The following is a 143169-nucleotide window of genomic DNA, read 5'->3' as shown; positions in this document are numbered from 1 at the left end:
TAGAGTGGGGGAAACAGCCTGGGTAAAATACTCTGTCAGAGAGTCGGGATAGACTCAATGGGCCGAATGGCCTGTTCAGCACTGTGGGGATTCTCTGATTCTATGCTGAGCTGGACAACAAAAATGTGTTTTGTTTGATTCATATAAAACTCACCCTTTAGGATGTTGAACCCTATTTTAAGATAAAGACCTGAATTTCATCCAACCCATCCCCTCCAACTCTATATTTAAAGTCTCGTGGCCACTGGACCTCCACTCAACACCCTCCCATACACACCCCCAACATCCCCCCACAAACACAGCCCCACCCCCCTATCCCCCCACCACATATCCCCCACCACCACCCCACCATACACCACCATCCTTTGCCATCCATCTCCCTGACGTTCCTCATTGGTCCATGTGGCTCTTGCCACTGCGGGGCTAAGGAGTTGTTGGCCAATCTGATTACCCGGTGGCTCTCGAAGGCGGGGCTTTCACCGGAGTGAGGGGCGGACATCCTGTAGCCGATTGGTGCTCGTCGGAGTGTGAAGTGTCTGCGGGTGGGTAGGGTTGTGATCGCTGCCAACTCTTCGAATGGCGAGAAGGGAAGGCCCAGCTGGGTGATGTTTTCTTGTTTATCTTTATATAAATATAACCAGCACCCCCCCCCCCCACACTCACCATCTCCTCCTGGTGATTCAAAACTTCCTCAGCTGAAATGATCTGAATGTTAGTTAGCAACAAATTCCCAACTCATGGCCAGAATGTTCCAGCTGTTCAAGCCTACAGCATCTTCCAGTCCCGCCGACATTCCACACCCCCACCCATGTACTGTCCTATCCCAGTAACCCCTCATATTTACCCTCCTGATCCCCCTGACACTAAGGGTTAATTTAGCACAGCCAACCAACCTAATCCACACATTACCAGAACGATAGGGAGTGAGATAGCTTGATCTTGGATTCGGACATAGCTTGGTACAACATCGAGGGTCAAAGGGCCTGTGCTGTGCTGTACTGTTCTACGTTCTACCTTTGGACTGTGGAGCACCCAGAGGAAACCCATGCAGACACAGGGAGAATGTGCAAACTCCACACAGACAGTGACCCAAACCGGGAACCGAACCCAGGTTCCTGGCGCTGTGAGGCAGCAGTGCTAACCACTGTGCCACCAAAGATTCCTCCTTCCCCCCCCACCCCACCCCCACCTCTGTGGGTTTGCCAGCGGTGAGGAGGGGGGCATTTAGCAGGAATGACGTTGACATCAGCAGGAACGAGCGATCCTACCACCGGGCAATGGCAGGCTGCTACCCACCATCACACAGCGGGTCACACAGGAAATCCCGCCCTGTGACAAATGCACTTGAAAACGATTGGGTGAAATATTTTTAAGCCGAAAGAGATGGACATAATTGTGAGAGGTGACTTTAATTGTATTCAAAGGTTGATGCAAGGAGAAAACAGCCATTGGTTCAGGCATTAGGACAAGCCAGTGAGGACCGGAGTGTTGATGTAATGTGATAAACTAAGAAAATTCTGAGCTTAAACATAGAAACGTAGCTGACAAGAACAGAAGGAGGCCATTCAGCCCTTCGAGCCAAATGCTCAAGTTAGTTGTTCTTTGTTAATATCTCGCACTCTGGTTGGAACTTCAGAACTGAGGTGAGGAGAAATGTTTTCACTTGGCAAGTTAAAAATCTCCATCCCAGGGATGTGGGCGTTCCCCTCACCCAGGATATTGTACAGGTGGCACAGTGGTTAGCACTGCTGCCTCACAACGCCAGGGACTAGGGTTCGATTCCCGACTTGGGTCACTTTCTGTGTGGAGTCTGCATGTTCTCCCCGTGTCTGCATGGGTTTCCTCCGGGTGCTCCTGTTTCCTCCCACAGTCTGAAAGACGTGCTGGTTAGGGTTCATTGGGCTGTGATAGATTCTTCCCCAGTGTACCCAAACAGGCGCTAGAGTGCGGCAACTAGGGGATTTTCACAGTAACTTCATTGCAGTGTTAATGTAAACCTACTTGTGACACACATAAATAAACTTAAAAATTCGAAATTGGTCAACTCCTGAACACTGGCTGAAACAGGGGGCTTGGAGTGTGGACAGGAAGGTGGGGCTGAGGAAGCGGTTCAGTCAGAACCTTATTGAATGGCAGAGCAGACTCCAGCAGAGGTACAGCTTCCCTTTGCCTTGATGTTTACGGCAAATATTGAACATGGAGTTTAATATTGAAAACTTGCCAAGTTCTGACAGGTGAAATCACAGGAGAAAGGCCAATATATTCACTCTTATCCCAGGATGTGCCTGTTGCTACAATATTTTGTAACCTCGATGCTACTTTTAGACACCACATTATAAATCTCTTCCCTGGAGCCAGCATATGAAATGGAAAACTGGATTAGTTGGTGGGATGATTAGAGGTAGGATGATTGGATCAATTGCTTTGATGATGATTGTGTAGATTTGGGTTGATCTTTATCGACAACACATGATGAGGATTCTCTCTTTGAAACTTTTTATCAAATCACACTGGCCCCAGTGATTTTCTACTGGGGTGGGGCAGGTCTCGGATGGGAAGTTTGTCCTCGCCCCAGTTGAGGCCATTAAGTGGCCAATAAATAGCAAATTAAGAGCCATTTCCTACCCAACCTCAATTTTTTAGGCTGTTGGAACATTAGGAGGTTTGGAAAGAATCAAAGTGAGGTCTTGGACAGGGGCCTAATAGAAGACCCCCTGACTGGGGACTACATTCACTTAAGGCCAGGTGACTTCCCTTTCCCCCCTGTCCTCTTCCCTAATCCCCCCACACCTACCCTACCATCCCCACCCTGGGACCGTCTTACACTTACCTTGCCTTCCAGCTCCAGCACTTAGGCTCAGGCAGGTTGGTGGCCTTCGTAGTGAGGGGGATAGAATACAAAAGCAAGGAGGTCTTGCTGCAACTGTACAGGGCACTGGTGAGGCCTGGAGTACTGTGTGCAGTTTTGAATATATTGGCCTTGGAGGGAGTGCAGAGGAGGTTCACTAGGCTGACACTGGAGATGAGGGGGTTGGACTATGAGGAGAGATTTGAATAGACTGGGTCTGCACTCGTTGGAGTTTAGAAGGATGAGGGGGGGATCTTATAGAGATGTATAAGATAATGAAAGGGATGGATAGGGTAGAGGGAGAGAGACTCTTCCTGCTCAGAAAGGATAGCAGGACTTGAGGGCATAGCCTCAAGAGAAGTGGGGTGCAGCTTAGATCGGAGTTGAGGAGGAACTTCTTCACTCAGGGTGGTGAGTTTCTGGAATTCCCTGCCCATTGAAGTGGTGGAGGCTGCCTCGCTAAATATATTCAAGTCACGAGTAGATAGGTTTACGTAAGAACGTAAGAACATAAGAAATAGGAGCAGAAGTAGGCCATCTAGCCCTTCGAGCCTGCCCCGCCATTCAATAAGATCATGGCTGATCTGTCGTGGCTCAGTTCCACATTCCCGCCCTCTCCCCATAACCCTTAATCCCCTCTCTTATCAAAAACCCATCAACCCGCGTCTTAAAAATATTTAGCGAGGTAGCCTCCACCACTTCAACGGGCAGAGAATTCCAGAGATTCACCACCCTTTGAGTGAAGAAGTTCCTCCTCAACTCCGTTCTAAACCGCCCCCCCTTATCTTGAGGCTGTGCCCCCTAGTCCTATTATCCTTTCTGAGCGGGAAGAGTCTCTCCACCTCTATCCTATCCATCCCATTCATCATCTTATACGTCTCAATGAGATCTCCCCTCATTCTTCTAAATTCTAACGAGTACAAGCCCAGTTTATTCAGCCTCTCCTCATAGCTCAACCCCCTCAACTCCGGCATCAGCCTAGTAAACCTCCTCTGCACTCCCTCCAAGGCCAAAATATCCTTGCGTAAGTACGGCGCCCAAAACTGCACACAGTACTCCAGCTGCGGCCTAGAGAAGGGAATTAAGGGTTATGGGGAGAAAGTGGGAAAATGGAACTGATCCACTTCAGATCAGCCATGATCTTATTGAATGGCGGGTCAGGCTCGAAGGGTTAGATGGCCTACTCCTGCTCCTATTTCTTATGTTCTTATGGTGTAGTTCCTCCTCTGTCCACTGTAGCACTGTCACTGCGGACATCACAAAGAGTGTCTGCAGTGACTGATTGGGCAGCAGCTCTCTAATTTGATTTGATTTATTATTTAACTCTCTAACTTTTAATTTGATTTATTATTGTCACATATATTAATATACAGTGAAGAGTATTGTTTCTTGTGTGCTATACAGACAAAGCATACCATTCGTAGAGAAGGATAAGGGAGAGTGCAGAATGTTACAGTCATACAGTAGAGAAAGATCAACTTAATGCAGGGTAAGTCCATTCAAAAATCTGACAGCAGCAGGGAAGAAGCTGTTCTTGAGTTGGTTGATACGTGACCTCAGACTTTTGTATCTCTTTCCCAAAGGAAGGAGCTGGAAGAGAGAATGTCCGGGGTGCGTGGGGTCCTTAATTATGCTGGCTGCTTTTCCGAGGCAGCGGGAAGTGTAGACAGAGTCAATGGATGGGAGGGTGGTTTGTGTGATGGATTGGGTTGCATTCACAACCCTTTGTAATTCCTTGTGGTCTTGGGCAGAGCAGGAGCCCATACCAAGCTGTGATACAACTAGAAAGAATGCTTTCTATGGTGCATCTGTAAAAATTGGTGAGAGTCATAGCTGATATGCCAAATTTCCTTAGTCTTCTGAGAAAGTAAAGGCGTTGGTGGGGCTTTCTTAACTATAGTGTTGGCATGGGGGGAACCAGGGCAGGTTGTTGGTGATCTGGACACCTAAAAACTTGAAGCTGTCGAGCCTTTCTACTTCATCCCCATTGCTGTAGAGGGGCATGTTCTCCTTTACACTTCCTGAAGTCGATGACAATCCCCTTTGTTTTGATGACATTGAGAGAGAGATTATTGCTGCTACACCAGTTCACCAGATTCTCTATCATTCCTGTACTCTGTCTCGTCATTATTTAAGATCTGACCCACTACGGTGGCGTCATCAGCAAATTTGAAAGTCAAATTGGAGGGGAATTTGGCCACACAATCGTAGGTGTATAAGGAGTATAGTAGGGGGCTGAGAACACAGCCTTGTGGGGCACCAATGATGAGGACTTAGAGATGATTCTATGCCTTCTTCCTGAGCAAGGTCCTGCCTATATCTAATCAATGCTCATTGGAGCATACTTTGGCAACAGGGCAGTCTGAGTCAGCAGCAATGTATTCCCCGCCAACCCTTTGGATGGTGAAGATTCAAGCAACATGTTTTGACAGAATACAATCCCCAAAACTACTGTGTTAACCCTTGACCACACAACAGAACATGGTGGCAGTGAGAATCCAGCAAGGTTTAAAAAGTAGATATGGGGCTGACAGGGAAAGAGATCTTCAAAGGAGGGACAAAAGAAAGAAATGTAAGACTCGCCAAGATTTCAGAGCAGCTACAGACCCGGAGAGCGAACAGCGGCTAACACAGCAGCAGCAACAATTCCAGGAACACAGCTTGAGCGTGGAATCCCGAACCATTCCAGGGTGCAGAAGACTCACAACAGGGCCCTGAACTGGGACAATTGGAGAAAAGGTTTCACAAGGTACAGAACAGCCTCAAGAATACACAAAATAGATCAAAAAGACCACATCTGACAACATCTGTGGAGAGAATTGAGCCAATGTTTTGAGTCTGGATGACCCTCTCTGAGCTAAGAGCAAATAAAATTAGATGTGATTTCTCCTGTGAGGGTGGGGGAGGGATTGTAGTTGGACAAGGGAATGTAAATGGTGATGAAAAAGGCTGAGAAGGTGCTAAAATTGTCCATTAAGTGATCAGAATGTGTGAATGGCAGAACAGAGGTACAACATCTGCCCCTTTCCCTCCTCCTGCTCATCACTCCAGGTGAAGCAGCGTTTCCCAGGCCCCTCCTTCACTCTGCTCCATTACATTCGCTGCTCCCAATGCGTCCACTCTACATTCAGAGAGCCCAAACACAGACTGGGTGACCGCTTTGCTAAACACCTTCAGTCCATTCACAAGCAGGACCCAGACCTCCCTGTCACTTGTCCCTTCACCGCACCACCCTGCTCTCCTGCCCACATGTCCGTCCTGGGCCTTTTGCAATGTCCGAGTGAACCCCAACGCGAAGTGGAGGAACTACGCCTCATCTTCCAATCGGGCACTTTACAGCCTCCCGGACTGAACATTGAGTTCAACAAGTTCAGAGTGTGAACTCTCCATCTTCACCCCATTCCCATTTACTTTATTTCATTTCTTCTTTCCATCTCCTTGATCCATTTTTATCACTTTTCATTCTTACTTCTATTTTTCCACTTCTGCAATCTCACTCTCCATCTTGTCTTCAAAATAGCCCCCCCCCACTTCGGGTGCCAACTGTCAAGGCCCTCAGTTAGCCTCTTAACAATCTTTACCTCCTGTTCTGATCACTTAATGGATGCTTTTAGCACCTTCTCAGCCTTCCTCATCATTAGTAACATTCTCTTTGTCCAATTACATCACCCCGCACCCCAATAGTATAAACCTCTGCTGATTCTCTTTGCTCTCAGCTCTGATGAAGAGTCATCTGGACTCAAAATGTTGGCTCTCGCTCTCTCTCTCTCTCTCTGCCCACAGACACTGTCAGACTTGCTGAGACATTCCAACATTTTCTGTTTTTGTTTTAGACTCCAGCATCTGCACAATTTTGCCTTTGACAAAAAAACTAACATAAGTCCCTTACAGTCAGGAATAGGGAAGCAAGAAATGGCTGAGGAACTAAATTTGTACTTTGTTTCTGCCTTCACAAAGAAAGATATGAATAATGTACCAGAAATTCTGAGAATTGCAAGTTCTGACGAGTAGCTGAAGGAAATCAATATTAGTAAGAAATGGTTTTGGGGGAAATTGATGGGTTTGAAAGTGGATAAATCTCTAGGTCCTGATAATCTTCATCCCAGAGTACTGAAGGAAATGGCCTTGGAAATAACAGATCCTTTGGTGGGTATGTTCCAAAATTCTTTGGACTCTGGACTGTTTCTTACAGGTTGGAGGGTAGCTAATGTAAGCCTGCCATACAAAAGGGGAGGTGGAGAGCAGACAGGGAACTTAACGTCAGTACTGGGGAAGTTGTTAGAGTCTATTATCAAAGAATAACTCAGTATTTGAAAAGCAGAGGTATAATCAGACAAAGTCACCATGGATTTACAAAGCGGAAATCATGCTTAACAGATGTATTGTAATTCTTTGAGGCTGTAACTAGCAGAGTTAACCAAGGAGAACCAGTGGATGTGTTTTATTTAGACTTTCAGAAGGCTTTTGACGAGGTCTCTCAAAACAAACTACTACGTAAAGTTAGAGCACTTGGGATTGCAGGTAAAGTCTTGAGATGGATAGAAAGCTGGTTAGCAGATTGGGAACAAATAGTCTTTTTCCAATTGGTAGGCAGTGACTAATGGGATACAACAGGGATCTGTGCTAGGACCCCAACTGTTCATATTATATATTAATGATTTGGAAGAGAGAACTGAATGTATTATCTCCAAATTTGCAGATGATACAAAGCTGGGTGGGTGGGTGAGCTGTGAGGAGGATGCAGAGATGTTACAGTATGATTTGGACAGGCTGTGTGTGCGGGCATTTCATGGCAAATGCAGGGTAATGTGGATAAATGAGGTTATCCACTTTGGTAACAATAATAGGAAGACAGATTATTACTTCAATGGGTATAATTTGAGAGAGGCGATTACTCAGCAAGACCTTGGAGTCCTCATGCATCAGTCACTGAAATTAAGTGTAGATACAGAAGTCAGAAAAGAAGGAAAATGGTATGTTGGCTTTCATAGCAAGAGGATTTGAATATTGGGATTGGGATATTTTGCTACAATTCTATAGGGCATCGGTGAGACTACACCTGGAGTTGTGTGTGCAGTTTTAGTCTCCTTTATCTAAGGAAGGATGTTCTTGAAGGAAGTGCAAAGAAGGTTTGCCAGGCTGATTCCTGGGATGGCAGGACTGTCATATAAATCATAGAATCCCTACATTGCAGAAGGAGACCTTTCAGCCCACTGAGCTGGCACTGATTACAATCCCATCCAATCCCTATCCCTGTGACCCCATGTATTTACCCTGCTAATCTTCCTGACAACAAGGGTCAATTTAGCATGGCTAATCAACCTAACACACATGCCTTTGGAGTGTGGGAGGAGACCGGAGCACTGAGGAAAACCACGCAGACACGGGGAGAATGGGTAAACTCCACACACAGTGATCTGAAGCTGGAATTGAACCCGGATCTCTGACGCTGAGGCAGCAGTGCTAACCACCATGCCACCCCAGTGAGGAGAGACTAAATTGGTAAGGATTATATTCATTGGAGTTTAGAGGAGTGAGGGGGGATCTCATAGAAACTTATAAAATTCTAACAGGGAAAATTCAGAAAGGTTGTTCTGAATGGTGGGGGAGACCAGAACTAGGGGTCATAATTTAAGGATAAGGGGTAAACCAGAGAGTGGGGAATGAACCAGGTGTGATTTCTGGAAGAAATTAGTTACAGCTTTTGGGGTTAAAGGGATAAGGAGGAAGAGGGGGAAACAGGATATTGAATTTGATGATTAGCCATGATCATAATGAATGGTGGAGCAGGCTCGAAGGGCTGAATGGCCTCTAGTTTCTATGAAAGAATTTATCGATCAAATGTAGAGTGAACAATCGCAGTTTGCATTAACGTAGTGCTGTTAATATATTAAAACGTCACAGAAGCAACGTCCAACAAAATTTCACACTGAGACACACATATAAAGATGCTAAAAATTGCCCCTTAGTGTCCTGAGATGTGTAGGTCAGAGGGATTAGTGGGTAAATATGTAGGGATATGGGGGTAGGGCCTGGGTGGGATTGTGGTCGGTGCAGACTCGATGGGCCGAATGGCCTCTTCCTGTACTGGAGGGTTTCTATGATTTCTGTGATATTGGGATAGGTGACCAAAATCTTGGTCAATGTTTTAAAGAATATCTTTAAAAAGGCAGGAGAGATTAGTGAGGAAATTCCAGAGTTTAGGAGCCAAGCAACCACCAAAGATCAGATGATGAAAATTGGGGGATATGCACAAACAGCCAGAATTGCAGGAGCAGACATTCTCAGAGAGGTTTGTAGGACAAGAGGACATTAGAGTTTAAAGTTTATTTATTCATGTCACAATAACTCATATTAGCTTACATTAACACTAATGAAGTTACTGTGAAAATCCCCTAGTCACTGCACTCTGGTGCCTGTTCGGGTACAATTTGGGAGAATTTAGCATGGCCAATGCACCCTTTGGACCGTGGGAGGAAACCCATGCAGACATGGGGAGAATGTGCAAACTCCACACATACAGTCACCCAAGCCGGGAATCGAACCTGGGTCCCTGGCGCTGTGAGGCAGCAGGCCTAACCACTGTGCTACCGTTGCCACCCTATAGGTGGAGAGAGGCCAGCCCATAGTGAGATTTGAATGCTAGAATCGAGTTTTAATGTTGTAGCATTGCCAGACCAGGAACCCAGTTTGGGGCAGTGAGCACAGAGGGCGATTCGGGAATGGGACTGGGTCTGAGTTAGGGTACGGAGCGGCAGATATTTGGATGAGCTGGAAGTTTACAGATGGTGTAAGGTGGGCAGCTTAATCTGAGCATAACAAAAATAGTGGATGGGGATCTTACTGGTGAATGAGTACTGAACGAGACTTGTACTGTGGTGGAGAGAAACTATAACTTACTATGATGAAATTTGCTGAGTACATCATTCCAGTGCTCAGAGTAAATGTCACCTTGTCATTCTGAGAGGAATTATTTTTCACGTTCGAAGAAGCCACAGGATAAAGTATTTTGGTGAACTTTAGGTGATTTATTTAGGTGACCTTTCCATTTCTGATACTAAGCTGAAAGGCCCTTAATTGACAAAACCACAAAGCTGCAAAAAAAACCTATGGAGACACATTGAGAAGAAAAATGGTTTTCCTTTTAACTGCATATCAAACCCTCCCCAAATCCATGATAATAACAAGAGCTGGAGGCAAAGAGCTGCCAAGATCTCCTGCTTTGTTCTGTCAAATCCAGGTTATTGGCCTGGGTTGGTGGGAAACTCAAGGTTTGACCTCTAACCACAGGAGGTGAGCTGGGGATTACAGCGCGAGCAAGCAATTGTTTAGTTCACTTTTGCCCGGAACATTCAGCCCCATTCAGGATGAGACAACTTGTAGATTAATCCATCTTGAAGCTGCTTGAAAAGCCCATCAGCTGGCCAACAGAACGATTGGTTATTTAACTCCACCAGTGAAATGTTTCAGACAATGAGGATCCGTCAACAGGTCAGTGCAATAAGTCTAACAAAGCAAAGGCTGCTTCCGGCTCCAAGTGGTTCCATGCCGATAAATCCAGGTCCCATCTGATAATTTTTAAAGGATAACCATGATATGAGTCCAAAGAACAAGAACTGTTGATAATGTAGCACAAGGTTTGACTTCAGATAACAACGTATCTGATCGAGGTAAAGAATTGTGACTTACAAAATTACTTTCTATTCATTGCCGGAGTACAGAACCTTTCATCGGGGTGCAAGAACTCATTAAATACTTAATCCAAACACTAAATGTTGAAATATAGGGGGGAGATTTGAAATCTCTACACTCCCAGTGTTGGCCTTTCTGCCTGAGAGCACTTGCTGAAACTTTGTGAAAAGTTCCATTGAATTAACGATCCGGATCAATTGTCCAACTCTGACCTTAATGCTCAATCAGTCAACTTTCATTTTGCTAGCACTTTTAACACGATAAACCCAAGCTGCTTCATAGGAGTGGTAACAAGATTCAACACCCAAGCAATGTATGGAGACATTAGATCGGATAACCAGCTCGGTGAAAGAGGAAGAGTTTTAGCAGCAGCCACATTGAAATAGTCTTTAACTCAGTGAAAGGGCCCAAATAAGGGAGTATTATAAAACAAGGTATGAAACAGAATTGTACATTATGTCCAATGATCAAAAGCTTCAGCCAAAGACATTGATTTTAAGAAGAGCCTTTAAAGGAGGCAAGTGAGGTAGAGAGTTGGAGATGGGAAGGGAGGAAATTCCTTAGATTGGGACCCAGCTAAAGACATCGCCACTGATGATAGAACGATTAAAATTAGGGATGCACAAGTGGCCAGAATGTGAGGAGCGTGGAGATAATTTTGGAGGGTTGCAGGAGATTGGAGAGAGAAGGAGGGGATAAGGCCATGTGGGGGGGAAATTGAAAACAAGAATGAGAATTTTAAAGTCAAGAACTCGCTTAACTAGGAGCCATTTCAGGTCAAGGAGCGCTGGGCTGATGCAGGAATGGGGCTTGCTACCACAGACAGCAGAGTTCTGGATGACCTCAAGTTTGAGGGGGGGGGGGGGGCTAGGGGGGTAGGGGGGTAGAATTTGGGAGGGCAGGCAGGGTGCATTGGGAAGTCAATTCCAGAGGAAACAAAGACATGAATGAGAATTTCAATAGCAGATAACTTCATCTGTCTCAGCTTAAATGATGTCCCTGTAATGTACAAACTCGGGTTGTGGGTGTTAATAAAAAGAAAAGAACATTGTTTGCCCACATTGAAACTAACACATGCTGTTTTAATGAATGACATGTTCTCTGATCTGCACAGAACACAACACTGAAAGTAAAACAGCAGCCTCTGCAAACATCTTAATGACATCAACATCAAATCATGTGATCAGCTGTTAAGGTAATCTGCAATCTTCTTAAATATATAACATCCCTCCTCATTTACTTCTGTGGTCATGACAATATATTACATGTTATCCTAAGGACCAATATTACTCTGGACAGTGCTATGCATCATTAATCATTATACACTCTTTATAAGAAAGTCAATCAAGAGGTCATCTATTCCTTGTTGACTTTACACAATGTTCTGGAATTTGGCTGTTCTTGACCCTAGAAATCTGATTTGGAATTTGAGTAGATACTTCCTCTCTTGGAACCAATTCTGCATCATTCTCACACAGTGTAGTAGCAAAGACATACCTAACAGGCAACTCAGATTCAATAGCAGTAACAGGAGCTAAGAAAGTTGGTATTGCTGGAGATAATTCCGGGAAATCATTCTGAGATGATAACAATTGGTTAGCATGGCATTGCCAAATTAGTTCATCCTCAGTTTGAACCGTGTAAGAAATTGGACCTGTTTTCTGCTAAAAGTACGGATGGTTCCTCGCTCCTGGTATAATTATGCACTAACACTCGATCTCCTTGTACAAATTAGTGTTGTTTTGTCCTCACTTCTTGCCTAACAACTCAATTATTGTTGGAGTTCTACCATCTCTGAAGTCTCTGGAGGTAATAACAAATCAAACATAGTTTTAACTTTCTCTTTAAGAGTGGTGAGCTTTGGATAGTTGCATGAACAGGGTTTCTGTAAGATGCCAGAAATCTATTCACACGATATGATAATGAACCTTGCTCTCTTGAAGCTTTTAAAGAACATTTCAAGGATTGTACAAATTTTTCAGCCAATCCATTGGTTGATGGATAAGGTGCAGATTTTATACACTGAATACCATTTACTTTGAGATAATCCTCAAACTCTTGTGAAGTAAACTGTGAACCATTATCATTAACAATCTGTTCCAGTTTACCAAATCTTGCAAACATCTTGTCAAGTTTTCCAATGGTTTGTTCTGATGTAGTAGATCTCATGATAAGAACTTCTAACCACTTTGAGTGTGCATCAATTAAGATTAAGAACATATAACCCCCATAATGGGCCAGCAAAATCTACATGTAATCGTTGCCTTAGCATTTTAGGCCAGTCCCAAGCATGGAAAGGAGACAAAGGTGGTATATTTCTTATGTTTTTGGTGTATTTATTATTTGCGCACATTGACATTTTCCCATGTTTTCTTCAATCTGAGGATTAGGCCCAGCCACTGAAAGTAACTGTGTGCTAATTCCTTCATCTGGACTATACCAGGATGTTCTTCATGTAACTATTCAAGAATCTCGCCCTTCTCTGGCCAGGAAAACCCCTTTTTTAAAACCAGACAGAGCTTGCACAGGCACTTCAATCTTTAATCCTCTTGCTGCTTCTGCCCAACCTCCTAATATTCAATATCTGAGGACCTACAATGATGTTTTTTTCTACCCGAGACTCTCTTCTTGATCTTCTCAATGAAACGAAACCCATCATGCTGCCAATGTTCTTTCTGTAATGTGCTAACTATGTTAAGGGTTGTGGGTGGTAAAAGAAAGAAAAGAATGTGATGTGCACAAGTAGATTCAAACTAACACACAAGGTTTTATTGAAAGAAATGTTCTCAGCCTGTACAGAATATAAACTAAAAGTAAAACAGCAGCCTGTGGCAACACCCTAATGACATCACCATCAAATCAAGTGATCAGCTCTTGAGTGGCACAGTGGTTAGCATTTCTGTCTCCCAGCACCAGGGACTTGGGTTCAATTCCTGGCTTGGGTCACTGTCTGTGAAGTCTGCACATTCTCCCATGTCTGCGTGTGTTTCCTCCAGGTGCTCGAGTTTTCTCCCACAGTCTGAAAGACGTGCTGGTTAGGCGCATTGGCCGTGCTAAATTCTCCCTCGGTGTACCCAAACAGACGCTGGAGTGTGGTGACTAGGGGATTTTCACAGTAACTCCATTGCATTGTTGATGTAAGCCTACTTGCAATATTAATAAAAAGAAGCAACCTGCAACCCTTTTAAATATATAATAGTTACAGAAGTGGAAATAGGTGGCCTTGGAGGTACCACGGTACTTGATGAAGGTAGGGTTGGAAACTCATTGTGAGATCAAATGTGACAGAGGTTGTGAAGAGACTGGCTTAAGCTCAGACCTTTGCCAAGGAGAGGAATGGCACTGATGGCTAGGGAACAGCAACCAATACTATCCCTCTCCCTGGCAAAGGTCTGAGCTTAAGCCTGGCTTGTAAACAGTGGACTCAGTCTTCCTAATATTGAACTGGAGGAAATTCCCGCTCACCTGGTAGTAGTTATTGGATGATTTAGCAGCATGTGGAGGAGTGGGGAGCATTGAGGATGAGGTGGAGCCATGTGTCATCAGCACATCTGTGAAAACTCTCAACATGTCTTTGTGTGATGTCCCCTGGGGGCAGTGTGTCCATGGGGGGGGGGGGGGGGGTGCCTGAGGATCGATCCTTGGGAGGACCCCAGAGGTAACGAGCAGGGAGAGAAAGCGAAGCCATTACAAGTGATACCCTGGCTGCAGTTAGATGTAGGGAAATGGAAGTAGGTGAGTGCAGTTCCACCCAGCTGGAGGGCAGGTGTTGTAGCAGAGACTGGGTTTGTGTATAACCAACGCTAATTCTGTCTTGTGAAGAAATGAAGGGTTTAGAACAGCTGTCCATCGATTCCAAACACACAATTCCATTTTATTTACCTTTTGTCCTGTTCCCATTCTCGTGAATATTCAATGTGCCAGCTGGGGCTTTGACTAAGTATTCCAATTATCCTGTTTTGAAATCAACCCCACAAAGAGCTCGCAAAGTCCTGAACTAAACAGCTTTGCGCTGCCACTCTTGACTTTGTTCTCCCAGAGGGTGGAAATTGTTACAGCTTTTCAGCTAAGATGGTTTAAAGGCTGAGAAATGTCAGCCAAAATCACTTACTGCTTCTGTGAGACGCAATTCAAAGCCTGGCAACCGAGAAGCAACAGAGCCACATTTCAAACTGGACACTTACAAGTTCATTCCAAGGCTGCCCATTCATCAAGTGACAGATAGCCAACTGACTGAGCTATGTTACAGAATCAGTCTGTCCCACAATGAGCCCCGGATTGCAAGTTAACTACCCTTTTTTGTTCTGCTAAGAAATATTTTTCATTCGCGTGAGTGTTCCCAAGGATATTAAGATTCAGGCCAATAACTTGGTGTAGCCCCATATCCATAGATCACCTTGACCAAAACCATCTACTTCCGCCTCGGTCGCATCACGCGATTCCGCCGTTACCTCAGTTCATCTGCTGCTGCTGAAACTTCCATCCACGGTTTTGTTATCCAGAGATTTGACCTTTCCTGATCAGCACCCCCATTCTTCCGACCTCACTCAACTTGAAAAGTTTGGAAATAGATTCATGGAGTCATATCTGAAATGAAAATAGAAAATGCTGGGGTGGCACAGGGGTGAGCATTGCTGCCTCGTGGCGCCAGGGACCTGGGTTCCCTTCCCAGCCTCGTGTCACTGTCTGTGTGGAGTCTGCACATTCTCCCCGTGTCTGCGTGGGTTTCCTCCGGGTGCTCTGGTTTTCTCCCACACTCCAAAGATGTGCAGATTAGGTGCATTGGCCATGCTAAATTGTCCATTACTGTCCCAAGACTTGTAGGTTAGAGGAATTAACGGGGTAAATCTGAGGTTACAGGGATAAGGGCTGGTTAGAATGCTCACTGGGTCTCATGGCCTCCTCCTGGACAGTAGGGATTCTATGAATCTTCTATGATTCTCGGGGGGTCTGGCAGCATCTGTGGAGAGAGAATGGAGTTAATGTGGTGAAGAATACTGGGGGCAGCTGATGACTCATCCCTCCCCCCAGCCCACCCCTGGAAGCAAACCGCTCCACCCTGGCCTCTCATCCCACCATGAGGTGCTGTGGGCAGGATTAACATGGCCGATACATGGGACTCCCATCCCTCTCTGGGAAGGAAACCCCGCCCTCTGGAGCTGCCAGCCAATCCGGGCTGCCCCATCAGTCCCGACAGCAGGAAGAAGAGTAGGAAGGTCCAGGGATCCATAGAATCCCGGAAAACTGGAGTTCAAACAAAACTATGGGATGCTTATCATAATCCTCACCAAGCCTCGTTTGCCCATCACCTCCCACTGTGCTCACTGACCCACACTCACCCCTGTCCCAGCAACCGGCAATTATAAAATTCTCAAACACTTTCAAATCCCTTCACCCTCTGCCTATCGCTATAACCTTGTCCAGCCTTGAAACCATCCGAGATCTCTACACCCCACCAACTCTGACCTCTTACACATTCCCAATTTTCACCCCTCCACCATTAGCAGCCCTGCCCGTAGCCAGCACGAGCTTAACCAACGAACCACTTAAGAATTTTCTCAAAAACTCTTTAAAATTTTTCCCTTTTAGATATTTGTCCAATTCAGTTTGAAGGTTACCTTTGAATCTGCTTCAACTGTCCTTTCAGAGGGCACCTTCCAGATCACCACAACTCACTGCGTAAGAAAGAGAATTTCCCTTCTTGTTATTTTTGCCAGTTATCTTAAAACTGCGTCCTCTGCAGCTCTGGTTAGTGACCCTGCTGCCAATGGAACCAGTTTCTCCTTATTTACTCTGTCAAAACTGCTCAGAGTGCAGCATCTTTGTACCGTATCTTCTGTGGTATAAATTTCCCAGTACCAAACTTTATTCATTAGTGTCATAAATAGGCTTATGTTAACACTGCAATGAAATTATTGTGAAAAACCCCTAGTCGCCACACTCCGGTGCCTGTTTAGGTACACTGAGGGAGAATTTAGTACCCTAGCCAGCACACCTTTTGGACTGTGGGAGGAAACCCACACAGACACGAGGAGAATGTGTGGAGTCTGCACAGACAGTGACCCAAACCAGGAATCGAACCCAGGTCCCTGGTGCTGTGAGGCAGCAGTGCTAACCACTGGGCCACCTCATTGTTCTGCTGTGCCTCCGTGCCACCTATGATAAATGTGGATGGTTTAAGTGGTAAGAACTACAGTTTTTGAGCAGTTATTGTGGCTTTTGCATCCTTCGTGACGGATTGCTGTTCCCACCCTTTCAGCTGTGTATTCTGTCTCACAAACTGTTTAAAAGGATTTGGAAACTCTCCAGGTTTGTGCCATTTTTTTAAATAATGAAATCATTTTATTCTCACCAGGGGAAAACCTTGTGATAATTATGCTGATAGTTTTCAGGCTTTGTTGCCAGTTACCTGGGTCCACTGCTGGGAAAGCAGCCTTGAGCTGCCGAGAGGGATAAGTGGGGATTGAAACTGACAGATTAAAGTGAGGCTTAGGTCAGAAATTCCTTTTATCGTCTTGAACCATAGCTTCGTAATAGGAGGCAGCAGAGAGAAGGAGGCCATTCAGCCCTGCGCACCAGTTGTGATTTCTAGCTAACACAAGCACACCAACCACACGCAGAGGGTTGGTAACCCAATTAGGCGCGTACTTTTATTTGAAGACATCAAACTGTACACAACAATATCCTGGGATGTTAGTTAACCTGTCAGCTCGCTCGGACTGCACCTCTCCTCTGCCTGATGATTGCGTGGCTACGTGCATCACGCCCTGTCTTCAATCTTATATTGACTGCCTCTGGATACACAAGAGAAAAGCTGGGGGGGATGCAGAGGGGTGGTAGAGGAGCTTGGGTTGGTGGGGGGGTGGTGTGGTAGAAGAGCTGGAGGGGGGTGGACCATTGCAAAGGTCGGTTGACCCCAGTGTGTCTCTGGGGGAGAATTTTCCAGCCTCCCATCTATGTGTTTCTCCACGGCTAGAGGTGGTGTGCCGGTCGTTAGCTGTGGTTCCGGCTGCTGTCCCATTCTTGCCCCCTCCATTCCAGCGTGAATCCCACTGGGACAGATGCACTGCCCTCAGGACCAGAGAATCCTGCCAGTGTGAACAGCCAGAGAATTGCCCCCCCTCAAATCTTTTTTTATATAATACAAGGACCAGGACTGCACGCAGTAAAATGAGATCTAACCAATGTTCAGTACAGGTTTAACAATACTTGCCTACATTTCAATTCTATCTCTAAATATAAATAAAGGATTTTTTTTTGTATAGCCTTGCTAATCTGTGTTGCACCTTGCAGTGATTGGTGTATTTAGACGCCAAGATGACTCTACCCCAGCGAGAGACACACCTTTGTTCTGACCCCAGCTGATGTTCTAACTGGGGTGGGGGGAAGGCCCTGTGGTTAATAATCTGCTAAGAGGATAGGAACCATCTGAAGTTTCTGATTGGATTATCGAATGATTCCCGATGTAGGCTCATCACATTCTGATGTTTGAACTTTCCGGGCAATCCCTGATCACCAGCTCTGACAAAGAGTCATCCAGACTCGAAACGTTGTCTCTCTTCCCTCTCCAGAGGCTGTCAGACCCGCTGAGATTTTACACCACTTTCTGTTTTTGTTTCAGATTCCAGCACCCGCAGCATTTTGCTTTTAATTAAACTTTAACATCCTTGCTTTTGTGCTGTATGCCCCTATAAAGTCCAGGAAGATGAATGTTTTATTAACCACCCTCTCTCTACCTGTGCTGCCACCTTCAGTGGTTTATGCACAGTACACCCAGCTCCCTCTGCCCCTGCACCCCATTTAGAATTGTACTCTTTTGTTATTACCTCTCTGCATTCGTCCTACCAAAGAGGGTGTTTCTTTTTCTTCTCTGCATTTGTTTAGTTTATTCAGAAGATCCTTTTACTTAAGTTGAGATAACCGCCCAATTTTCATAGAACCATACAGTCCTTACTGTGTAGAAGGAGGCCATTCAGCCCATCGAGCCTGCAACGGTTACAATCCCACCCAGACCCCATTCCCATAACCCCAGGTATTTGCTCTAGTAATCCCCCGAATCTACACTAAGGGCAATTTAGCATGGCCAGTCCACTTAACCCACACAGACTTTGGACGGTGGGAGGAAATCAGACAAAACCCACACAGACAGGGGGAGAACGTACAAACTCCACACAGGCAGTCACCCGAGACTGGGAATCGAACCCGGGTCCCTGGCGCTGTGAGGCAGCAGTGCTAACCACTGTGCCGTCCTAAATCAGAGTGGAGAATGTGAGTGGGAGGTGGGAGGCCCATTTCCAAGGCCATGCAGAAGTTAACTATCACTGATTTCCCCTACATCTCCTGATTAAGTAGTGTCACAACACCAGGTTAAAGTCCAACGGATTTATTTGGTGACACGCGATTTCGGAGCGCTGCTCCATCATTAGGTGAGCTTTTCATTCCTCATGAAGGGGCAGTGCTCTGAAAGCTCGTGCTACCAAATAAACCTGTTGGACTTTAACCTGGTGTTGTGAGACTTCTTACTGTGCCCACCCCAGTCCAACGCCGGCAACTCCACATCACATCTCCTAAAGTCAAGTGCTTTCAAAGCCTATTCCCTTCCCCGCTATTTGTTGAACAAACTTCCTCCTGGCTGTCTCGCAATGGTTCACCTCAACCCACACCTTGTAGGAGTGAGTTTCACATTCTCGGCACTCTCTGGGGAACTGATCCAAGTTAACAGACCAACATGGAAGAGTGGTGTTGATTCACCGTGTCCTTGGTGTGAGTGTTTGTCCCCCTCCCATTCAGCCACACGGTTATGACTCACCAACATCGCACGGCACAGGGCAGGTGCATGTGAAAATCTTATTAAATTGCAGTTTGCAAATGCAGTTGGTGGGAAATAAAATTGGAACGTGTGCGAGGAATTATTATAAATTAAAGAAATTTACCGTGTCTGATGTTTATTAATCATCATAAAAATTAATTGGATTTGTTTTTAACTATTATAACAGAATTCAATGATTACTCCGCCCTTCATTTTAAATCTAGTGTTGTCATTAAGCTGTAAGGGAAAGGTCAAAATAATAAAACATCCTGTTTATTTGGATAAGGATTTGTGGCTAAACCTTGATCTTTTACTGGTCTGAACAGGCTTGTAAAAGGATTTAAATGGATAAGTGACTGGTGCCGTCAGCACAATACACCTGAACATTAAGTTGAAGGTAAGGCCTCCATTGTTTCTTTCCCTCCATGTGGGAGGAGACTGCTACGCAAAGGCAGACTGTGGTTACGCAGTGAAAAGAATAAGCCTGCCTCGGCGTGACAATGTCATGAGACACCGGAGCAGGGAGAGGGCCTTTGAGTCTGTTCTTCCATTCAATAAGATCCCAGCCTCTCTCTCCTAGCTGCTCCTCATCCCCCCGGCCCCCCACCAATCTCCGTCTTGACCCTACTCAATGATGGAGCACCCACAGCCTTCCGAGTTAGCGAATTCCAAATATTCACCGCCCTCCGAGTGAAGAAATCTACTTTTTTAGGAGGCTAAGGAAATTCGGCACGTCAGCTACGATTCCCACCAATTTCTGTAGATGCACCACAGAAAGCATCCTTTCCAGATGTATCACAGCTTGGTATGGCTCCTGCTCTGACCAAGACCACAAAGGTTAAAATTTTAAAATTTATTTTATTGGTGTTGCAATTCGACTTAAATTAAAACTGCAATGAAATTACGGTGAAAATCTCCTAGTCACCACACTCCAGCGTCTGTTCGGGTACACTGAAGGAGAATTTAGCACAGCCAATACTCTCTAACCAGCGTGTCTTTTGGATTGTGGGAGGAAACCCATGCAGACATGGGGAGAACGTACAGACTCTACACAGACGACCCAAGCCAGAAATCGAACCTTGGCGTTGTGAGGGCACAGTGTTAACCACTGTGCCACTCTGCTGCCTGTCCTATAAGCAGAGATGGTGTCTAATGAATGTGGAGTTTAGGAGAATGGGAGGTGATTTTGTTGAGGTTGAGGTAATTGTTAGAGGAGGCGATAGAGATTCTTTCCCTGGTTAGTGATTCTAGGGCATGGAGTAACAGTCTCAGGATAAGGTTGTGGGGGGGGTGGGGGTTAGGGACGTGACCATTTCAAACTGAGGCAAGGGGAGATTTGATTTGATTTATTATTGTCACGTGTATTAGTATACAGTAACAAAGTACTGTTTCTTGCACGCTGTACAGACAAAGCATACCATTCACAGAAGGAAAGAAGTGAGTGCAGAATGTTGTGTTACGATTATAATGAAGGCATAGGAGAAGATCAGCTTAATGTAACGGTAGCAGGGAAGAAGCTGTTCTTGAGTCGCTTGGTACGTGACCTCAGACTTTTGTATCTCTTTCCTGTCGAAAGAAGATGGAAGAGAGAATGTCTGGGGTGTGTGGGGTCCTTAATTATGCCGGCTGCTTTGTCAAGGCAGTGGGAAGTGTAGACAGAGTCAATGGATGGGAGGCTGGTTTGCTCGATGGATTGGGCTGCATTCACAACCCTTTATATGGGCGGTTTTTGTGTATTCTGCTTCTAATTCCTTATGAGGAAGTGAGGAAATATGAACAGAATTCAAGGGGCTGATGGAATTGAAAATCCTGGGGATTTTACAGATACAAATCTCGGAAGATTGCAGGACAAGTCAGGAAAATGCATATTGGATACTTTAAATTGTTAGTCGAGGATTAGAAGCAATGAATTTATGCTTTATAAACACTGGGCCTCAGCTGCAATATTCTTTCTTGGGCCATCCCTTGGGATGAAGGATGACTTGTTTCCATTCTGGTTACATGGGTTTGAGATTGCCGATGAACTGAATTTGCGATATTCGGATGCTGCCACACGGGGGTAGGTGGTACTTGAAGGTTTGGGTTGTTTGAAGTCTACACACTCCAATCCTGCAACCTCTAATGTAAAGAAGGACAAGGGCAACAGATACATGGGAACACCACCACCTCCAAACCACTCACTGTCCTGACTTGGAAACATATTGTCCATTCCTTCACTGTCGCTGGGCAAAATCATGAAACTCCCTCCCTAACAGCACTGTGGGTGTACCTACACCTCAGGGACTGCAACGGGTCAAGAAGGCAGCTCAGCACGACATGTGAAAGATGTACTAGATTAGGTGCATTGTCCCAAACAGGTGTCGGAGTGTGGCGACTAGGGGATTTTCACAGTAACTTCATTGCTTAAGCTTAATTGTGACTAAGAAAGAAACTTTACATTACTTTACTTCTCACGGGCAACTAAGAATGGGCAATAACACTGGCCCAGCCAGCGAAGCTCCCATCCCATGAATAAATAAAAAATAATTTAGTCAGAATATTATTGTTAAAAATCTTTGATAATGTTAGTGCTTTACAGTGAGATGGAATCATTAAAATATTACTGATCTGAGTGTGGAGTTCAGGGTCAGTGTTCTATATTGTTCAATAAAAAGACTTGTTTATCTATAACTTGATTTCTATCTGTTATTGCAATGTAATATTAGAATTTATGAGTATCTTCTCTGTATTCAATATAAAATACAATCCACTCCTGAACATCTCAATCTAACAAGGATGAGCAAGTTTATTACCTTCAACTATGATTGAACCTTTGTGATGGCAAGGTTCATCTGATTGAAGCTATCTTTAGTTAATATAGGCTAAAAATATAACAGGATGAGAACTAGTTACAGCAAGTGTGATCAACGAATATCGATACTGGCTATGATGGATTCTTCTTCCCGGAGTACCACTGTACAATAGCAGTGACAATGGTCAAAGAGCAGATGTTTTGCCTCTGGGAGCTGGGCTTTTTCCTGGAGTAAAGCTGGCTAACTCTCCAGGAACTTTCCTGGTGTAATTTCCAGGTCTTCAGATGGGCCGAATGACCTCATTCTGTGCAAAACGATTTGAACAACGACATCTGGCATTCATACAGAGCCCTGATACAACAAAACATCCCCTGCTGCCTCATTTATGAGCTTCACAAGAATAGTTCCAGGGATGAGAAACATCAGTAATGAGGATAGATTAGATTGGAGAGGTTGGGACTGTTCTCCTTGGAGAGGAGGAGGCTAAGAGGAGATTTGATGGAGATGTTCACAACTGTGAGGGGGCTGGACAGAGTAAATAGGGAGAAACTGTTCCCCCTTGGAAAAGGATCAAGAATGGGAGGACCACAGATTTAAAGTGATTTGCATAGGCAGCAAACGTGATATGAGAGAAAACTTTTTCCCACAGTGGGTGGTTGGGGTCTGGAATGTTCTGCCTGGAGGCAGGTTCAATCAAGGCATTTGAGAGGGAATTAGATGATTTCTTGAATGGAAACGATGTGCAGGGGTACAGGGAAAAGGCAGGAGAATGGCAATAAGTTGTAATGCCGGTTTGGAGAGCTAGTGTAGACACAAGGGGTTGAATGGCCTCCGTCTGCACCATCACAATTCAGTGATTCTGAATTGGACACCGCTCCTCCCCAGGCGATATCAGAATATGTGACAAAAAGCTTGGTCAAAGATACTTAGGTTCAGGAGGAGGATGGAGGTGGAGAAGTTTAAGGACAGACTTCCAGGAACTGGAACCTAGACAGCTGAAGCCATGGCAGAGTAATTAAAATCAGATATGCCTGTAACTTTGTAGAAGGGTCAATGGACTCAAAACGTGAACTATTTCTCTCTCCACAGCTGCTGCCAGACCTGCTGAGCTTTTCCAGCATTTTCTGTTTTTATTTTGGATTCCCAGTATCCGCAGTCTTTTGCTTTTATTGGTGTTTATATCTCGGGTCTCCTATTGCTGGTACCGGCCTGGGGAATCCCCTCTCCAGAGCCTTAACACCCTTCCTAATGTATAGTGAGTGCCCAGAACTGTATGCAATTTCTCAGCTGGGTCAGTATAGGTTTGGAGGGCTGAAGGGCCTGTGCCTGTTCTGTAATTTTCTTTGTTGGTGACGTTGCAAGGGTTTAGTATGACTATTGCTCTGACAACATGCAGATCACTGGGAAGTTCTGTGCCAATCTGTGTATTTACTGTGCATTTTCACTCTGCCCAGAGATTCTGTTAATTTCACCTGCGATGTCACGCTCCTGTTCCTACAATAATTGGCCTTTACTGGTTCTAGGCTGCGGAAAGAATGATTTGAATTGATGAATGTGCAAGCTCATTTTGTGATTGTGTTAAGCAACTCAGCACAAACAAATCCACACCTTTTGAGTACATTTTCACACATGGCGATTAAGCCCGCTCCCAAACAAAGCCACTGTTAACTCCAATTCCGGGCTAGGATCCGGAGCATCCCAGTCTAGCAGGAGATGGAGCAAGAAAGAAAGAAAGACGGATTTTATATATTGACTTCCATCAGATCAGGACATCACAGGGTGCCGGTGAAGTGCATTTTGAATTCTGGTCACCCGTAATACAGGAAAAGGAGCAGCCAATTTGTACACAGTGAGATCCCACAAACAGCAAGATGAAAGGTTCTTTATGAATTCAAGTCATTCTTCCTGATACTGAATAAGAATAACTTTTATTAGATGATGTTGCTAAATGGCCCAAGGCATGTCACAGGATGGGGCAGCATGGTTGATTTGATCTGATTTATTATTGTCACATGTATTAGCATACAGTGAAAAGTATTGTTTCTTGCGTGCTATACAGACAAAGCATACCGTTCATAGAGAAGGAGATGCAGAATGTAGTTTTACATTCATAGCTAGGGTGTAGAATTAAGGTTAGGGTTAGATCTCACTGCGCTCGGGACCCGCGTTCAATTCCGGCCTTGGGTCACCACCTGTTTGGAGTTTGCACATTCTCCCCATGTCTGTGTGGGATTCTTCCGGGTGTCCTGGTTTCCTCCCATGTCCAAAGGTGTACGGGTTAGGTTGATTGGCCATGATAAGTTAGTGTCAAGGCGGTTATCAGGGTAAATACATGGAGTTACAGGGTTAGGGCCTGGCTGGGATTGTTGTCAGTGCAGGCTCGATGGGCTGAATGGCCTTCTTCTGGACTGTCAGGATTCTATGAAAGCAGATAAAATGTGACAGCAAACTTCAATATTAGGGCAGGAAACTAAAAGCTTTGACAGGAGGACGGTGTGGAGAGGTGAAAATATTTGGAGCAGGAATTCTAGAGGCCCCAGGCAGCTGACGGTGGGACTGCCATTGGCAGTGAACAAGATCAGGAACATGCCCAAGCCCAGATCGCAGGAGAACAGTGATCTCAGAAGGTTTTAGTTCTGAAGCAGATTACAAATATAGGGAAGATGAAAGGTCATGGGTCAATTTGGGAACAGGGAGGAGAATTTTAAACTGAAGGAGTTGCTGGAAAAGGAGGTTGAGTCAGTCAATGAGTGTCCACGGCTCGGTGCAGCAGAGTTTCGGCGAGTTGAGGTTCATGGGGGTGGGAGATTGGTGAACAGCCGGGAGGTAATAAGATGTCTGGAGATAACCAGAGTGTGGACGGGGGTTTCTGCAGCAGCTGAGCTGCCTTCCTCTGCAGGGGCCCGGGGCATGCTGTATCGATCAGGTGCTAGAGTGCGGCAACTGGGGGATTTTCACAATAACTTCATTGCAGTGTTAATGTAAACCTCCTTGTGACACTAGTGCTGGGGCATGCTGTCCCTGATGTATCAGTGGCAGGAGGAGATACTCCTGACTTTCTCTGTGTCGCACCACCATCTGCTGTGTAATTCAGGTAGTGCAATCATGTCTCTCTGGGATTTCTCAGTTAATGGATCATTTCCCACACATTATGAATGAAAGATCTGGCATTTAGATCACGCTCTTCAGGATCATAGGGTGTGCAAAAGTTGAAGTTGTTGAGTTACTGGTGTCACAAACAGGTTCACATTAACACTGCAATGAAATTACTGTGAAAATCCCCCAGTTGCCACATTCCGGCGCCTGTTCAGATACATTGAGGGAGAATTTAGCACCCTAACCTGCACGTTTTTCGGACTGTGGGAGGAAACTGGAGCACCCGGAGGAAACCCACGCAGACATGGGGAGAATGTGCAAACCCCACACAGACAGTGACCCGAGCCGGGAATCGAACCTGGGTCCCTGGCGCTGTGAGACAGCGGTGCTAGCCACTGTGCCACCGTGCTGCCCAAAGCACTTTGCAGAGAATGAAATATGTTTAAAATGCAGAAAACTGTCAAAAAGCAGCAACCAATCCGTGCGAGGCAGATCCCACAAACAGCAATGGCTGCATCGTTCGTCTTTTTGATTTTGGTTGAAAGATAAACATTGGCCAAAATGTCAGCAGAACGGAATCATTGTACAGCACAGTGTGGATAGAGTGTTTCCAGCACCAGGGAGGACTGGTAACCAGAAGCACACAGAATTTACAGCAAACGGGAAGGGTTTGGGGTACAGGAGGGGAACATGGGACTAATTGGTTTGCTCTTTCAAAGAGTTGGTGCAGACCATGATGGGCCAAATGGCCTCATTCTATGCTGTAACATCCTCTAATTCTAACTGGAGATTGTCAGCAGCATTCAGAGTGAAAGCTGGCTCTAGGAAATAGTCTCCGTATCTCCTGGAGGTCCTGTATAAAAAGTAAAGTTAAAGTTAATTTATTAGCCACAGTAAGGCTTACACCAACATTACAATGTGAAATTCCCCTTGTTGCCACACTCTGGCACCTGTTCGGGTACACTGAGGGAGAATTCAGCACGGCCAATCCACCTAACCAGCACATCTTTTGGACTGTGGGATGAAACTGGAGTACACAGAGGAAAACTCATGCAGACACAGGGAGAATGTGCAAACCCCACACAGACAGTGACCCAAGCCAGGAATCGAACCTGGGTCCCTGGCGCTAATGAGGCAGCAGTGCAAACCACTGTGCCACCCTCACATTTTGAGGTTCCCTTTGAGGTAGATTGGAACAGGGTAAGCCTGACACACTGGCTGGGAAGTCAGATTTAGGGATCTCAGGTTACCCCGGCAGGAATCTGGGATATAAGGCGAAAACTCTCCTGGGTTAATGGATACCAGCCCCCAGTTTGAGTTCACCTTTCCTTTAAGGGCAGTTCTATCGTGTTTACTCTCCATTTCGGCCCCTCTCGAGGTGGTGTTCCAGTATTGGGACCGTGCTTTACCTGTTCCTGTGAAATTTTCCCAAACCTCTGCACCTACCAGAGGCTCTGATCAGTGAATTCAACTTACACCAAACCTGTTGACCAGGTCAGAGATCAGATTAAAGGGAAGTGATTGGAGTAAAGTTGTTGGCATGGACTAAAACAGTCTCCATCTCATCAATGGGGCAGCACGGTGGCACAGTGGTTAGCACTGCTGCCTCGCAGCGCCAGGGACCTGGGTTCGATTCCCAGCTCGGGTCACTGTCTGTGTGGAGTCTGCACATTCTCCCTGTGTCTGTGTGGGTTTCCTCCGGATGCTCCGGTTTCCTCCCACAGTCCAAAAGACATCCAGGCTAGGGGCATTGACCATGCTAAATTCTCCCTCAGTGTACCCGAACAGGCGCCAGAGTGTGGCAACTAGGGGATTTCACAGTAACTTCATTGCAGTGTTAATGTAAGCCTTACCTGTGACACTAATAAATAAACGTAAGTTTAAGCCATTGTCGGAATTCACATTGACTGGGAAGCACTTTGTGACATTGTGTTGTCAGGGAAGACGGGAAGGCATTCCAGAAATGGAGATAGAAATAGGGACACCCTCAAAACATTCCTGATAAAGGTCAACTCACGGGAGACCCTGACCTGTGACCAACCGAAATGGAGGAGTTCCATTTGGGAGAACGCTTCGGGAATCTCCATCTCAATGTGCAAAGGGAACAGTCAAACCTCCAAACAGCTCATCTCCCCAATCCGCCAAACATGTGGCAGGTCAGGGCTACAGACCGTGCGTCGGACGTAGCAGCCATCTCCAACCCATAGAACTGGAGTCATAGACCGGAATTTTACTGTCCTACTCACTGGGTTTCCTCCGGGTGCTCCGGTTTCCTCCCGCAGTCCAGAGATGTGCGGATTAGATGGATTGGCCATGCTAAATTACCCCTTAGTGTCAGGGGGCTAGCCAGGGTAAATGCGTGGAGTTACGGGGATAGGGCCTAGGTGGGATTGTGGTCGGTGCAGACACGATGGGCCAAATGGCCTCCTTCTATGTTCTCTACTCTAAAGAAAACAATCCAAGCCTATCCAACCTCTTTTCATAGCTCAAATTCTCCAGACAACATCCGGGTGAACCTCCTCTGTACCCCCTCACATCCTTCCCATAGCGAGGTGACCAGAACAGAACACCGTACTCCAGCCATGGCCTCACCAACGCTCGGTACAAACTCTGTGGAAACAAGTCACCCCCAACCCTGAGGGACTGCACGAGACAGGAGACAGAAACACAAGTCCTTTTCTTTAATTTACTTTCCCAGTCACTGGTTGCGATCTAACGTCCCCATTGATCAAAGATACGAATCCCGTTACAGCTGCTAAATCTCGCAAGAGGCCACAAATGGGATTAGCGCTGGCGAGATCTCAGTTTGAGAGCTTCCCCTCTGCCTATAGCGCAGTCAGGTTCATGATGAGGAAGGGCATCAGATTTGCACAAATTAACAGCACAGTAACTGGCCTGATGTCACTGCTTACACCCTCACCCTAATCCCACCCACTGAGCTAGCCTGACACCACACCGGTGTAAATCCTTTCCCCCAAACAAAAGCCCAACACCAGTCTAGATGGCTACGGCAGGGGGCGCACAGACAAGTATAACCCAGGGGTGGGGGGGTCGGGGAGAATGCCCGGGCCATGCATGGCACTCTGGTATTGTCCCCTGGCACTGCCTTACGGGCTCTGGGGGAAGATCCATTGAGGGGCTTCCCCTAATCCGTGGGGAGGGGGAGGGTTGCCCTTCTGTGTGGAGTGAAGGGATTCCCCTTAATGTTTGGGAGTGTTACCTTTCTGCGTTGGGAGTCCCACTTTGGGAGAAGGGGTTCTCCAAGTCCACGGAAAAAACGTTCATGTATTAATGTCACAAGTAGGCTTACATTAACACTGCAGTGAAGTTACTGTGAAAATCCCCTTGTTGCTACACTTTGGCGCCTGTTCGAGTACACTGAGGGAGAATTTAGTATGGCCAATCTTGATGCCCATGGGAAGGGGTGTACCCCATGTATATGGAAGGGGGTGTACCCCATGTATATGGAAGGGGGTGTACCCCATGTATATGGAAGGGGGTGTACCCCATGTATATGGAAGGGGGTGTATGCTGTGTCTATGGGAAGGGGTTTATCCCCTGTCTATAGAAGGAGATGTACTCCATGACTATGGGTGGATCCAGTGTCCATGGCCAAATCTTGAGGTTCCCGCAGTTGCTTGTTTCATTCGGGCGTAGGTTTAAGGTGAGAGGGGAGAGATACGAAAGTGTCCAGAGGGGCAATTTTTTCACACAGAGGGTGGTGAGTGTCTGGAACGAGCTGCCAGAGGTAGTAGTAGAGGTGGGTACAATTTTGTCTTTTAAAAAACATTTAGACGGTTACATGGTTAAGATGGGTATAGAGGGAAATGGGCCAAATGCAGACAATTGGGATTAGTTTAGGGGTTTAAAATGAAAGGGCAGTATGGACAAGTTGGGCTGAAGGGCCTGTTTAACGCTTGGTGCATCGTGGGAAGATTCCGGACTCTGGGCCCGATTCTCCCATCGCGACCTGCTACTTTTCTGGTGGGTCTGGTCAGGAGAATCGCGTTATCGAACATTTTCCCGGGATTTGCCCATGCGTCAGGAATGCAAGCGCATCTCCCGGAGCTGGAGAACAGTCGCGGTTCAGACCCCCGCGCTGGAAACTGAATCTTTTTCTAATATGATTTGCGTGTAATTATCGGGAACTACCAGGCCCGACCGAATCGCCCACCCCCCCACCAGGAGCAATTCATTCTGGCAGGGTTTAGAATAGCTCCCCACGTTCAGGGAACTCGCGGGAGACCCTGCCGGAATGCAGGGGGAGGGCAATGGGGGTCCCCCCCCCCCGGGAGTCGGGTGGCGGGGGGTGCTGCCCCAGGGCATGGGCACCTTCGCAGTGCCAGCCTACGTCTCCTGGCAATGCCCAAGGCGCAAAGTGCCCATGCCCAGGGGGCACCTTATCACTGCCCACCAGGCATCAGGCAGTGCTGGGGGGGTGAGGTCTATTGTGGGTGGGGCCTCGGGTCAACTGGTGGGGTTGGGGGACCTGCATGGCGATTGGTCTGGGCTGGAAGGGGGCCAGGGATTGGGGCAGGCTGGGGAGGTGTGGTGATCTGCCGGGGGTGGGGGGCTGCCTCCCGGGGCTGGGGTGGGTGGTCTGACCCTGGGGGGAAATCAGTGGGGAGGAGTCTGCCGGGACAAGGGGGTGCGGGGATTGCCATTGCTTGGGGGGTGTGGGTTGTGCATCGGGGCACTGCGGGCCGGGGTGGGTCAGGGCTGGCCCTGGAATTGTCCTGGGGGCTGCGATCGAGCCATGGTGGGGGGGGCTGGAAAGGCAGCACTGCGGGGGTCCCGGGCTGTCCAGCGATCGGGGAGACTGACAGATCGGGACCACTGCACATGCGCAGAGTTCCAGAACTGTCAAACTCCAGCACAAATAGGCCCCGTCCCCCTGGGTATTTAATGAGAGTCACGAATGGGACCCCTGCACTGCACAGAGTGTGGTGATTCAGGTCTAAATCTGCACTGTAAAAACTGTCATGATCTAGAACAGTTTTCCCGCCAATTGAGCACTTTTGGGAGAATTCCCCCCCTCCCACCGTTTCTCTCTGAGTTGAATTTAGAATCACCACTGGGTGGCACCAACAAACACCCATAAACTTCAAACATTCAAGAAACTTTTCCAACTGCAGCAAGCTCAGGCTTACCTTTACTCCGTTCTCGGGATGTGAGTGTGTGCGGGCCAGGCCTGGAGTCAGGATCTGTCCCCGGTTTGTCTGGGAGGCCGGCAATGGACCTTCACCTCGAACCATCCACCGTGTGAGAGGAACGGATTGGGTAAGGGAGAGAAACACTTTCCCCAGCGGTGGGGAGGGTCTGGAACAAGGGGAGCAGGACCCTAAACTCAGGGGCAGGCCATCAGGGGAGAAGCTCGGAAACGCTACGCCACACAAAGGGTGGTGAAAATGTGGATTTCTCACAAACAGCAGTCAATGAACATCAACTAGGAATATTAAACATTGAGGTGATGAGGTTTCTTGACGGACAACTGTACAGGAGAATGTGAAGTCAAGTTTGATTGATGGATTTAAGGTACAGGTTAGCCAGAGCCTCACTCTATAGCAGAACATGTAAGGGTGCAGCACGGTGGCACAGTGATTAGCATTGCTGCCTCACAGTGCCAGGAACCCAGGTTCAACTCCAACCTCCGTCACTGTCTGTTCTCCCTGTATCTGCGTGGGTTTCCTCCGGGTGCTCTGGTTTCCTCCCACAGTCCAAAGATGTGCGGGTTAGGTGGATTGGCCATGCTAAATTGGCCCTTAGTGTCAGGGGGACACTAGCAGGATGGGATTACAGGGATAGGGACTGGGTGGGATTGTGGTCGGTAGAAACTTGGAGGGCCGAATGGCCTCCTTCTGTACCGTAGGGACTCTATGATTCTATGAACATGTTGGATGGGCTGAATGGCTTGCTCCTTATCCTAAGGGCTGGTGGTCAGGGTTCTCTCACAGCAGTGTCAGTGAAAGCTGTTTCCAGGATATGGGCCCATCTGATTGAACCTGGGTGATACGTTTAAGTCAGGGTGGTGTGTGACATGGAGCCGCACCAGAAAGCGAGATAATGGTCAACAATACCAGAGAAAAGTCTACATTGCTATAGCACCTTTAGCACGGCCCAATGACTTTGCAGTCAATTCAGTGGAGAACATGCCCCTGTCTACATTCACGGGGATGAAGTAGAAATGGTCAAAAGTTTTCAGGTGACCAGGTCCACAATGCCATTAGGGGATTTGAGTGCCTTGCCCGGCCATTCCAGAGGATAGTCAAGAATCAACCACATTGCTGTGACCTGGCACGTGCCCTCCTGCCTCCCCCCATTGCCCATATCCCTATATCTTAGTCTCCAATGCTGCCAGTGCTCCAGATGGCCCAGGTTTGCCTGACAGGCACCTGTGTCTCTGCCTTTTGTGTAACTCACTTATTTCAAAATGTCTCCTGTATTTTTGATTTGATTTATTATTGGCCCATGTGAAAAGTACTGTTTCTTGCACACTATACAGTCAGAGCATACCATTCATAGAGAAGGAAAGGAAAGAGTGCAGAATCTGATGTTCCAGTCATAGCTGGAGAAAGATCAACTTAATGTCAGGTAGGTCCATTCAGTGGTCTGACATTCTTGAATGGGTTTGTACGTGACCTCAGACTTTTGTATCTTTTTCCCAACGGAAGAAAGTGAAAGAGAGAATGTCCGGGGTGCGTGGGGTCCTTAATTATACTGGCTGCTTTTCCGAGGCAGCAGGAAGTGTAGACAGAGTCAATGGATGGGAGGCTGGTTTGCGTGGTGGACTGGACTACATTCACAACCCTTTTGTAATTCCTTGCGGTCTTGGGCAGAGCAGGAGCCCAGACCAAGCTGTGATACAACCAGAAAGAATGCTTTCTATGGTGCATCTGTAAAAGTTGGTGAGAGTCGTAGCGGACATGTCAAATTTCCTTAGTCTCCTCAGAAAGTAGAGGCACTAGTGGGCTTTCTTAACTATAGCGTCAGCATGGGAGGACCAGGACAGGTTGTTGGTGATCTGGACACCTAAAAACTTAAAGCTCCCAGTCTTTTCTACTTCACCCCCGGGAATGGCCTCAGCCCATTGTACCCGTGCTTCAAGTAGAAAGGGTGAGACATGAGATTGTCTAACACACACTACGTTTGATTCCCACCATCCCTGCACTTGGTAACTGATAACATCTTCCCATCCAGTAATGCCCCAATATTTTAAAATGCTCATCCTTCAAATTCCACAACCTTGTCCCTCCCTCCCTGTACCCGCTCCAGCCCCTCAACCATCTGAGATATCTGATCTCTTGCTTATCCTGATTCTATCCATCAGCTACTCTAAAAGGAAGTACAAAAGGTGGTGAATGTTGCCCAGTCCATCACACAAACCAGCCTCCCATCCATTGACTCTGTCTACACTTCCCGCTGCCTCGGCAAAGCAGCCGGCATAATTAAGGACCCCACACACCCCGGACATTCTCTCTTCCACCTTCTTCCGTCGGGAAAAAGATACAAAAGTCTGAGGTCACGTACCGACCAGCTCAAGAACAGCTTCTTCCCTGCTGCTGTCAGACTTTTGAATGGACCTACCTCGCATTAAGTTGATCTTTCTCTACACCTTTGCTATGACTCTAACACTACATTCTGCACACTCCCATTTCCTTCTCTGTGAACAGTATGCTTTGTCTGTATAGCACGCAAAAACATTACTTTTCACTGTAAACTAATACATGTGACAAAAATAAATCAAATCAAAAAGCTACTTGGTTTCGAGGTTCAAGATTTCCCTTCTCTCTCTCCTCTGTTAAGACTCTCCTTAAAACCAACCCATTTATCCAAACCTTCAGTCCCTCACTCGAACATTATCTTTCGTGTCAAACGGGTTTGCTTGATGATTTGATTTGATTTATTATTGTCACGTGTATTAGCAAACAGGGTAAAATGTTGTTTCTTGCGCGTTATACAGACAAAGCATTCCAAGAAACGAGAGCATGCAGAATGTAGTATTACAGTCATAGCTAGGGTGTAGATTATGCAAAGTATGAAGTGCATTAGAATGCTTTATGATGTTAAAGGCACCATGTAAATGCAAATATAGTTGCTGGATCAGCCATCATGTCGACATTGTTAGTCACTGACCTTTTAACAGTTCTAAATCAACAACCTTCAAGCCTTTCAGATGCATCTGACACAGTAATGATCCTAGTTGTATAAGTCCTTCCTGTATTGCTATGTAAATAGTGTTATCACCAGGAGCTCATCCACACACCTGTCCCCTAATGAAATATTCAATCGTGAGCGTCGGCCACGGACTGTTTTCATGCTGGGTGGAGGCTCCTCTGGGGATCTAATTTAGCCAACGCACTTCTTATAATAAAATATCCCAAACTCCCAGACCAGGGTTACTGGGAAGGATGGGAACCGGGGCACTTGTGATTATTCTGGACTCTGCGAGAATGGTGCCGGTGAGAATCTCCTGGCATGGTACCCCCCCCCCCCCCCCCCCCCCCCCCCGGGTGCCAGGATTGACTGAGGGGGGTTGGGGGGGGGGGGGGGGTTGGTGGAAGGTGGTGGATGGACAGGGGGACGGGGGTGGTGGGAGGTGGTGGATGGACAGGGGGGGTGGTGGGAGGTGGTGGATGGACAGGGGGACGGGGGGGCGGGGGGAGGTGGTGGATGGACAGGGGGACGGGGGGCGGGGGGAGGTGGTGGATGGACAGGGGGACGGGGGGGCGGGGGGAGGTGGTGGATGGACAGTGGGACGGGGGTGGTGGGAGGTGGTGGATGGACAGGGGGACGGGGGGGCGGGGGGAGGTGGTGGATGGACAGGGGGACGGGGGGGGCGGGGGGAGGTGGTGGATGGACAGGGGGACGGGGGTGGTGGGAGGTGGTGGATGGACAGGGGGACGGGGGGGCGGGGGGAGGTGGTGGATGGACAGGGGGACGGGGGGCGGGGGGAGGTGGTGGATGGACAGGGGGACGGGGGGGCGGGGGGAGGTGGTGGATGGACAGTGGGACGGGGGTGGTGGGAGGTGGTGGATGGACAGGGGGACGGGGGGGCGGGGGGAGGTGGTGGATGGACAGGGGGACGGGGGGGTGGTGGGAGGTGGTGGATGGACAGGGGGACAGGGGTTTGAACACAGGCTGCTGGGATAAAAATCCAGACTAGAGATGTGTTGATATAGAAATGGCAATTTAGGGACACTGTCCTTAACGCACAGAAAAATATCTGGCAAAACCTTTTTTGTTATTTGTTTACAAGAACAACATGATGACATAAGTCAAAGCTTGGGACATTTATCATGTACACATTACTAAATGGCATATGACCCTCTGCATTCCTCTTCCTTCTGTAACATAACCGGATTTCCCAAGTACTTCTTTTCCATAAGGGTAGCAGTACCTCAGGATGAGTTCCCATGATGTGGAGATGCCGGCGTTGGACTGGGGTAAACACAGTAAGAAGTCTCACAACACCAGGTTAAAATCCAACAGGTTTATTTAATAGCAAAAACCACTAGCTTTCAGAGCTGCCCCATTGTCAGTGACCTGATGAAGGGGCAGCGCTCCGAAAGCTAGTGGCTTTTGCTACCAAATAAACCTGTTGGACTTTAACCTGATGTTGTGAAACTTCTCACGGAGCTCCCACGTCACAGGGTTGGTGTTCTGCTCTTCCTGTGTTTGCTGGGCTTGTGGACTCATCAACTTTTAAATAAAACAGGTAAAGGAAATGTGTTGCATTCATATAGCGCCTTGAGCAACCTCAAGATGCTCCAAAGCCCCTTACAACCAATGAAATACTTTTAATGTAGTGAAGCAGCCAATTAGCACACAGCAAGCTTGTACAAACAGCAATTGGATAGTCTTTGCATTAGGCTGAGAACCTGAACAAGAGTGAAAACTAATGCCGCATTTCTTGGGTCACTGTCTGTGTGGAGTTTGCATGTTCTCCCCGTGTCTGCGTGGGTTTCCTCCGGTTTCCTCCCACAGTCTGAAGGACGTGTGGGTCAGGTGCATTGGCCGTGATAAATTGCCCCCTAGTGTACCCAAACAGGCGCCAGAGTGTGGCGACTGGGGGATTTTCACAGTAACTTCATTGCAACATTAATGTCAGCCTTACTTGTGATAATAATAAAATAAACTTTAAACTTACATCACAGGTGACATTTTAAAAGAACTTCACTGTGTAGGTAAAAACTGGAGGAGAAGAGCACTGGGGAAATATATCCCTGCTCTTCTTGGTACAGTGCTGTGGGATTTTTTTACAACAACCAGAGAGGGCCTTAGTTTAATGTCTCATGTGGAAAACGGTACCTCTGGCAATGCAGTATTCCCTCAGCACTGCACTGGCATGTCAGTTTGCACATTCTCCCCGTGTCTGCATGGGTTTCCCCCGAGTGCTCCAGTTTCCTCCCACAGACTGAAAGACATGCTGGTTAGGGTGCACTGGAAAAGTCTGACAACACCAGGTTTAAGTCCAACCGATATATTTGTATATATATCAGTTGGATTTAAACCTGGTGTTGTGAGACTTCTTACTGTGTTTATCCCAATCCAACGCCGGCATCTCCACATCATAGGTGCATTGGGCCATGCTAAATTCTCCCTCTGTGTACCCGAACAGGGGCCAGAGTGGGGCGACTAGGGGATTTTCACAGTAACTTTGTTTCAGTGTTAATGTAAGCCTACTTGTGACTAATAAATAAACTTCACTTTGTTTAGACTTTATGCTTAACATTACTGGAGAGGAATTTAAAACACTTTCTGATTTGGGTAGGAAGCTTGATGCCCTCCTCAGAGTGAACTCGCTCTGCCAGGGTGACGTCTGCGATATTACTAGACCGTATGACTCAGTGTATACGAGAGGGTGGGATGATGGAGGTTAACAAACCTTCCCTTTATCTCTACACATCATATCCTGCTGAAGATTTGTTTACGGCAATCGTCAAATTGCAATGTAAACTCTCACAGAATGCTCAGATAGCAAGGGCACCTTCCTCCTAGCTTTGCAAATGAGATGACTATCACATCCCGGAGCCAGAGTGACACATAGGATAACAAAATAGCCTCGGGCAAACTCAGGTCACGTGAGTCAGGGAGAAGCTTTTCTGCTTAGATGGAAAAGGGGACTTGCGCTTTCCCCACAAAGCGGTTCACACCCAATGAAGTAAACCCCTTGGCCCCCTTCTACTCCCTCGCTACGTTCTCAGGAGCTGAAGGAAATTTGGCATGTCAGCTACGACTCTCACCAACTTTTACAGATGCCCCGTAGAAAGCATTCTTTCTGGTTGTATCACAGCTTGGTCTGGGCTCCTGCTCTGCCCAAGACTGTGAGATTCTACAAAGGGTTGTGAATGAAGCCCAATCCATCACTCAAACCAACCTCCCATCCACTGACTGTCTACACTTCCCGCTGCCTCGGCAAAGCAGTCGGCAGAATCAAGGACCCCACACACCCCGGACATTCTCTCTTCCACCTTCTTCCATCGGGAAAAGATACAAAATTCTGAGGTCACGTACCAACCGTCTCAAGAACAGCTTCTTCCCTGCTGCTGTCAGACTTTTGAATGGACCTACCTCGCATTAAGTTGATCTTTCTCTGTACCCTAGCTATGACTGTAACACTACATTCTGCACTCTCTCATTTCCTTCTCTATGAACGGTATGCTTTGTCTGTATAGCATGTAAGAAACAATAGTTTCACTGTAAGCTAACACATGTGACAATAATAAATCAAATCAAAATTTAGTCTGTTCTGCTGTACCCTCCCACCATGCCTGATCTTTTGCCTCAACCTTTCTGCCCTATCCTCAAATCCCTTCATCCCCTCATCGCCCTCCGATTGAAGAAGTTTCTCCTCATCTCAGCCCTAAATATCCTGCACCTTATTCTGAAAATGTGACCCTGTGTTCCAGACTATTTTGTAAATTGAGTTTGTGTCTTTATTTGCCCCGTTTGTGAACTGAAATCCCACCCACCTGATGAAGGGGCAGCGCTCCAAAAGCGAGTGGCTTGTGCTACCAGATAAACCTGTTGGACTTTAACCTGGTGTTGTGAGACTTCTTACTGTGTTTACCCCAGTCCGGCATCTCCACATCATTCCAGATTCCCTTGCCAGAGGAAATGTCCTCCCTGCATCTCCCCGTCAAGCATCTGAAGAATTTTACATTTCAAGTTATATATGCATGTGTGAGACTGAGCAAGTTATGTCACAGTTCGGGACCTAAACTCCTCATCTCTTTCCTCCTCATAGAGTCATAGAATCCCTTCAGTGCAGAAGGAGGCTATTCGGTCCATCAAGCCTGCAGCAAGAACAATCCCACCCAAGCTCTAGCCCCCTAATCCCAGGTATTTACCTGATAAACATGCTGATTAGGTGCATTGGCCATGCTAAATTCTCAGTTTACCCAAATAACTGCCTGAGTGTGGCAACGAGGGCATTTTCAGAGTAACTTCATTGCAGTGTTAATGTAAGCCTACTTGTGACACTAATAAATAACCTTTACCCCACTGATCTCCTTGACACTAATCATAGAATCTCTACAGTGCAGAATAAGGCCATTCAGCCCATTGAGTTTGCACTGACCACAATCCCAACCAGACCCTATTCCCATAACCCCACATATTTATCCTGCTAATCCCCCTGACACCAGGGTCAATTTAACACGGCCAATCAACCTAACCAGCACATCATTGGAGTGTGGGAGGAAACCAGAGCATCCGGAGGAAACCCACAGAGACACGGGGAGAACATGCAGATTCCACCCAGACAGTGACCCAAGGCTGGAACTGAACCTGGGTCCCTGGCGCTGTGAGGCAGTTGCGCTAAACATTGTGCCACTGCGTTGCCCACTCAGCAGAGTACTTGTCTCTAGGCTGTTGCTGCTTTCTACCCTCGTTTATCCTGTCAGCTGAGTCACCACAGAGGGACCCCTCTAACTCATCCACCGGGGTACCAATCTCCATGTTGGATCTTAGGAGGAGTGAAGTGTGCGATAACAAGGTCTCAGGGTGACTGGCTGCCTCAGAGGGTCTTCCTGCCAAGGGGGACATAGGGACAAGAGGAAAGTGACAAGCTGGTTGTAGTTTGTAGGATGCACAGTGCGATTGGCTGACAAGGTGGCTGAAGATTAGTTTTTCTGAGTGTGGCAACTTGAAAACACAAATAAGGCAGTTGAATGTGTTGGTTAAAGAATGATCTTCTTCATATAACTAAATAACCAAGTTTAAAAACAGGAACTCAGCGGAATAGTAATAACTATAAAAATAGGAGCATGAGTAAAACAGGTCTCATTTGCAGAACACTCAGTTGTAGACTGAAAAGACCTCCAAACCCCACCCATGCTCAGAACCCTTAAAGGACACCAGTAAAACAGTTACATAGGAGAAAGGATTGTACTCAAAATGACTCTCTGACCCTGAGGTACACAAAGGAGTTCCAGAAATTGCCTTTGTCCTTCTTTAGATCAGTCCCCAGTCTCGAAACCACCAACTTGGATAGTCCTTGAGTAACAATCGTCAAATGTTAAAATCACCTATCTCTGTTATGTGGAGACGAATATTTTTATTATTTATTCATTTCAAATTTACTTTTTAAATCAGTCAGCAGGCAGTTTTCAGAAACCAGGTTAACAGAGAAATTCTCATCATTTTTGAGTTAAGGTGAACAATAACGTATACCCTGGAACACCTGTTTTAACTTCAAATTACATCGAATCCAAGCACAGAAACAAAACCATTCAACAAAACTGCTCCAAGCTGGTGTTTACACATCATACAAACCTCCTCCCACTCTAAGCAGGTCTCCCCATTCTGCCCCCTTTCCCTCTATCCCCTTACCTCTCTATCTTCATCATCGAACTTGCCTGTAAACAAATCAATGTCACGGAAACATAGAAACTAGAAGGAGGAGTAGGCCATTCGGCCCTTCAAGCCTGCTCCGCCATTCATTTTGATCATGACTGATCTTCAAAATCTATGTCCTGATTCCCCCCATCCCCCCATACCCCTTGATCCCTTTGGCCCCAAAAACAATATCTAATTCCTTCTTGAAATCAAACAACGTTTTGGCCCCAACTACTTTCTGTGGGAGTGAATTCCACACATTCACCACCCTCTGGGTGAAGAAATTTCTCCTCACCTCAGTCCTAAAAGATTTACCCCTTATCCTCAAACTATGACTCCTAGTTCTGGACTCCCCCACCATCAGGAACATTCTTTCTGAATCTACCCTGTCTAATCCTTTGCTTCATCCCTTTCATCTGGCAGTGAGTTCCACTTTCTCACTCTCTGTGAAATGACATTTTCTCCAAAATCCTTAAGTTGACCTGTCAGTGACTGTCTTTTACACCCACTTCATTCTTAACCAAACAATTTCTCAACAACGATCCCATCGAACACTTCCATCATTGTAAGGAGTTGTACAAGCTCTCCCTCTTAGTCTCCCTGCCCCAGGGAGGAGAGTCGAAACCTGTTCAGTCCTGTCTCAGTTGCAGTAACATCCCATTACCAATCTGTTCTCCGGCCTTTCAACATTCTCCTCTTGGTACGTATGGAGACCTGAACTACACACACCACACAGTGTAGTTTAAATATGATTCTAAATACGCCTAACATTGTCCTTTTGCTTTTTTTGTCTCCAATTCTTTCAGTACTTGGATGACATTCTTTATCACCTTGTCAGCTTTGCTTTTTATTCATTCGTGGGACATGGGCATCGCTGGCTGGGCCAGCATTTATCGCCCATCCCTAGTTGTCTTTGGAGGGCAGTTGAGAGTCAACCACATTGCTGTGGCTCTGGAGTCACATGTAGGCCAGACCGGGTTAAGGATGGCAGATTCCCTTCCCTAAAGGACATTTGTGAACCAGGTGTGTTTTAATGACAATCGACAATGGTTTCAGTAAATTCTTAATTCTAGATTTTTGTTGAATCCAAATTTCACCATCTGCAGCGATGGGATTCAAGCCCAGGTTCCCAGACCACTACCCTGGGTCTCAGTGACAAACCACTGCACCTGGTGTTGCTTCTTTGAAGGATTGATGTGTCTGCGTCCTGAGATGTCTTTGCTTTTCTTCCCCATCTGACTTGTTTAGTTTCCAAGCAATTAAGTTACCTTTTATGAGGCGGAGATGCCGGTGTTGGACTGGGGTGGGCACAGTAAGTAGTCTCCCAACATCAGGTTAAAATCCAAAAGATTTATTTGGTAGCACGAGCTTTCGGAGCGCTGCCCCTTCATCAGGTGAGTGCCGGATAACGGAGCAGCGCTCCGAAACCTTGTGCTACCAAATAAACCTGTTGGACTTTAACCTGGTGTTACTTTACCTTTTTATTCCTTCTTCCAAATTGAAGCACCAGAGGTTTTGTGATTCTTTATTTCATTTATCTACTCAATCTGGAAGTTTCTATGACTTTGTGAATTTTGATGCAATCTCCACGTTATTAGATATAACCCCCAGCTTTAATCAACTGAGATCTTCAAAACAGAGCTCCCAATTTCCAAATCTGAATCATTTACGTACAAGTTATTTACATATACATGGGCATGCACTTAAAGAGCGAGGGGGAAAGTTCAAAGGAGGAGTGAGGGGCAAATTTTTTTACACAGAGAGTAGTAGGTGTCTGGAACGCGCTGCTAGGGATGGTGGTGGAGGCAGACACGATGGGAGGTGTTTCAGGGGCTGTCAGAGGGTCAGTGCTGAGGGAGTGCCGCACTGTCAGAGGGTCAGTGCAGAGGGAGTGCCGCACTGTCAGAGGGTCAGTGCTGAGGGAGTGCTGCACTGTCAGAGGGTCAGTGCTGAGGGAGTGCCGCACTGTCAGAGGGTCAGTGCTGAGGGAGTGCTGGGAGAATACACAGAGAACAGAGAATTAACTTCATGTCAGTTCTTCACTTCCCCGTCAAATCTACCCCTCAACGGAACATCTTTGGTTTGGTCATTGGCCATGTTAAATTTCCCGTCAATGTATCCGAACTGGTGCTGGAGTGTGGCGACGAGGGGATTTTCACAGTGACTTCATTGCAGTGTTAATGTAAGCCTTACTTGTGACTAATAAATAAGTTTTAAACTTGTCCCCACTTTTCACCCCATCAGCCTCCTCATTCAAAGGAGCTCTGGCACAGGGTCATCCAAGACTTGAAACATTGGCTCTGTTCTCTGTCCACAGACGCTGTCAGACCTGCTGAGATTTTCCAGCATTCCAGCTTTTATTGATATTGGTTGGGATTCTCTGGCTGCGCTCACCTGAAAACCGGAAAATCCCACCCAAGGTCAGTGGATCTTTGTGTGGTCTTCTCCCAGGATTCCACGGCAGAATGGGAGAATTCCCCCCTTAATGTTATTGGTTCAATCATAATTTACACCCGTGAATGGCCAATTGAGACAGAAGACAGAATTCTCTCAGGTAAAAGTGTCTTTTAAAAGGAACCTGGGTCTTCACAATGACGGTAATGGGGACATCAATTTCCAAAGATAACTGTTGACAAAGAGGTGCCAATCATTAAAGTTCCCCTCTCACATTCTCACACAACAATACAAACATTATGCAAAGTACTATACTTTACATCTCATTCTCCCCAAACCTCGTCACACTCTTTGCCAGCTGTGTTCTTTCACAATATTACATTTATTTGTTATGTCCTATCCTGTTTATCCTCAATGAATCAAAGTGCAATGTCCAACAATTTCACCATTCCCCTTTGCAAATAATGTACTTTATTCATTATTGAAGGAACTACAAAGGGTTGTGAATGTAGCCCAATCCATCACGCAAACCAGCCTCCCATCCATTGACTCTGTCTACACTTCCCGCTGCCTCGGGAAAAGCAGCCAGCATAATTAAAGACCCCACACACCCCGGACGTTCTCTCTTCCACCTCCTTCTATCAGAAAAAAGATACAAAAGTCTGAGGTCACGTACCAACCAACTCAAGAACAGCTTCTTCCCTGCTGCCGTCAGACTTTCGAATGGACTTACCTCGCATTAAGCTGATCTTTCTCTACACCCTCGCTATGACTGTAACGCTACATTCTGCACTCCTTTCCTTCTCTATGAACAGTATGCTGTATAGCGCAGAAGAAACAATGCTTTTCACTGTATGCTAATACATGTGACAATAATAAATTAAATCAAATCAACATGACTGCTTCATCTCCTATGTACCGACAATGATTTTGGTGCAATTCCTGAAGTGTACTCAATGTTTGTTGGAGGAAGCGTAATAGACAATTTGCACACAGCAAGCGCCAACAAGTGGCAATGTGCCAATTACAGATAGATTGTTTTTGGCAAGTTTGTCTCAGGGATAAATATTGGCTGAGACACTGAAGAGAACTCCCCCAGTTTTCTTCAAAAGAGTCACAGGATCTTTCCCATCTAACTGAGGTTTAGATATTTAGAAGCTGTGTTTTCACAATGACAGTAATGGGGGAGATCAGTTTACAAAAGTAACTCTAGATAAAGAGGTGGCGATCTTTTAATTTCCCATCTCATGTTCTCCCTTGTCTTCATCCAACACTGCAAAAATTATGATAAAGGCAAACTACAAAAGGTCATGAATGTAGCCCAATCCATCACGCAAACCAGCCTCCCATCCATTGATTCTGTCTACACTTCCTGCTGCCTTGACAAAGCAGCCAGCATAATTAAGGACCCCACACACCCCGGACATTCTCTCTTCCACCTTCTTCCGTCAGGAAAAAGATATAAAAGTCTGAGCTTACGTACCAACCGACTCAAAAACAGCTTCTTCCCTGCTGCTGTCAGACTTTTGAATGGACTTACCCTGCATTAAGTTGAACTTTCTTTATACCCTAGCTATGATTGTAACACTACATTCTTTCCTTTCCTTCTCTATGAACTGTATGCTTTGTCTGTATAGCATGTAAGAAACAATACTTTTCACTGTATGTTAATACATGTGACAATAATAAATCAAATCAAAATCAAATCAAGATACTACAGATGCTGGAAACTGAAACAAAAACAGAAAATGCTGGAAAATCTTATCAGGTCTGACAGTCCCTGTGGTGAGAGACAGAAGCCAGCGTTTCAAGTCTTTGATGATCGGTCATCTTGATTCAAAGTTTTGTCTCTGTTCTCTCTCCACAGATGCTGTCAGACCTACTGAGATTTTCCAGCATTTTCTGTTTTTGTGTGTATTGCGAGTTTGGATGACCCTTTGTCAGCGCAGAATTTTTTTTTTACTCATTCGTGGGACATGGGCGTCGCTGGCTGGGCCAGCATTTATTGCCCATCGCTAGTTGCCCTTGGAGGGCAGTTGAGAGTCAACCACTTTGCTGTGGATTTGGGGGTCACATGTAGGCCAGACTGGGTACGGACGTTAGATTTCCTTCCCTAAAGGGCGTTAGTGAACCAGATGAGTTTTTCTGACAATTGACAATGGTTTCACAGTCATCAGTAGATTCTTAATCCCAGATATTTTTATTGAATTCAAATTCCACCATCTGCCATAGGTGGGATTGAACACAAGTCCCCAGAACATTAGCTGGGTTTCTGGGTTAGTGATCTAGCGATAATACCACTGGGCCATTACCACAAACATTAAGCCCACACATCCCGGACATACTCCCTTCAACCTTCTTCCGTTAAGAAAAAAGTACAAAAGTCTGAGATCACGTACCAACCAACTCAAAAACAACTTCTTCCCTGCTGCCATAAGACTTTTGAATAGATCTACATATATCAAGTTGATCTTTCTCTACATCCTAACTATGACCGTAACGTTACATTCTGCACGCTGTTCTTTCATAGACAGTTCATAGAATCCCTACAGTGCAGAGGGCCCATCGAGTCTGCACATACCACAATCCCACTCAGCCCCTATCTCCGTAGCCCCACATATTTACCCTGCTAGTCCCCCTGACACTAAAGGAAATTTACCATGGCCAATCAACCTAACCCACATGGCTGTGGGAGGAAACCCATGCAAACACAGGGAGAATGTGAAAACTCCCCTTCTCTATGAAAGGTATGCTTTATCTGTAAAGTGCACAAGAAATAATACTTTTCACTGTATACTAATACATGTGACAATAATAAATGAAATCTAATGATTTTTTTGTCTTTATATATCCAATTCAATCCAATCAAGTCCAACTCAGAATCTCAGCATGTGAAAACATTCCCGATCCAAGCTGACAAGTCAGGCTCTCACCTCCTGTCTTGGGTTTGATCTACATAGAACCATAGAACATTACAGCACAGAAACAGGCCTTTTGGCCCTTCTTGGCTGTGCTGAACCATTTTTCTGCCTTGTCCCACTGACCTGCACCTGGACCATATCCCTCCACACCCCTCTCATTCATGTACCTGTCCAAGTTTTTCTTAAATGTTAAAAGTGAGCCCACTTTCACCACTTCATCTGGCAGCTCATTCCACACTCTCACCTCTCTGTGTAAAGAAGCTCCCCCCCACCTCAATATTCCCTTTAAACTTTTCCCCCTTCACCCTTAACCCACATCCTCTGGTTTTTTTCTCCCCCAGTCTCAGTGGAAAAAGCCTGCTTGCATTCACTCTATCTATACCCATCATAATTTTATACACCTCTATCAAATCTCCCCTCATTCTTCTACGCTCCAGGGAATAAAGTCCTAACCTATTCAACCTTTCTCTGTAACTCAGTTTCTCAAGTCCCGGCAACATCCTTGTAAACCTTCTCGGCACTCTTTCAACCTTATTAATATCCTTCCTGTAATTAGGTGACCAAAACTGCACACAATACTCCAAATTCGGCCTCACCAATGTCTTATACAACCTCACCATAACATTCCAACTCTTATACTCAATACTTTGATTTATAAAGGCCAATGTTCCAAAAGCACTCTTTATGACCCTAGCTACCTGTGATGTCACTTTTAGGGAATTATGTATCTGTATTCCCAGATCCCTCTGTTCTACTGCACTCTTCAGTGTCCTACCATTTACCTTGTATATTGTACCTTGGTTTGTTCTTCCAAAGTGCAATATCTAACACTTATACACATTATCTATTACATGATCCAAGCTGATTGGAGTAGGCATTGTTCCTTCTCCAAGGCTTGATCGCATTTGCATCTTAGCCAAAAGGCCGGGATTCCGCTTTTAAAAATTGCTTCAAATAAAGCTAATATATAACCTAATGACTTCAACCAAGTGCAGCATGGAGATACTACACTTGGGACTGCATTCTGCTCCAAAGACATGAACCCACAGCTTGAGTGTGAAACAGTGAGATCAGGCAGCTCTTAAAGTCTGCTTTGTCAAACCTCCAACCCAATACAATTCACACAGACAAATGGGGATTATCGGTGCAGTTGGGAGGATTGGCAGAGCTGGGATTAGGCAGGGCTATGATGTACAAATCCATTCACTGACCCCCCCAACAATGCTTCATTTCCAAGGATTAGTTTAACCATTCACGCTGAATCCATTTTCTCGCTAACTCCTCCCAGCCATTCCCTTGCTGAGATCATCGACATTTATTATTTAAATTTTTTTTAAGGTAAACAAAGAAACTGGAATAGAAAGACAGTAAAATGAATGATTGATTTGACCTTATGGTCATAAAAGTTTGGATTTTTATCCAAACTGCGACGCCACCAAGCATTTTACAGCCCATTAAATACTTTCAATGTTGCTATGCGGGGAAAAGGTGTATTCAGCTGGAGGGGTGAGGGGGGAGGGGGAGGGGTGAGGGGGGAGGGGGGAGGGGAGGGATGGAAGGTTGGGTCCTTGAACACTCGGAGTTCAGATGTTGACTTTCATGTTTGTAACTGCCTTTCAAAGAGATAGAACATCATGTTCAAACCCTTTAACGCAATTAAACACAACCTTGTATTAGTTCTATGTAGTTCATAGAATTATAGAATCCTACAGTGCAGAAGGAGGCCATTTGACCCATTGAGTCTGCATCGACCACAATCCCACCCAGGCCCTATTTCTGTTACCCCGCATTTTTACCCTGCTAATTCCTGAAACTAGGGTCAATTTATTACGGCCAATCAACTTAACCCACACATCTTTGGAGTATGTTCTATGTAGTATGGGTAGCACAGTGGCAGTGATTAGCACTGCTGCCTCACAGCGCCAGGGATCTGGGTTCGATTGCCAGCTTGGGCCACTGTCTGTGTAGAGCCTGCATGTCCTCCCCGTGCCTGCGTGGGTTTCTTCCAGGTCTTCCGGTTTCCTCCCACAGTCCAAAAGACATGCTGGTTAGGGACATTGGCCGTGCTAAATTCTCCCTCAGTGTACCCCAACAGAGTGTGGTGACTAGGGGATTTTCACAGTAGCTTCATTGCAGTGTTAATGTAAGCCTACTTGTGACACTAATGAATAAACTTTAAAAAGTTTTTGGTTACTTATGCCACTGTTGGCAACATCTTGTATTTATATAAGTACTGTTAACACTGTCAAACATCCCAAAGTGCTTCACAGGAGTAATCATCACACAATATCTGACACTGTGTCACATGAGGAGATACTAGGGTAGGGGACTGGAAGCTTGACCAATGAGGTGGATGTAAGGGACATCTTAAAGGAGGAGGTTGAGAGGTTTTGGGAGGGAACTCTGGATTCTGGAGTGTAAGCAGCAGGAGGCAACATTGCTGCCTCACATGACCATAAGATGAGCTTCTGAACATATAATCCTGCCATCACTAGACCACTTAGTATCCCAATCCATCACGCAAACCATCTCCCATCCCACAGACAAATTCCACTGCCTCGGCAAAGCAGCCAGCATAAATTAAGGACTCCACGCACCCTGGACATTCTCTCTTCCACCTTCTTCCATCAGGAAAAAGATACAAAATTCTGAGGTCACGTACCAACCAACTCAAGAACAGCTTCTTCCCTACTGCTGTCAGACTTTTGAATGGACCTACCTCACATTAAGTTGATCTTTCTCTACACCCTGGCAATGATTGTAACACTACATTCTGCACTCTCACCTTTCCTTCTCTATGAACGGTATCCTTTGACTGTATAGTGCGCAAGAAACAATACTTTTCACTGTATGTTAATACATGTGATAATAAATCAAATCAAATCAACTGGTTTTCACTCTCTGATTGTCACCACCATCCCACTCTACCCCCTCTGTCCCCCTGCCACCCCACCTCTGCCTCAGCTCAACTGCTACTGAAACCCTCATTCATGCCTTCACTGCCTCAAGGCTTACACAGAACCCTCCTGACTACTCTCCCACATTTTATCCTCTGTAAGCTTGCGGTCATCCCAGAACTCAGCTGCCCCAGTGTTTGCCTGCACCAACTCTGTCTTTCTCTCTTCGTTGACCTACACTAGCTCCTGGTTGAGTAACATTGTAAAACTCTCATCTCCTTTTCAAATCCCCCAGTGGTCTCACTTCTCTCTTCTCCAGCCTCACAACCCTCCAGGGTATCTGCAATTCTCCAATCCTGTCCTCTTAAGCACCCCCCAGCGTTAATACATGCACCAATAGTGGCCATGTCTTAAATTATCTGGGATTTCCCCTCCCCCATGCCTCTACACCTCTCTACCTAAAAAAAGGGGCAACATGGACAAGTTGGGCCAAAGGGTCTGTTTCCATGCTGCAAACCTCTATGACTTTATGACCCTACCTCATTTTCCACCTTTAAGATGCTTCTTTTTGTCATCTGCCCTAATATCTGTTCCGTGGGTCAACATTAGACTTTGTTTTCTGAAACTCCTGTGAAGTGTATTGGGACATTTCATGACTTTAAAGATACAATAAGAATATAAATTGTTGTTGTTAAATAGGAGATCTTGATTTGATTTGATTTATTATTGTCACACGTATTAACATACAGTGAAAAGTATTGTTTCCTGCGCACTATACAGACAGAGCATACCGTTCATAGAGAAGGAGAGAGTGCAGAATGTAGTGTTTCAGTCATAGCGAGGGTGGGGAGAAAAATCAACTTAATGTGAGGTAGGTCCATTCAAAAATCTGATGGCAGCAGGGAAGAAGTATTGTTAGAGAGTTTAAAAGTTTGAATGAAGTTTTAGAAATACAGAATGAGAGTAAAAGATCGAATTAGAAGGTGTACTGGGCACAGCTTGCAAGAAGTCACCTTGCTCCAGTGCCGTCTTGGAATGTATTGGTAAAGTATTGGGATACAGTGAAAAGTATTGTTTCTTGCGCACTATCATAGGATCCTATAGAGCAAAAGGAGGCCATTCACCATTCCAGTCTGCACCAAGTGCAACCTCACCCAGGTCCTATCCCCATGCATTTACCATAGCTAGTTCCCCTGACACTATTTAGCATGGCCTATCAACCTAACCCGCACATCTTTGGACTGTGGGAGGAAACTGGAGCACCGGAGAGAACCCATGCAGGCACGGGGAGAATGTGCAAACTCCATACAGTTAATTACCCAATTTGGGAATCGAACCTGGGTTCCTGGCGCTCTGAGGCAGCTGTGCTAACAACTGTACCACCATGTCATCATATATAGACGAAGCATACCGTTCATAGAGAAGGAAAGGAGAGAGTTAAGTCGGTAAATTGCTCCTTTTTACCTTTCGTTTGCATGGGTCATGCATGACCCTTTGAAACAAGAAAGAAAATGAATAAAATAAAGAGACGTGCAATCAAAGTTTTCTGTCTTGCACCCATCAGGACTGATGTAAGTGTACTGAATGAGTGCAAGGTGATAGGTTTCAGCATTCTTTTCTCTCTTTTCACCAATATTCAAGAACATTCACTGATATTTGAGCAATAATTGTTGGAAGTTACTATATAGAGAAGTGTGCGTTATATAAAGTGAGTTTTGAAAACAATTCCTCAATGTTTAAATGTCCACCTCCACCTTCTCCAGGGCAATTAGGGAGGGCAAGTAATGTGCACACAGCCAGCGACACCCACTCCCCATCAACAAATCGAAACAATCTGTGAAAACCTACAACCAGCTGATGTTTCTCACGTTTGACCCTGACCACAAAGTTCAGTCTTGGAGTAAACGCCGTGCCCATCAAGTCATGCAGCTCCAAGAGAGGCCATTTAACCCATCGCGCCTGTGCAAGCTCTTTGAAAGAGCTATCCAATAGTTCCACCTGCCCCGCTGCTTCCATAGAGAGAATGTCTGGGGTGTGTGGAGTCCTTAATTATACTGCCTGCTTTGCCGAGGCAGCGGCAAGTGTAGACAGAGTCAATGGGTGGGAATCTGGTTTGCGTGATGGATTGAGATACGATGTGGTCTTAGCGATGGCAGGGTTATATGTTCAGAAGCTCATCTTCGTTTTCTGAAAGTTTAAAGTTTATTTACTAGTCACAAGTAAGGCTGACATTAACACTGCAGTGAAGTTACTGTGAAAATCCCCTAGTCGCCACACTCCGGTGCCTGTTCGGGTACACTGAGGGAGAACTTAGCACAGCCAATGCACCCTAACCATCACGTCTTGGGAGGAAACCGGAGCACCCGGAGGAAACCCACGCAGACACGGAGAGAATGTGCAAGCTCCACACAGACTGGAGTCTTTTAAAAGACTTCTGGATGAGTATATGGGATCTAATGGCATTGGGAGTTACAGATAGTTCTAGGGCTTGGTAGGTTTGGCTGTGATTGGCACAACTTGTGGGCCGAAGAGCCTGTTTGTGCTGTAGTGTTTTATGTTCTAGACAGTGACCCAAGCTGGGAATTGAACCCAGGACCCTGGCGCTGATGAGGCAGCAGTGCTAACCCACTGTGCCACCCATTTCTCAGGATTTATCCCTCTGTCACTGCAATAAAGTGCTTCCACTGTCTTTTCAATGATCACAACAACTGAGTAAAATATCTTTTTTCCCCTCTCATTCCCTGTGTCTGACGCTGCGCTGGGAACAAGTTCTCTTTATTCAACTCTCTGGCACTCGCTGTGGGACTGGGCGCCCCGCTTCCAGGAACACATTCCCTGTAAACGCAGTGTGTGCGGTGCTAAATTCCCACCGTTGGGTTCTGCAGCGAGCCGGTGTTAAAGGCGGGGAAGGAGCAGCACAGGTTACACACACTGGGTGGAGTCTCTGCCGCTGCAGGTAAACCAGCCCCAGCTCCAGGCACTCAGTCAGCGGCACAGCCATGGGCAGCAAGGAGCCCCCCAGCGCCAAGCTCAAGAACCTGGGCTTCTTCAAACCCCGGCTCTACATCCAGGAGCGGCGCCGCACCGACACCATCATTCATGAAGCCCCCGAGGAGGAGAAAGGAGGCACCCTCCGGAGGAGCCAGTCAGACCGCACAGAGTACAGCCACAAGCTGAAAGGTCAGAGTGGGGTAGAGGGAGGGAGGGAGGGGGGGGGGGTTAGAGGGAGAGGGGGAGGGAGGCAGAGGAAAGAAGATCCAGGGCAGAGTCAAAAGAAAAAAATAATTTTAAATCCTCCCCTCCCTGCAAGTGGCTCAGTTGCAGTCTCTCTTCATCTCTGCCTTCCAAGGTCATGTGTTAGGGTGGCACAGTTGGGGTAGCACTGCTGCCTCACAGCGCCAGGGACCTGGGTTCGATTCCCGGCTTGGGTCACTGTCTGTGGGGAGCTTGCACATTCTCCCCGTTTCTGCATGGGTTTCCTCCCACTGTCCGAACCAACGTGTTGGTTTGGTGGATTGTCCGTGCTAAATTGCCCCTTAGTGTGCCCGAGCAGGTGCCGGAGTGTGGATTTTCACGGTAACTTCATTGCAGTGTTAATGTAAGCCTACTTGTGACACGAATAAATAAACTTTAAATGAATGTGCAAACTCCACACAGACAGTGACCCAAGCTGGGAATCGAACCCTGGTCTCTGGCGCAGTGAGGCAGCAGTGCTAACCACTGTGTCACTTGGGCAGAGCCCATACTCCCCCAGCTTCTGTTGAAGTTGATGTGACAAAGTTCCAGCGAATGAGTACAGTTTCCACACCCACATCGAGCGCAAGAAGGGGTCAGATCTTGGAGCTGACTTCCATAAGTTTTAAGTTTACAGGTTTATTTATCCTTGTCACAAGTAGGCTTACATTAACTGTGCAGTGAAGTTACTGTGAAAATCCCCTAGTTGCCGTGTCCCTGGCAGTGCGAGGCAGCAGCGCTAACCACTGTGCCATCGTACCGCCCCATGTCTCCCTGTGTTTGTGTGGGCTTCCTCCAACAGTCCAAAGATTGTTCAGTGGATTGGCGTGATAAATCTCTCCTCGTGTCCAAGGCTATGTAGATTAAGGGGATTAGCCATGGTAAGTGCACAGGGTTTTTGATTTGATTACGATTGTCACATGTATTAGTATACAGTGAAAAGTATTGTTTCTTGCACGATATACAGCAGATGGGCTTGGTGGGCTAGGTAAAGATGTTATTTTGGAGAGTTGGTGCAGATTTGATGGGCTGAATGGCCTCCTTCTGCATTGTAGAGATTCTGTGGGAAGGTGGAGATATTAAAACCCAACTCTTTTGGGTGAGATGCAGGATAGTATATTGTCAGGCAACACTGAGCAACATCACGTTGAGTTTCAGTGGCAGCGTGATGTCGGATACTCAAGGTATATGTACCTGTGATTGGCTCATTGAATCAAACAGCCTGTTCCTTTGCTTGTTATTAATAGGCTGATATCATTGAACATATTGCAGACTAACCCACACTTGCAAAACACTGATTGGGCAGCACTTGTTGAACAATGCTGAATGTGCTAATAACTACACTAACAAAATCATCTATCAATCTCATAGTTTGGCTCACTTACACTTGCTGGAAGTCTTACACGTTCATTGGCAGGAACTCGTTCTCTGCAAGCAAAAGGAATATATTCAAAGTCTCATCAAGTTTTTGAATTACCTGGGAGCTTGGGGAGCCTTTAGTTCCCCATGGCTTTCTCCATAGCAATGTCTTGGCCAGTGAGAGTCAACTTGTCAACCAATCAGCACCTTTATTTTCTGCAGTATTGTTTGTGATTGTTTGAAATTTGGCAATTTGCATTTGTCCTGATGCGTGCCAGATTAAAAATTTCAGTAGCATGTCTCTCTTGTCAGCAATGTTCAAGCTATGGAAAATTCTAACTTGCACCAATCTTGCTCCCCTTTTACCACGTGTGCACATGGACCTACACTGGGTCTTCTCTTGGTCCATTAACATCCCAATTTCAAACCTCCGATCCTCGTATACAAATTACTCTTGGCCTCACATGTCCCTACCTCTAGAACCTCCTCAACCCAAAACCCTCTGAGATGGGGGTGGTATGATAGCACAGCGGCTAGCACTGCTGCCTCACAGAGCCAGGGACCCGGGTTCAATTCCCATCTTGGATCACTGTCTCTGTGGAGTTTGCACGTTCTCCCCGTGTCTGCGTGGGTTTCCTCCAGGTGCTCCGATTTCCTCCCACAGTCCAAAGATGTTTGAGTTTGGTGGATTGACCATGCTAAATTGCCCCGTAGTGTTGGGGGATTAGCAGGATAAATGCATGGGGTTGTGGAGATAGGGCTTGGCTGGCATTGTGGTCGGTGTAGACTCAATGGGCCGAATGGCCTCATATTGCACTGTAGGAATTCTCTGATTCTATGATATGTGCTGTTTCAATACTGGGAGCCCTGATTCCTACTGCTGCGTCATTGGCAGCCACACCTTTAGCTGCCAGAGCTTAAAGTCTGGAATTCCCTCCCTAAATCACCCATCAACAACCACCGTCTTTTGTCTTTAAAATCCTTAATCACTTGGCCTCTATTTGTGGCTTGTAGTGTTCCCGTGGAGCACCTTGAGATGTTTGATTATGTTAAATGCAGTTTGTTATTTGTCATGCTGGTCTCCGGTTACAGTGAGAACCTTCTGACTGTCTATTCAAACAGGATAAATAAGGGCTCCCACAGCACTACTGAAGAACAGGTGTTCTTCCAATTGGCCAACTAATATTCCTTACCATATAAAGATGTGAGGCTGCGCGTTAGTCTAGAGTGTTGGAAGGATGGTGGAGGGTGGGGGGTCTTATTGAAACTTACAGGATACCAAGAGGCCCTGGATAGAGTGGATGGGGAGGGGATGTTTCCACTGGTAGGGAAAAAAACTAGAACCAGAGAGGGCACAACCTCAGGCTAAAGGGACAATCCTTTAAAACAGAGATGAGGAGGAATTTCTTCAGCCAGAGAGTGGTGAATCTGTGGAACTCTTTGCCCCAGAAGGGTGTGGAGGGCCTGGTCATTGAGTGTCTTTAAGATAGAAATAGATAAGTTCCTGATTAATAAGGGGCTCAGGGGTTTGGGGAAAAGGCAGGAGAATGGGGATGAGGAAAATATCAGCTATGATTGAATGGTGAAGCAGACTCGATGGGCCGAGTGGCCTAATTCTGCTCCTATGGTCTTGGTGATTTGAGTTTCAAAATTGATGCTTTTGGTTATGATGTTGCCCAGATGTAATGAAGCATGAAATAAATGCAAGCTTTTTGTTTTAAAAATATAAAGTTCTTTAATCTTTAATACCATAATGTATTTGCTTTTAATCTTCAGCTTGAGTTTTAAAAATCTCAAATTGTTTCTTAAGATCTATTTGGTATTGACGTTTGGAAAGTGGTTTATGGTTCAGGTTGTGGCGTCTGCTACAACCGGTTCTGATTGCTCTCAGCTCCGTGTATGCACTTGACTGAATGTCAGCTGTTTAACGCAGCCTATGAGCAGTGCAGCGGAGACCTACCTGCAGCATTTGGAGGGAGTTTGAATTGTTTGCTGCGTCTTGTCATTCCTCCTTTTCGAGATGGAGGAGAGCTGGATCTGTACAGGCGCGCAGGGCTGCGATTCCGACTGACCTGTCCGAACATTCGAGGGTTAAACGTGACCTCATCCCTGGGTGAATCATTGTGTAATCAGAGCCTTGACTTGGCTCAGGTACATCTCATATCATAAGCATAATGTGATCTACCTGAGCCAACAGGTGCATAGCTGGAGACATGATGTAATGTGTTAACAGTTCCTGGTGAACAGGTGACTGCTGCATTCTCTGAAGCTTAAAGAGCTTGTGAGAAAGCAGCAGCACTCATGGTTTGACAGGCAGTGCAGACATTTTATGATCATAAAGTGTTTGCATTATTCAGAATATTCCAGGATGGAATTTCCCCATAGTTATCATGCTGGCTTCAATTTATTATTCCTTTACACAGGCGAAAGTTATAAAATTAGATCCTTATTAGTGTAACATTTTATTCTAAATAATGTGAATGAAATGAATTGTATTTGGAGTCACAGGGAACTGTTTAAAACAAAATCAGATAAAATAATAAACAATCCTACATTTAACCAAAGTAATACCAGCGTTTATTTGTCAAGGTCACCCTTTTGGAAATCTCCTTCCCTGTTGCTGTTTTCTGGAAACTTCTGTCCCACACTGGGTGCGTGTAAATTCATTCCTCCCTCTATCCCTCGCTCAGAGCACAGAATCAGCCCCATTTAATTTCACGGAGTGGTATTTTTTCGAAACTTGTTCCAACTACAGACAATATTGCAAACTCCGCACTGTCTGTCTGGAGTCTGCACGTTCTCCCCGTGTCTGCGTGGGTTTCCTCCGGGTGCTCTGGTTTCCTTCCACAGTCCAAAGATGTGATTGGCCTGCTAAATTGACCCTAGTGTCAGAGGGATTAACAGGGTAAATATGAGGGGTTACGGGAATTGGGCCTGGGTGGAATTGTGGTTCTAATTTTTCCTACTAGTGGAAACATCCTCTCCACGTCCACTCTATCCGGGGCTTCGCAGTATCCTGTAAGTTTCAATAAGATTCCCCCTCATCCTTCTAAACTCCAACGAGTACAGACCCAGAGCCCTCAACCGTTCCTCATAAGACAAGCTCTTAGTTCTAGGGTCTGTAGAAGATGTAAGCAAAACAGAGCATGACATTTCCTGCATTGATATGTGTGTTACAATCATTTGATGATCTTCAGAATGAATCAGTTTTAAAGTTTATTTATTTATTGGTGTCACGCATAAGCTTACATTAACACTGCAATTAAGTCACTGTGAGAATCCCCCAGTCGTCACACTCCGGTGCCTGTTTGGGTACACTGAGGGAGAATTTATCACGGCCATTTCTCCCTGTGCTGCGTGGGTTTCCTCCAGGTGCTGTGGTTTACTCCCGCAGTCCAGAGATGTGCGGGTTAGGTGGATTGGCTGTGCTAAATTGACCCTAGTGTCAGGGAGATTAGCAGGGTAAATATGTGGAATTACAGGAATAAAGGGTTTGGGTGGGATTGAGGTTGGTGCAGACTCGATGGGCTGAATGGCCCCCTTCTGCACTGTAGGGATTCTGTTCTATTCTATTCAATGCACATAACCAGCGGGTCTTTCAGGCTGTGGGAGGAAACCGGAGCACCCGGAGGAAACCCACGCAGGCACGGGGAGAACATGCAGATTCCACACAGACAGTGACCCGAGCCAGGAATCGAACCCATACCCCTGGCGCTGTGCTAACCACTGTGCCGTCCCCCAATCAGGCTGTCAATGTCAAGACAAGGTCCATGATTATTTGGTTTTTGTGAGAAAATTGGGGAGATCCACAATTTTATATTTTCCAAGACTAGATTTCCAAATGATGGAATTACAATTGAACTTGTTCAGACAGGGCAGGATGATAACTTTGATTACAATCCTGTCCGAGATATTCAATGTTTGAACAATCAGCTGTAGTGTATCTAGAACTTAGAGCTTAGCAGGGGGGTCAGTAACCAGGCGGTGGAGATTTAAGGTCAGAGCAGGAGATTTCGAGGGGATTTGAGGAAAAACATTTTCATTCGGTGGGTGGTGGGAATCTGGAAACCGCTGCCTGAAAGGATGGTAGAGGTGGGAACTCGCATTTAGATGAGCACTCGAAACATCCCAGCACACTTGGTGCTGGAAAATGGGATTAGAATAAATAGGTGTCTGATGGTTGACGCAGACACAATGGGCTGAAGGGCACCTTTCCACGCTGTGAATCTCTTATCGACTTTATAACTCTAAGTAGCTTTTAACTCAAAGAAACTGTTGCCTTGGAACTGCAATGACTCACGTCTGCTTTGTTGCTCATTCCCTGCGTGGTGTTGTGTGCCAACCACATTGTTCATAGCCCAACCCAATGGAACAGGTGAATGATTTGCACCACAGACTCATTCAATCTCACTGTGGAGCCTTTTTATTTGATTTGATCTGATTTATTACTGTCACGTGTATTAACATGCGGTGAAAAGTATTGTTTCTTGCGCGCCGTACAGACAAAGCATACCGTTCATAGAGAAGGAAACTAGAGAGTGCAGAATGTGGTGTTACAGTCATAACGAGGGTGTAGAGAAAGATCAGCTTCATGTGAGGTAGGTCCATTCAAAAGTCTGACAGCAGCAGGGAAGAAGCTGTTCTCGAGTCAGTCGGTACGTGACCTCAGACTTTTGTATCTTCTTCCCGACGGAAGAAGGTGGAAGAGAGAATGTCCAGGGTGTGTGGGGGGGTGGGGGGGTGGGGTCCTTGATTATGCCGGCTGCTTTTCCCTGAGGCAATGGGAAGTGTTGACAGAGTCAATGGATGGGAGGCTGGCTTGTCTGATGGACTGGCTTACATTTACGACCCTTCGTAGTTTCTTGCGAGTAGGAGCCCATACCAAACTGTGATACATCTGAAAGAACCTTATTCAACAAGGTGTCTGTACTTTCTTCCTGTCCCTGATTCCTGCATTGCTGGTTACCTGGCCAGGACCTGCCAGAGGGCTCCCCATATACCCCACCCAGCCCCCCTCTTGCAACCCTCCAGTGAACTCATTGCTAGGAATAACATCCTGGGCCTCTTTGGCCAAGCTTTGGTCACCTGTCTTAATAATTCCTCATGTAGCTTAGTATCCAATTCTGCTGGGAATTTCCCTATGAAACATCTTGGGATAAGGCACTATATAACATTACGTCATTGTATAGAAAGGTATTTTACTGCACTGAAGGCACTAAATGTAAAGGCATCTAGCTTTGTAATTGTTAATTAAATTGAAAATGAAGTCCAGAGGTGAACTTTAGGAAAATTATTTCTGCTTCTCCAGAAACGCATCTCTCACCAGGAAAGTGTGAAGGATGATTCTGTCACTAAATTGCCGTTAATAAGAGCACGTTCAAACAGAAGGGGTTTTTTTTCCCTGATTATTTTCGATGGGTATTCCCTGACAGTGACACATCCTCAATTTAACAGATTTGGATCCTTTGTAAGTAAAACGAGCTGAACAGAATTTTCAATCATGTTTCCCCTGTTAGAACAATGAAAGGTTTGCAAAACCCCACTCACTGTACTGTCTGGAGACAATACACATCTCTTTAACCTGTGATCAGTGCTCCTTCCACTCACATTGTCAGCCACTTCAGGTCTTGAACAGCAGGTTAGGTGTAAGGATTCGCATTCTAATCAGTAATCTCTAAACTATCTGTGCTTTATATGCTCTGTCTGAGGCCAGAACTCTCCATTCACCTGACAAAGGGACTAACCCCGAAAGCTTGTGAGTCTATTATCAAATAAATCGGTTGGACTAAAACCTGGTGTTGTCAGACTTTTTACTGTGTTTACGCCAGTCCAACGCCGGCATACCCACATCATGAGAACAATGAAAGTCATTCCTCATTCAAAGTGATCTCTTGGAGTGCAGAGCAGTCTATTAACCACAAGGGAAACGTATTAACTGATTTGTGTTCAGCATGATGGATTGGTGTGGTGTAGCATATTAGACAGTAAATACAAGCTAACTACCAGCCTCTGATCAATAGATCTCAGGAGCACCATTGAAACAGGAATGTTTTACAATGGATGACAACCTAAAAACATAAGCCTTCTTTCTGGTTGTATCACAGCATGGTATGGGCTCCTGCTCTGCCCAAGACCACAAGGAACTACAAAAGGTCCTGAATGCAGCCCAAACCAGCCTCCCATCCACTGAATCTGTCTACACTTCCCGCTGCCTTGGCAAAGCAGCCAGCATAATTAAGGACCCCACGCACCCCGGACATTCTCTCTTCCACTTTCTTCCATCAGGAAAAAGATACAAAAGTCTGAGGTCACGTAACAACTGACTCAAGAAAGTGGAAGAGAGAATGTCCGGGGTGCGTGGGGTCCTTAATTATGCTGGCTGCTTTGCCAAGGCAGCGGGAAGTGTAGACAGATTCAGTGGATGGGAGGCTGGTTTGGGCTACATTCAGGACCTTTTGTAGTTCCTTGTGGTCTTGGGCAGAGCAGGAGCCCATACCATGCTGTGATACAACCAGAAAGAAGGCTTATGTTTTTAGGTTGTCATCCATTGTAAAACATTCCTGTTTCAATGGTGCTCCTGAGAGCTATTGATCAGAGGCTGGTAGTTAGCTTGTATTTACTGTCTAATATGCTACACCACACCAATCCATCATGCTGAACACAAATCAGTTAATACGTTTCCCTTGTGGTTAATAGACTGCTCTGCACTCCAAGAGATCACTTTGAATGAGGAATGACTTTCATTGTTCTCATGATGTGGGTATGCCGGCGTTGGACTGGCGTAAACACAGTAAAAAGTCTGACAACACCAGGTTTTAGTCCAACCGATTTATTTGATAATAGACTCACAAGCTTTCGGGGTTAGTCCCTTTGTCAGGTGAATGGAGAGTTCTGGCCTCAGACAGAGCATATAAAGCACAGATAGTTTAGAGATTACTGATTAGAATGCGAATCCTTACACCTAACCTGCTGTTCAAGACCTGAAGTGGCTGACAATGTGAGTGGAAGGAGCACTGATCACAGGTTAAAGAGATGTGTATTGTCTCCAGACAGTACAGTGAGTGGGGCTTTGCAAACCTTTCATTGTTCTAACAGGGGAAACATGATTGAAAATTCTGTTCAGCTCGTTTTACTTACAAAGGATCCAAATCTGTTAAATTGAGGATGTGTCACTGTCAGGGAATACCCATCGAAAATAATCAGGGAAAAAAAACCCCTTCTGTTTGAACGTGCTCTTATTAACGGCAATTTAATGACAGAATCATCCTTCACACAGGAGGCAGAGAGTGGGGGTCAATGGGTGCTATTCGGATTGGCGGTTGGTGACTAGTGGGGTGCCCCAGGGGTCGGTGCTGGGGCCTCAGCTATTTACCATTTATATAGATGATCTGGAGGAGGGAACCGAGTGTTGGGTGTCGAAATTTGCTGATGACACCAAGATTGGGGGAAAGGCAAATTGTGCGGAGGGTGTGGAGAGTCTGCAGAAGGATCTAGATAGGCTGGGCGAATGGGCCAGGAAATGGCAAATGGAATTTAATGTTGGCAAGTGTGAGGTGGTCCACTTTGGTAGGAAGAATGGTAGGAAGGACTATTACTTACGTGGCGAAAAACTGCAGCAGGCGACGGTGCAGAGGGACCTCGGGGTCCTTGTGCATGAGTCGCAAAAACCCAGCTTGCAGGTGCAGCAGGTGGTCAGGAAAGCGAATGGGATGCTGGCCTTCATAGCGAGGGGGATTGAATATAAAAGTAGGGAGGTCTTGCTGCAGCTGTATAGGGCATTGGTGAGGCCGCAGCTGGAGTACTGTGTGCAGTTTTGGGCGCCGCACCTGCGCAAGGATATTTTGGCCCTGGAGGGAGTGCAGAGGAGGTTTACTAGGCTGATACCGGAGTTGAGGGGGTTGAGCTATGAGGAGAGGCTGAATAAACTAGGCTTGTACTCGCTAGAGTTTAGAAGAATGAGGGGAGATCTCATTGAGACGTATAAGATGATGAATGGGATGGATAGGATAGAGGTGGAGAGACTCTTCCCGCTCAAAAAAGACAGTAGGACTAGGGGGCACAGCCTCAAGATAAAGGGGAGGCGGTTTAGAACGGAGTTGAGGAGGAACTTCTTCACTCAAAGGGTGGTGAATCTCTGGAATTCTCTGCCCGTTGAAGTGGTGGAGGCTGCCTCGCTAAATATTTTTAAGAAGCGGGTTGATGGGTTTTTGATAAGAGAGGGGATTAAGGGTTATGGGGAGAGGGCGGGAAAGTGGAACTGAGCCACAACAGATCAGCCATGATCTTATTGAATGGCGGGGCAGGCTCGAAGGGCTAGATGGCCTACTCCTGCTCCTATTTCTTATGTTCTTATGTTCTTATGTTCTTCCCTGCTGCTGTCAGACTTTTGAATGGACTTACTTTGCATTAAGTTGATCTTTCTCTACACCCTCGCTATGACTGTAACACTACATTCTGCACCCTCTCATTTCCTTCTCTATGAACGGCATATTTTGTCTGTGTAGCGTGTATGAAATAATTCTTTTCACTGTAAGTTAATACGTGCGACAGTAATGAATCAAATCAACTAAGGAGCAAGCCAGGTTGACCCTCAAGTCTTTGCTACCATTTCATGGGATGATGCTTCAATTCCACTTCCCCAGTCTATGCCCACATCCCTTGATTCATCAGAATCCAAATCGATCTCAGCCTTGTATAAACTCAGAGTGATCCAGAGTTCTCTGGGCTAGAGAATTCCAAAGATTCACAGCTCCCTGGGTGAAGAGATTTCTCCTCATGTCAGTGCTAAACGGGGAAACACTAATCCTGAGATTATGACCTCTAGTTCTAGACTCCAGTCTGGGGGAAAGAGCCTCTCAGCATCTACACTGCCCCAAATCCTCAAAGAATCCTAAATGTATCAATTAGATCACCTCTCATGTTTCTCAATTCTGCCTTCTGGGTTAATAACTGTCACTGCTAGCAATGTTCAAAGCCCCAGAATCAATAAAAACTTTTATTCAGACACTGGATTATTTCATTAGAATCTCTGTTATGAGAGATGTAATTACAATCATACTTGTCTGAATGAGGACAGATTGGACTGTAACTTCTGAGCTCCCAATATTGGATTTGGGAGTATTCCAATGCCCAGAATTTCAGACTTCCTCTCAGCAGTTGCCCTGCGCAAGGAAGCATCTGGAAATGCTTTTCAAACTGTAGATTTCAGATGGTTCTGACAGGGTTACAGCAAAAGTCACTCAGAAAACATTTACAGAACTAAAACCTCCAACTTCTGGGTAAATATCATAAAGAGACAGATTGACCCCTTCCCATGGGATTCACCCCACACTCCTGATCCCCCCAAGGGACTCTTTCCCACCCCTGACAAACCAGCCTCCACAACATCCCCCTCACCCTGATTACCCCATGGGATTCTGTCCATCTGCAGTGGACCCCAATGCACCCCCCCCCAGTCCCGAACCCCCAATTTCTAATCCTCCCAGCCTCTGGCCCAGCCTCCAACCCTTGCAACCCCCAATTTCCCCTCACCCTCAAATCCTTTCCAACTGCCTTCTCCATGGTCTATCAATTTCAGTGGGGCGGTAACATTCCCAGTTTCCAGCAGCCAGTTCTGTAAAAACGGGATGCATCTTTTCTCAGTCCGATGGAGCTGGACAGGGATACTGGGCTCTGGGGACAGGGGAACCACCTGGATCTCACCCAGCCGGAGTCAGAATGTTAGGTGCCACAATGGTCAGCTCTGCTGCCTCACAGTGCCAAGGACCCGGGTTCGATTCCTGGTTTGGGTCACTGTCTTTGTAGAGTCTGCACATTCTCTCCGTGTCTGCGTGGGTTTCCTCTGGGTGCTCCGATTTCTTCCCACAGTCCAAAAGAAATGTTGTCTAGCTGCATTGGCCTTGCTAAATTCTCCCCCAGTGTACCATACAGGCGCTGGAGTGTGGAGACTCGGGGGTTTTCACAGTAACTTCATTGCAGTGTTAATGATTTGATTTATTATTGTTACGTGTATTAACATAAATGAAAAGTATTGCTTTTTGCGCGCTATACAGACAAAACATACCGTTCATAGAGAAGGAAAGGAGAGAGTGCAGAATGTAGTGTTACAGTCATAGCTAGGGTGCAGAGAAAGATCAACTTAATGCAAGGTAGGTCCATTCAAAAGTCTGACAGCAGCAGGGAAGAAGCTGTTCTTGAGTCGGTTGGTACGTGACCTCAGACTTTTTCCTGAAGAAAGAAGGTGGAAGAGAGAATGTCCGAGGTGTGTGGGGTCTTTAATCACACTGGCTGCTTTGCCGAGGCAGTGGGGAGTGTAGACAGAGTCAGTGGATGGGAGAATGTAAGTCGATTGTGACGCTAATTAATAGAACAAAGAGAATAAATTATACTGAGATTTTCCAGCACTTTCTGTTTTGATATTAATGTAGGATAGCGACTTGAGATTGTGACCCTGGGTGAAGATTTTGCAAAAATATTCTTTATTTTATGAAATATTTGAAGGAACATTAGAAACATTTCAAAGTGGCGATCACACAAAGTGCAACAATATTCCGGTTTCCCACGTACATCACGTTTCAATCTCGGGATCTTCAATACAATCAGAGATACATTAGACATTTCAAAATGGTCCTTACCAATGATACAGAGGTATTTAAGTTCTCTACGTAGATCAAGTTGCACTCTGAGGTGTCTCAACACAATATGATACGTGTAATAGTCACTGTGTATAATCAACATGAGTCACTCAGCCTGAGGGGGTTCTGTACAATTCCACTGCTCTCGGTGTGACTGAAAGGTCTCACACAGTGACCATCCCCATGGTGCCTCAGTGACGGCTGCCCCCAGCTTCAGTGCCTCCCTCAGCACGTTGCCCCAGCCTTTGGAATGTGCCAGTCTGCAACACTCAGCCGGGAACAACTCCTGGCTCTGGAAGTTCAGCAAGTTTCGGGCAAGCCAAAGTCTGTCTTTTACTGGGCAGATGATCCTCCAGTTAATGTTTCTCTTGGTGTGTGTCCCTGGGAACAGCCCATAGAGCACACTAAAGATTCTAAAAGTAGATCCAAATTGTGTTTGCGATTGCGTTGCTTGTACAATCCCCTGTCTGAAACCAGAGGCTTTGATCGCTCCTGGATGTGAGTGTGGTTGCTGATCCAGTGCCCCCATTTGCCCTCAGCTATTGAGCCGATGATGGATCCACACCTGGGAAGTCACAGTACAATTTTGAGTCTAATCCTCTCTCTGCTCAGTGTTTGCACATGCTGATTATCAGTGAGGGATTAGTGGGTAGTAATCAGGAGTGGTAACACCAGTTTATACCGACTCAGAGCATGGTCTCCCTCTCCATATGAAAGCAAGCTTTCTCTGTCGATATACCTGGGATTTACCATGGAGAGGTTTTAGTTTGTTCAATATGTTATATAAAGGTGAGTTATTGTTGTTTAAACCCCTACTCCAATGACTTATTTAGTTTTAATTTTTTTTATTAGTGTCACAAATAGGCTAACATAAGAACATAAGAAATAGGAGCAGGAGTAGGCCATCTAGCCCTTCAAGCCTGCCCCGCCATTCAATAAGATCATGGCTGACCTGTCGTGGCTCAGTTCCACAGCAATGAAGTTACTGTGAAAATCCCCTAGTCACCACACTCTGGCGCCTGTTCAGGTACACTGAGGGAGAATTTAGCATGGCCAATGCACCCTAACCAGCATGTCTTTCGGACTGTAGGAGGAAACCGGAGCACCCGGAGGAAACCCACGCCAACATGGGGAGAATGTGCAGCCTCTGCACAGACAGTGACCCAAGCCGGGAATTGAACCCAGGTCCCTGGCGCTGTGAAGCAGCAGTGCTGACCACTGTGCTACTGTGCCATCGACCCAGTGACAGTGAAAGAATGGCTGATATATTTCTAAGTCAGGATGGTGTGTGCCTGGGTAGAGAAGTCAGTGATGTTCCTGTTTGCCTGCTGCCCTTGTTCTTGTCCAGGAAGGACTGGTGTCGGATTATTTCCTTTTGTGACTACTGGATATCCCCAAAGAGCTTCGCAGACAATGAATTACTTTCTGAAGTGTAGTTGCTGCCTCAGAAAACACAGCAGCCGATTTTTACACAGCAAGCTCCCACAAACAGGAATATGATCGAGGCCAGACAATTTGTTTCTGTCTTGTGGGGGGAGGGGCCTGGGCCTGAGAGCCCATAGTCAAAGTGAGTGGGCGGGGAGGGGGGGGTGATTTATATCTTGAAGGGGAGGGTGCCTCAATTGCCTCGGTTGGCCCACTGGACTGCCTGATGCCAGCTCCATTGCTGGTATGTTTATAATAGGGCCCGTGCGGGGGCGTTAGGGGGCAGGTAGGTACTGGGCAAACCGCCTGCTGGAATTAAAGTGTCCCCATCCTTCACAACTGTAGGCAGGGGAGCCCTAAATCCAGCCCTGGGCCTCCGTATAACATCTCATTCAGGAGACAGCACCTCCGACATTGCAGCACTCAGCCGGCAGTGCAGTGAAGTGCCAGCCCAGATTTCTGAGCTCTGATGTCAGGTGGAGTGTGAGGCTAGGATCTGTGACTCAGTGGTGACAGTGTTATCCACTCAGCGATGGTGCACTGACCTCAGGACCTGCACTGAAGAAGTCTTTGCTGATTGGCTGCGGCGCTCCTTGTCAGTGGCACACATTTCAATCCATCGGCAAAAGCCTTTAATTGTTTGTGAAGCGCTTTTGGAATATCGTGAGGCTTTGATAAAATTATCTAGATGCAAAGTTGGTTATCAAATCTAATTGCAATGTCTCTCTTCCCCATCGCTGTGACTCCCTGCTCTACTGACCTGACCAGATCAACTGTTAGTTACTTCCTCGAAGCTTTTGTTCTCAGAGACAATAGAGAGGGATACAAACCCCTGTCAGTGTTCAGTGAGGTGTGGTTCATTTAATTTCTTCCACTTTCCAGTGTTGCAAAATCCAGCTCTCCCTCTGATCAGACATTGCACTGGAATGTGACTATACCCAAATGTTTTAAAGCACACATAGGGGTTGTGGCTGGAAATGTTTATAAATTACTGATATTACAAATGAATCAAGAGTCTTTACGATCGTTGAAAAGGCAATTGGATAAGTATTTATGAAGGAGAAAACAGGGAAACGATGGCAAAATGAAATTGGGGAAATATACCTCTTATTGGAGAGCTGGCAACAAGCATACATTGATGCAATCTCCACCTTTAATATTATCCCTGAGAGGACAGACTGGGCCTTGTTTTAACATCTCAGTTGAAACGCAGCAGCTCCAGCAGTGTGGCACTCCCTCAGTGCTGCGCCCGGTGTCAAGTTGATGTATGCATAAGTTGCAACATTCCTTTTTTCCAGACTGTGTTTCATCAGTAACAGTTTAGAACATTTTATTGCAAAGGGTTCTTCATAACGAGGCAATGTCCTCCAGTGGGATTGAGGTCACGGTGGCACAATGGTTAGCACTGCCGCCTCACAGTGCCAGGGACCCAGGTTCAATTCCAGCCTTAGATCACTGTCTGTGTGGAGTTTGCACGTTCTCCCCGTGTCTGCGTGGGTTTCTCCCAGGTGCTCCAGTTTCCTCCCACTTTCCAAAGATTTGCAGATGTGGGAGATTGGCCATGTTAAATTGTGCCTTAGTGTCCAAAGATGTATAGCTTAGGGAGAATTGGTGAGGTAAATGCAGGGAGCTACAGGGGATAGGATCTGGGTACGATGCTCTGTCGGAGAGTTGGTGCACACTCGATGGGCCAAATGCAGTCCTTTTGCATTGTCGGGATTCTATGATTCTAAGGTGCTATATAAACACACATTTTTCTTTCTTAACACCCAAAGAATGAAGAAAATTACAACACAGGAGCAGGCCCTTCACCCCTCCAAGCCTGCACTGACCATGCTGCCCGACTGAACTAAAACCCCCTACCCTTCCGGGAACCATATCCCTCTATTCCCATCCTATTCATGTATTTGTCAAGATGCCCCTTAAAAGTCACTATTGTATCTGCTTCCACTGCCTCCCCTGGCAGAGAGTTCCAGGCACCCACCACCCTCTCTGCAAACAAAAACTTGCCTTGCACATCCACCTTAAACCTTACCTATTGTACCTTAAACCTGTGCCCCCTAGCAATTGATTCTTCCACCCTGGGAAAAAGCTTCTGACTATCCACTCTGTCCATGCCTCTCATAATCTTGTAGACTTCTATCAAGTTGCCCCCTCAACCTCCATCGTTCCAGTGAGAACAAACCAAGTTTCTCCAACCTCTCCTCATAACTAATGCCCTCCATACCAGGCAACATCCTAGTAAATCTTTTCTGTACCCTCTCTAAACCTCCACACCCTTCTGGTAGTGTGGCGACCAGAATTGAACACTATATTCCATGAGCAACCTAACTAAGATTCGAAAAAGCTGCCAGTTTTTAAACTCAGTGCCCCGGCCGATGAAGGCAAGCATGCGTTCTTGACTACCTTCTCCACCTGCATTGCCACTTTCAGTGACCTGTGTATCTGTACACCCAGATCCCTCTGCCTGTCAATACTCTTAAGGGTTCTGCCCCTCAAATAATGAGCTGTTAAGAGATGCCAGACCTAATAAAGTGAAGCTCTGATGGGATGAATTTACCTGTCGTATCTTCCATTTCTCACCTGCAGTCCTTCATTTTTCTCTGCTTTGTTAGAGCTCTAATGATGTTAAAGAAAACCTCTGGAAAACTTGTTGCAACTTTCTCATTGGAAGGAAAACGAGTCAAAAATAAACTTTAATCTGAGCTGTGAGGCTGCCAGTGCAGAGCGATGTTCGGTGGGAGTGTGGCAAAGATCCCTGTAGCAATGTCTGCAACCAACTCACATTTCAAACATCGCGGTCTGCCTGGAAGCTTGGAATCACCTCTTAGCTCTGGAATGTTCTGTCACTTTCAGCTGTTCCCGAGTGGTTTTGTCACTGCTTGTGTTTACCAAGAATACTGCGTGAGTCAGTTCATGTTCAGGATGTACCTAGTGGCTTGTGTGCAAATTATTTGCATGTATTTGTTAGCCATGCCCTACCTTCCCCCAACCAGAGAACAAGACATTCTTAGAAACACGAGTTTACGAGTTGTGCCCTCTTGTGATGTAATGTTATTATGTAAAATTCCAGGAGAGTTGGTAAAAGACAGCTCTCCTCTGAAGAACAGAGAGTTCATGTCAGCCTGACAGAGGGACAGAATTTGCTCCCCACTGGGTAATGCTTTCCAAAGAACTTTAAAAATGAAGGGCTATCTCGGTCTTTGGAGAAATCCGATTAGTGCAGCGTCTTAGGGGAGGCAGTGGTATTTTCGCTGGACTGGTAATTCAGGATAACCCTCAGGAGATGGAGCTATGAGGAGAGATTAAGTCGGTTAGGATTGTATTCACTGGAGTTCAGAAGAACAAGAGGGGAATCTCCTAGAAACCTATAAAGTTCTAAGAGGATTAGACAAGGTACTTAAGAAGGATGTTCCTGCTGGTGGGGGTGTCCAGAACCAGAGGTCACAGTCTGAGGATACAGGGTAGACCATTTAGGACAGAAATGAGGATAATTTCTTCATCCAGACAGTGGTCAACCTAGAGAATTCACTACCAGAGAAAACACTGAATGTTATTAGGAAGCAGTTAGCTAAAGCACTTGAGGTGAAAGGGATTTAAGGATGTGGGGCGATGGCAGGATTAGGCTATTGAGCTGGATGATCAGCCATGATCATAATGAACGGTGGAGCAGGCTTGATGGGCCGAATGGTTGACTCCTCCTTTTACTTTCTATGTTTGAATCCCACCATGGCAGATGGCAAAATTTGAATTCAATGTTTATATGGAATTAGAAGTGTAATGATGACTGGGAATCAATTGTCATAAAAAACCCATCTGGTTCGCTAACTTTCTGTATGTGACTGCAGACCCAGAACAATGTGGTTGACTCAGAAATGGATTCTCAAGCCACTGAGTTCAAGGCCAATTAGGGTTGAGCTCACCACCAACACCCAAATCCCATGAACGAATAGAAAGTAAAGTTTCACACTGTCCGTCTTTGGGACGTTTTGTTTCCTCCCAGCTCAGACTGATGGCGATAAACCTCTCACTTCCTTCCTCTCCTTTCTCATGTCACTCACTCTTGTTTCAGTTGTGGTTCACGCTCTCCCCTCTGAGTCTGTAGGTTGTGAACTCAGCATACAATCCAGGATAACACTACGGTGCAGAGGGAGCCCCACACTGTCAGGAGTGCTTGGGTTATTTTATTCCAGATGTTTAAATGAATGCAAAAATCAATCCAGTTCAGCTACTCCAAGGAAAATGTCAAAAGTATATTCCCCAACCAATAGTGTTGGTTGTTGAGTAATTAAGCATTTGTTTGTGTTTAGATGTTGGGCACTCATTGGGGATTTACTTTTGCTCCTTTTCTACAGGAATAAACTGAAACGGTGGTGGTTGGCTTAGGAGACGCATGTTTGTAATGTGAGATCTCTGCAAATAAATGCTTGTGGAGTATGTAAAGGTCACCTCCAGTGAATGAGGGGAGGATCTTATTGAAACTTACAGGATACTGCGAGGCCTGGATAGAGTGGACGTGGAGAGGATGTTTCCACTAGTAGGAAAAACTAGAACCAGAGAGGGCACAACCTCGGACTAAAGGGACGATCCTTTAAAACAGAGATGAGGAGGAATTTCTTCAGCCAGAGAGTGGGGAATCGGTGGAACTCTTTGCCACAGAAGGCTGTGGAGACCAGGTCACTGAGTGTCTTTAAGACAGAGATAGATACGTTCCTGATTAATAAGGGGATCAGGAATCATGGGGAAAAGGCAGGAGAATGGGAATGAGAGAAAAAATATCAGTCGTGATTGAATGGCGGAGTGATGGGCCGAGTGGCCTAATTCTGCTCCTGTGTCTTATGGTTTTATGGTTTGATCCTTCAGTTGATTGGAATATAACAAGCAACACCAAGAATAACTGGTCAATTTCGTTTGCTGATGTTAGTGGGATCTTGCTCTGAGTGATTAGGCCACATTGTGTAAGTGGGGAGAAAGGCTCAGGGGAGACAGTGTGAGAAGATCAGTTCATCCTTAGATCTTTAGACAACTTAGCGACAATGTTTGAAGTGCCCCACTACGGCTGTGGTTCTCCGACCTCCCAGCCACGTATTTCCCGTCAGCAGGAGGTGGCGCGGTGGTTTGCCAGCGGTCGGATTCTCTGGACCCTGTGCTGACGGGAAACTCGCGGGTGGCCGTGCGCTGCCAGCAGGACTGGAGAATCCGGCCAGCGTGAATGGCTGGAGGATTCTAGCCCACACCTTTTATCACCTTCATTTACTATCGCTGGGTCAAAATGAGTTCATAAGACATAGGAGCAGAATTAGGCCACTCAGCCCATCGAGTCCATTCCACCCTTCAATCATGGCTGATATTTTTCTCATCCCCATTTTCTTGACTTTTCCCTATAATTCCTGATCCCCTTATTAATCAGGAACTGATCTATCTCTGTCTTAAAGACACTCAATGACCTGGCCTTCTCTGTGGCAAAGAGTTCCACAGATTCACCACTCTCTGGCTGAAGAAATTCCTTCTCATCTCTGTTTTAAAGGACTCTTTAACCTGAGGTTGTGGTTCTAGCTTTTCCTACTAGTGGAAACATCCACTCTATCCAGGCCTCTCAGTATCCTGTAAGTTTCAATAAGATCTCCCTTCCCATCCTTCTAAACTCCTTAAAAGGATAAGAAGAGAAGGGATAGGACCTATAAAAGGTGAGGGGGGAAAGGTTTGTGTGGAACCAGAAGAAATGGCGGAGGTGCTTAACGAGTACTTCGCCTCAGTATTCACGGTGGAAGCCGATCTGGGAGATTTTGTTATGGATTTGCAGCAGATGGAAAGGATTGAGTACGTGAATATTAAGGAGGAGGATGTGTTGGAACTTTTGAATTCTATCAAGGTAGATAAGTCGCCGGGACCAGATGGGATGTACCCCAGGATACTGTGGGAGGCGAGGGAAGAGATTGCAGAGCCCCTGGCGATGATCTTTGCGTCGTCAATGGAGACGGGAGAGGTTCCAGAGGATTGGAGGATTGCGGATGTAGTTCCTATTTTTAAGAAAGGGAACAGAGATAGCCCGGGAAATTACCGACCGGTGAGTCTGACCTCAGTGGTTGGTAAGCTGATGGAGAGGCTTCTGAGGGACAAGATTTACGAACATTTGGAGAGGTTTGACATGATCAGGAATAGTCAGCATGGATTTGTCAAGGGCAGGTCGTGCCTTACAAGCCTAGTTGAGTTCTTCGATAATGTGACTGAACACATTGACGAAGGAAGTGCCGTGGACGTAGTGTACATGGACTTCAGCAAGGCGTTTGATAAGGCCCCCCATGCAAGACTTCTTGAGAAGGTGAGAGGGCATGGGATCCAAGGGCCTTTGGCCTTGTGGATCCAGAACTGGCTTGCCTGCAGAAGGCAGAGAGTGGTTGTGGATGGGGCTTTTTCTGAATGGAGGTCAGTCACCAGCGGAGTGCCTCAAGGATCTGTTCTGGGACCCTTGTTGTTTGTCATTTTCATAAATGACCTGGATGAGGAAGTGGAGGGATGGGTAAGTAAGTTCGCTGATGACACGAAGGTCGGTGGTGTTGTGGATGATCTGGAAGGATGGCAAAAGTTGCAGCAGGACATAGATAGGATGCAGGACTGGGCGGAGAAGTGGCAGATGGACTTCAACGCGGATAAATGTGTAGTCGTCCATTTTGGCAGAACCAACGGGATGAACGAGTACACTATCAAGGGCAGAAGTCTGAGTAGTGTTGAGGAGCAGAAGGATCTTGGGGTCCGGGTCCACAGGACTCTTAAATCGGCCTCGCAGGTGGAGGAGGTGGTCAAGAAGGCGTATGGTGTACTGGCCTTCATTAATCGAGGGATTGAGTTTAGGAGTCGGGAGGTAATGCTGGAACTTTATAAGACCCTTGTCAGGCCTCATTTGGAGTATTGTGCGCAGTTCTGGTCGCCTCACTATAGGAAAGATGTAGAAGCTATTGAGAGGGTACAGAGGAGATTTACAAGGATGTTGCCTGGACTGGGAGGCATGCCTTATGAAGTTAGGTTGAGGGAGCTGGGACTCTTTTCCCTGGAGAGACGAAGGTTGAGAGGCGACCTGATAGAAGTTTACAAAATGTTGAGAGGAATAGATAGGGTGGACTCTCAGAGGCTATTTCCCCGGTTTGAAATGGTCGCTACGAGAGGACACAGATTTAAGGTGCGGGGAGGGAGGTTCAGAAGTGATGTTAGGGGTAAGTTTTTCACTCAGAGGGTGGTGAGTGAATGGAATCGGCTGCCGTCAGTGGTGGTGGAGGCGAACTCGCTGGGGTCTTTTAAAAGACTTCTGGATGAGTATATGGGGTTTAATGAGATTGAGGGTTATAGATAGGTCTGTAGGTTGGTAGGTGATGTGATCGGCGCAACTTGTGGGCCGAAGGGCCTGTTTGTGCTGTAGTGTTCTATGTTCTATGTTCTATGAGTACAGACCCAGAGTCCTCAGTGGTTCCTCATACAACAGGAACTGGAACTCTCTCCCTAACAGCACTGTGGGTGGACCTACACCACAGGGACTGCAGCGGTTCAAGAAGGCAGCTCATCACCACCTTCTCGAGGGCCAGTTAGGGATGGACAATAAATGCTGGACAAGCCAACGACACCCACATCCCAGGATTGATTGTTTTAAAAAGTTGAAATGAAACCACAAGATCTAACTGGAACATTGAGACAAATGTTTGGATGTATTTTCTATCTCCCCTAGTCTTAAAATGGTGCAATTTAAAAATAAAGTTCCAGGCTAGACAGTGATAACGCATTGTCATTTGATAAGCCTCATTCGTGGCATTAGGTTGAGTCAAGTTATCAGTGAGGAAAGAGGGGAAACAAAAGAATGAATGAATACCGGAACAGCATTGCTATAAAGACAATAGCATATTGTCTCACTGTCTCAGTCCGTTTAACTGGTTGGATCAGTCTTTAAAGCCTGGTGATGAAATATTGCAGCAAAGCATTGAGTCATTTTACAGCAAAACTTTAATCTCCCTTATTGGTGAGACACCTTGAGCAGAATATTCCAGAGCCTGTGATGGTTCCACTGGAGACTGGAGGGACAAGGAAATGACAGGGAGCCATGTTACAACAGCTCGCCAACACACTCCCCAGGAAGTGTCCCACCCCCCCACCCCGGGGCAAGCAGGGAACTACCCACAATGCAGAGGTTCCATCCATCTAGAGTACGTTGTGGGGGAAGGGGGGGTGGAAGCGACTCGGGTGTGGGGGAGGGAGCAGGTGGAGTGTTGGTGGAGGGAACAGAGGGGCCAGGTGAGGTCTTGGGGGAGGGGCCAGGTGGGGTGTTGGGGGGGGCAGGTGAGGTATTGAGGGAGGAGCTAGGTGGGGCGTGGAAGAGGGGGCAGGTGGGGCATTGTGGGCGGAGTCAGGTGGGGTTTTGTGGAGGGGCCAGGTGAGGTATTGGGGAGGGGTTAATTGGGTTTTGGGGGAGGGGGCAGGTGGGGTGTTGGGGGAGGGGGTGGGTGGGGTGTGCAGGAGGGGGGTAGGGGGCAGGTTGGAGAGCCACTACAACAATCCAACCAGAGGAGTTTCTCCTCCTGTCCGCCTCCCCTCCTTCCCAGAAATATGGAATTCTTTTTCAGCATCTAAGCAGCCCCCATTTGGAGCCTCCTCTCTGAATTTTCCTGGCCCCGACTTGTTCAGCGTAGATGCAGGAAGCTAGCTGGGTCCCTGCCCACTTAATGCCCTCCAGCACCAAACCTGACACAGTGGGAGGGCATTAACATCTACCCAACGTGTTGGCTAAGTTAGTGTTGAGAAAGGCACAGTGATTAGCACTGTGGGACCTCAATTCGATTCCTGGCTCGGGTCACTGTCTGTGTGGAGTCTGCATGTTCTCCCCGTGTCTGCATGGGTTTCCTCCGGGTGCTCCGGTTTCCTCCCACAGTCCAAAGATGTGTGGGTTAGGTTGATTGGACATGCTGAATTACCCCTTAGTGTCCTGGGATGTGATAGGTTAGATTAACAGGGTAACTAAGCAGGAATAGGACCCGGATGGGTTAGGGTTAGGTGCAGGCTCGATGGGCTGAATGGTCTCCTCCTGCACTGTGGGATTCTATGGTTTCTAATTGCTGCCAATCCAGACTGCCTGCAGTTTTAAAGTTAATTTATTAGTCACAAGTAAGGCTTACATTAACACTGCAATGAAGCTACTGTGAATTATCTCTGCTTCTCATTTGAGTTCCCATTGGCAGCTGCTTCAGAAACAAATGAAACACTTTTCTTTTGCAAAAAGGGAAGGCTGATGGAGACATAATTCTTCTTCTGTTCTCTGCCCAAAAGGCAGGTCCCACCCACACTGTCCACTGTGGGCGGTGCGAGGAGGGAGGTCCCAAATCCACCCCAACCAAAACGGGAGCCAGACTCCCATATGCAGCAATCTGAAGCACAGCAGGTATCCAAGCACCTGAATACCCCCGCCCTGCCCTCACCCTCAGGAATCCCAGTTAATGTGGCAACGTGCAGTTTCACACGTGTGCTGTACCCTGGAGCTGTGAATACTGATTAGAAAGAGTACAGCTTCTTTCCATTACACCGCTGAGCAGGGGATGTCTCTTACCGCCTGCCATCAGTGCGTGTTGGGAGGAGTGGCAGGGCTGATTCTCAATTTGGTCAGTTGTGTTTTGAAAGCACTTTCCTCGACCATCAGGGTCTGGGGTGGGACTTTCCGGTCGTGCCTGCCGTGAGACCCAGAGATTCCTGCCTAAAGTCAACGGATCTTTTAGAACATAAGAACCAGGAGCAGGAGTCGGCCATCAGGCCCCTCGAGCCTGCCCCACCATTCAATAAGATCATGGCTGATCCTTTCATGGTCTCAGCTCCACTTACCCGCACGCTCACCATAACCCTTAATTCATTTACTGTTCAAAAATCTATCTATCCTTGCCTTAAAAACATTCAGTGAGGGAGCCTCAACTGGGCAGGGAATTCCACAGATTCACAACCCTTTGTGTGAAGAAGTTCCTCCTCAACTCAGTCCTAAATCTGATCCCCCTTATTTTGAGGCTATGCCCCCTAGTTCTAGTTTCACCCGCCAGTGGAAACAACTTCCCTGCTTCTATCTTATCTATTCCCTTCATAATCTTATATGTTTCTGCTCTTCTGAATTCTAATGAGTACATTCCCAGTCTATTCAGTCTCTCCTCATAAGCCAACCCTCTCAACTCCAGAATCACCCTAGTGAATCTGCTCTGCACCCCCTCCAGTGCCAGTATATCCGTTCTCAAGTAAGGAGACCAAAACTGTACACAGTACTCCAGGTGTGGCCTCACCAGCACCTTATACAGCAAACTTTTGTTGATCCATCAAATTTTCCATCCCGCCACGTGTCGATTCCCATGGCAGGAAGGATCGGAAAATCCCAACTCCGGAGTGGGATTAGAATCCCGAGCTTCGGCCTCTGACACTGTATTAGCTCACAGTGTAGACAGAGTTAATGGATGGGAGGCTGGGTTGTGTGATGGATTGGTATAAAACAGGAGAGGTTTTGGTCGTGGAATGAGCAGTAATCCTGTATATTAGTAGGAATTAGTTAAGATGTTTGATCAGCTCCTTATCCCCTGGTGACTCTCTGTGTGTTTCAATATTTGCAAAAAATGTTCTGCTGGTCTGTTTATAACGGAATGGTATAGTTCTAATGCCCAGAACTCTGCCACCTCACCCACCATGGAATCAGCGTGGGCGAGAGTCCGACAGCGGGAATCTCCATTGGCCATGGCTGGGAATTTTTGATCTCACCCGAGCAAGGCTGTAAAGTCCCACCCAGTATTTTAAATAGCATTGTCTTTTAATTCTTGGGAGACAAACTGAGGTCCATTGTCACTTACCAGGGAATCCAAACCTACGAGAGACTTCTCCTAGTTTCTCGATGGTCTTTTCCAATGAAATCGAATTAATTATAGCGATTTCTGCCACTTTCTGCATCGACAGTTAAGGACATACATTCTTCAAAAGATCCTGCAAAGTCTACATGCACTTGTTTCCAAGCCTCTTCAGCCCATTCCCACGCGTGCAGTGGTGCTAAACGTGGCAGCGTTCCAACTTTCCCACATGAGGAACGCTTCCCAGCTTTCCCCTCAATCTCCGTGCCCCATCCAGTCATCAGAAGTAACTCCTGGCGATATCCCTCGTGCATTCAATTCCACAATGGCCCTTGTGTAACTTGTTCAAACCCAGCTTTCTCAATGATGGCGGAATGATCGCTGTGATCCCCCAAGGAAGACATCCTGACTGTGGTGACAGCTCCAATATCCCGCAGGAACACAATTTCAAGTCAGGTGGTAGTTCTGAGGTCTCCCCTCATAACACCATATCCAATATTTCTGAGCGTATCGGAATGTGCTGAGTGTACTTACTCACTTGTACAGAGTAACTGGTGTACTGTCTACCTGTTCAAAGTATGAGATATTTCCCCTTTAATCATTTGACAAACTATTCTCTGCCCATTGAAGTGGTGGAGGCTACCTCGTTGAATATATTTAAGTCACGGGTAGATAGGTTTCTGATAGACAAGGGAATTAAGGGTTATGGGGTGAAGGCGGGAAAGTGGAACTGATTCACTTCAGATCAGCCATGATCTTATTGAATGGCGGGGCAGGCTCGAAGGGCTAGATGGCCTACTCCTGCTCCTATTTCTTATGTTCTTATTATCTAACAAATTATTTGGTAGTGATGATTTTAAGTCCCTCTACATTATAATGTAGACTTGATTGTCGATACCTGCTGGATTGATTTGATTTATTATTGTTACATGTATTCGTATACAGTGAAAAGCATTGTTTCTTGCACACTATACAAACAGAGCATACTGTTCATGGAGAAGGAAAGGAGAGAGTGCAGAATGCAGTCTTACCGTCATAGCTAGGGTGTAGGGAAAGATCAGCTTAATGCGAGACAGTAAATCAATAAATAAATCAAATCAAATCACAGAAACAACTCATTTTGCGGAACTGGTCCCCATGAGCCTCCTCCAATTCTACTGGAACTCGGAGCTTTTCATTCTATTCCTTTCACCTTCATTCAGGATTCTGAATCAGAATAAAGGAAACTATGACGGTATGAGGCACAGGTTGGCAATGGCGGATAGGGAAACGTTAATTGGAGGAATGACGATGGAAAGGCAAGGGCGAGCGTTCATGGAGCACACAGGGGTGAACTGTAACAGTTGTTTATCCCTGCCTGGCGCAAATGTTAAACTGGAAAGGTGGCCAAACCGTGGCTTCCAAGGGAAATTAGAGATCGCATTGGATCCAAGGGAGAGGCACACAAACTGGCCAAGAAAGATGCAGTGCTGAGAACTGGGAGCCATTTAGAATTCAGCGAAGGAAGACCAAGAACCAGGGGTTACAGTCTGAGGATACAGGGGAGATGGTTTAGGACAGAGATGAGGAAATATTTCTTCACCCAGAGAGTGGTCAGCCTGGGAAATTCACTACCACAGAAAGTAGTTAAAGCCAATTAATGTTTTCAAGAAGCATTGAGGTGAAGGGGATCAAAGGATATAGGGGAAGAGGCGGGATTAGGCCATTGAGTTGGATGATTGGCCATGATCATAATGAATGGTGGAGCAGGCTCGAAAGGCCAAATGGCCTCCTGCTCCTATTTTCTATGGTTACGTGTGTTTATAGCAATTTCCATTCTATTCTATTCCCTTCAACCGCTTCCCACATTTCCTGTACTCTCCGAGTAAAGACCAGTGGAGATTCCATTCAGCCGGTGGTAGTGGAGGCAAATTCGATAGGGTCTTTTAAGAGACTTCTGGATGAGTACGTGGGACTTAATAGGATTGAGGGTTACGGGTAAGCCTAGTAGGTAGAGATAAGATCGGCGCAACCTGTGGGCTGGAAGGACCTGTTTATGCTGTAGTTTTCCTACGATTCTAAATCCAGCTCTGGGTCTCATCTTCTTTAACTGGGAGGACAGAAAGATGTCAAAGAGTTTGAAGTTTACTCCGATGCTCTGTGTTGGCGCAGAGAAGGAGAAACACGCTCTTTCTCCAGGGGAAAAGTCCCTGGTGTGATTTTTTTTGAGGTGATTCGTCACCTATCGCTAGGCAACCTGGCCAAAGTTAAGAATAGATGATCAGCTGGGAGCCGTGCAGCTGGGGGTTGGGAGAGTTTTGAGTCTGGAGGGAGTTTGACAGCGCAACGTCTAACCTCTACACTGAATGTGGAAAAATACTCCATTCTCTTCTCTCAATACGCAAACACCTTTTAAATCACAACAAATAGCATCCTCTTATAAGATTTTACTTATACAACCCTTGCTGTTGCAAAGAGTTATACAATTCCACCATTATGTGACTGGCAGAATGTTAAATGTAGGAGAACACATTAACTCAAATGTGTCGCAAGGACATAACACGCCAAGGTGTTACGATGTAAACATAAGCCTCAGGATAATAAACTAGACTCCATCTGTGGTTAATCGAGCTCTGGGAGGTGTTCCACACTTCAGTCTCTCCCCGTGGTTTGTTGTTCTGTAGAAGGTAGACCCTGTACGCTGTTTATTCCAGACACTCACCTGACGAAGGGGCAGAGCTCCAAAAGCTAGTGGCTTTTGCTACCACATAAACCTGTTCCACAGGAGTTTGTATTGGGATCTCTGTAGCTGAGCATGTAGAGAAATGGCTTGGGCTCGGAAATCAGAAATACATTTTTGGAGGCTACCAGATTGGAGGATCTAGTTAATCCCAGGAAAATGAGTAGATGTTTAGAAGAAGCAAATTACTGCGGTTGCTGGAATCTTGGTGGAATGGTGGCACCGCGGTTAGCACTGCTGCCTCACAGTGTCAGGGACCCAAGGTATGACTCCTGGCTCAGGTCACTGTCTGTGTGGAGTCTACACATTCTCCCCACGTCTGCATGGGTTTCTTCCGGGTGCTCCAGTTTCCTCCCACAGTCCAAAAATGTGCAGGTTAGGTGAACTGGCCATGCAAAATTGCCCCTTTAGTGCAGGAGAGGTTAGCAGGGTAAATGTGTGGGGTTGTGGGAATAGGGTCTGGGTGGGATTGTTGCCAGTACAGGCTTGTTCAGCTGAGTGGCCTCCTTCTCCACTGTAGGGATTCTATGAAAAACAGTAAGGGCTGGAAAATCTCAGCATGTGTGTGGAGGGAGAATAGAGCCAACGTTTCGAGTCTGGGTGACCCTTCAAAATGAGTGTTCTCTCTCCACAGGTGCCGCCAGACCCGCTGAGATTTTCCAGCTTTTTCTGTTAGACATTTAGAAAGTTTGGGCCTGTGAAAGGCCAGTGATTTTCAGTATTGATGTGAGGTGGTGCTTATTGGTAGAAGGGACAAGGAGGCTGTATACTTCTCGGAGAATTAGAAAATGCCAGTTGATGAGCAAAGAGGTCAAGGGGCACAGACATCTGAAAAGTAACACCACAGATTATTAAACAGTGTAAACCAAGCATTGGGATTCATTTCTAGAGGAACAGAAAAGAAAAATAGAGAAATTATGTCAACTTGTATAGATTCTGGTTGGCGACCATATTTGGAGTACCATGCAAGACATTCTTATTTTAAAAAGGAGGGGTTTGTTTTATTCATTTGTGGGACATGGACATTGTTGGCCAGTATTTATTGTCCATCCCTAGATGCCCGAGGGCAGTTGAGAGTCAACCACATTGCTGTGGCTCTGGAGTCACACATAGGCCAGGCCAGACCAGGTATGGACGGCAGATTTCCTTCCCTAAAGGACATTAGTGAACCAGATGAGTTTTTCCCGACAATTGACAATGGTTTCATGGTCACCATTCTTAATTCCAGACTTTTTCTTAATGGAATTCAAATTCCACTCTCTGCCGTGATGGGATTTGAACCTGGGTCCCCAGAACATTAGCTGAGTTTCCTGGATTAATAGTCAAGTGACAATATCACTAGCCCATTGCTTTCCTTGGTACTGGAGAAGCTGCGAAAAAATTTACTAGAATTATACCAGATCGCTCCATTGAGAAGAAAGATCCTTGACCTGATAAGTGTTAAAAAGAGTAATGAAATACTGAACAGAATGATGACAGGGTTGCGCCTCAGGCGAAGAACCGTTTGTACTTGGTCTTGTTTCCGTGGGAAGCTGTGGAATCCTCCACTTTAGACAAGAGAAACAGAATTTGCCTACTGGTACACCATCCCCGTTACTGCTTACCTCCATGGATTGGAGAGAACAAAGAAAGATGTGCAGCAAATACAACAAAAATCCTCTCCAATTGGCAAAGACGATTGATTCAAGCCACTCGGAGAACATCGAAGAACAAAGAACAGTACAGCACAGGAACAGGCCCTTCGGCCCTCTAAGCCTGTGCTGGTCATGATGCCTGGCTACACTAAAACCGTATGCACTTAATGAGTCCGTATTCTTCCATTCCCACCCTATTCGTGTATTTGTTTAGATGCCCCTTAAATGCCGCAAACGTACCTGCTCCCACCACCTCCCCGGGCAGTGCGTTCCAGACATTCACTACCCTCTGTGAAAAAGCCGCCTCACACATCTCCTCCTCGCTTTTCCCCACGCACCCTAAACCCTTTGTCTTCTAGTACCTGACTTTTCTACCCTGGAAAAGAAGCACCTGACTGTGCACTCTGTCCGTGCCGCTCATAATCTTGTAGACCTCTTACCAGGTCAACCTCGCAACCTCCATCGTTCCAGTGAGAACAAACCGAGTTCATCCAACCTCCAATCGTGGCCGTTTCAACACCCCCTAATCCAGCAGATGCAACCACAAGCATCCTCTTCTTTGAAGAAAATATCAAGTTTGCCACATCAACCATTTATGGAATAACAAGAGTTCGAAGTTCAGGGTACTGCTGTGAAGATCCATGGTTACAGAAAGCTGGTAATTTGTGCTGACTACCTCAGTGATGTTTGGTCACTGTATCTCCAGCGATAACAAACTCCCTCAAATTACACTTGTTGTTGATTTTACTTTGCACAAAGGCTAATCACATTCTCTGGATTAAATATTTCTTTTTCCATTTTATTCATTTGAGAGGTTTATTGACAGGACAACACAGTAAATAAAGACCAGGATGGCCAGTCACTCGATTTTAGTTCATTCATCTAGAAAATCTCCAGTCTCTTATCACAGCACCAAGCTACTCTTAAATGACGCCTTATCGACCAGTCCCCAGTCTCCAATCGCTCTACGTGAATGGTTTTCAGTTAGCCTTTCACCCTTGCACAGTATTTACAGCAGCTCTGGCCCACACTGCTGTTTATCTGTTACACAAACAACCTTCCACCCTCCTACACTTCACCTGATCAGCGAATCATAGAATCCCTACAGTGCAGAAGGAGGCCATTCAGCCCATCAAGTCTGCACCAACAACAACCCCACCCAGGCCCTATCCCTGTAACTCCACATATTTACCCTGCTAATCCCCTGGCACTAGGGTCAATTTAGCACGGCCAATCCAGCTAACCCACACGTCTTTGGACAGTGGGAGGAAACCGGAGCACCTGGAGGAAACCCACGCAGACACGGGGAGAACATGCAAACTCCGCACTGACAATGACCCAAGGCTGGAATTGAACCTGGGTCCCTAGCACTGTGAGGCAGCAGTGCGAACCACCGTCCTTCTATTCCTCTCTCCCTCCTATTCTTGTCGGCATGGTGGCACAGTGGTTAGCGCTGCTGCCTCGCAGTGACTCAGGGACCCGGGTTCAATTCTGTCCTTGGGTTACTGTCCGTGTGGAGTTTGTATGTTCCCCCCGTGTCTGCGTGGGTTTCCTCCGGGTGCTCCGGTTTCCTCCCACAGTCCAAAGGCGTGTGGGTTAGGTGCATTGACAATGCTAAATTGCCCCTTGGTGTCAGAGGGACTAGCAGGGTAAAAATATGGGGTTATGGGAATAGGGCCTGGGTAGGATTGTGGTCGGTGCAGACTCGAAGGGCCGAATGGCCTCCTTCTGCACTGTAAGGGTTCTATGACTGTTTGTTTAATGGAGAAATGTTATTTGTCTCAATCATCTGATGAGTACATGGGATTGAGAGTTATAGATAGTTTTCTGGATGTGATCGGCGCAACTTGTGGGCCGAAGGGCCTGTTTGTGCTGTAATGTTCTATATGTTCTATTCCATAGTTGCACATTTTCACCGCTCTGGTTTCTCAGTCGGGTTTTCCTCCCAGGAATTCATTTACTCACAGCTGGCAACCCCACCGGTCGCAGAAGTTCTCCTCCATCTTGACGCCACCTCGGGGCATCGCTGCTATGAAAGCACCCCAAAGCTTCTCACTTTCAGTGCCCAAAAAATGCAGTGGGCAATGAAACCATTACGATGGGTCGGTTGGGCCTTTAGTCATAATTAGCCATTTCAAAATGGCGGGCTGCCAATTTCCTCACCCTTTCGGACACCGATGCGACAACGCCCTCTGTCTGCCTGACCCTATTTTACATTTGCAATGTTGGGGGCACCAGGAGGTGCAGGCGACCCAATCTGGGGACAAAAGCCCATCCCAAGGGATTCCTCTTGAGTTCCTCGTTGGACTTCTCAGTGATTGTTTCACCGGATAAAGTTTATGCCAAACCTTTCTAAGTCAGACCCTCGCTGGGGTAGGGTGTCCCGTTCTGGGCTTGACATTTTAGGAAGGATGTCAAGGCTTTGCAGGGGAGATTTGCGGGAATGGTACCGAGGGTGAGTGGCTTCAATAAGGTGGGAGACTGGAGAAGCTCCTTGGAGCAGGGAAGGTGAAGGGGAGATTTAATGGAGGGGTAAATAAAGAGTGACTTTCCATTGGCAGGAGGCTGGGTAACCAAACAACACTGATTAAAGATAATTGGCAAAAATTATCCTGGAGGAGAAAGGAGTGTTTTCCACGGTGGGTTATAGTTAACCTCTACCTGTGAAGATTTAGCTTCCACATTACAGCCAGGCATTTCAGGACTATTGTTCAAGGATGCTTCTTCAAAGAAAGGGTGGTGGAAATCTGGAAAACTATTCCCAAAAAGCCATTGAGACATTTGTGGAGTTTGCATGTTCTCCCCGTGTCCGCGTGGGTTTCCTCCAGATGCTCCGGTTTCCTCCCACAGTCCAAAGATGTGCGGGTTAGGTGGATTTGCTGTGCTAGATTTCCCCTTAGTGTCAGGGGACTTGCAGGGTAAATCCGTGAGGATAAGGCCTAGGAGGTTAGTGCAGGTATGATGGGCCTAATGGCCTCTTTCTGCACAGTAGGATTCTGTGATTCTACGAGGGATTGATTGGAAGTTTCAAAACCGATATTCACAACTGATCAATTTTTGTTAAACAAGGTTATGGATTCAAGGTATAGAATTGAGGTAGAGATCAGCAATGATCTAACTGAATCCAGGTAAAGGTTCGAAGGGCTGAGTGGCCTCCTCCTGTTTCTTCAAGCTGCTGCCATTTCTGAATAACCTCCTCATTATTCTTCATCCACAGGTTCTAACGATTCTTCCTTCCTTCACAGCTAAGATGGCCCCGCACGCAATCCCTGAAGTTCCGGTGACCCCCACACTGGACCCAAAGGAGCATAGACAGCGTATGATGTGCAGGAGATGGAAGGTCATTGAAGAACTAGTTGAGACTGAACGAGATCACTTCAACGATCTCGATCTGTGCATCACGCACGTGGTTAAACCACTGAGAGAGAGAAAGGTAATATTCCCAAAACAGCTCGGAACCATTTGGAAGCAAGTTTCATTTCTCAAGTTTATAGCTTATATTTGTTGATGTACTTTCTAACGCCCGGATCTTTCTCTCAGCGATTGGGTTAAAATTAATTCCACAAGTTTGGCTTTTTTCAGTTTTTTTTCTGTGGGGACTCAGTGCTGTGCTTGCTGTAAAAGTGAGATTATTTCTTCTGCGATAATCTATATCTTCACCATCACTCAAATCGCCTGGTTCCAACTCCTGGTTACCTCCCTGCCTCTGCTTACCTCCCCTGAAACCGGAGATAACAATGTCCATGTGTCTGACCTCCCTCCTTACACCCTATAAGATCAATTTGAATATACCCAGCCTCACGTATCATTGTGTCCAAGCTACTGCTTTTAAGTTGCCCTCCCCCCCCCCGTTTCCTTTTTCCCTACCCCATCTCTCCGTCTCTTTCCCCTTCATTCATTTAATGTTCACTTGATGTATAATGTGGGTCACAAGATCTGGACAATATCCAGACTTGGGCTGACAAGTGACAAGTAACATTTGTGTCACACAAATGCCAGGCATCGACCATCACCAATAAGAGACACTCTGATCACTGCCCCTTAACATTCAATGGTGTAACCATCACTGAGTCCCCCACTGTCAACATCCTTGGGGTTACCATTAACCAGAAACTCAACTGGACTCACCACATAAACACAGTGGTTACAAGAGCAGGTCAGAGACTGGGAATCCTGCGGTGAGTAACTCACCTCCTGACTCTCAAGTCTATCCACCGTCTACAAGACACAAGTCAGCAGTGTGATGGAATACTCCCCACTTGCCTGGATGGGTGAAGCTCCAACAACACTCCAGAAGCTCAACACCATCCAGGACAAAGCAGCCCCACTTGATTGGTATCACATCTACAAACATCCACTCCCTTCACCACTGACGCTCGGTAGCAGCAGTGTGTACCATCTACAAGATGCACTGCAGCAATTCACCAAAGATCCTTAGACAGCACCTTCCAAACCCATGACCACTTCCATCTAGAAGGACAAGGCCAACAGATACATGGGAACATCACCCCCTGCAAATTCCCCTCTAATCCACTCACCGTCCTGACTTGGAAATATATCGCCGTTCCTTCACAGTCGCTGGGTCAAAATCCTGGAACTCCCTCCCTAACAGCACTGTGGGTCAACCCACAGAACATGGACTGCAGCGATTCAAGAAGGCAGCTCACCACCACCTTCTCAAGGGGCAACTAGGGATGCTGGCCAGCCAGCGATGCCCATGTCCCACAAACGAATGAAAAAAACAGTGCACTTCTGAGAGAGTTTGTTGAAAAGACAGCAGAAGTAAATCACACAGAAAATACTGAAACAGCAGGTCAGGGCTGAGAGAAACTGAGATAACCGTTCAAGTCAATGACCTCTCATCAGAATGGAAGAAGTTACAGAGGCAGGGAGGTAGGAGTGAAAAACACTCCCTCAATACTGATGTTTCTACTTGTGGGGAGGTCAGAAGCAGAGGTCATAAATTTAAGACAGTCACTAATAAACCCAATCGAGAATTCAGGAGAAACCTCTTTACCCAGAGAGTGGGGAGAATGTGGGACTCGCTCCCGCAGGGAGTGGGGAGAATGTGGGACTGGCCCCCGCAGGGAGTGGGGAGAATGTGGGACTCGCTCCCACAGGGAATGGGGAGAATGTGGGACTCGCTCCCACGGGGAGTGGGGAGAATGTGGGACTCGCTCCCACGGGGAGTGGGGAGAATGTGGGACTCGCTCCCACAGGGAATGGGGAGAATGTGGGACTCGCTCCCACGGGGAGTGGGGAGAATGTGGGACTCACTCCCGCAGGGAGTGGGGAGAATGTGGGACTGGCTCCCACAGGGAGTGGGGAGAATGTGGGACTCGCTCCCACAGGGAATGGGGAGAATGTGGGACTCGCTCCCACGGGGAGTGGGGAGAATGTGGGACTCACTCCCGCAGGGAGTGGGGAGAATGTGGGACTCGCTCCCACGGGGAGTGGGGAGAATGTGGGACTCGCTCCCACGGGGAGTGGGGAGAATGTGGGACTCGCTCCCACGGGGAGTGGGGAGAATGTGGGACTCGCTCCCACGGGGAATGGGGAGAATGTGGGACTCGCTCCCACGGGGAGTGGGGAGAATGTGGGACTCGCTCCCACGGGGAGTGGGGAGAATGTGGGACTCGCTCCCACAGGGAGTGGGGAGAATGTGGGACTCGCTCCCACAGGGAATGGTTGAGACAACTAGTGCAGATGCATTTAAGAGGAAGCTAATTTTTAAAAATTCATTCATGGGACATGGGTGTCGCTGGCTGGGCCAGCATTTATTGCCCATCCCTGGTTGTCCTTGAGAAGGTGGTGGTGAGTTCTTGAACAATTGATACAACTAAGTGGTTTGCTTGGCCATTTCAGAGGGCAGTTGAGAGTCAACCACATTCCTGTGGCTCTGGAGTCACATGTAGGCCAGACCAGGTAAGGACGGCAGATTTCCTTCCCTAAAGGACATTAGTGAACCAGATGGGATTTTCCGACAACTGTTTCATGGTCGTCAGAAGATTCTTAATTCCAGATATTTTTTATTGAATTCAAATTCCACCATCTGCTGTGGCGGGATTTGAACCCTGTTCCCCAGAACATGAGCTGACTTTCTGTATTAATAGTCTAACGATAATACCACTAGGCCATTGCCTCCCAAAGGGAGACATGAGGAAAAATTAATGATATGCTGATGAGATGAGATGAAGTAGGGTAGGAGGTCGTCTGAGTGGGGCTGAATGGCCTATATTTGAGCTGTGACTACATTTATGAGCTCAAAGACATGAGGAGATACTTTGCTATTGGTTAGTGCTGCAGTGAATGACTACAAAGAAAAAACTAAAATGTGATGAAAGTAATTATCATTTCCCAAAAAAAATTGTATGATGTGTCCAAAAGATCTGGGAGTTAGGTGGATTGGCTGTGCTAAATCACGCTTAGTGTCTGGGGGACTAGCTAAGGTAAATGCATGGGCTTATGGAGATAGGGCCAGGTCAGTGCAGAGTCGATGGGCCGAATGGCCTCTTTCTGAAAAGCAAAAGGGATAGATTTCTCAAACAGGACCCTGCTGGCCTCTGAGAAGAATTAGTTCTTCATCTTCAGTTGGACAGAGACTAGGTTGTGTTGTGTTTGCTGTGATTTGTTGGTGTAAGTTGATCTGGGATTGTATCTGCAGATGGAGTGCCTTGATGTGGACAGGTTGTTCAGCAACATTGACTCAGTCCATCAGATATCGGCAAAGCTCCTGTCAATGTTGGAATACGCAATCACTGAGGAGGAACCAGAAATGCAAATGATTGGTATGTACGCAGTGACCTCGATATATTTGTTTAATAATCGAACATCCCTGGAGGGACCAAAGCTTTCCTGAGCTGGAGGAGGTCATTCCTGCTGCTATTTCTCATTGTCCCAGTGGCAATCCTCCCAATATTTCAAATCTCTCCTGAAAACCACTGCTCTTATTTCCAGCATCTTTGCTATCTACTCATTATTTAATATTTAGGGCAGCACAGTGGTTGGCACTGCTGCTTCACAGCGCCAGGGACCCGGGTTCGATTCCCGGCTTGGGTCACTGTCGGTGTGGAGCTTGCACATTCCCCCTGTGTCTGTGTGGGTTTCCTCAGGGTGCTCCGGTTTCCTCCCACACTCCAAAGATGTGCAGGTGAGGTGCATTGGCTGTGCTAAATTGCCCCTTACTGTCAAGGGGATTTGCAAGGTAAATAAGTGAGGTTATGGGAATGGGGCCTGGCTGGGATTGTGGTCAGTGCAGACTCGATGGGCTGAATGGCCTCTTTCTGCATTGTAGGGATTCTAAGGTTAAACTGTCCACTGTGACTTATCACTGTTTTGAACAAATGCATTATTAATTCTTTATTCTATTTCTAAAGCACGAGAAGCTTTTTGTTTTTTGTTCAGTTTTAGCTGCCTACACGTAATCTTTCAGTGATTGATATATTTTCCAATGTATGGCACCTTAAGGCCAGTGTAAGTGTATTCTATTGGTCATCATGCTGGAATTCACCCACACTCAGAGCCAATAAGAGGGTAAATACCTGGGGTTACGGGGATAGGGTCTGGGTGGGATTGTGGTCGGTGTAAACTCGATGGGCCGAATGGCCTCCTTTTGCCCTGTAGGATTCTATGATTCTAAGAGCTTTCTACACGTGTCCCTTCATGCATTTGGTTGACGAACATCCCCCAAGGATACAAAATCAGAACAAATGTACCACCAAACAATGTGAACTGTGAGGGAGGGTGACTCAAAACTTTATCAATAAGTTTTAATGAAGGGGAGATAGGGAGAGTGAGAGAGAGAGTTGGGGAGAGAGAGAGATGGGAGGAGGTGGGGAGAGTGAGAGAGAGAGAGATGGAGGGGAGATGGGGAGAGAGAGATGGGGGGGAGACGGGGAGAGAGATGGTGGGGGAGACGGGGAGAGAGATGGTGGGGGGAGATGGGGAGAGCGATCGGGGAGGGGAGACGGGGAGAGAGAGATGGGGGGGGAGACAGGGAGAGAGATGGTGGGGGGAGACGGGGAGAGAGAGATGGTGGGGGGAGACGGGGAGAGCGATGGTGGGGGGGGGAGACGGGGAGAGAGAGATGGGGGTGAGGATTATGGTGAAAATTCCAGAGTTTGGGGCCCAGGATCAGCCACCAATGGTGGAACAGACAGTGCGTGGAGCTGTAGTTATTCACACTGAGTGTGGCTGTGAGCAGTACGGTTCCTATTGGGTTCATTTATTTTTCAGCAAGGTCTAAGTATGAAACTTTTGGGCCATTTCCAGGAGTTTTTCCGTTAAACTCACACTTCCTTCACTTCTGAAAACAGGTGAAATATTTCTGCAGCTGAAAACTCCTTTAGAAGAAGTTTATAAAATTTATTGTTATCACCATGACGACGCCAGCAGCTTGCTGGAAACATACGACAAAGATGAGGAAATTCAGAGACTTTTAAGAAACCAGGTTGATGTTCTGAAGTAAGTAACTGGAGATTCCCGAGTCAGCTACAGGTAGAACTTTCACTGGGTTTCACCACATAATCAATACAGACACTCCCACTGCAGTACTGAGGGAGTGCCGCACTGTCAGAGGGTCAGTACTGAGGGAGTGCCGCACTGTCAGAGGGTCAGTGCTGAGGGAGTGCCGCACTGTCAGAGGGTCAGTGCTGAGGGAGTGCCGCACTGTCAGAGGGTCAGTGCTGAGGGAGTGCCGCACTGTCAGAGGGTCAGTGCTGAGGGAGTGCCGCACTGTCAGAGGGTCAGTGCTGAGGGAGTGCCGCACTGTCAGAGGGTCAGTGCTGAGGGAGTGTCGCACTGTCAGAGGGTCAGTGCTGAGGGAGTGCCGCACTGTCAGAGGGTCAGTGCTGAGGGAGCGCCGCACTGTCAGAGGGTCAGTGCTGAGGGAGTGCCGCACTGTCAGAGGGTCGGTGCTGAGGGAGTGCCGCACTGTCAGAGGGTCAGTGCTGAGGGAGTGCCGCACTGTCAGAGGGTCAGTGCTGAAGGAGTGCCGCACTGTCAGAGGGTCAGTGCTGAGGGAGCGCTGCATAGGATGCTGGGTGGGATTCTCCAGATGCGCTCGCCCCTACACCGGGATATCCTGCCTAAGGCCAACGGACCTTTGCATGGTCGACCTCCCCCACCTGTTACGAATCCTGTAGGGGGGGTGTCTGGATGGGAAACTCCCCTCGCTGTCTCTGAATGAGGCGATAAATCAAGAACCTGCTTGTCCTTTCAATGTGGAGGCAAAAAACTCCTACTGTTACACTCTCACCTTCCTCCTCACCTCCTGGCCAATATTAATCCCTCAAACAACATCACAGACCATGCGATCAAGAAACATGTGATTAAACCTCCAAGAAAGCCTCTAAATCCAGCTGGGCACGAGGTAGAGTGATCACCTGGCCTCTATTGCATCTCACCAGTAACCTTCCTGACGCACACGTACTCGGTGAGTTCTAAAAGCAGCCTGACCTTGAGGAGAGCGCCAGCTTAAGAAAAATTACCACGGTGCTACTAGCACTTTTGCTGAAGAACATAAGAACATAAGAAATAGGAGCAGGAGTAGGCCAACTAGCCCTTCGAGCCTGCCCCGCCATTCAATAAGATCATGGCTGATCTGTCGTGGCTCAGTTCCACATTCCCGCCCTCTCCCCATAACCCTTAATCCCCTCTCACTATCAAAGCTTTTCATCTTGCACTCATCAGATCCATTTTGCTATGTAGTATAAATTGTTATTCCCTTTGGGATTTAATATTTTGTGAATCAGTCCTGATAGGTGCAAGATGAAAAGTTTCAACAGCATGACTATTTTTAAGCAATATATCTTTTGTTAAACTAGCCTTCAACTTATATTGTCTTTAATTGTGATTTGATTTCAGTTGTTTCAACATATTAATTATGGCCTATTTCTTTTACAATTAGGAAAATATACCAGGAGCAGTGAGTATACAATTTTATTCAGCCAAATTACTTCTGCCTGAACCTTTCTTGTGCCCTCTTGCTCTCTCTTTACACACACTGAGATTTATACATTAGACCTTCCACTAGAATAACTGCTATTTATTCTGTGACTATCCAGCCATTGTTTGGTTACCTGTCAACCTGGCGATTTAATTCAGGAAAATAATCATGAAATATCTGAGTAAATGTTTATCCCAGAGTTAACAGTGACCCAACAGAATGGGCAGGATTATAAATAAGGCCAGTTATCAAATCATTCATTTAGAATTTGTAGTTATGGGGCGCGATTTTACCGGCCGTTCACACCTCACCGTTGCTGCAAGCGAGGTCGGGGAATTTGGCGCTCAGCCAAATGTCACTGCAGCGGGACTGGAAAATCCTGCTGGCGTGGACAGCTGGAAGATTCTGCCCATTACCTTTCTTAAGAAAAAACATTTTATTGCCTACTCTATAACAGATATTTGTACAACTTTGGACGGGATTCTATGGCCTCACTTGCGTGAGATCGTAACATCCCGCTCAAGGCCAACAGAGACTTCTGTTCTGGGAACCACGCCTGCTCCGATTCTGGGACAGGTGAGGTGGTAGAGTTTTGGCCTTTGCTTCTCCCGGGTTCTGTCCCTTTAATTCTTCCCCATTTTTTTTTCTGTTTGGTCATTTTTAGTCCCACAAGAAAGTGCATTCCAGCTGGGTAAATATAGAATCCATACCAACCCTCTGACAGAGTATCCCACCCAGGCCCTATCCCTTTAAGGCCACATATTTACTGTAGCTTATCCCCCCCCCAACCTACACATCTTTGGAGTGTGGGAGGAAACTGGAGCACCCGGAGGAAACCCACACAGACACGGGGAGAATGTGCAGACTCTGCACAGACAGGGACCCAAGTGGGAATCGAACCTGGGTCCTTGGCGCTGTGAAGCAGCAGTGCTAACCATTATGGTACATACGCCTCATTTCATTATTTTAAAACATTGAAGGAGCGAATGATGTAATTCTGCTCTTGGAATATTCGAAAGACTAAAATGTGGATTATAATTATTTGTTTGTAATTGAAATGGAATCCTATTGGATATATAACAGCTTCTATGTGTTTGTGTCTTTGTGTGTGTGTGTTTGCATGTGTGTTTGTGTGTGTCTTTTTGTGTGTGTTTGTGTGTGTCTTTACGTATGTGTTTGTGTGTGTCTTTACGTGTGTGTTTGCGTGTGTCTTTACGTGTGTGTTTGCGTGTGCCTATGTCTCTGTTTCCAGAGGGAAATCTACCTTGTTGGACATGGGATCACTGCTTATTAAGCCTGTGCAGCGAGTGATGAAATACCCACTGCTACTGAGTGAGCTGCTGAAATCCACACCAGAGTTACACGCTGATCACAAGCCAGTGGAAGACGCACTGACAGCAGTGCGACAAATCAACGTGAACATCAACGAGTTTAAAAGGCGGAAGGATCTGGGTGAGGAGTTTGTTCAGGAACACACGTTGTTTACACTTCAGTGTAAAAGGGAATTATTTATCACGGGTTTTGAGGGTGAAATTTGCCTCAAATTCGCATCCAAACCCCAGAGTAAACAAGACATCCAATCAAAACAGTAGCACAGTGGGTTAGCACTGCTGCCTCACAGCACCAGGGACCCGGTTCGATTCCCAGCCTTGGGTCACTGTCTGTGTGGAATCTGTACATTCTCCCCGTGTCTGCATGGGTTTCCTCTGGGTGTTCTGGTTTCCTTCCACGTCCAAAGATGTGCAGGTTTAGGTGCATTGGCCATGCTAAATTGCCCCTCAGTGTACCCGAACAAGCACCGGAGCATGGTGACTATGGGATTTTCACAGTAACTTCATTGCAGTGTAAATATAAGCCTACTTATTACAATTTTTTTGGGGGCAGCACAGTGGCACAGTGGCTAGCACTGCTGTCTCACAGTGCCAGGGACCCAGATTCAATTCCCGGCTTGGGTCACTGTCTGTGGAGTCTGCACATTCTCCCCATGTCTGCGCGGGTTTCCTCCGGGTGCTCCGGTTTCCTCCCACAGTTCAAAGACGTGCAGGTTAGGTTGATTGGCCGTGCTAAATTGACCCTTAATGTCAGGGGATTAGCAGGGTGAATATGTGGGATTACGGGAATGGGGCCTGAGTGGGATTGTAGTCTAGGCTCCTCAATGGGCTGAATGGCCTCCTTCTGCATTGTAGGGATTCTATGATTCTTTGAAACCAGTCAGAGTCATGGGCAATTACAACCAAAGAGTGGGCAATGATATGACCTGGTGGGATTGGGGAAGGTGGGGGGGGAAACGAATGCAGTGGTGTAACCTGAGAGGAAGGGGCAGTACCTGGGGGATGGGGAAGGGGAGGTGGAGGGAGGGAAGGAAAGACAACAATGGTATAACCTGGGAGATGGGGGGAAGGCTGTGGGTGGGAGTGAGGAGGGCAATTCTGGCCTTTGGGCAGTGGATTTCTCAGCCTGGGCAGTGTGAATGTAGGAGAGTGGGCAAAGAAGTGGCAGATGGAATACAATGTGGAAAAGTGTGAGGTTCTGCAATTTGGAAGGGGGAATGGAGGCCTAGATTATGGAGACATAGACTATTTTCTAAATGGGAAACTGCTTGGGAAATCAGAAACACAAAGCGACTTGGGAGTCCTTGTTCAAGACTCCTTTAATGTGCAGATTCAGTCAGCAGTTAGGAAGGCAAACACAATGTTAGCATTCATGTCGAGAGGGCTAGAATATAAGAGCGGGGATGGACTTCTGAGGCTGGATAAGGCTCTGGTCAGACCCCATTTGGAGTATTATGAGCAGTTTTGGGCCCCGTATCTAAGGAAGGATGTGCTGGCCTTGGAAAGGGTCCAGAGGAGGTTCACAAGAATGATCCCTGGAATGAAGAGCTTGTGTATGAGGAACGGGTTGAGGACTCTGGATCTGTACTCGTTGGAGTTTAGAAGGATGAGGGGGGGATCTTATTGAAACTTACTTGATACTGTGAGGCCCTGGATAGAGTGGACATGGAGAGGATGTTTCCACTAGTAGGAAAAACTAGAACCACAGAGGGCACAACCTCAGGGTAAAGGGACGATCCTCTAAAACAGAGATGAGGAGGAATTTCTTCAGCCAGAGAGTGGGGAATCTGTGGAACTCTTTGCTGCAGAAGACTGTGGAGGCCAGATCGTTGAGTATCTTTAAGACAGAGATAGATAGGTTCTTGATTAATAAGGGGATCTGGGGTTATGGGGAAAAGGCAGGAAAATGGGGATGAGAAAAACATCAGCCATGATTGAATGGCAGAGCAGACTCGATGGGCTGAGTGGCCTAATTCTGCTCCAATGTCTTAGGGTCTTAGGGTCTAACTGAGTTCTCTCTGTCTCTATACGTGTATGATGTCTTGAGTCACAGAGTGATACAACACAAGGCTTGGACCCTGCTGTGTACAGTGAGTTTAACTCCTCTGATAGTGAAATTCTATCAAATGACCAAGAGAGAATCAGATCAATTCATTCAAAGCAGCAAAATCTCAGCAATTTAAACACTTCCTGAGTGGAGTTGAGCTTTTAAAACCCAAACGCGTGTTTCAAACTTCCTGCAATAAACAGAACTAACTTGCTTCGCGTGTGACTCTTTCCCCAGTGATGAAATACAAGAAGAGTGATGAGGACGAGTCTCTCAGGGACAAGCTGTCCAAGGTGAACATTCGGTCCATCAGGAAGAAGTCCAACCGAGTCACCAGCCACCTGAAGATCCTGACTGGAGGAGAGCTGCAGGTATTTCTCAGGTTACTGACCAACCCTGAGCTGCGTGACCACCTATTACTGCCCATTTCACCAGCACAGCTTCTTTCCAATTCTGTAATATCCCCAACTTAAGCTCAAGAGCTCCACGCTTATATAACGGGTGATATATCTGATTGTATTTTTGGGGTGGCACGGTGGCACAGTGGTTAGCACTGCTGCCTCACAGCGCCAGGGACCTGGGTTTGATTCCCGGCTTGGGTCACTGTCTGCATGTTCTCCCCATGTCTGCATGGGTTTCCTCTGGGTGCTATGGTTTCCTCCCACAGTCTAAAGATGTGCAGATTAGGTTGATTGGCCATGCTAAAATTGCCCCTTAGTGTCAGGGAGACCAGCTAGGGTAAATATATGGGGTTATGGGAATAGGGCTTGGATGGGATTGTGGTTGGTGCAAATTGATGGGCTGAATGGCCTCCTTCTGCATCTGTGGGGATTCTATGATATGTGTATGTCCTGACAGGGACATATACAGCAATCAAACTCAGTTATTGATTGGCCTTATTTGCTTTTCCAACTGTTGAAGTTTAAGTAAAGCCACTCAGTGCAGCCTCTGCCACTCATAGAGTTATAGAGGTTTACAGCAGGGGAACAGGCCCTTCGGTCCAACTTGTCCATGCTGCCCATTTTTGTAACCACTAAGCTAGCCCCAGTTGCCCACATTTGGCCCATATCCCTCTACACCCATCTTACCCATGTAAGTGCCTAAATGCTTTTTAAAAGACAAAATTGTACCCGCCTCTACTACTGCCTCTGGCAGCTTGTTCCAGACACTCACCACCCTCTGTGTGAAAAAATAACCCCTCTGGACACTTTTGTATCTCTCCCCTCTCACCTTAAACCTCTAGTTTTAGACTCCCCTACCTTTGGGAAAGGATATTGACTGTCTAGCTGATCTGTGCCCCTCATTATTTTATAGACCTCTGTGAGATCATCCCCAAGTCTTCCAAGTCCAGGGAAAAGAGTCCCAGTCTATCCAACCTCTCCTTATTACTCAAACCACTTGCCCAGCCTGATCGCTTGGCTGCTGGACAATTGACTTGCAAATGAATGGATGAATTTGTGCAACTGATAGGACGTTAATGGCTTATCCATTTGCGATTTCTGAAGTGCCACCTTGTGTGTGTATTTGCATGAATTGTACTTGCTTATTGACAGGTCAAAGATGAGATATTCGATAGAGAAGAGAAAACATTTCGAAACTTGGAGAAAGCTGTGAGACTTTGTTCAAAGAATACTTCCTATTACCTTCAAAACATTCAGGTAAATGTCAGCACCGTTGATGAGTTGATGATTATTAATGCTTTACCCAGTTTGGTGTTGGTGACTGAATCCCTGCCACTTTTTATAAAATCCCCACAGTGCGGAATGAGGCCATTCAGCCCATCGAGCTTGCACTGACAACAGTCCCATCCAGGCCCTAAACCCACAACCCACGCATTTACCCTGCTGGTCCCCCTGACACAAAGGAGCAATTGCGCATGGCCATTCAGCATAACCTACACATCTTAAAAGTTTATTTAACGGGACACTGAGGGACAATTTAGCGTGGCCAATCTCACTGGCAACAGCGGTGGCCCGTGAATGGCCAGAGAATTCCGGCCCTGGATTTCCCCATAGCCAGCTAATATTTCACCATTAACCTTTGGAAAATCGTTTTATTGTTTGCTTGTTCAGGAAGGTATGTTATTGGCTGTTCAGAATGCCCACGGACTTCAAAGGATTTTACAAGATTGCGACCAGAGCAACGCTGACTCCCTCCAGCAGTTGAAAAACTACCAAAATTCCTTTGAAAGTTTTGTAAGTATTCAACATAAAGCCCCTTCACATTTGGATTGACAACCCCTTCCAGTATTACCCTGGGATTTCTAGTAATTAATCTCCTTGACAACACTGGGATCAAAACCTGGAACACAATTCCAAGGGGCTTTATAAAAACTGTGTTTCTTTTTCATCACCTTAATGGGTGTAAGTTGGGAGAGGGGAGTGTGCAGAGGGACCTGGGTGTCCTTGTGCACCAGTCACTGAAGGTAAGCGTGCAGGTGCAGCAGGCGGTAAAGAAGGGGCAATTTTAGCATGACCAATCAACCTAATCCGCACATCTTCGGACTGTGGGAGGAAACCAGAGCACCCAGAGGAAATCCACGCAGACACGAGGAGAATGTGCAAACTCCACACAGACGGTGACCCGAGCTGGGAATTGAACCCAGGTCCGTGGAGCTGTGAAGCAGCAGTGCTAACCACCGTGCTACCGTGCCACCCCTAAGTAGGTTTACGTTAACATTGTAATGAAGTCACTGTGAAAATTCCCTAGTCGCCACACTCCGGCAACTGTTCAGGTACACTGAGGTAGAATTTAGCATAGCCATACACCTAACCAGCACGTCTTTCAGAATGTGGGAGGAAACCAAAGCACCTGGAGGAAACCCACGCAGACTTAGGGAGAACGTACAAACTCTACACAGACAGTGACCCAAGCCGGGAATTGAACCTGGGTCCTTGGCGCTGTGAGGCAGCAGTGCTAACCACTGTGCCACCGTGCTGTTACATGGGGAGTTATTATATAAGCTGCAAAAGGGAATGTGGAGTGGATGAGATTGCTAATTTGTAGAAGTTTTAAAATACTTCCAACATCATGGCAACAAAAGCAGGTCAGAGGCTGGGAATCCCACAGTGAGTGTCTCACTCCCTGACTCCCCAAAGCCTGTCCATCATCTACAAGGCACATGTCTTGAATTAAGAATCTACTGATGTCTATGAAACCATCGTCGATAGACTATTAATCCAGAAACTCAGCTAATGTGTTGGGGACTGGGGTTCGAATCCCACCACAGCAGATGGTGGAATTGGAATTCAAGGAAAAATAACTGGAATTAAGAATCTGACAATCCTGAAACCATTGTCGATTGTCGGAAAAACCCACCTGGTTCACTAATGCCCTTTCGGGAAGGAAATCCACCGTTCTAACCTGGTCTGGCCTACATGTGTCTCCAGAGCCACAGAAATATGGTTGACTTTCAACTGCCCCTCAAGGGCAACTAGGGATGGACAATAAATGTTGGCCCAGCCAGCAATGCCCAGGTCCCATAACTGAATAAAACGTCATGAGTGTGATGGAATACACTCCAATTGTTTGGATGGGTACAGCTCCAACAACACACAAGACGCTCGATACCATCCAGGACAAAGCCAACCCTCTTTGACTGGCACCCCACCCACAAACATTCACTCCCTCTACCATCAACACACAGCCGTACGTACCATCTGCTAGATACACTGCAGCAATTCACCAAGATTCCTGCACCTTCCAAACCCACAACCTCTAGTACACAGAAGGACAAGAGCAGCAGATGCCTGGGAACACCACTGTTCTATTCAGAGAGCCAGTTGGTGAAGGATTTAACTGGAGTCAATCCTTAAACACTTTATATTCATTGACAGAGGTCTACAAACAGGCATTCACGACTTAAGCCAACAACTAGAGGTTTCTTTGTGCCTACTTATAGAAGCTCAAGTTAATATCCACCATCTGCATCTAATTAAAACACAATTAACACCACCACCAGTACACACCCTCCGAGTCACTCACCATCCTGACTTGGAAATATATCGGCTGTTCCTTCACAGTCAAATTCCCGGAGCTCCCTCCCAAACAGCACAGTGGGTGTACCTACGCCACAGGGATTGTAGCGATTCAAGAAGGCAGCTCACCACCACTTTCTCGAGGGCAGTATATGCTGGTCTAGTCAGCGATGTGGGGCAGGGGGGGTGGGATGGGGATGGCAGATGCGGTCAGGCAGTCAGCGATCAGGAGGCCGGCAACTGGGGCAGGGGGTGAGGAGCCGATTGCCCCACTGACAGATTAGCACATGCAGAGTGGCACTGTGCCACCGGCCTCTCAGGCAGGAATAGCCCCCCCCACCCCACCCCTCACTACTGTCAGGGATCTCTCTGAGGCACTCTGTGATATGCAGAGTGTCAGAGATTCGTAAAACTAAGTACACCCAAAAGGTGGGCAGGAAAAAAATCCCCGACTTTGCTGCCTGTTGGACGCTTAGTTATTTGGGGAGAATTGTGCCCCCTGTCTTTCAGACAGTAAGATGTGCCACAGGAGCATCATCAGGTTAAGTTTGACACCAAGCATTAGGACAACGAGAAAAAGCTTGTCAAAAAATTAGATTGGAAGAAGTGTTCTGGAGAAGGAGCAAGATTGTTTGTGGTGAGGTTTAGGGAGACAATTCCAGAGTTTACGGCCCAGGCAGCTGATGACACCACGCCAATGATAGATCGATGGAAATCGGGGGAATGTGCAAGAGGCAGGAACTGGAAGAACACAGAGAGGGCTTTGGGGGTTTGGAGGAGGTTACTGAGGTAGGGAGGGTTGTAGGGGCTGGGAGAGGTTTACAGAGATCAAGAGGAAGGAGACTTTTAATACAAGGTGCACATTAAAGTGTGAGGTCCACGAGGTGCTGGTTAAGTGGATTGGCCGTACTAACTTGCCCCATAGTGTCCAAAAGATGTGCAGGCCATGGGGGCTAGCAGGGTAAATGGGCAGGATTAGGGGAATGGGTTGAGGGAGGTAGGCCTGGGTAAGATTCTGTGTCAGAGAATTGGTACAGAGTTGATGGGCCGATTGGCCTCCTTGCGCACCAATGATTCTTGCCAGATTGGGAGCCATTGTAGGGTAGAACATCTACTTGTATCTGTGTTGAGGTTAACACCTTATCGCACCTTCTGTTTGCATTGTAGAGAGACTATTTGGAACGGCTGGCTGTGGTCCCACTTGGCACATTACAGGTTCTCTTCTCAGCTCCTCAGAAACTCATCCAGAAACGCTACGACAAGTTGCTTGATTACGTCAGCTGCCTCAAGCAGTCGGAAAGTGTGAGGGACAAAAAGGCAGCGGAGGAACTGAACGAGGCAAAGAAAGACTACGAAGCTCTGAACGGCCAGCTGGTGGAGGAACTTCAGACCTTTAACAAAGCGGCAAAGACAATTCTGATAAACTGCATCTGCTGCTTTATGGCTGTCTTCAGGGACCTCATGACCTCAGCACTCCAGGCCTCTCCGCCTGGAAAAAATATCCTGGTGAGTTTTCACCTGCGGTGAGGAGGATTGGTTCGAGTAATCTAACCTGAAACTATTTTGTTAAAAGTGTATTGTTGAAATTGCACGGCAAGCCAAAGAGTGCCTCAGTTTTGAAATATTGAAGATGAAGTGATGACCTTATCTAAGGAAAGATAGACAAAGAATAAGGAACAGTGTGGCACAGGAACAGGCCCTTCGGCCCACCAACTCTGTGCTGACACATATGCCTCTCTCGTATCTTCTTGCCTCTATGTGGTCCATATCCCTCTATTCGCTGCCTATTCAAGTATCTCTCCAGATGCCTCTTGAACGTTGATATAGAATCTGCTTCCACCGCCTCCTCCGGCAGCGCGTTCCAGGCATTCACCACCCTCTGTGAGAAAAACTTGCCCCTTACATCTCTTTTAAACTTTCCCCCTTTTACTTTTGACCGATGCCCCTGAGTAATTGACCTTTTTGGCCTTGGGAAAAAGACTCTGACTATCCACTCCATCCAAGCCTGTCATAGTCTTGTAAACCTCTATCAGCTTCCCCCCCTCATCCTCCGACATTCCAATGAACACAATCCAAGTTTGTTCAACCTTCCTTCATAGTCCATATCCTCCAAAACCAGGCAACATCCAGGGAAATCTCTTCTGCACCCTTTCCAATGCATCAACATCCTCCCTCCATCTACACCATTTGTCACACACCTCCAGTTAGAAAGTCTCCTTCCACTGCTACTCTCTGCTTTCTGTGCCCAATAAAAAGTCTGACAACACCAGGTTTTAGTCCAACCGATTTATTTGATAATAGACTCACAAGCTTTCGGGGTTAGTCCCTTCGTCAGGTGAATGGAGAGTTCTGGCCCAGAACTCTCCATTCACCTGACGAAGGGACTAACCCCGAAAGCTTGTGAGTCTACTATCAAATAAATCGGTTGGACTAAAACCTGGTGTTGTCAGACTTTTTACTGTGTTTACGCCAGTCCAACGCCGGCATACCCACATTCTGTGCCCAAGCCAGTTTTGTCATTCTGTTCAAGGCTGAGACAGACAGATTCTTACTCAGTAAGGGAATCGAGGGTTAGGGGGATAAGGTAGGGAAGAGGAGTTCAGGATTATCAGATCAGCCATGAATGGGGCAGCAGACTTGATGGGCTGGATGGCCTATTTCTGCTCCTGTGTCTTATGTGTGATCTCACTGTGTGTTTAAGATAACGATTGGATAGAGTAGAAAATTCCGCTCTATGTGGTGTGAGGTGAGCAGAGTCTGTCTCGCAGGAGGGGACAGGATATCGGAATTTAAACATTCAAGCAATGATCTTAGTGAACACTTCCTAACACAAAGCTTTGATCTTAGTTCCCCCAGCTTTCTACTGTACACGCTGCTTAAAAAAAAAGTGAATGCAGTCTTCAATAGAGAAATAATTTAAATGCAGCTACATAGTCAAATTTGTATCAGCTATATGCATTATGTCATGACTTGTGACAATACAAACACTCTTGTGTTTGCAGTTGTTAACACTGACTGTCCCTGTGTTACTGTCAATGGGAAACACTTCCGTTACCACTCACTAGGTGGCAGTGTGAGCACTCTTTCATCAGCTCAGTTCCTCAAAACCCAAAGCATTTTGATTTGATTTGATTTATTATTGTCACATGTATTACTAATACAGTGAGAAGTATTGTTTCTTGTGCGCTATACAGACGAAGCATACCGTTCATAGAGAAGGAAAGGAGAGTGTGCAGAATGTGGCGTTACAGTCATAGCTAGGGTGTAGAGGGAGAGCAACTTAATGCAAGTTAGAGTGGCACAGTGGGTTAGCACTACTGCCTTACAGCACCAGAGACCTGGGTTCAATTCCCGCCTTGGGTCACTGTCTGTGTGGAGTTTGTACGTTCTCCCTGTGTCTGCGTGGGTTTCCTCCGGGTGCTCCAGTTTCCGCCCACGGTCCAAAGATGCGTGGGTTAGGTGGATTGACCGTGCTAAATTCCCCCTTAGCATCAGGGGGAACTGGCTAGGGTAAATACACGGGCTTATGGGGATACGGCCTGGGTGGGAATGTGATGTGCAGACTCTAATGGGCTGAATGGCCTTCTTCTGCACTGTACGATGCTATGATTCATTCAAAAATCTGATGGCAGCAGGGAAGAAGCTGTTCTTGAGTCCTTAGAATTTTGTATCTTTTTCCTGACGGAAGAAGGTGGAAGAGAGAATGTCCGGGGTGCGTAACCTCGTTAATTATACTGGCTGCTTTGCCAAGGCAGTGGGAAGGGTAGATAGAGTCAATGGATGGGAATCTGGTTTGTGCGATGGATTGGGCAACATTCGCGACCTTTTGTAATTCCTTGCCACCTTGGGCAGAGCAGGAGCCCAGACCAAGCTGTGATACAACCAGAAAGAATGCTTTCTATGGGGCACCCGTAAAAGTTGGTGAGAGTCGTAGCTGACACCCCAAAGTTCCTTAGCCTCCTGAGAAAGTAGAGGTGTTGGTGGGCTTTCTTAACTACAATGTCTGCATGGGGGAACTAGGACAGGTTGTTGGTGATCTGAACACCTAAAAACTTAAAGCTCCCAACCCTTTTTACTTTGTCCCCATTGATGTAGACAGGGGCATGTTCTCCTTTACATACCTGAAGTTGATGATTATTTCCTTCGTTTTGTTGAGATTGAGGGAGAGATTATTGTTACCGCAGCAGCTCACCAGATTCTCTATCTCATTCCTGTACTCTGTCTCATCATTGTCTGAGATCCGACCCACTACAGTGGTGTCATCAGCAAAACTTGTTTGTTTCCAGCTCTCTTCTGTAAGTCCCTCTTGAATCTGCTTGGCAGCGCCTTCCAGATCACAGCAGCTCACTACCTAAATAAAATTCCTGTTCAGCTGCCTGGGACATGCGGAGATGGAGAGGAAGATCTCAGACAAACAGATGGAACTTCTAGCTCCTCGTCGCCATTTGACTTCTGCTTAGAGATTGCTGCGTTCAATTGTTCAGGATTTCCATTTCATTCGTTCCCCAAAAATGAAATGAATTGATAAACCGTTTGTCGGCAATGTGTGTGTGTAACAATATAAAGAATGAAATTGCAAGCAATACAGGAAGCCTGTTTGTTAACCTTTTTTTTTAATTAGAAATATATCTATCTCCTTGAAACCTTTCAACTATTCAGAGTCTAATGGGGCAGTGAGTTCCACAAATTCACCACTCTCTCTGCGAGAAGGAATTCCTTCTCATCTCAGTTCTAAATCTGCCATCCTATCCCTGTGACTTCTTGTTTGAGATTGCCCCATAAGAGGAAACATTTGGTCTACGTTTACTTAATCAATCCCTTTTAGAATTTTATACCCCTCAATCAGGTCCCCATCATCCTCCAGCGAGTATGAGCCCAAACTCTTTAATCTCTCCTCGTACATCAACCCTTCCATTCTTGGAATCAACCTGGTGAACCTCCTCTGAGCTGTTTCCCATTCCACCACATCCTTCCTCAAATAAGGAGACCAAAAACTGAACATAATATTCCAGATGTGGCCTCACCAACACCCTCTACAATCGCAACAACACATCTCTACTTTTATACTCCAGTCCTTTTGCAATAAATGCCAACATTCCCATTTACCCTTTTCATTCTGCGCTGTACCTGCATACTGACTTTCTGTGATTCCATGAACAACGACACCCAGATCCCTCTGCCCAGACGCATTCCATTGAGATAATAATTTGCTTTTCTACTTTTTTTCACCCTGAGGAGAAAAATTTATCACAATTGACAAAGGGACAATGAAGAAGCTTTTTTTAAAAGGCTGCAGCTGGGGTGATCTGGAAGGCACTGCCGAGGGGTGACAGAAAATTGGAACTTTCAAATGGGAATTGGATAAATTCTTGGAAAGGAATGACTGGGTTATGGAGGAGTGGGACTAATTGGAAAGCCCATAGTGGACTCAGTAGCTTTCTTGGATGTCTGGGATCTTGTATTTTAAATTTGTTGCCCATCCCTAATTGCCCTTGAACTAAGTGGCAGGCATTGCCGTTTCAGAGGACAGTTAAGAGAAATCATACCTCTGCGGGTCTGGAGCCACAGGTGAGGATGGCGGATGGGGTTTTCCAGCAATGATTAAAGGGTCTCCATTACTGAGACTAACTTTACAATTCCAGATTCTGATTTGAATTTCAGTTCCACAGCTGCCTTGCTGGGATTCAAACCCGTGTCCCCAGCGCATTGGCCTGGGCCTCTGGATTATTAACCCAGATGTAAAGATGCAAAAGTCTGAGGTCACGTACCAACTGACTCAAGAACAGCTTCTTCCCTGCTGCTGTCAGACTTTTGAATGGACCTACCTCACACTAAGTTGATCTTTCTCTACACCCCTAGCTATGACTGTAACACTACATCCTGCACCCTCTCCTCTATGAACAGTGTGCTTTGTCTGTCTAGTGCGCAAGGAACAATACTTTTCACTGCAGGTTAATACATGTGACAACAATAAATCAAATCAAAATCAGTGACAATACCACGACGCCACTCTCTCCCCCACAATTTGATGGGTGCTGAGGATTCATACCCAGTTCTGATTTCTCATTTAGGTGTCTCCTTCAGGCAGTGTTCGAGACAGGCAGAAGCAAGTCATTGAAGAGATTCATAGCCTGTCGTTTGGTAAAGAATTTGGAGCTCACAGAGTGCTTGAAAGGAGGGCCAGTTTAGAGGAACGCTTAAGGAAAAGATCAGCAGCCTCCACGGTGAGTGACCCTTGTGACGGAACCACAGTTTTATAAACATCAAGGAAAAGCCTCTTCGAACCAGCTGCTACTTCCAACTCTTGGTGGTTCGGTCCAGGTGATGCCTGTTGTCGTCCGAGTGACAGAGTTAATGCACCTAACGCACTATTGATGATCTGAAACAGTAGTTCAGCGACCCGCAGGGACCCCGCGCTCTGGAGTCTTCTCCCTAAAGACTGAAGGACAGTACAGCACAGGAACAGGCCCCCCGGCTTTTCAATCCTGTGCCCATCATGATGCCTGCCTAAACTAAAACCGTGTGAACCTACAGAGTCCGGATCCTTCCATTCCCGTCCTGTTTACATATTTGTCTGGTTGTCCCTTAAATGCCTCTATCGTATCTGCTCCCACCACCTCCCCAGGCAGCGCGTTCCAGACATTCACCACCCTCTGTAAAAAAATTTGCCTTGCACATCTCTAAACTTTTCCCCACGCATCCTAAACCCTATGTCCCCTAGTGCTTGACTTTTCTACTCTAGAAAAGAGCATCTAACTATCCACTCTGTCCATGCCACTCAATCGTGTAAACCTCTATCATGTCACCCCTCAACCTCCGTCATTTCCAGTGAGAACAAACCGAGTTTACCCCAACCTCTCCTCATAGCTCCTTCATCCTGGTAAACCTCTTCTGTATCCTCTTCAAAGCATCCACATCTTTCTGGTAGTGTAGTGACATTGTATACAATATTCACACTAAAGCTACCCTCGTCTCCACCTCCCTCTCTCTTCTTTAACATGTTCCTTGAACTCCCCCCTTTGATGCAACTCTCTACCATCTGTTCTAATATCTCCTACTGTGGTTTGGTCTGGAGTTTAATTTGATAACACTTTTGTGATACACTGGGAGCTTTCACGTTGTTAGGACGGCACAGTGGTTAACACTACTGCCTCACAGCGTCAGGGACCTGGGTTCGATTCCTGGCTTGGGTCACTGTCTGTGTGGAGTCTGCACGTTCTCCCCGTGTCTGCGTGGGTTTCCTCCGGGTGCTCTGGCTTTCTCTCTCAATCCAGAGATGTGCGGGTTAGGTGGATTGGCCATGCTAAATTGCCCCTTAGTGTCAGGAGAGGCTTGTTAGGGTAAATGCATGGGATTATGGGGATAGGACCTGGATGGGATTATGGTCAGTGCAGACTCGATGGGCCGAATGGCCTCATTCTGCACTGTTGGGATTCTATGCTGGAGGAATGGATGCTGTTGTTAATATCTTCCTGTCTTCAGTCACTTTGTTTGATGGGATTTATTCAATTAACTGAGCTGAAGGGGACAAAGGTTGCAGTCAAAGAGTAATGTGATCCGTGAGTCAGCAGATTGAGTGTTTGATTCGAGCTCTCTCTTTCTCGAGGGCAGTGACCCTTTCCTCTTCCTGTTTCACTTCAACTTTCTATTTCTGCCCTGGTCCTTGCTTCTGGGCTCGCCTGGGAGACGTGCCCCCGGAAAATTCAGGAACGCTCTCCCTTCAAAACTGCTGAGGTTATTCAAAAAAAATCCAGAACCGAGATTGACAAAAAAGATTTGTTGAATAAGGGTTTTGAAATCAAGTCAGTACGTGTCATGAAAATACAGGCCAGCTATGACCGGACTGTAAGGCGAAATGGTCTCCTCGTGTTCCTATAAACCCCATTACCTCAGCTAATGGATCATTCCTTTTCCTGAAATCATGTTCTAAATATCGATTTTATGGGTTTGTATTTTGGGTGGCACAGTGGTTGGCATTGCTGCCTCATAGTGCCAGGAACCCGGACTCAATTCCGGCCTCGGGTCACTGCCTGTGTGGAGTTTGCACATTCCCCCCATGTCTGCGTGGGTTTCCTCCGGGTGCTCCGGTTTCCTCCCACACTCCAAAGGTTGTGCAGGTTGGGTGATTTGGCCACAGTTATTGCTCCCTAGTGTCAGGGAGATCAGGAGGATAAACATGAGCGGTTATGGGGATGGGGCCTGGGTGGGATTGTGGTCGGTGCAGGCTCGATGGGCCGAATGGCCTCTTTCTGCGCTGCAGGGATTCTACGATTCTATTTCTGACCTGGAATTTTATGGACCCACTGCATCTCCTCAGCAGCAACCACCCTGTCCATCCCCACTGCCCCCTTCCCACCCCCACCTCTCCACCAACTCTGTCACTCTCCCATTTCCTACAAGAGACGAGAGGAGTGGGAGACTCCGGGGGGGGCGTTGGTTAACATCCCAGAAGCATCGCTCCCAGCAGCTATACCCACCCTGCCCGCTGCCATTACAATGTTACATTGAGCGGGGAGGCACCAGACTGCCCGCTCATCAATGAATCAGTTGAGACCTTCAAGTATCCAATTAATGGCCAATGAAGGGCTTTCCCCTGCCCCCTCAGTCATTAGGGGATGCTGGCATCAAGTTTCCCTGCCCAACAGTGAATCAAGGCAGGCTGGTGACTGGGCAAGGGAGTGGGCTGTCTCTTTTGGGGGCCCCGCTAGTGCCAACTGGAGGTCTTGCCCAGGTATCCCCCCCCCTCCCAGTCCTGTCCGGCCCACAGCCTAGCCCAACCCCCCCACACCAAAGGCTGCCATCCTGACCCTGTCAAGACCCCAGACTCGCCTTCAAGTCCGGCTGCACTGCAGCACGCTTCCCATTGGAGGGCGCTACCGTCCCAGCAATCTCTCTCAAAGATCAGACCTCTTCCCAGGTGAGGACAGACACTCGATCTATAACCATCATCATGGGCAGCTCGGTGGTTAGCGCTGCTGCCTCACAGTGCCGGGGACCTGGGTTCAATTCCTGGCTTGGACCACTGTCTGTCTGTGTGGAGTCTGCACGTTCTCCCCGTGTCTGCATGGGTTTCCTCCGGGTGCCCCGGTTTCCTCCCACAGTCCGAAAGACGTGCTGGTCAGAATGCATTGGCCGTGCTAAATTCTCCCTGAGTGTACCCGAACAGGCACCGGAGTGTGGTGACTCGGGGACTTTCACGGTGACTTCATTGCAGTGTTAATGTAAGCCTGTTTATGACACTAATAAATAAACTTTAAGAACTTCGCCACGTTAACCCTACACATTTCCAAGTGTTTGGAAAGTCTGGGTAGCAGCGCTGCCTCTTCCCCGCTGAATGGCTCCCTTTTATACTTACTGAAATTCCAGTTCCTCTGATCTCGAGCACAACACCGCCCCCCCCCGCCACATCGAGACAACTGCCTTCAAGAAATTAGCTGTGTTTTTTCCCCCTCAGTAACCCCGCTCTAACAGCAGGCTCTGCCCAAGATTACAAACATCGGCTGTCTCTGGGGCGTGTCTTTCACCACACATAGAAATACAGATCATTATCTATCCAGAACTGTCTATCTCTGACTGATCCAACATCCATCCACCAGCACACATCTCCTCTCACTCACTTTCAGTCTTTTTCTTCTCCCCCACCCCCCCTCTCTCTCCTTCCCTCAATTTCCGTCTGTCTTTATTTTATCACTGGTGCTGTGTTTCTCATTCTTTCTGTCCCTCCCTCCCCTAGGTTGGTGTGGTGGCACAGTTGGTTAGCACTGCTACCTCACAGCGCCAGGGACCCGAGTTCGATTGCTGGCTTGGGTCACTGTCTGTGTGGAGTTTGCACATTCTCCCCATGTCTGCGTGGGGCTCCTCTGGTTTCCTCCCACGTTCTGAAAGGCGTGCTGGTTCGGTGCATTGACCCAAACAGGTGCCCGAGTGTGGCAACTAGGGGATTTTCACAGTAACTTCATTGCAGTGTTAATGTAAACCCACTTGTGACTCATAAATAGATTTTTGTTCTCCCCTCATTCTCTTTACTGAGTTGAAATCAAGAGTCACCCCATTGAGGGTGGCACAGTGGCACAGTGGTCAGCACTGCTGCCTCTCAGCGCCAGGGATCCAGGTTCGATTCTCAGCTTGGGTCACTGTCTGTGTGGAGTTTGCATATTCTCCCCATGTCTGCATGGGTTTACCTCCCGTTGTCCAAAGATATGTGGGTTAGGTCGATTGGCCATGCTAAATTGCCCCTAGTATCAGGGGGATTAGCAGGGTAAATGTGTGGAGTTGTGGGAATAGGCCTGGGTGGGGATTGTGTTCAGTACAGACTTGATGGGCTGAATGGCCTCCTGCCATTCTGTGGGGATTCTATGGTTCTATGAGTCCCACTCTGATAAATTCTTTTACAGGATCTTGAATTATGAAATTCTGTCCCACTACAATATTCAGCAAATTCAATCCCAAACTCAATTATGCTCATCTCGCTGTTACTTTTTCTTCTCTCATTCGGCAAATTTTCTCCTCTCTCCCCCCTCCTCCTCCCATGTTGCTTGTGAGAATGTACGTCCAAGTGTACGGCCAGCAAATCTCGGATGAGCTATCCGACTGTGAGTGGCATCAATTCTTCCTTGCCCGTCACAGTCAGCCCCAAGTCTGATGAATAAATGGAATCATTTACAGCGAGGATCTCCCGGCTCAGATGGGAAGTCTCCTAAAACACACAACCTAAGAAATAGAAGCAGGAGGAGGCCATTTGGCCCTTCAGGACTGTCATTCAATACAATCATGGCTGATCTATGCCGGCCTCAGCTCCTTCTCAGCGCCATTTTCCCCAGCCCTCTGTTCCTCGATCTATTGATCCAGCTTCACTTTAAATACTTCCAGTGATCCAGCCTCCAGCACCCTTTGGGGTAGAGAATTCCAGAGACTCACCACCCTCTGTGAGGAGACATTTCCACGCACTTCAGTTTTAAATGACCAACCCTTTATCTTGTAGCGATGTCTCCTTGTTCAAGATCTCTCCCACCAGTGAAAACATCTCACCATCGACACTCTCAAACCCCCTCAAAGTCTTATTTGATTTATTATTGTCACATATATTACTATACAGTGAAAAGTATTGTTTCTTGCGCGCTGTACAGACAAAGCATACCGTTCGTAGAGAAGGAAAGGAGCGGGTGTAGAATGTAGTGTTACAGTCATAGCGAGGGTGTAGAGAAAGATCAATTTAATGCAAGTTAAATCCATTCAAAAGTCTGACAGCAGCAGGGAAGAAGCTGTTCTTGTGTCGGTCGGTACGGGACCTCAGACTTTTGTATCTTTTTCCCGACGGAAGAAGGTGGAAGAGAGAGTGTCCGGGGTGTGGGGGGTCCTTAATTATACTGGCTGCTTTCCCGAGGCAGTGGGAAGTGTAGACAGAGTCAATGGATGGGAGGCTGGTTTGTGTGATGGATTGGGCTACATTCACGACCTTTTGTAGTTCCTTGCGGTCTTGGGCAGAGCAGGAGCCCGTACCGAGCTGTGATACAACCAGAAAGGATGCTTTTTATGGGGCATCTGTAAAAATTGGAGAGAGTTGTAGCTGACATGCCAAATTTCCTTAGTCTTCTGAGAAAGTAGAGGCATTGGGGGAATTTCTTAACCAAAAAGGCCGCATGGGAGGGACCAGAACAGGTTGTTGAAGATCGAGATGCCTAATGTGACATAAAAACAAGTTTCTGCGATTGCTGGAATCTGAAACCGAAAGAGAAAATGCTGGAAAATCGCAGCAGGTCTAGCAGCCTCTGTAAAGAGAGAAAAGAGCTGACGTTCTGAGTCCAGAGGACCCTAATCTCATATGGTTCAATGAGGTCACCCCTCAATCTTCTAAACTCCAAGAAATGCAGAGCTAGACTGTTTAGTCTGTCTTGATAGGGGTAAAAGAGTCACTTTAAAACATCAGCCCTTTTCAATAACTTCCATCAGAGGCATGTTTCAAACAGATTTATTGCACCCCCCTCCCCCTCCATCCCCCACCCCCACCCCAGTCAGATGGGACGAGTTTAGTGGTAAAAAACTGGGCAGCATGGACAAGTTGGGCTGAAGGGTCTGTTTCCATGCTGTAAAACCTCTGTTACTGTCTTTAGGAATGTGTTTGTCTGACTTGTGCGAACGAGTATTTCCAGAAACGAGTGCTGGCTGATTGAACGATGATATGGAATGTCACAGGCCAGGTTTGAACTTGCCTCGCTCGTACAGCCCCACACCCCCCCCCCCACAACCCCCATAGCACCCGGAGTTAGACACTGATCAGGGGAGTTGGTATTGTTGTCTGACTGTCCCCTCCACAGATCAGGTGGGCTGGAAGTTGCGTTAAGTTTGTGTAGAATGAGCACCGTAGGCAGCTCTGGTCTCCGTGCTAGAGAAAGGATATTGAGGCACTGGAGATGCACAAGGTTTGCGAGAGGCAGTAGCATTCAGGTAGCAAAGAACAGCCAGAGACTCGCACTCTGCAGGAACAAGAAGACTGAGGGCAGAGTCGATAAGAGATCTTTAAAACGGTAATGAAGTTCAATAGGTGTTGATATATTGGGTGGCACAGTGGTTAGCACTGCTGCTTCAGAGCTCCAGGGACCTGGGTTCGATTCTCGGTTTGGGTCACGGTCAGTGTGGTGTCTGCACATTCTCCTCATGTCTGCGTGGGTTTCCTCCGGGTGCTCTGGTTTCCTCCCCCAGTCCAAAGATGTGCAGGTTAGGTCGATTGGCCGTGCTAAAAAAATTGCTCCTTAGTGTCCTGAGATGCATAGGTTAGAGGGATTAGCGGGTAAAATATGTAGGGATATGGGGGTAGGGCCTCAGTGGGATTGTGGTTGGTGCAGATTCGATGGGCCGAAGGGCCTCTTTCTGCACTGTAGGGTTTCTATGACGCATGACTCCCTCTTAAAACGTTTTGTAACACAGGATTGGATGGCATGGTGGCATAGTGGTTGGCACTGCTCCCTTACAGTGCCAGAGACCCGGGTGCAATTCCGGCCTTGGGTGACTGTGTGGAATTTGCACGTTCTCTCCATCTTTCTGTGGGTTTCCTCCGGGTTTCTCCCACGCTCCAGAGATGAGTGGATTAGGTGGATTGGCTGTGCTAAATTGCCCCCTTAGTGTCAGGGGGATTATCAAGGTAGACAATTTGGGGATGGAGCCTGGTTAGGATTGCTGTCATTGCAGGTTTGATGGGCTGAATGGCCTTCTTCTGCACTGTGGAGATTCTATGAGTGATAGGACCTTGGGGAAAGGCCAGGGCACTGACACAAGGTGAATTACTCCTTCAAGGAGCTAGCACAGACATGAAAGGCCAACTAGCCTTCGACGTGCTGTAACTGTCCTGGGATGTGTTGGAATTGCTCATGTTTGTAACTGTGTGGGGCTGACGTACACCCCGACAGAACTCTCAGCTTGCTGCACGGCTAGAGAGCTCAGAAGCATCATTGATTCCGGACAGGAACCATAAGTAATGTTAAATATTCATAGGATATTGAGTATTCAAACCCAGGGAGAGCTGAGATGAACAATGTAGCTGCTTTAAAGGAAAAGCCAGATAAACAAGAGCGAGAAAAGATTGAAATGTTGTGAGGATGAGATAAACGTAGAAATGTAGAAGATAGGAGCAGGAAGAGGCCATTTGGCCCTTCGAGCCTGCTCCACCATTCATCACGATCATGGCTGATCATCCAACTCAATAGCCTGATCCTGCTTTCTCTCCGTAAACTTTGAACCCATTCACCCCAAGTGCTATATCCAGCCTCCTCCTGAATACATTCAATGTCTTGGCATCAACTACTCCCTGTGATAATGAATTCCACAGACTCACCACCTTCTGGGTGAAGGAATGTCTCCTTATCTCCGTATCAAATGGTCTACCCTGAATTCAGTAAGTAGTCTCACAACACCAGGTTAAAGTCCAACAGGTTTACTTGGTAGCAAAAGCCACTAGTTTTTGGACCTCTGCCGCTTTGTCAGCTGCGTGGGAGTTCTATTCACAAACAGGGCATATAAAGGCACACACTCAATTTACAAAATAATGGTTGAAATGTGAGTCTTTACAGCTAATCAAGTCTTAAAGGTACAGACAATGTGAGTGGAAAGAGGGTTAAGCACAGGTTAAAGAGATGTGTATTGTCTCCAGACAGGACGGTTAGTGAGATTTTACAAGCCCAGGCAAGTCGTGGGGGTTACAGATAGTGTGACATGAACCCAAGATCCTGGTTGAGGCCGTCCTCATGTGTGCAGAACTTGGCTATCACTCAGAACCCAGATGGGCCGCACGCGACCCCCAGACTGCAGGTTGCCCACCACTGCGATAGGATGAGATTGGAAGGTTACAGGGTGAGATGGGAGATGGCTGTTTTGGAACATCATCACAATTTGGGCCGAATGGCCTAGTCTTGTGCTGTAAATCTATATAATTCTATCACTGTGACTGTGATTGGATTTGATTTATTATTGGCACATGTATGGGATACAGTGAAAAGTATTGTTTCTTGCACAGTATACTTTCATAGAGAAGGAAATGAGAGGGTGCAGACTGTAGTGTTACAGTCATAGCGAGGGTGTAGAGAAAGATCAACTTAATGCGAGGTAGGTCCATTCAAAAGTCCGACAGCAGCAGGGAAGAATCTGTCCTTGAGTCGGTTGGTACGGGACCTCAGACTTTTGTATCTTTTTCCTGACGGAAGAAGGTGAAAGAGAGAATGTCCCGGGTGCATGGGGTCCTTGATTATGTTGGCTGCTTTGTTGAGGCAGCGGGAAGTGTAGACAGAGTCAGTGGATGGGAGGCTGGTTTGCGTGATGGACTGGGCTACATTCACGACCAAATTGCTACCCTCACAGAGAATCGGATCCATGAACTTTGTGCTCTGCAATGCTCGTCTACCCACTTCATCAACTTGTTGATTGATTGAGGTAGCTCATTAACCAGTACCTCTCGATCTCATCATTCTCCTGCTTTCTACAGTTTCCACCATGTCCTCCTGTTCTGGGGGCCTTTGTACTTCACATGAGTTTCGCTGTTTAAAAAGGAACGATATGGACAGATAAGGAGTAATAGAGCTTGAAGCTTCGTTCCGTCACTCTGCTGCAAATTCGTAACAGAATCTCTTTATCCACACTGGTTTTTGGTCAGTTCAGATCATTCATTTCCACAGACCAGTTAAACTTCCACTTATCCCAGTATCATTTTAATCTTTCTGTTTCCAACTAAGACCAAAAGGTGTGGGAGCACGGGGTAGGCCATTCAGCCCAGTGACCCTGCTCCACCACTCAATAAGATAATAATTGATCTGTTACGATAAATCCTCAGTTCCACTTCCTGCCTTATCCCTATAACCCTGATTCCCTTGCTAATACAAAATTAATTACATTGTTCTTGGTCATTTAACTGGCTCGAGCCTTCAATTTTCGATGTAGGAATTTACAATATCTTGTATTGTCCGTGGTTGGGTTGGTATCTACACCACTTCCTGTTATTATAACCACTGCCAACTAACTTGTAGAGTCATAGGGCGCACTCACCCCGAAACTGGATAATCCACCACCTCCCCCCCCCAACCCCCAGTGTCCACACGCCTTTCCATGACCCACCCCTTGCCCACTCTGATTCCCATGGTGGGCAGTACACTAACATTCACCTCACAAAATCATTACTGCACAGAGAGAGGCCATTTGGCCCATCAAATTCACCCAGCTGCTTTCCTTAAGGCAACAAAAACCGTCACTCTGTGTCTCCTAGGCTATCTACCATCAACTGAAAGGACAGATTTCTATAAGACCATAAGATATAGGAGCAGAATTAGGCCACTCTGTCCATTGAATCTGCTCTGCCATTCAATCATGGCCGACAGGATTCTCATCCCCGCCCTCCTGCCTTCTCGCTGCAACCCTTGATCCCCTTGTTGATCAAGAACCTATCCATCTCTGCCCTAAAGACACTCAATGACCCGGCCTCCACTCTGTGGCAACGAGTTCCACAGACACACCCACCCTCTGACTGAAGAAATTCTTCCTCATCTCAGTTTTGGAGGAGCGTCCCTTCGCCCTGAGGCTGTGCCCTTCAGTTCTAGTCTCTCCTGCTAGAGGAAACACCCTGTCCGTGTCCACTCTATCCAGGCCTCGCGGTATCCTGTAAGTTTCGATAAGGTCCCCCCCCCTCCTCCTCCTCCTAAACTCCATCGAGTACAGACCCAAACTCTTCGACCACTCCTCATATAACAGACACTTCATTCTTGTGAAACTCCTTTTGGACCCCCTTCGAGGCCTTTCCTTTGTCTCCCCTAATTAAGCCTGTCATAATCTTGAACATCGCTATCCAATCTCCCCTCAGTCGCTCCAAGAAGAACAGTCTCCGCTTCTCCAATCTAACCTTGTGACTAAAACCTCCTCATCCTTGGAATCGTTCTGGGAAATCTCCCTCCGCTTCCTCTTGCGGTCCCTCACGTCCTTCCTGAAAGTGTGGTGGCCAGTTGTGACCGAACCAGACAAACTCAGTAGGAGATGCAACGTGAAAATGTCGTTGGAGGTGTGTCAAACCGACGCTGTGGATTTGTTGTGGGGTATTTACCGGTACTTGTTGTGCTTCTGTTGCCCTCAAGCCTGAAGTACCCCATCAGACTGGAGAAGACCGGGCTAAGCTCCTGGCGACCCACAGCCCCGACAAACTCTTCCAAGCAAAGCGGAACTTCAACGCCGCCCAGGATTTAGACGCATCTCTCCATGAGGGTGAAATTGTGGCTGTTTTGGAGAAGCAAGACCCTCTGGGGAGTGTGAACCGGTGGCTGGTTAACACGGGAAGTAAGTGGTCCACACAGCCTGTCACCACAGACTGAGCTGAATTCTGTTCATGTTCTCACTGATTTTAGTCTGTTGCTCACCTGGAATTAGAGATTTAGATGAGCCAAAACGACTCCCTCCCCCACAAGCCCATTCCCTTGGGATTGTTCTATCGGAAATTTTGACCCTAGTGTAACTTTTATTGAGGAGTAACTTTTAAGTTGAATATGTTGGGAGTGAGCCTTACATATTCTGTTTCCCGGATAAGACATTTTAAAAACTGAGACCTTGGGCAGGGTTTTCCACACAACCCACCCCATGTTTCATGGAGGCCATTGGCTGGTCTTCCAGTCCCGCCAATACGGTTTCCTGTAGAATGCACCCCTCGGTGCTGGGAAACATATATGGTGGGCGAGGGAGTGGGGGGGTGGTGCACGGCAGATGGGACTGGAATATTCCACCAGCTCGAACTGCCGGAAAGTTCCGGCCTCTGTCTGCCCACTTGGCTGGAAGTAAAAGAATCTGAGGCGATATTTCGAAGGAGAGCATGGGACTACTCACACCCGCTGCCCACCCCACCCCCCCCCCCCCAGAGGACTGCCCCCACTCCCTGGGGATGACCACCCGGGGACTACCCCTGCTCCCCCCCACCACCACCCCGGAGGACTACTCCCTGGCCCCTGGGGACTACCCACACCCACTGCCCCCCCTTCCCCCCTCCCGGGGACTACCCCCGCTCCCTGGGGATGACCCCCCCGAGAGGATTACCCACACCCACTGCCCCCCCTTCCCCCCTCCCGGGGACTACCCCCGCTTCCGGGGGATGACCCCCCCGAGAGGACTACCCACACCCACTGCCCCTCCCGGAGGACTATCCCCACCCCCTAGGGATGACCCCCCCCCCCCCCCCCCCCCGGGGCGACTCCTACCCACCCCCACCCCCCCACCACCCTAGAGGACTACCCCCCTGGGGTCTACCCACACCCACTGCCCCTACCCTCCAAAAGGACCACCCGCCGCCCCCTGGGGACTAGCCCCTCCCCCACACACCACCCTGGAGGATTACCCCCTGGCCCCTGGGGCTACCCCACCCCCCACTCTGGAGGACTAACCCCTGGCCCCTGGGGACTACCCTTGCCCCACCCCCCACCATCTCCCCCTACCAATCCAAGGGAATTATTTACCCTCAACTAACATCACAAAAACATGCTCAATGCCCTTGCCCTGACCTCATTTCCAAAGTATTTAATTGGCCAGATGTTGCTTTGGATCGTTCTGCGAGTATAGACGGTGCTATCAGAAATGCTGGATCAGATTCCCTGGCTGGTTTGATGAGATTGGATTAAATTAACTCATTTCCTGGTTCTTCATCAGCGCGAGATAGGAAAACCTGGGCTGAATTTCACAGCTGCAACCTCTCGCACAAGATCCCTCACACACTGGGGGGGGGGAAACCCGGCACTGCGCCTTCCAGCAAGGAATCGCAGACACAGGGAGGGAGAGTCAGGGGTTAATCAGAGCGAGTGGCAGTGAATTGGGAACAAGATCTGCATTTGCCTTGTCTCCAGCTTTTCCAATTGAAACAGAGGGAATCAGCCCTCCCCACAGCAGGAACTGAGATGACAAACTGGAAGCAGGAGTAGGCCATTTGGCCCTTTGAGCCTGCCCCGCCATTCACCTTGACCACGGCTGGTCATCAGATTCAACATCTGATCCCCCCCCCCATTCCTCCCCATATCCCTCGATCCCTTTAGCCCGAAGAGTGATATCTAATTCCTCCCAGTAATCACACAACATTTTGGCCTCGACTACTTTCTGTGGGAGTGAATTCCGCACATTCCCCACCTGAAGAGATTTCTCCTCACCTCAGTCCTAAAAGATTTATCCCTTCTCCTCAAACTATGACCCTTAGTTCTGGATTCCCCCACCATCGGGAACATTCTTTCTGAATCGACCCTGTCTAACTCTGTTTGAGTTTCTATCAGATCCCTTCTCACTCTCCTAAGCTCCAGTGAATATAATCCTAACCCACTTAGTTCCTCCTTATATGACAGACCTGCCATCCCAGAAATCAGCCTGGTAAACCTTTGCTGTGCTCCCTCTATAGCAAGGAGATCCTTCCTCAGATAAGGAGACCAAAACTGTACCCAATACTCCAGGTGTGGCCTCACCAACACCCTGTACAATTGTAGCAAAACATCCCTATTCCTATACTCAAATCCTCTCGCTATGAAGGCCAACATACCATTTGCCTTCTTTACTACCTGCTGTACCTGCACACTTACTTCCAGCGACTAGTGCGTAAGGACTCCAAATGATGATGGTATGAGAGATAATGGATAATAACAATATGGTTTGAATCAGTTATGACCTTTGTCGGATGTATCCCGTTCGATTGTGACCTGGTAAAAGTTTTGGGAAATGTGTTGTGACTCCATATCAAAGGGGCAAATTGTGACTGATTTTGATTCCGTGCAGCGGCGCAAGGCTACGTGTATTCATCATTCCTGAAACCATACAACCCCTCGACCGGGCAGAACGGAGCGTCCACGGACGGGTCGGTGGCGGATGGGGATTTTGATGACATTAGTTTGTTTGTGCCTTCGCACTGCGGGGAGGCCATCCACGTGAGGAGTTTGTGCTTTAACACCAGCGACAGTGACAGCCCACTAAACGGTTCTCAGGAAGCGAGTCCTTGTACCCCGGAGGTGACATCGCTCACCGGAAATAACGACAGTTCCAGTGACCTGGGAGAGCAACAGGTAAAGTGGGTCAGCTGTTTAAAAGCTGCGAGGCGGTCTAACCTATAGTCTGACTCACCCTTCAACTCCTTTCCGACCACAGACTGAAACTTGGTGTCAGTGTTGTTTCCTGAAACATTTTCTAAGGTGGATTGCTGGCTCACAGAATGATGTTTTACAACTGGGGGCTGATTTGAAAGTGGGGTCTTGTTTGGTTTGATTTATTATTGTCACATGTACTAACGTACAGTGAAAAGTATTGTTCCTTGCGCACTAGACAGACAAAGCACACCGTTCATAGAGAAGGAAAGGAGAGAGTGCAGAATGTAGTGTTGCAGTCATAGCTAGGGTGTAGAGAAAGATAGTGCGAGGTAGGTCCATTCAAAAGTCAGACAGCAGCAGGGAAGAAGCTGTTCTTGAGTTGGTTGGCACGTGACCTCAGACTTTTGTATCTTTTTCCCGAAGGAAGAAGGTGGAAGAGAGAATGTTCGGGGTACGTGGGGGTCCTTAATTATGCTGGCTGCTTTGCCAAGGCAGTGGGAAGGGTAGACAGAGTCAGTGGATGGGAGGCCGGTTTGTGTTATGGATGGTACAATGCAGCCTGGGGCCTGTGTATTACTGAGCTGCCACGTTAACCGGGCCCCCGTTTCACAGGGGACAGTGGAAGCTTTGGGCCGTTCCTCACCCTTGGGTCAATTGAAGCCCTATGGTGACTTAATAATGCCCGCACCCCACCCCACTGCTATTTGGCCCACGCCAGGAGGAGGCCCGTGCCAGCTGGGTAGCCAGCACCTTTTACAGGGTGAGGTGGTGTTGGGAAAGAGCAGAGGCCACCAATCAAACCCAGCGCTGCTGGGACTCCAATCTGATTGGCTGGCAGCTCCCTAAAGCCAGGCTTCTTCCTGAGATGATGGGGCAGGGGTTGTAAGTCTGACCTTAGACCAACTTGGGGATGCACGGTGGCGCAGTGGTTAGCACTGCTGCCTCACAGCTCCAGAGATCCAGGTTCAATTCCAGCCTTGGGTCATCATCTGTGTGATGTCTGCGCGTTCTCCCAGTGTCTGTGTGGGTTTCGCCTCGGTGCTCCAGTTTCCTCCCACAGTCCGAAGGATGTGCAGGTTAGGCGGATTGGCCATGCTAAATTGACCCCAGTGTCAGGGGAGTAGCAGGATAAATAAGGGTTACAGGGATAGGGCCTGGGTGGAATTGCAGTCGGTATGGGCTGAATGGCCTCCTTCCATACTGTAGGAATTCTATGATGCATTCCCCACCGATCCTTCAGGTTACGGAGCACGGAACCCCCACCAACCAAACATCCTGCCCGTCGGAGAGGTCACAAAGACTGCAAATCACCGTGCGGAATTAAATTTAGTGGACAGCGCCAGTGCCCATTTCCAATATCGCTGGAGCAGATATTGGGAGCACAGAGTCAGACTTCAGGAACCCACAGGACAAAGATATAGTTCAGTGAGATTCTGAGGGAGTGCAATATTTTCACTGTATCCCAAAACATGTGAATGTAATCAATAAATGGAATCACGTTGTGGGAAACACTGCCGTTTTGATAAGATGAAATGTTAAGTGTCTTGGTGCTAAGCAGATGTAGAAGATGCCGGAAAGTTTTGTCCGCAGCAACTTCCGGAGGTTTCAAAGGAACTCTTTGCCCGTGTTGTTCTGAGAATTTAAAACCGGGACAGACAAAGTTCGAGTGTCACTGCTAAACGTGAAATAGTAATGTGGGCCACAAATGTTCAAGAAGAGAATGATTCATGCCTAAAACAGGGACAAGACATCACGGCTTCGGGTCACTGTCTGTGTGGAGTTTGCACATTCTCCCCATGTCTGCATGGGTTTCCTCCAGGTGCTGCGGTTTCCTCCCACACTCCAAAGATGTGCTGGTTAGGTGCATTGACCATGGTAAATTGCCCCTTAGAGTCCCGGGATGAGTAGTTTAAAGGGGTTGGCAGGGGTAAATATTTGGTGTATGCGAATAGTGCCTGGGTTGGATTGTTGTCAGTGCAGATTCGATGGGCTGAATGGCCTCCTTCTGCACTATGGGGATTCTGTGATTCTAGAATCACTGTCCACTGGCGAATATCCTTCACACCAGGAAAACTAAAACTAAAATCCAAACATCCCCTCAATAAAAGCCCCAGCTACCCACGGGCCAGGAAATTGCTGGTGATTCCCAGTAAATCCAGGGAATGTTGGCAGCTCAGCCCAAAGTCAGCATCAGTTTCCCTGCCCAGAAACCCGGGGCTGCTGTTAAAAGTAACGGAAGTCGTGTATAATAACAGCGGTGATGTGCAGCAGACAGTTACGTGGTCAAGGTTTTCCAGCCCTGATGCCAATGGCATCGTCACAGGCGGGACAGGGAAATCCGAAGAGCCACTAGAAGTCAGAGCAGCTCCCTGGATTCTCCTGTCCTGCCCGGAACGATGGCCACTGGGGTGGAGGTGGGAAAATCCGGCTCAGTGAGTGAGTTCTCACTCCTTGTTACAGCTCACGCTTACGTCGGCTCTGCCTAACATTGACCAGCTCACTCCCCTCTCCCATCAGAACCTGGTTTAGTTGCGTATTGACTCCTGGAAATAAATGCAGTTGCCGAGATCCCGTGACTGGGTGAGATTCCCACGTGTACGATTTCAACAGCAGCTCATGTGCGTTAGTAAGCTGTTTTCATCTTTCCGGAGAAGCTCGTGAAATGATTCAGCATAAATTTGATAATGATTCATCAGTTTTTGACGGGGCCTCGAGTTATGAATGTTCAGTGTTGCGGTGTCCTCTGTGGTTTCCTCATGAAGTAGAAGATTAATGGATGGGTATTCTAATCAAAGCATTTAAAAGCTGATGAAAAGATTTGACAGGGTGAGATAGAGAGAAACTCTTTCCTCTGATGGGGGAAACTCAAACCAAAGGGGAGGAAGGAACCTTAAAATTTGAGCCAGGTCACTCAGTTGTGACATCAAGGAGCGCTTCCTCACACCGAGGGGAGTGTGGAAATCTGGAATTCTCTCCGCCAAAAATCTGGGGATTGATAGGTTATTGTTAGCCCGAGTTAATGGGTACACAACCTTACAGATGGAGACATGGAGGCGGTGGCCGAGTGGTATTATCGCTAGACCATTAATCCAGAAATTCAGCTAATGTTCTGGGGACCCGGGTTCGAATCCCGCCACAGCAGATGGTGGAATTTGAATTCAATAAAAAATATCTGGAATTAAGAATCTACTGATGGCCATGAAACCATTGTCGGAAAAACCCATCTGGTTCACTAATGTCCTCTTAGAGAGGGAAATCTGCCGTCCTTACCCCGGTCTGGCCTACATGTGAGAGCCACAGCAATGTGATTGGCTCTCAACTGCCCTCTGAAGTGGCCCGGCGAGCCACTCAGTTCTAGGGTAATTAGGGACGGGTAATAAATACCGGCCCAACCAGCGACACCCATGTCCCACAAATAAATTTTTAAAAAGTTAAGCTGAATCAGCCATGATCTGATTAAATGGCAGAACGGGCTCGATGGGATGGAAGGCCTTTTCCTGCTCCTAAAACCTGAGATGATCGAAATGGCAATGGCATCGGGCAGGCATTATCGCTGCTGCTCACAGACAGGGACACGGCATACTGGGCTCCAAAGGTCAGGGGAGCACCACCCAACATCTTAGAAAAGAGGGGCATCCTCCCCAACCCCTCAACGTGCACACACACACAGATACACACACAGATACACACACACAGATACACACACACACACACACGCACAGATACACACACACACACACACGCACAGATACACACACACACACACACGCACAGATACACACACACACACGCACAGATACACACACACACACACACGCACAGATACACACACACACACACACGCACAGATACACACACACACACACACGCACAGATACACACACACACACACACGCACAGATACACACACACACACGCACAGATACACACACACACGCACAGATACACACACACACACGCACAGATACACACACACACACACGCACAGATACACACACACACGCACAGATACACACACACACGCACAGATACACACACACACACACGCACAGATACACACACACACGCACAGATACACACACACACACACGCACAGATACACACACACACACACACACACACAGATACACACACACACACACACACACAGATACACACACACACACACACGCACAGATACACACACACACACGCACAGATACACACACACACACACACACACAGATACACACACACACACACGCACAGATACACACACACACACACGCACAGATACACACACACACACACGCACAGATACACACACACACACACACGCACAGATACACACACACACGCACAGATACACACACACACGCACAGATACACACACACACACAGATATACACACACACACACAGATACACACAGATATACACACACACACACACAGATACACACACACACATACATATACACACACACACACACACACAGATATACACACACACACACAGATATACACACACACACACAGATACACACAGATATACACACACACACACACAGATACACACACACACACATATACACACACACACACACACACACACACAGATAGACGCACACGCACACATACAGATACACATACACACACACACAGATACACACACACACACACACAGATACACACACACACACATATACACACACACGCACACGCACACATACAGATACACACACACACACACACACACACACACACACATGCTCACGCACACCCACGCAGGCATCAGGGTGACCCAACCCCCCCCCACTCAGCCCCCTGGCCCTCCCTGCTACTTCCTCCCACTACTGCCAAGGCATGTGATCCAAAAGGGGGGCTGAGGGAGGGGAGTCTGAGGGAGGGGTGAGTGACTGACTGGGGGTCCTGAGGTGGGAGGGGGGGAGGATCAGGCCCAGACACCCTCGTGCCTGTGTGGTGTGGGAGTGGGTGGAGTGGTCACTCTTTATTTGTGGGTGTTGCGGGGGGGGGGCGGGGTAGGGTGCCTGTCTTTGGTGAGGGGTTGGTGGTGCTCCCTGCTCGGGGGGAGGGGAGGGTGCTGTCCCTGAGCACAGAGATTGAGCCACTCTTTAGAATTGGCGCCTGGTTATGCTGGGTGAGGGGTGCTCACAATGCCCTCATTTGGATCTTTTAATTCTATTCGACAGGCACTGTCAGTGCCTACAGGAAACTGTACAGGCACTTAGTCAGGCTCACTATTAAATCTGCCTCCACCACTCTCTGTGCGTTCCACACTATAACTCGCATTAGGAAGGCAAATTCATATTGAGAGGGCTAGAATACAAGAGTAGGGATGTACCTCTGAGGCTGTATAAGGCTCTGGTCAGACCCCATTTGGAGTATTATGAGCAGTTTTGGGCCCCATTTCTAAGGAAGGATGTGCTGGCCTTGGAAAGGGTCCAGAGGAGGTTCACAAGAATGATCCCTGGAATGAAGAGCTTGTTGTATGAAGAACGGTTGAGGACTCTGAGTCTGCACTCATTGGCGTTTAGAAGGATGAAGGGGGATCTTATTGAAACTTACAGGATACTGCGAGGCCCTGGATAGAGTGGACATGGAGAGGATGTTTCCACTAGTAGGAAAAACTAGAACCAGAGAGGGCACAACCTCAGGCTAAAGGGACAATCCTTTAAAACAGAGATGAGGAGGAATTTCTTCAGCCAAAGAGTGGTGAATCTGTGGAACTCTTTGCCACAGAAGGCTGTGGAGGCCGGGTCATTGAGTGTCTTTAAGACAGAGATAGATAGGTTCCTGATTAATGAGATTGGGGTTATGGGGAAAAGGCAGGAGAATGGGAATGAGAAAAGTATCAGCCATGATTGAATGGTGGAGTAGACTCGATGGGCCAAATGGCCTAATTCTGCTCACTTATCTGATGGTCTCAGCTATCTGTGTTCTCCAGTTACCGAGCCTTCTGTGTTTGGAAACAATTTCTTCTTATTAAACCTATCAGAGCTATTTCAGCAATGATTCTACTTAAAGTTAATAAAATACAGCAACAGTAAGAAGTCCCACAACACCAGCTTAAAGCCCAACAGGTTTATTTGGTAACATGAGCTTTCGGAGCGCTGCTCACAGGTTAAAGAGGTATGAATTGTCTCAAGCCAATCACCCGACAGGAGTGTTCCCTTCCAGTCGGGAACACTTCAGTGGTCACGGGCATTCGGCCTCTGATCTTCGGGTAAACGTTCTCCAAGGCAACCTTCACAACACAGAATTGCTGAGCAGGAGCTAATAGCCAAGTTCCGTACACATGAGGATGGCCTCAACTGGCGTCTTGGGTTCATCTCACACTGTCTGTAACCCCCACGACTTGCCTGGACTTGCAAAATCTCACTAACTGTCCTGGCTTTAGACAATTCACACCTCTTCACCTTGTGATGAAACCTCTCTCCATTCGCACTCTCTGCATCTGTAAAGACTTGATTACCTGTTAGGGTTTGCATTCCATCTATTATCTTTCATAGAAATCATAGAAACCCTACCATACAGAAAGAGGCCATTCGGCCCATCAAGTCTGCGCTGACCACAATCACACCCAGGCCTCACCCCCATATCCCCACATATTTTACGCACTAATCCCTCTAACCTACACACCTCAGGACACTAAGGGGCAATTTTAGCATTGCCAATCAACTTAACCCGCACATCTTTGGACTGTGGGAGGAAACCGGAGCACCCGGAGGAAACCTACGCAGACACGAGGGGAATGTGCAAACTCCACACAGACAGTGACCCAAGCTGGGAATCGAACTCAGGTCCCTGGAGCTGTGAAGCAGCAGTGCTAACCACTGTGCTACCGCTATGATTTCTATGCGTTTCTATGACTTGCATTCCATCTATTATCTTGTAATTGAGTTTATGTTTACATGTGCCCTATTTATGAACCCAACTCCCAGTCACCTGATGAAGGGGCAGCGCTCCGAAAGCTCGTGCTACCGATAAACCTGTTGGTCTTTAACCTGGTGTTGTGAGATTTCTTACTGTGCCCACCCCAGTCCAACGCCGGCATTTCCACATCAAAATAACAGCAAATTAGGTTATTACTGGAAGCCTATAAATGTCGCATGATTTTAATTTAATATTTTAAACTAATCCAAACTCAATTAGGAAGGGAGGAGTTGGTTGTTGTAAAGATTCAGATACTGATCTTTATCTTCTGGGATCTCAGGGTTTTAACAATCAGGAAAGATTAACCAGGAGTAACTCGGCAAGGCATTAAAATTATGATGGTACATAAAATGGTAAAAGATTTCTACTTGTGGGGCAGTCTGAAACTAGCAAGATATACTTACAAAATAGTCACAAATGAAGCAAATACAGGGGAAATGTATTTACCCAGGGAGAATGCAGGACCCGTTCCCCCGGGGAGTGGGGAGAATGTGGGACCCATTCCCCCGGGGAGTGATCAAGGTGAACAATACAGATACAGTTCAGGGGAGGTTGAATGAACACATGAGGGATAGAGCAATAGAAGGAGATGGTGATGGGGTGGACTTTGTATGGATTGTGTCCCTTTGGGGGGGGGGTGTGTGTGTGTGTGTGTGTGTGTGTGTGTGTGTGTGTGTGTGTGTGTGTGTGTGTGTGTGTGTGTGTGTGTGTGTGTGTGTGTGTTCACGTGTAGGAAGATGAATGAAAGAGAAGGGCAAGGTGTAGCATAAATATCAGCATTGATCAAATGGGCTGAATGGCCTGTTTCTGTGTGGGAAATTCTATGGGAGAGTTTCTCTCAAATTTGCAGATGACACAATAATAGGAAAGGCAAGTTGCGAGAGGGATATAAACAGTTTACAAAGGGATTTCGATTGGCTAAGTAACGGGGGGGGAAAGTTGGCAAATGGAGGATAATGTGGGGAAATGTGAAACTGTTCATGTTGGAACAGAGAACAAAAGAACAGAATTATTCAAATAGAGAAAACCTGCAGAGAGCTGCAACGCAAAGGGACATTGGGGGGACTTGTGCAGGAAACACAGAAAACACACGAGGGGCAGCAGGTCACCAGGAACGCTGATCGAACGTTGGCCCTTATTTCATGGGAGTTGGAGTATAAGAGCAGGGACGTCTTGCTGCAGCTTTACAAGGTACTGGTGAGACTGGAGCACTAAGAGCAGATCTGGTCCCCTTATTGAAGGAAAGATATTATTTCATTGGAGGCAGTTCAGAGAAGGTTCACGAGGATGATCCCTGGTATGGAGGGATTGTCTAATGAGGAAAGGTTTAACAGTTTGGGACTCATTGGAATTGAGAAGGCGGTCTGATTGAATGATATCGGATTCTCAGTGGGTTTGACAGGATAAATACTGCGCGTTTACCTGAACAGGCGTCGGAGTGTGGCAACTAGGAGAATTTCACAATAACTTAGGGCGGAATTTTACCAGCATGCCAGCCCCGATTCCAGGGCAGGTGGAGCTCGGAGAATGGAATTCTCTATTGGCCTTGGGCGGGATCGTGTGAAACTTGGGCAGGCGTGCCAGTAAAATTCCACCCTTCATTGCAGTGTTAATGTAAGCCTTACTTGTGACTGATAAATAAATTTTAACTTTTAACTTTTTAATGGAGCTTTCTGTTTGACCTTCTACAGATCTTTTATGCCGTTTATCCTTTCCAAGCGCGGAGTAAACATGAACTCAGTCTCCAGGAGTACGAGCGGGTAAAGATAGTGAAACCCAGTGATTTGAGTGGCAACACAGATTGGTGGTTGGCTGAAGTGAAAGGGAAACGGGGTTACGTGCCTGCCAACTACCTGGGAAGAATGTCCTACGCGTGAAGGTTCAACACGTGAAGACCTCGCGAGGTGCTCACGGGGCAGAAAGACGTTCTTGTGGTCACACTCCTGGTCCACTTGATCACAGCGAAGGAGTCAAGTGTGTTTTACCAGACGTGAAAACGATAATGAAAAGACGTGGCCAAGGTTTCTCCAGCGACTGTGATTGTCTGATTCCCCGTTCTCCAGCTTCCGGTCGTAACAGCATCACCTGTTCCACCAAACCCAGGACACCCACGTTTACACATTATCAAATCACTTGAAATGGAATGAAGTTTAACTTAAATGAAGGATAAGAAACTGTTAGCACTCAGCAGCTTTGTATGGACTGTGTTCCCAAGTGTCCCTTTGTCCGTGTGTGTGTGCGCGTGTGTGTGTATATTCGTGTGCAGGGAGATCAACAAAAGTAAAAGAAATGCAACAATCCACTTCCAGTTCTGAAGCAGATTACGCAGACTCGAGACGTTAACTCTGTTTCTCTCCCCACAGACGCTGCCAGACCTGCTGAGATTTTCCAGCATTTTCTGTTTTTTTTATTGCAACTTGTCCAGTATAACAACCAGTGGGAAATCAGATCCTTATTCTTTGGACCAAAATCTAGATGCTGCTATGAAATGTTACTCCTGTGGAGTAAGACCTTTTAAATTAAAGCCATTGTGGCCTAAGAATATAAAATGCTACATTTTTTATTCTTTCAAAGGACGAGGCATGGTCAGCATTTATTGCCCATCCCTAGTTGCCCTGGAACAGAGTGGTTTGCTCAGTCGTTTTAGTCAGAGGACAGTTAAAAGTCAACCACATTCCTGTGGCTCTGGACCCAGACCGGATAAGGAAGGCGGATTTCCTTCCCTAAAGGACATCAATGAACCAGATGGGTTTTTCCGACAATTGATGATAGTTGTCATGGTCACCGTTACTGAGACTAGTTAAGATTTCAGATTTATTAACTGTATTCAAATTCCACCAGCTGCCCTGGGGTTCTGGTTTGAACCTACTTTCCCGGAGAATTAGCCTGGGCCTCTGGATACTGGTCCAGTGACATTTCCATTACGCTCCTGTGTCTCTCACCCAATGGTGCATCAATTTCAAATCTCAGAAAATTGAGAATGCTGTACCCTGTCTTCAATTCTCCATGTCAGACCCGTTATTAGTTCAGAAGGTACTGTCACTGGTGCTTTGGTATCTCTCCATCTGCTCAACTGATGTAAGTGTTACCCACACGTTCATTTGAGCATTAGACATGAAGTAGAATTTTTAAGCAACAACTCTTCCTCAAACATCTATGGAATTCAAATAGTGTAAAATAATACTGCTCACACGGAGACCCTTCAGCCCGTCTTGCCTGTGCCAGCTCTTTGAAAGAGCTACCCGATTATCCAGTCGTGTTACTGGAATGTGTGGGGAACATTTATGTTATTCCACAAACTCTGCCTGAGCACACTTGTGCCAAATTCCTGCACTCTTATTTTAACAGATGAATTAACGTTTTTATTTATGCTTTGAGGTGCTCTGTCGGAGAGCCAGTGCAGACCTGATGGGCCAAATGGCCTCCTTCTGCACTGTCGGGGTTCTGTCAGCCCCTCTACAGTCCCAGAGGACTCTTGGTGACTTCTGACTTGGCTTCGAAAGCCACCAAGTTGTTAAACAATTAATACAAAGCAGAAAATCTTCCTGGTACTGCCTCATAGCTCAGTGTCATCTGGTTAGTTGTGTTTAGCTGGTCCGAGCTCCACACTAAACTCTTGCCAATGGGCTCGCTTCCATGGAAGTTAATAATTCACTTTGAGTGATTTTTGTCTTGGGTCCCATGTCACTGTTAAATTGCGCTGACCTTCCTCTTTGCCTTGTGGTTTTTTTATCCAGTTTGATTGTTTTGTTTTAATGTTGTAATGTGTCATTAACCCAGGACCTCAGTCCATCAGTTCCAGATAGTCGTAAATCTGACGGTCGTAACCAAATGCTGAATTTGGACACGGAGGCGACATGATCTTACCAGCTCACTGCACCCACCGATCAGCGTGGCTAGCCAGAAAGGTAGCGTGAGAGGCCAGAACTCTGATTCACGCCCGCTGCAAATCAGATTGCCATCTCCCCGGCTCCACTTTACCGGCACACTACCGTCAGATTACCTGGATCTTGATAGGTTTTTGATAGGCGAGGGGATTAAGGGTTATAGGGAGAGGGCAGGAATGTGGAACTGAGGGTTGATGGGTTCTTGATAAGAGAGGGGATTAAGGGTTATGGGGAGAGGGCGGGAAAGTGGAACTGAGCCACGACAGATCAGCCATGATCTTATTGAATGGCGGGGCAGGCTCGAAGGGCTAGATGGCCTACTCCTGCTCCTATTTCTTATGTTCTTATGAGCCACGACAGATCAGCCATGATCTTATTGAATGGCGGGGCAGGCTCGAGGGGCCAGATGGCCTACTCCTGCTCCTATTTCTTATGTTCTTATGGATCTCCAAGTCATTACGGAGTTCAACGCCGGTGAAGATCACACCAGCAAGAATCTCTGCAGTAGCAGGGACCAGGTGCCAAAGAAACATAGAAGATAGGAGCAGGAGGAGGCCATAACCATGCCAGGGGGATCTGAGGCCATTGAAACCCCCAGGGCGGTTGGGGCATGGCTGGGCAGTGCCCACCTGGCACCCTGGCAGTGTCCATTGGTTGGGGGGGGGTGTGGGAGGGAGTGGAGGGGGGGGTGGTTTGATGCCTGGGGGAGAGGAAGGATGTCTCCCAGTTCACTGGCAAATCGAGGTGAAATGGCACCTGAGTGTTCTGGGACTGGTTTCACCGGTGGATTTAGGCTCTGCCTCCTTCCCCACCACCACCACCCCCCCACCCCCACCCCACCCCACCTCCTCCACCTCATCCCATCCCCTCCCAATCGCCCCACACTGGTGCAAAGCTCCCAGCCGTTGGAATAATTGACAGAGAGTTGGAAGGGTGCAGAGCCGAGCTCATCCGGACCATCAGCGCGGAGGACTCCCGGTTTCTCCCTGTTATGACGCTTTGAAATTCTTTGGGAAAACTCTGCCCGAGCTGTGGTGCCTTTCTCTAATTTTTCAATTTTGATGTTTAGGTAACATCTTCTGCTGGAAGGTTTAAGTGAACTAGTCGTTAAAACAGCAGTGAGAGTAGCAGGTAGTGGTTGCCTGGTAACTGGATGCCAAGGTGCCAGGCTTCGGTTTCCTTTGGGAATATTCCTTTTTTTTTATATATAAATGTTGCACTGAAATTTTACACCATTTCTCATAACCCTGTTTTTACTGAGAGCCGGATGTAATAGATTACAGCACAGCTGCAGGTATCGACAGCGAGGGTCGAAATATTGAGACGTGTGTGAGGGTGCTGAGTGAGATTGCTTCAAACCAGGAAACTGAGGGGTGTGAGTGAGTGTGTCTGTATGTCGGTGTGTGAGTATGCATGTGTGTGTGTGTAGGTTGGTTTGTGAGTGTGTGTGTGTATATGTCTGTTGGGGGTGTGAGTGTCTGTCTGTTAAAGTATGAGTGTCTGAGAGACTTGCTATAAGCAGCAGCGTAACACATTTTGATATTCTTTAAGCTGCCCTTTTACCAGTTTGATGTAATTCCTTCACCACCTTATACACAGAAGCTTTGCAATAGGAATGGATTGCAAGCCTTGTTCCTCCCGTGTTTGAGCAGGAGATGTTTGAAGGTCCGTCACAACTAACGGTCATTTTTCCATCCATTGACAGATCTGTAGGGCTCGGTCAAACAGTTCCCCTTCACAGTCCCAGTGGTCACAGAATGATTCCCCACACTCTAGCAGTACAGGCAGTGCAGTGTAAACGTTCCTCCTGTGGGGACAATCCAAATCTCTATCATCAAACCAACAACCTACTCCTCAAACACACTCCATCCCATCAAAAGATTCACCCAGTTATTGAACCTGAATCGACAATCTCCATAATTCCCTAGAATCTTTTGCTGATAAGGTACAGGAAATGTTGGGATGACTGCTGGGTTAATGTGTAGAAGTTGTACGCACAATTTCAAACCGTTTTGCTGTTTCTCTTGTGGAAATTTCATGTGTTTAGCATTTCAAACATTGGCACATTTGTTGCTTTCCCGTGTATTTATCTGGTTGACTGAAGAATCCTTGGACAAATTGATGCACAAGATGTTTGATTTGTAACCGCGTTCCAAACTTTTCTGAATGAATTGCACTATAAAATGGTTATTTTTCTGTATCTTGCATTGGGTGGAGAATTTATTTTTGCATCAACAGAAAATGGGATGGAAGAGTAAATGGCAGTGAGGAAGAGGATGGATTATTTCAGAAGGCGAGTTCTCATTGCTGAGCTTACAGCATCAGAAAGTTGATGCGTTAAAAACAAAATCATCCACCCTCAGTAATTTTCTATCCTTTAACATGTTTGAAATCGCAATTAGGTCAAACTCCATGAAGATAATTTACACACTGCCCCATCGTCCTGCTGCCTCTATCTCCACTCATTGTTTATTAACGTGGAATTTATTGAACCACTTGAGTGCCTTAAATTCATAAACTGCTGAGTCACTTCAGCTTAAACGATGTGTTGCGTGCATTCTTTGAACCTGCTGTCACGCACACTTTTTTAAAACAAAATATCAAGTTGCAGATATCTGGTCACTGTTTATCTTGGAGATAATCAGTGTCCAGAAGATGGTACCATTTGTACGTCCAGAGATGTGCGGGTTAGGTGGATTGGCCATGCTAAAGTTGCCCCTTAGCGTCCCGAGGTGCGTAAGTTGGGGGGAGGATTGGTGGGGTCAATACATGGGGTTACAGGGATAGGGCCTGTGTGGGATTGTGGTCAGTACAGACTCAATGGGCTGAATGGCCTGCTTCTTCACTGTAGGGTTTATATGATCAATGTACCAAGAGTGACACAGTGATCCTATTTGCAAGCAATATCTCTGCCTGTTCTGTGGCTTTGAGTCTGAGAATCACTGGTCAGCATTGCTGCCTCAGCGCCAGGGACCCAGGTTCAATTCGGACCTTAGGACACAGTCTGAGTGGAGTGTGTATATTCTCCCCGTGTCTGCGTGGGTTTCCTCCAGCTGCTCTGGTTTCCTCCCACACTCCAAAGATGTGCTGGTTAGATGGATTGGCCATGATAAATTGTCCCTTAGTGTCAGGGGGATTAACAGGGTAAACATAGAACACCACAGCACAAACAGGCCCTTCGGCCCACAAGTTGCGCTGATCACATCTATACCTACCAGGCCATAGAACTATCTGTAACTCCCAATGCCATTAGATCCCATGTACTCATCCAGAAGTCTTTTAAAAGACCCCAGCAAGTTCGCCTCCACCACCACCGATGGCAGCCGATTCCACTCACTCACCACCCTCTGAGTGAAAAACTTACCCCTGACATCTCCTCTGTACTTGCTTCCCAGCACCTTAAACCTGTGTCCTCTCGTAGTGACCATTTCAGCCCTGGGAAATAGCCTCCGAGAATCCACCCTATCTATTCCCCTCAACATTTTATAAACCTCTATCAGGTCGCCTCTCAACCTTCGTCACTCCAGGGAGAAGAGTCCCAGCTCCCTCAACCTATCTTCATAAGGCATGCCTCCCAATCCAGGCAACATCCTTGTAAATCTCCTCTGCACCCTCTCAATAGCTTCCACATCCTTCCTGTAGTGAGGCGACCAGAACTGCGCACAGTACTCCAAGTGGGGTCTCACAAGGGTCTTATAAAGTTGCAGCATTACCTCCCGACTCCTAAACTCAATCCCTCGATTAATGAAGGCCAGTACACCATACGCCTTCTTGACCACATCCTCCACCTGCGAGGCCGATTTAAGAGTCCTGTGGACCCGGATCCCAAGATCCTTCTGCTCTTCAACCCAGCTAAGACTCCTACCCTTGATATTGTAATACATGGGGGTTACAGGGATAGGGCCTGGGTGGGATTGTTATTGGTGCAGGCTCGAATGGCATCCTTCTGTGCTGTAGGGGTTCTATGAGGAAGGTCTGGGGATTGATTCATGGGCTGGGATGGCAATCCCAATAGCAGTAGCCTAGATCAGCATAGAACTTCCAGCACAGAAACTATCCGGCTCAGTGTCCTGTGCTGTCCTTCATTCCCTACATGAGCCTCCCACCACCTCTCTCGGTCTTACCCAGCCAGCATCTTCTGCTATTTCTCTCTCATGTTCTTATCTTCCTCTTCAAAGTATCTTTGCTACTCACCTCCACCATTCAAGCCTTAAGATAGCAAATTCCACATTCTCACTGCTCTCTGGGATAACGAGGTTTCTCCTGAATTCCCTGCTGTATTTATCAGTGACGGCGCTACTAAGGTGGCCCCTGGTTTTAGACCCCTTTACAAGGGAAAATAGCGTCTCTACATCTACCTGATCAAACCCTTTTGTCATTTTGATGACTCCTCTCTCGTCACCCCCTCAGGCCTCTCTTTCTTCGAGAAAGGAGCTCCCACCTGCCCAAACTTTGCTGATGGATAGAACCTTCATTAGACCTCTTCAGTTGTGCCTGACCGAGATATCCTGCCATCCTTCCAAATGCATTAACACCTTCTCCAGTGCCTCCACATTCCTTGTGTAATCCGGTTCGCAGTATTCCGAATGTGGTCTAACCATTGTTAAAGTTTATTTATTGGTCACAAGGAAGGCTTACCTTAACGCTGTAACGAAGTTACTGTGAAAATCCCCGAGTCACCACACTCCGGTGCCTGTTCGGGTACACCGAGGGAGAATTTAGCAAGGCCAATGCACCCTAACCAGCACGTCTTTCAGACTGTGGGAGGAAACCCACGCAGACACGGGTAGAACATGCACACTCCACACACACACACACACACACACACACACACGAAGTTTAATGCTTCCTCCTTTTCAATTTTCTCCTTCCAGAAAGTTACCCAGTGCTTGGTCTCCTTGCTGACTTTGTGAATCTGCTTCCCTATTCTCAGCAGTTTGTATCATTGGTCTCAGCTGGGTTATGAGGGGGTGGGGTGGGGAGAAGTCTAACTCTTGTTGCTGATTCTGCTTCCTGATCTTCTGCTGAATTGAATTTGAATGGGTACTGTTATGTAGACGTTCCATTACTGAATTGGAAATTAGGCCTGATGTTGCCAATCCATCCCTGTAACTGACAAACCCTTGTCCCTGGAAAACATGCTTGTAAATCTTACTTCCATCGTCTCCAATGAATTCAAAGCTTTCCTCAGTGCAGTGTCCACTCTTTGATGCAATACTCTAGTCGATGCTGAACCATTGTCCATGCTTGTGTTCTCAATGCCTCCATTTATAAAGCCAAGTTTCCTACCTACATGCTTGATTACTCGCTTTCTTAACATTTTCGGCTCCTTTTGTCAATGCTGGCTCTCCCTATCATGGCCACCATCGACACCGCAAACTGCTGGCTCCAAGTGGAGAGGATCTCCAAGAAGATTGCGCATATGGACACAGACATCAAGTTTCTACAAAGATGCACAACGCCGGCATCTCCACATCACGTTTAACAATTTGTCACACATAAGAAGAAAGAACAGCACAGGAACAGGCTCCTTAGCCCTCGTGAGCCAACACATGACGCCTTTCTAAACTAAAGAGCTTTTGCCTCTATGCGGTCCATATCCCTCTATTCCCGGCCTATCCATGTCTCTGTCAAGATGCCTCTTAAACACTCCAACTCCAAACTGCAACGTCCCCCCCACTTCTCCACCCCCCAGGCATGGGAGTGGTTAACTCGGCTAAGCTGGCTGTCTATTGTGTAGTTCAGAATAACACCAGCAATGTGGGTTTGTTTGCTGTTGCTGAGGGAGACTTGGGGCCTGCCTCCTCACTCTACCCTCCCCCGAGGCTGAGGCAATGGCAGAGCACCCCTGACCCAAAGTGCCAAGGAAGTGGTTCAAGGAGAGGAACTGACGGGCAACAAATCAAGGCCCAGCCTTCCAGGAGGAGTGAACACGAGCTGGGTGAGTCTCTCCGCTCCCTTTCTTCCTGCACCCCTTGGACCCTTTGTTTTAGATTGTCTTTCCTCACTCTCCCAACCAAAGTTTATCACTTGTTCCTTCTGCGCATTAAATTTCACCTGCAGCTAAGTCTGCCCATTCTACTGGTTTGTCTAACACTTCTTAAAATAATTCCAAATAAACCTGTTGGGCTTTAACCTGGTGTTGTAAGACTTCTTACTGTGCCCATCTCGGTCCGATGCCAGCATCTCCGCATCACCTCTTAAAATCTACCACTAACCCTTCTCACCGTTCTCAATACTTCCAGACTTTGTGTCAACCTCAGATTTTGAAATTGTGCTCTTCAGAACCAAGTGCAGCAAGAAAGACTTTGTTGGGCCGAAGGGCCTGTTTCCCGTGCTGGGTTGTTCTTTGTTCTAAAGACCGTGGTCCCGATACACAGGAGGACCTCCCCGGTAAACGTTCCGCCAGTCCAGAAAACAACTGTTCACCGCTAATCTCGGAAAGGGACATCTAGACTCAAAACTTGGTGAGGTGGATCCAAAACTGGCTTAGTAATAGGATGCAAATGATAGTGGCAGAGGCTGCTTGAGGGACTGAAGTCATGATGTGGAGACGCCGGCGTTGGACTGGGGTAAACACAGTAAGAAGTTTCATAACACCAGGTTAAAGTCCAACAGTTTTATTTGATAGTAAACCCACAAGCTTTTGGAAGGAACGGCATTTCCAAAAACTTGTGAGTTTGCTATCAAATAAACTGGTTGGACTTTAACCTGGTGTTGTGAGACTTCTCACTGAGTGACTGAAGGCCAGTGTCTAGTGCGTACCACAAGGCTGAGTGCTGGGATCCTTATTGTTTGTTATTTACATAAATGATACAGATAATACAGGAGGAATGATAGCAAGCTTGCAGATAATATCAAGATTGGTAGAGTGGCTCTTTTGTCTCTCTTTATGCGCTGTGAGATGTGCTGAGATTATCCAGCATTTTCTGTTTTTGTTCAGCACTGCTCTCTGTTTCCTGTCATGTAGTAAGGAGTCTCACAACACGAGGTTAAAGTCCAACAGGTTTATTTGGTAGTAAACGCCACTAGCTTTCGGAGTGCTGCTCCTTTGTCTGATGAATGGGGAGTTCTGATCACAAACAGTGCATATAAAGGCACTCACTCAGTTTACAATCATTGAATCCAAGATCCCGGTTGAGGCCATCCTCATGTGTGCGAAACTCGGCTATGTTCCACACACATGAGAAGGGCCTCAACCGGGACCTTGGGTTCATGTCACACTATCTGTAACCCCCATGACTTGCCTGGGCTTGCAACTCCTCACTTACTGTCCCGTCTGAAGACAATACATAAGAACATATAAGAAATAGGAGCAGGAGTAGGCCATCTAGCCCTTCGAGCCTGCCCCGCCATTCAATAAGATCATGGCTGATCTGTCGTGGCTCAGTTCCACTTTCCCGCCCTCTCCCCATAACCCTTAATCCCCTCCCTTATCAAAAACCCATCAACCCGCGTCTTAAAAATATTTAGCGAGGCAGCCTCCACCACTTCAACGGGCAGAGATTCACCACCCTTTGAGTGAAGAAGTTCCTCCTCAACTCCGTTCTAAACTGCCTCCCCTTTATCTTGAGGCTGTGCCCCCTAGTCCTACTGTCTTTTTTGAGCGGGAAGAGTCTCTCCACCTCTATCCTATCCATCCCATTCATCATCTTTTACGTCTCAATGAGATCTCCTCTCATTCTTCTAAACTCTAATGAGTACAAGCCTAGTTTATTCAGCCTCTCCTCATAGCTCAACCCCCTCAACTCCGGTATCAGCCTAGTAAACCTCCTCTGCACTCCCTCCAAGGCCAAAATATCTTTGCGCAGGTGCGGCGCCCAAAACTGCACACAGTACTCCAGCTGCAGCCTCACCAATGCCCTATACAGCTGCAGCAAGACCTCCCTACTTTTATATTCAATCCCCCTCGCTATGAAGGCCAGCATCCCATTCGCCTTCCTGACCACCTGCTGCACCTGCAAGCTGGGTTTTTGCGACTCATGCACAAGGACCCCGAGGTCCCTCTGCACCGTTGCCTGCTGCAGTTTTTTGCCACGTAAGTAATAGTCCTTCCTACCATTATTCCTACCAAAGTGGACCACCTCACACTTGCCAACATTAAATTCCATTTGCCATTTCCTGGCCCATTCGCCCAGCCTATCTAGATCCTTCTGCAGACTCTCCACACCCTCCGCACAATTTGCCGTTCCCCCAATCTTGGTGTCATCAGCAAATTTCGACACCCTGCACTCTCTCTTTAACTTATGCTTAATGCTCTCTCCACTCACACTGTCTGCACCTTTAAGACTTGATTAGCTGTAAAGACTCGCATTCCAATCAGTAGCCTGTAAACTGTGTGTGCGCCTTTATATGCCCTGTTTGTGATCAGAACTCCCCACTCACCTGACGAAGGGGCAGCGCTCCGAAAGTTAATGGCATTTGTCACCAAATAAACCTGTTGGTTAACCCGGTGTTGTGAGAATTCTTACTGTGTTTACCTCAGCCCAACACCAGCATCTCCACACCTCGTCACGTAGCCAATTTCAGATCCATCGTTTGAACATTTTATTCCAATGGTTGGAACTCTCCAGAGAGTTTTGGCGAACACATTCAGGATGCCCCTGGCCCACGGTGTCAGAATTTGAAATGGGTTTTAAAAATCTGGAAATGAAGAGTGTGTGTGATAAAAGTGATAACGGTGCCAGCTGACTGTGATAAAAATCCAACAAGTCTGCCAATCTTCTTTACGAGAAGGGTTGTGCCCAAGCTGGCTGATACAGAACTCCAAAATCAGCACACATGAAACGCACTTGCCCTCTGATGAGACTCAGAAAGCTGCTCAGTTGTATTGAACCCCTGCCAGCTACACCAGAGCAAAGTCCAACGCACTTTTTCATAATGAATGGCAAATGCCACATCTCCAGAATAAATTTCCAAGATATGAGGGTCAGGTACAGACTGGCTACGGTACTAACCTCACCACATTTCTTTCAACTGACCCATTTGTGTCCAATTCTATCTTTAGATGTGAAAATCAGGCAAAGAAAGGTGGCACGGTGGGTTAGCACTGCTGCCCCACAGCGCCAGGGACCCGGGTTCAATCCCAACCCCGGATCACTGTCTGTGTGGAGTTTGCACGTTCTCCCCGTGTCTGCGTGGGTTTCCTCCGGGTGCTCCGGTTTCCTCCCACACTCCGAAGGTGTGCGGGTTAAGTGGATTGGCCATGATAAGTTGACCCTGATGTCAGGGAGATTAGCTAGGGTAAGTGCGTGGAGTTACGGAAACAGGGCCTTGGTGGGATTGTGGTTGGTGCAGACTCGATGGGCCGAGTGGCCTCTTTCTGTACTGCAGCGATTCTATTCTATGAAAGCTGCTGAGAAGTCTCTCCCCATTATTGATCAGATTTTTTAGGGGAAGACTGAGGAAGGAAAGGAACTCAGTCTGGTGGCTTACCATGAGTGATCTCTTTATATTAGAATGATTCAATATATCAAGGAGTTATTGTCACTCAACAACAATAACTTATTTTTATATAGTACAGCTCACTAAAAGCTTCTAGATTTCAATGGGCGCATCTATATCATTCCATTTGCACTAACAATCCTAAAGTTGCTGATTTGAGTCTAAAGAAATGCTGTCTATTTTGAGCAGATCAGCTGTACTCGACAACCCCCAGTTCCTCCTCTCTCAACCCCTCCACTGCTGCTAAATTATCTCACTAATTAGTCTGACATCCCGTACTGGATGAGCAGAAATTTTCTCCAACCATCTCAGAGCCCAAAGTTAAAGTTTATTTATTAGTCACAAGTAAGGCTCGCATTAACACTGCAATGAAGTTACAGTGAAATTCCCCGAGTCGCCACGCTCCTGCACCTATTTGGCTCAATGCACCCTAACCAGCACATCCTTCAGACTGTGGGAGGGAATCGGAGCACCCGGAGGAGCCCCACGCAGACACGGGGAGAATGTGCAAACTCCACACAGACAGTGACCCGAGCCGGGAATTAAACCCAGGTCCCTGGCACTGTGAGGCTGCAGCGCTGACCACTGTGCCACCATGGCACCCACACTGTACCAGAGTGGGAGTAAGTAAGCAAACACGAGGACAATAGCTAGTTATATCGTACAGCAGAAAAAAGGCCATTCGGCCCATTGAGTCTGCGCCAACAATTACTACCACTAGTCTCACTAATCCCATTTTCCTGCACTTGTCCCATATCCTTGAATATTATGATATTTCAAGCACTCATCCAAATACTTCCTTAAGGTTGTAAGGTTTCCCACCTCCGCTACCATCCCAGGCAGTGCATTCCAGATTCCCATCACCCTCTGAGTGAAAAAAAACCTCAAATCCCCTCTGAATCTCCTCACCCTAAAACCGTGCCCCCTCGTGACTGACCCCTCAACCAATGGGAGCAGCTGCTCCCCACTCACCTTGCCATACCCCTTGTAATCACCTCAATCATGCCCCCCCCAGCCCCCCAACCCCAGCCTTCTCTGCTCTAGAGAAAACAATCCAAGCGTATCCAGTCTCTCCTTATTAGCTCAAATGCTCCTTCCCAGGCAACACCCTGGTGAACCTCCTCTGTACCCTCTCTAGTGCAGTCACATCCTTCCTATAGTGAGGTGACCAGAGCTGCACACAGTTCTCCAACGCTCTGCACAGCTCCAGCATTACCTCCTTGCTCTTATACTGGTAAAAGCAAATGTCCCATAAACCTTCTTAACTATCCTATTCACCTGCTCTGTGGCCTTCAGGGATCTGTGAATAAGTACCCCAAGATCCACCTGTTCCTCTGAGCTTCCCAGTGTCCTGCTATTCATTAAATACTCCCTTGTCTTGTTATTTCTTCCAAATACCATCTGCCGCTGCTCTGCCCATCTGACCAACCTGTCTATATCTTTCTGTAAACCTATGGCCACCTTCTTTGTTGTTAGCCACTCGACCAATTGATATTATCTGCAAACTTGCTATCATTCCCCCCCCACCCCCTGTATTATCTGTATCATTTACGTATGTGACAAACAATAAGGATCCCAGCACTGAACCTTGTGATACGCACTAGACAGTGGCCTCCAGTCACTCAAAACAGATTTCCACCACAACTATCTGTGCCCTATTACTAAGCCAGTTTTGGATCCATCTCATGAGGTTTCCCTGAATTCCGTGTGCTTCAACCTTCTCAACCAGTCTCCCATGCAAACTACATCAACTGATCTTTCTTTATCTACACACTCCATCACATTTTAGAACAATTGAATAAATTTGTTAGGCAAAACCTCCCTCTGGTGAAGCCACACTGACTACGCTGAATTAATCCAGGTCTTTCCAAGTGGAGAATAATTCTCTACTTCAGAAATTTCTCTAATAGTTTCCCTACCACTGACATGAGAGTCACCGTTCTGTAATTTCGTCTCTACCACCCCTCTTGAAAAGTGGAACCACGTTCGCCGTCCTCCAGTCTCTGGCACTTCCCCCGTGGCCAGAGCAAAATTAAAAATTTGTGTCAGAGCCCCTGCAATTTCCAGCCTCGCCTATCACAGAAATCTGGGATGCAATTCATCTGGGCCTCGGGGTCTGTCTATTTTTCAGCCCAGTCAAAGCCTCCAAAAGCTCACACTTCCTGTGTCAAACTGCTCAAGGTCCTCACAGTCCCTTTTCCCAAATTCTGTACCTTCGCCCTCCTTCTCCTGAGTGAACACCAATAAGAACTATTCACTTAGCACCCTTCCAAAGTCCTGTGGCTTCACACACAGACCACATGATCTCTAGTGGCCCCTACTCTTTCCCTGGTTAACCTCTTCCCTTAATGTATTTATAGAGTGTTTTAGGATTAGTTACAGAGTGTGAGCGTGGAAATGGAGCGAGGGAGGGAATTTAAAAAGGGTTTATATTCTTAAAGCTACAAAGCCAATGTGCAGAGTGGACCAGCCTTCCGTTTCCATCTCCTCATTTCTCCAAAAATTGATTCCAACTGAATCCAATTCATGGTCCCCACAAGAGACCAAAATTCACTGGATTCCGGGGAAGGGCCGGAAGATTGGAAAACGGCTAATGTTACACCGCTGTTTAAAAAAGGTAGCAGACAAAAGGCAGGGAATTATAGGCTGGTTAATTTAATGTCTATAGTTGGAAAAATGCTAGAATCCGTCATCAAAGAAGAAATAGCGAGGCACCTAGAAAGGAATGGTTTGATAGAGCAGACGCAGCACGGATTCGTTAAGGGGAAGTCGTGTTTGACAAATTTATTGGACTTCTATGAGGATGTGACTAGTGCGGTAGACAGAGGGGAACCGGTGGATGTGGTGTTTTTAGATTTTCAAAAGGCGTTCGATAAGGTGCCTCATAAAAGGTTGCTACAGAAGGTTAGGGGGCATGGATTTGGGGAAAGGTGTTAGCATGGATAGAGGATTGGTTGTCTAATAGAAAGCGAGAGAGTTGGTATCAATGGGTGCTATTCTGACTGGCGGTTGGTGACTAGTGGAGTGCCGCAGGGATCGGTGCTGGGGCCTCAGCTATTTACCATTTATATAGATGATCTGGAGGAGGGGGCTGAGTGTAGGGTGTTGAAATTTGCTGATGACACAAAGATAAGTGGTAAAGCAAATTGCGTGGAGAGGGTGGAAAGTCTGCAGAGGGATCTGGATAGGCTGAGCGAGTGGGCGAGGATCTGGCAGATGGAGTATAATGTTAGCAAGTGTGAGGTTATCCACTTTGGCAGAAATAATGGGAGGGATTACTATTTAAAGGGCGAAAAGCTGCAGCATGCTACGGTGCAGAGGGACCTGAGGGTCCTTGTGCATGAGTCGCAAAAACCTAGTCTGCAGATGCAGCAGGTGATCAAGAAGGCAAATGGGATGCTGGCCTTTATAGCGAGGGGGATAGAATATAAAAGCAGGGAGGTCTTGCTGCAACTGTACAGGGCACTGGTGAGGCCGCAGCTGGAGTACTGTGTGCAGTTTTGGTCGCCGCACTTGCGCAAGGATATTTTGGCCTTGGAGGGAGTGCAGATGAGGTTCACTAGGCTGATACCAGAGATGAGGGGGTTGGACTATGAAGAGAGGCTGAATAGACTGGGTCTGTACTCGTTGGAGTTTAGAAGGATGAGGGGGGATCTTATAGAGACATATAAGATAATGAAAGGGATGGATAGGGTAGAGGTAGAGAGATTTTTCCCACTTAGAAAGGATAGCGTGACTACAGGGCACAGCCTCAAGATAAGGGGGGGGCAGTTTTGATCGGAGTTGAGGAGGAACTTCTTCACTCAAAGGGTGGTGAATCTCTGGAATTCTCTGCCCGTTGAAATGGTGGAGGCTACCTCACTAAATATATTTAAGACACGGGTAGATAGATTTCTGACAGACAGGGGAATTAAGGGTTATGGGGAGAAAGCGGGAAAGTGGAACTGAGCCACTTCAGATCAGCCATGATCTTATTGAATGGCGGGGCAGGCTCGAAGGGCTAGATGGCCTACTCCTGCTCCTATTTCTTATGTTCTTATGTTCTTATGAGAGGCAAACAAAGATCCAAACTGATAAGAAAATGCACTGCAGCCCATCTTGGGCTCGATCTGATAGAGTCATAGAGGTTTACAGCACGGAAACAGACCCTTCGGCCCAACTTGTCCATGCTGCCCTTTTTTAAACCCCTAAGCTAGTCCCAATTGCCTGCATTTGGCCCATATCCCTCTATACCCATGTAACTGTCAAACTGATATTTGATCTGAGCTAAAAGGTTAATTTTAAGGATAACTCTCTTACTAATATCTAGTCTAGAGATTGCATTTAGAATTTAACTACAGTTTACTACTGAAAAGAATTCACTCTCAGTCTTAGTCCATCTTTTTGACAGAAGAATTAAACTGAATCCAATTAACTGAGGGACAAATTAAAAGGGGCAGCTCCCAAAAAGAAGGAAACCACCCGAAACAGAAGACAAAGTAGAAAGGAAACTTAAGACATCAAATCAATATGTGATTATTGGGTTAATAATGCGCCCCAGTCCCTGCGGTACCCAGCAGGCAAGGAAGGCACCGATAGTGCCCTCTGCCCCGTTCACTCGCCAGGGACACCCGGCCGCAATGCAGCCATAGTAAAGGGGCAGACAGTCGGGTCAGAAGACCCCCACCCCCCCAGCAGGCGCTCACTGCCTGGAGCTGTTACTTTCAGTCTCAATCAGGGATGAACCCCTCCTCTCGGAGAGCCTGTTACAGCTACTTAATCAAGCAGCCAAGACAAACAGAGCAGATGATGCAGAATCTCAGCAGGTCTGACAGTATCTGTGGAGACAAAATAGGGCTAGTGTTTCAAGTCTGGGGTGACCCTTCGCCAGAGTTTGAGTAGCTAATTGCTGGCTTGAACGAGATTCTCTCACGGTGCTGGCTCAGCTCTGTAGAATTTCAGTTAGTGTAAATAGAGGTAGTGAACTTACTCAAACTCCCTGAGAGGGTTTGACAGGCTGGATGGTGCGACGTTTTCGCTACAGGTGGAGTTGTGAACAAAGGGGACATCATTACGAGACACAGGGCCAGGCATTTAAAACCGAGATGTGTAGAAATGTCTTCTCGCAGAGGGTGGTGAGTCTCTGGAATTCTCTGCCCCAAAGGGTGCTGGAGGCTGGATGACTGGGAGCTGGGTGAACATTTGATAGATCGAGGAATAGAGGGCAACGGGGGAAATGGCACTGAGAGGGAGCTGAGGCCGGCATAGGTCAGCCACAGTCATACTGAATGGCAGGGCAGGCCTGAAGAGCCAAATGGCCTCCTGCTGCTTCTGCTTCTTGTGTTGCGGGCATCAGGGAGATTGCTGAGCGGCTGCAGAGCACTCGCCCTCTGGGAGTTAGATGTTGTGATCCACATTGGCACCAACAACTTAGGTAGAAAGTAGGATGAAGTCCTGAGGTTTCAGAGAGCTGGGAAAGTAGGAGGCTGGAATCTGAAACAAAAACAGAAAATGCTGGAAAATCTCAGCAGGTCTGACAGCATCTGTGGGGTGAGAAAAGAGCCAACGGTTCGAGTCTGGATGACCCTTCGTCAGAGTCCTCATTTTCTGACCTCGTTCATTGGGTGGGGGGGGGGGGTGGCATCTTATCAAAGATTTTTTGAAAACCCAGATAAATTACATTGACTACATTACCATTGTCGACTTTCCTCTTTCCCTCATCAGAAAAGCCTGTGCTGGAATTTTCCAGCTGTTCACAGTGGTGGGATTTTCCAGTCCCGCTACAGTGAAGGAGATTTGGCTGAGCACCAAATTCTCCATCCTCAGTGGCAGGGGTGGGTGGGTGGCGGAAACGGTTGGAGAAATCCAGCAAATGATGTCAATCAAGCAAGGTTTTCCTTTTTACAGTTTGTGCTATTTTCTTACATCTCTCAATTCCAAATTTCCCAAATGTATTTATGAAATGTTATTTCACACAGAGTAGGATTGTGTTTATGAGTATATGTGTGGGTGTGGGTATGTGTGTGTGTTCATAGCAATGTCAGGCTGGTGGGAGCTGAGGGTGCAGTGTTTCTTTCTAATGGTTTTGGCATGACTATTTCTCTGGGGAGTTAAACCCAGTCAACCCCACGGTCTGAATGTGTACACAGCAGTGTGAGGGTTGTTACTGAATGAGGTATGTGTACACAGCAGTGTGAGGGTTGTTACTGAATGAGGTATGTGTACACAGCAGCGTAAGGGTTGTTAGTGAATGGGGTATGTGTACACAGCAGTGTAAGGGTTGTTACTGAATGGGGTCTGTGTACACAGCAGCGTAAGGGTTGTTAGTGAGAGTGAAGTACGTGGACACAGCAGTGTAAGGGTCGTTACTGAGAGTGGGGTATGTGGACACAGCAGCGTAAGGAGATTTTTACTGAGAAGGGTATGTGTACACGTAGTGTCATCAAACAGTGACCGTGTACTGGTCCCGCAGAGGGGAGGAATGAGGATGTGTGTAAGCGGGTTGAATGGGGCTATCAGAGAGGAAGAGGCGGTGCTGAATTCTCTCTGACACACAGAGGAGTTCTCTGTAAATAGGCCAAGTTTTGTCAAACGCATTTGGAGCGAGGTCTGAACGGGGTGAATGCTGCCTCTGCATTGCCCGTTACTCCAGCACCGAGACAGCTGAGCGCTGCTCCCCTCCCAGGTAAAACAGACTGGGGACTGGAGGTTGGTGATAAATGAGGAAAGTTATTTTATGTGATGCTTATGTAACCATTCCTATGTAGATTACTCTGATATCTATTAATAGAACAGCACTGCTTTGTCTAGAGGTAAAGATTTGGAGAGACGCATTAATCGAATGATTTTCTTATATTTGATAATTTTTAGACTGGGTTTGGGGAATTGTGTCGATGTGTGCCTGGGCTCAGTGTGATCTTAG

At 47.0% G+C, this 143169-nt stretch overlaps 2 protein-coding genes across 2 annotated transcripts in view; both read left to right on the top strand.

The window, feature by feature from the left end:
- Positions 1-50287: 50287 nt before the first annotated feature.
- Positions 50288-126942, top strand: arhgef38 (Rho guanine nucleotide exchange factor (GEF) 38). The gene is made up of 14 exons (XM_080195863.1): positions 50288-50468; positions 82383-82570; positions 85802-85925; positions 87453-87600; positions 89045-89062; positions 90336-90535; positions 92699-92832; positions 94015-94119; positions 94534-94656; positions 97606-97944; positions 102510-102662; positions 113043-113241; positions 115699-115982; positions 124629-126942. The coding sequence occupies exons 1-14, from the start codon at positions 50288-50290 to the stop codon at positions 124812-124814; spliced, it is 2382 nt and encodes a 793-aa protein (XP_080051989.1). The 3' UTR covers positions 124815-126942.
- A 15879-nt stretch (positions 126943-142821) lies between these two features.
- The window catches only part of abcg2a (ATP-binding cassette, sub-family G (WHITE), member 2a), a 78578-nt gene continuing 78230 nt past the window's right edge, over positions 142822-143169 (top strand). The window contains exon 1 of the mRNA XM_080195827.1: positions 142822-142932. The gene's annotated coding sequence lies outside the window, so the exon portion shown is untranslated. The remainder of the gene's footprint in view (positions 142933-143169) is intronic.

This window comes from Carcharhinus amblyrhynchos, chromosome 1 (assembly GCF_965287045.1).
Source record: "Carcharhinus amblyrhynchos chromosome 1, sCarAmb.v2.hapA, whole genome shotgun sequence".
Taxonomy (NCBI): Eukaryota; Metazoa; Chordata; class Chondrichthyes; order Carcharhiniformes; family Carcharhinidae; genus Carcharhinus; species Carcharhinus amblyrhynchos.
This window is presented reverse-complemented; position numbering and strand designations above follow the sequence as displayed.

Excerpts from the sequence above, each read along its gene's own strand:
- arhgef38 (XM_080195863.1), top strand. The coding sequence starts at position 50,288 with ATGGGCAGCAAGGAGCCCCCCAGCGCCAAGCTCAAGAACCTGGGCTTC. Across the intron at positions 50,469-82,382 it reads GTACAGCCACAAGCTGAAAG|CTAAGATGGCCCCGCACGCA; the intron begins GTCAGAGTGGGG and ends CTTCCTTCACAG. Across the intron at positions 94,120-94,533 it reads ATTACCTTCAAAACATTCAG|GAAGGTATGTTATTGGCTGT; the intron begins GTAAATGTCAGC and ends TTGCTTGTTCAG.